Source organism: Microplitis demolitor, chromosome 1, assembly GCF_026212275.2.
Source record: "Microplitis demolitor isolate Queensland-Clemson2020A chromosome 1, iyMicDemo2.1a, whole genome shotgun sequence".
Lineage (NCBI taxonomy): Eukaryota > Metazoa > Arthropoda > Insecta > Hymenoptera > Braconidae > Microplitis > Microplitis demolitor.
Window position 1 is genome coordinate 22,127,809 of NC_068545.1, and position 106,288 is coordinate 22,234,096.

The window sequence follows — 106,288 nt, forward strand, 5'->3', positions numbered from 1 at the left end:
AATTAATTTTAAAGAGCGCAAGTGAGTGAATGAATGTTGAATTAAATTTTGCGTTTAAATATATATTAAAATTGTAGGCGGGTCAATAATAATAATAATAAATTTATCTTAAAAATATATATATATATATATATAAATAAAAATGAGTAAGTGTTGACGTTTAAATCCGTTGATTTAAATGTTAATAAATATATTAAATTTAAACTGTTAAGGCATAAGTTGAAAGTGAATTTAAAAATTATAAATTAATTTACGCCACGTGATTAAAAAAAAATACTTTTGTTCGTATTAAAAATTTAAATATAAAAATAAACCGCCCAAATTACTATGATAAAAAAAAATAATAATGATATTCATCGCGATTACAGTAGATATAAATATATAGAATCAAATTTAAAATTAATAATAATAATATAAATTTTTCTGATAAAATTTATGAAAATAAACCGCTCATACATTAAATTTTGACTAATTAATCAAAGTATTAATTTTAATTACCAAATATAATTGCGTATTTAATTTATTCGTCAAAAAAAAATAAATACAGTAGAAAAAAAAATAACAGATAAATAAACGCTGGATGTTATTGAGAAGTGGGTTAGAAAATAAAAATATATGTAAGAAAAAAATTTAAAAATTATTAAAATCATATTAGATTTCTATATAATATTCGGACTTAGAAAAAAATTGAGTATAAGCGTGAAAAAAATATTTGAATTTGAAAAAATAATAAGCGTGATAATTACCACGATTTAATTAGCCTCAATTGTTAGATTGTAATTATTATTATTATTATTATTATTATTTAATAAATAATAACACTAGTATATAATTATTATAAAATAGAAATTTATTCAGTATTAAACGAGTGAGTAAACGAGAGGCCATCAGAGTAAAAATAAATATATATTTAAATTGATAAATAATTAGTAGGATCAATTGCAACAAGATATTAAAAAATATATACTCAGAACACTGTATCTGTGTACACTAGAGACTAGTAAAGTTAAATAAAAGTTAAGGCATAAGCTGGTGAATAAGGGAAACTTAAAAGTAATGAACCGGTCGAATCATTCACGTGGAAGTTGGTTCGAGCCATTGAGTCGGAAAATGCGCGGGAGTATAAATTCGGCTGTCATGTACATAAGACGTTGTTATTATTTTTTATTATATTTTATTTATGTTCCTATTCTTTACTTATCTATACAAATTACAACTTTTTTTTCCTTATTCCTACTATTATTATTATTATTTTTTTTTTTTTTATTACAACAAACGTATGTAGAATTTGAAATAAAGTTATGTTGTTACATTACTTCCAAATCAACTGACAGTTATATTATTTTCGTAACTAGTTAACTGTCAACGTCATGCAATGGCCTCGCTATGATAGATCACCGCTCGTTTTCTAATGGCATATTTTTTTAGATATAAAGAAAATGAATAAAAAAAAAAGAAAATATAAAAAAGTATATAAAAAAAAAAAACAACTCGTTTACTAGATATAAAGCAATACATTTATCTATTTGTCACCGCGCTAATGTCATGCTCGGATTCCAGTGCATTCCACAAACTTTCATTCATCGTTTCGTTTATTATTTTTTATTATTATTGTTTGTTATATATTTATATTTACCTTTTATATTATTGGTCATTTTTTTTGCCTTAATAACATAAATTAATCCTGATTAAAATATACCAGATTGTATTGTATTGTAAGAAAAAAAAAATGATATAAGTTTTTTATTATTGCACAGATTTTTTTTTATTATTGCTCAATATATCTTGGGTTATTTTGTAAAAAGAATAAAACAAAAAAAATCAATTATTAAATCTAGACACAAGTCCGTTATTTATTTGAATGTAATGGCATTTTTTTAAAAATTTAATTAACAAGATTTTTTTGGTACTTCAAAAATTTTATCAATGGAATTAAAATTTGGTGAAGTATGATTTTATTTAAAAAATAATTTAGAAAATTAAGGGGTAAAAGCATTTTTTAAAGATAATTTTTAGGTGTAAGATAAAAAATTTCATTTGATAAGTTACAACTTATTGGAAAAAATTTTATTTTGTTTTAAAATTTTAATTTATTCTGATAATTAATTATTTGAATTTTACGTGGTAAGTATACAGTAGATAACAAAATAAAATAATTTCAAAATCTCAATTTTTAGGTGAATTTTTAAGATTCTGAAATCGAAAAATTCTTATCGGAATCTGCAATCGACGATACAATTTTTTCATTTTTTAAATTTTCATCACTAATTCAAAAATTTAAACTTTGCTGACACTTATTCAAAAATAAATTTAACTAAGTGATGTAAAAAAAAAAAAAAATCCTGAAGTTAATAGACGATTAACAATTTTTGGATTTGTTCTTTAAACAAACATACATAAAAAAAAAAAAAACTAAAAATATGCACATGTACAAAATTAAAAAAACTATCGGTGCAATTTTTAAAAATATTTTTTTCTTCATCATTTGTCCTTTTGAAAAAAAACCAAAAATTTTCAGACGTCGGCTGACATCGGTATCATAAAAAAATTCATAGCAATAATTCACTTTTTTAGAGAATGACTAAAGTGTGAAAAGTAAGACACAGAAGAGCTCTAATTGTCTGCTACTTATCTTTCATTTAACCAAATTTTTTAAGTGTAGTAATAAATTTCCGTTCATAAAAATGATAATTATTTATCTATTACTTTCTTTTGTCGATGAATTCTTGTTTATTATGTCATTAGAAGTTGAGAGACATGATACAACTGCTGATAAACTCATGGTAATTTAATTTAATGACTCAAAACTACTTGGACGTAAGTAGAAATTTAAATCTTTCATAACTTTTGAATAAATTATTAAATAAAATTTTATGAATAATTTTTTTTTAATAATAATTCCATATTAAGTCAAATAGTTTTATTACAATGCTCAAATAAATTTCACAAAAGTCGGTTATAAGCTACAATAAAACCCAGGCTTAGACTTATTTCCAATTGTTAGTATCAGTAATTTACTTTTCGCATTCAATAGTAATAAAAAGAAGGAACGTATTGCACATGATGGTTGTAGTAAATGGGGTATCCAAATGATGAGTACTGAACAATGGGTGACCCGCGGTAGAATTGTGACTGGCTGGCAGCACTCGTCTGCAATTGAAGCTGGGGAGAGGCTTTGAAGTATTCATTGGCTAAAAAAAAATTTTATTATCAATTAAAACATCCGTGTATAAATTTAGAGTGAAGTTGTCCTCATCAACAAGAGATCAGAGCAACTGTAAAATAACCTTGGACTTATCCGAGACAATGTGAAAGGAAAAGGGCCTTATACATTCACACCGACAACTTTAAAATACTTTATATCCATAAATATAACACTCAATATATATCTATATTTATACAAAATAAAGTTTACCTTTTGCTTCACCTTGATGCATCCAATCTGAGGGTGCAGTGCCAGAGAAACCCGCAGCTCCTCTCAATTCAATCCGGTTCTGTAAATTCAAATTGCTCGCAGGCATCACAAAAGACGAAGTCACTACCGGAATTTTATCTTCTTTCTCTGAAATTCCCTAAAAGAAAAAATCATCAATCAGTCGCTCAATAAAAATAACATTAAAATGTCACAAATTTTCAAACCTTCAATTTCATCAGCAACAAAGAATTCTCTTTATCTTTATTTTCCTTCTTCTCCTTCTTGATTTCTTCCTTCTTATCATCTTTAATCATCTTGACACCAGCGTCACCAGCTTTGTCTTTGGCAGGTTCATTTTTCTGGCCTTCGACAGCGATAAGATTTTGTTTTGCCGCCTCGTGAGCTCTGAAGTGCTCGAGCCTCGCGGCTTGGACTTCCGGAGTTTCTTCAACAGGACTCGGGGCAACTGGCAAGTTGCTCGCCTCAATTCTGAACCCATTTTCTCCATCAGCAGTGTACTTGGCAGTCTGAACAACTCCAGAACCGTCGACGTAGCTGAATGCACCGCGAGTTGATCCATCCGCGGATCCAACTTCTGACCTCGCGGAACCGGGAGCGCTGTAACCAAAACTGTACTGGCCCAAGCTGTCTTGGTACTCCAACAATACCTCGGCTGGTTTTCCCAGTCCACCTGATATAAAACACAAAGCTATTAGATACACAAACATTTTGTTTTAAATGCTGTCTTATCCGTAACTTTATAAGTCCACTGTCTTTCACTATAGTGCCCTCGAACTTGATGCGAGGGTATATATACCCCAACTTCTTTATACTCTTCTTCTTCTTCTTATTATTACTGCTATTATTGTTGTTATTATTTTGTACTCAGTAAACGATTAACTCGAGAACTGGTTGTTTATCACAAGGTCGAGCATTGTCTACACTCGGAGTTTAATTTTTTAAAATTAAAGGACAAACAGCAACCACATCGTCAAGGCTACAAGATAAAGGGAAATAAAAAAAATAAAATTTATTTGCTGTTGTCAGAGATATTTAATTTATTTAAAAGCAACAATTCAAAATAATAAAAATTATTTTTTACTTGTACTTAAATAAAAAATAATATTTAGCAATACAAGTTACGTTGCCTCTATAATTATCCATAAAATATAACAATAACAATCAGTACAAAATAGTGTCGTAAGTTAAGATAGGATTTGGCCGAGCAATTGCAACAAAATAAGTACCGGCATTACTCCTCTTAGACTCTCGTGCCAAGCTGACCTTCTGATTGATGTGAGCCGCGGCGTGTTTCGCCTTTGCAATGGTAACATCTGATGTGTCAATAACCCGACCATCGGGACCAATTGGAGCTCCGGTACCGGCAACTTCACTGAGTCCATTAATTAGTCCAGATACACTTGCTGTAAAATCGCGAGATCCGGGCGACTCGAGAGCGGGGACTTGGTCCTGGGATCCAGGTTTCTCTGTCGCCGTCGATTCTTTTTCGTCGAACTCTTCTACGCGGTACTGCAGAGGCTGCGACAAGACGACACTTAGTCCTAGCACAAAAATCACCAGACTTGATTTAGTCATCTTTAAGATGTGATGTCAATTTTAGTCAAATCACAATTAATTACTTGGCTATTGTTCTTAGCTCCTTATATAGCAGCGTGTCTGCTTATTATTCCTCTTATTTTTATTGTAAATCGATACTCTGCTATTGGATTATTTTATTTTAAAAACGGTTTTGCTACCATATATTTCCTGATATGTTTGCTCAAGGTTAGTTATCATATTACAAATTTTATAATTAGATGAACATGAAAAAAAATTTTACTAGAATATAAAATTTAATTTCATGTCTGTAATTTTTTATTTAAATCCAAAATAAATGATAAAATTTTTTTTCATAAAAAATTAAAATTTCATGGATTTAAAAAAACTTTTTATTTCCATAAGTAATTGATAAGTATTTAAAAAAATATAAATTAATACTCAGTATGAGAACGAAAGTATTAAGATAAAATTTTTTTATTTTCAATCTACTCAAGTGATTGAATTAATTCAATTATTGCACTGATTGGAGTAGGTAGTTACTGATTAATTTAAAATTAAAAAACATATTGATGTTTGCATTCCATTTATGGATGCAGGATGCAAATAATTTATTTATCAAGGGCAATCTTTCTGTTCTTTGTGTTTACGTTACCAAGAATAAGAAGACAGAGGAATCGCCGGAGGCTAAAAAAATTTCAATGACAGTATCAGGTTTATTGGGCAGGGCGTGGTGATGGTAAGCCAAGTTAATTTTCATCTGATCAGTAGTAGGTACGCGATAGTATATAAAGAGTTGGAGGTAAAATTCTGGACCAGTTGTCTTAGCGAGTACTGAATATCTTCAGCAGCGCAGAGAATAGCTTGATAGCCATGAATAAAATAGTAAGATATTTAAATATGTGAATTTAAAAACAAAAAAAAAATTACCATTTTAAAATAATTAATTTTTATTTATACAGATTTTGATTTTGTCTCTGATTGGAGTCGCGGTGGCGAAACCATCGGCGTTATTCCTAAGCCCTGGGTTTGTTGAATTGAGAGCTGGAGCACCGATCGGTTTTGATGGCAAAGTGGTCGACACACCGGAAGTTGCTCTAGCTAAGGCTGAACATGCGGCTGCTCATATAAACGAAAGACTCAGTCATGGAGCAGCTGGTTCTGTTCAAGTTCCAGTAGCTAAAATTGACTTGTCTGGAGGAGCTCCCATCGGCGCGGATGGTCGTGTTGTCGACACACCGGAAGTAGCGTTCGCCAAAGCGGAACACGCAGCCGCTCACATCAACGAACAACTCGAGGCCGGTAGCGCTGATACGAATTTGCTGACTTACAAACTCGCGAAACTTCAACCTGGTGCGCCGATCGGTTTGGACGGCAGGGTGCTTGAGACTCCTGAGGTCGCGCTCGCGAGAGCTGAACACGCAGCCGCTCACTTCAATGAAAGACTCAATCATGCTTCAGAAGGAATTAAAAACTCGGCATTTATTCCTGTTTCTACTTACTCTTACATCGCTCCATCACCATTTGTCCATTATTATATTTAAAATTTTAAATTTATTATTTTATCATGTACAATCAATAAAAATATTTTTCACTGTCAATAAAAAATTTTAATTTTAATTTATTTTATTTATTTAACTTTTACCTTTTATTATAACTACTAGAAATATTTTCGCCGCTTCACTGGATGTTAATTTTCATTTTTTTGCCAATTTGCCAATTTTCTAATTAATGTTAAACAATCAGTGAAAAAAAATTAAGAAATAAAATAATTAGTTCTAATAGAAATATTTTGCGATCTAAATATTTTATAATACAGTACAAAAAGTCCAAGTTATTTATTTAGTAATATACTGCCAAAAATTTGCGGAGTGAATGCGGAGTGGATGACTGTTTATTGATTTAATCCCCCCGGAGTGAAATTTACTCTGAAGGGGAGTTTATTTTAATTGTAAAACTCCGAATCAGAGTGAATGCAGATTTAAATAAAATTCAGATTACTCCGCTGAAAAAACAAACTCCGAATTTACTCCGTATGCGGAGTGATTTTTTTTTAAATTACACGGAAAAAAATTTCCTGTTGCTGCAACAAAAGGCAGTCATGTTTCAACTACAGGAAAAAATCCTGTTGCAGCAACAGAAAATTTTTTCCGTGTACGGGATTCCGAGTGACAGAGTGAATTCGGATTTAAATGAAATCCGTAATCATTCCGAATTCACTTCCGGTTTATTTCAGTGTACAGTTGGTTATTAAATAAAAAAAAAATTGCTAGACTTATCACATTTTTTTATCATATTTATTTATTTTTTTTCTATCACTTATAAAAAAAAAAAAAATTCAAAAATATTTTTTACATTTTAAATGTCACAATATTTTAATTTTTCATTCAAAAAAATCCGCCGTCTAAATTAATAAAATTTCTTGCAATTAATTTACAAAATATTATATATAAATATAATTAAAAAAAATGTATATAAATGTGGATATTTACTTGCAGATTGAATTACATATATATTTATAACAAGCAATTAATGCAAATTAATTAAGCGAAAAAATAACGAATTATTTTTGATAATTAAATCTAATAAGCCCTCGTTAAATAAATGAACTCGTTAAAAATAACAAGTAATTTAAAGGTAACAATATTAAAATAAAAATAAATTTAGACGCATTGCATATTTGAATAAAATTAAAATTACATAATAAAATAGTAGGAGTTTAGATATTTATTTATTAATAAATAATAAGATTCCGTAGCCGAGTATTAGAGGCAGTTTTTTATAGCCAAGGACATAACAACGGATCTACATGGTGGTGTGGCGACCTAATTGACTCGGTGTGTGGTGCAAGACGCAGTAGCCACGACTCTCATAGTGTCATGATCCATTTGTCAAGCCTGGTGTAGCAGCAACAGCAGCAGGTCATCGAGAGATTATCTGTTGATTCTATCACCGACAGTTATTTTTCACTCCCACCTATAGAATACTTTTTTATTCATAGAATGAGCTATGTCACGTTCTTCTGACAGGACAAGATCAAATATGTTTCAACATCGATATCACTTTCTTGTCTTCGACTGAGCTAACTCGAGTTATCTAACACCAATCAATGTCTTTTAATTTTAAAAAATAAAAATTTCCAATCAGTCAAACTAATTTATTCAAAAAATATAATATAAAGTAAAATAAATTACATATAAAGGACACTTGAGATGACCAGAGGTGGCATTGCCCGATCGAGGGTTTCTTCTTTCAAATGTCAAGGTCATGGTACCGATCCTTGAATCCACATGACAAAAGCAGTGTCGAGTGAACGGGCGTGGCCATCACCACCACTATCTTTTATCTTGTTTAATGTATTATAAATATATATTTATATGTATATATATCACATATATAACCGATCCCTGAGTACTCTCAGCCTCTTGGTACTAAGTCACTTACACTAGTTGCCCTGTTCCTTTTCACCTTCGTCATCGCCTTGGTACCGAGGGGGAAACTGTAAAGTAGCGGGGAGAAAAACCACACGAGAGACAACTATATAAGTCGATGCCAGCACATTCACCAGGAAGACTAACCCAACGCAGCTTAAGGCGTGAGGACAGCGAGTACTGGAGTACCAGCAGCGCTTAAAATACACACGAGACTTTTACCAATATCAATATCAATCATCATGTCGAAATATTTGGTATGTTTATAAATAAAAACAAAAAAAAAACTAAAAATTTACCCAAGTAAATTAATTAATTAAATTATTTATTTTTTTTTTTTGATTAATTTAAGATTGTGCTGGCAATGGCAGTGACCTGTAAGGCAGGATACCAAGACTTTGGACCACAAGAATTTGCTCACCAGCCTCAACTAGCTCACAGCCAACATTTTGCACCACCGGCACCAGTTGGACATGATGGAAATGTTATTGATACACCAGAAGTCGCTCAAGCTAAAGCTGCACATTTCGCTGAATTTGCAAAGGCTGCTGCACGTGCTGCTGCTTCTCAAGAAAAAGAACTACCAGAATCGTACCCAGTTCATCGTCACTATTCTTCACCGGCTCCAGTAGCTCCTGTCCATCACGCACCCGTGCCAGTCCATGCACCTGCACCAGTCCATGCACCCGCGGCTCTTCCCAGTTACCGATTATCGGCCTCTCATTACTCATCACCAGTCTCCGAGCCCCACTACTCACGCGCTTCCGAACCCCATTACGCACAAGAACCCACTAGCTTTTCTCACCAACCAGCCCACCATTTCTCCGGTCCCGTAGCCCACAAGCCTCACTTCCAGCCTGCTCCTTTAGCTGAAGACGGTACTGTTCTTGACACTCCCGAAGTCGCCGCTCTTAAAGCCACGAGATTGGCTGAACTCGCTGACGCTGAAGCCAGAGCTTACAAAAACGCCGGAGATAATTTTGATGAGCAAGGTATTTATATATTTTATTATAACTCTATATTATTTATTTATTTTTTTTTTTAATTGACCAGGATTCCATGCAGGACCCGCCGGACCAGCTCCAGTTCAATACAACCCAACACTTTACAACCAAGCACCACAAGCTTACTCTCCCTATGGAAAAAGTGGTTACCAACAACCCCAACCAACTTACCAATCTAAATTATATCAATCTCAACAGCTTTTAGGATCTTACTAAATTCTTTTGTCATCAAAATTTATATATTAATTAATACTCTCGCCGTGTACATAATTTAGGCCAATAAATTTTTGTCTTTTTTCTACAATATATTTTATTACTTTTTGTCAATTATTTACTACCAATATTCCATACAAATTAAAAAAAAAAATTTTTTTCCAAGCCCAAATTTTTTTTTTCTCATAAAAAACTTTTTAAAAAAAAATAATAAAAATGATTTAATTTTATTATTGTTATCAATGATATCAATCAAAATTATTAGTAACATGACCTACTTGTTTATATATTTACATATAGTAAAATTATTCTTAAGCCATGACGGAATTTTTTTTTTAATTCATTCAACCAAAAAAATTTTGTGTAATTTTTATTTTTATTATTATTATTATTATTATTATTATTATTGTTGTTATGTAGTAATACGAATAATTAAGAAAAAAAAATTTATTTACAAATGCAAAAACAAAAAATATAATCACGAGCATTAAGATTGTGTCGATATAAAATAAATGCATTATATCATATATAAATATATATAAATAACAAAGAAAGAAAGTAGTGTTGCTTTAAAATTCTGTTGCGGTTGAGCTGTAAACAATTATGTTAACTCTAGCATAAACCTTGGCAATAATAATCACGTAACAATTATTCAATAAATATTTTTTTTTTACCGCACTTATTAATACCCACAATTTGTTATCTACTTAAAATAAATATAATTTATAACTGATAATTAATTAGCTACAAAAATGCCTGATTAAAATAAATGCCTCAACGCGTAATAACGATTATGAGTATTTAGTTTTTTTTTTATTAGTAAAACTAAACGCCTGATAAGTTTTCTCACTATTTTCTTTACACTGATAAGTGCTCGTTAAAAATCGATTATTATTTAATAAGACAAATACTTACACCAACATATTATCATATTTATGGAAAAAATCGAGACTTAAAATTAAAATCTCAATTTTTTTTTAAATTATAAAGATTTATATCAAAATTTGAAATTTTGTTTACTTTGACTATTTAATTATAAATTTAAACCTAAAAATATTATTCTACTGTATGTTAAAGACACGATAATACTTATCATTAATAATAAATTCCACTTTTTACAACTGTATATTAACATTTAATTTTCTGATTACTAATTATTGATAATAAGTTACGCTTTTTACTACTTTATGTTAACTTTTATTTTCTGTATACTATAATTATTGATAACAAGTTACGCTTTTCTTTACTTTATATTAATTTTCTTTCTCTGTTGAAATTATTTTTTTTAAATTATATAAAATTAAATTCCTCCGATATTTAGTCTTACTGTCCAATATTTTACTACAGGGTAATTTAGTCCACGACCAAAATTTAAAAATTCTAATAATTAGTAAATAGTAAATTATTAATATTGATATTTAAATTTTAACTTTAAAAAACTTTAACAGTAAGAAAATTTAAAAAATGTATTTTATATTAATTCAACTGAGCTAATAATAGGTACTCGATTGTAATTATTGCTGTAATATGTAAAAATTTTCTATCGATATATTTTATTTAAATGACAAAGATTAAATATAAATAATTATTAAGATATTTTAAAGTTTAATACTCTGTAAAAGAATTTCCGAAGTAACGCGGATTAAATGCAGAGTGAATTCGAAGTAAACTCGGAGCGGATGACTTTTTTTATTTAATCCTCAGAGTAAAATTAACTCTTTGCTGGAGTTAATCTGAATTGGAGTGAAGACAGATCTAATAAAAATTCAAATCACTCATCTGAAAAGACAAATTCGATATTTACTCCAAGTGACGGAATGAATTTAAATTTAAATAAACTCCGTAATTACTCTGAATTCACTCCCGACTTTTTACAGTGTAGTAAAACAAATATTAGTAAGATAAATTATTTTTTTTAACTGCCAACTTTCAAAAAATTTTTAATTTGCTCGCCATAAATAATTTTTCGTATAATTATTTTTTATATTGATTAGTTAATTAAAATTTAAAATATAAGATTAATAATAACTATATACATACATGCATACAATATGAGAAGAAAAGATGATACGTTGGAAGATAGAGAATTGGTGATTGCGACATAGGTCATTCGGTGAGGACGTGAGAAGGTACGCCAGCAAACTCAAGCAAACGTACTTAAATGTATATTACAAAGTTGAGAATCTAAAGTAAAGTGAATAAATGCATAACTATAAAAGAGTTTTAAATTTACATTATACTTTGTACTTCACAACATAAAACAGTAGACTAGTTCACTGGTTTATAGTGCATGCAAAACTAGAAACCATAATAGAGGCCAGAGTACGAGTCGGAGTCTGAATCTGAGCCTCATGATTTGTTGTTTAAACTCGACGTTCATTTAAGCCTCTATATAAAATAATAAAAGGTCAAGACCCTCTACCTCCACGCTAACAATCGCGAGCAGCCCGGATTAAATCTCGAGCCAAACTAAAATAGTAAACAATAAGATCAAATGCAACGTCTTTATAGATTTACAAAACTACTCATTAGTTAAAACAAATGCCATATTTATTTTCCCATCCGTCAATCATAAATATCATATGCATGCTAATTTTGCGCAATACAAATAATTATATAATTAAAATAAATATATAATATATTAGCTCACATTTTAAATATATAACCAGTAACTGTTAACTCTTATCACGAAATAAAAATTACTCATTTTTTTTTTTTTTTTTTTACTGTAGTAATAAGCGAGTACTAATGAGTACTGACGTGATCGCAATGTCTATGCACGTGAAAAATAACCAGTTAAATATTAATTAAAATAGATAGACAGGTAATTAGAGTACTGATGGGGGTGTGGCGTTAGCCCATACATGGATCACCATCGACCAGTGGCTACTGACAAGACGATATAAAAGCATCGCCAATAATTCCTACGGTGCATTCTCACAAAGTCATTTCACTATCACTGTTTCTTGGTTTTAATTAACGATAGTCGGCATGAAGTTACTTGTAAGTGTTAAAAAATTTTTTAAATTATTAATTTATTTATTAATTGATAACTAATCGATTTTTGTTAACAGGTAGTACTTCTATTGACCATTGAATTAACGATAGCCAAAGCAACTTACAATTTATTGTATGCTTATCAAGGACCACCCGCACCACTTTCTAAAGACGGCAAAGTTATAGATACCCCGGAGGTCGCTCATGCAAAGGCCGCGCATTTCGCGGCGTATGCTCGTGTGGCTGCTAAAGTTGCGTCTCATCTGGATGAATGGACAGACGCTTACAAAGAAAAGGATGAAGTAGAAATAGAAACTAATGAAATTAGTGGTGGTGGTGGTGGTGATGGTGGTGATAGTGATCACCATCATCATCATAAAGAACATTTTCCTGTTTATCATGGACCACCAGCACCACTGGGACATGACGGCCGGGTTATTGATACAGAAGAGGTAAATTTAATTTATTTTAAATAGCCGGCTGACCAATTTCAAAACACAGTCACTGGCAAAAATATAATTTGAATTATGTTCTCAAGGCTCCACACAAAAAAAATCATTTTTTGGCGCAAGAAATATTTTTCATTATGAATTGAAGACAAAGTTTTTCTGAAGACTAAAAAAAATTTTTATTGCCCGAAGAAAATTTTTATTTACAATTTATAATTTTTTTAAATTTCTGGGGGCGTGTAAAAATTTTTTGCGCCAAGAAATAAATTTTTTTCTGTGAATTTTTTACTGTAACTAAAAATACTAAAAAATCAATTTTGTAAAATTTTCCATTACTGTGGGAATTTTTAAATTGGGCAGCCGTAGCGTTTATTTATTATTTAATTTAATTTAATTTAAATTTACAAGGTTGCGCACGCTAAAGCAGCACATTTAGCAGCATTGGAACGTGCGAAAGCTCTAGCAGCCAGTTCTCAAGATAATCATTATCATCATAATGAACCCAAAGTACCTGCCATGAGTTATCATGTACCGATTGTTTATCACGGGCCACCGGCACCTCTTGCACCTGACGGTCAAGTTATCGACACACCGGAAGTTGCAAAGGCACGAGATGCTCATCTGTATGCTTACCACCACGCAAAGACACTTGTTGGAAACGACGAGTATTCAAAATATGACGGAAAAAACCGTGAATAATTTTTTTTATTTACATTTTTTTTTAAATACTGTAATCGACATTTTTAATTAATAATTCATTGTAATAATGAGTCTTGTAAATCAAAGTATTGAGTAAAATTGTGTTTTTTTATATACATGGAATCCTAGAATAGAATTTTAGTGGGAAAAATTTCAGAGAAGAAAAAGAAGGAAAGAAAATAGATTACGGAAGGATTTATATACTTACTTCCTCTTTCTTTCATATAAATGAATTATTTAACATGCTTGAACAGTTACGGCCTTGTCGACACGTCTATTAAACAGTTAGCTATACATAAATCAAAACCGGTTGCACTCGTGTGTTAGAACAACATTAATGACCTGTAGTTAAAAAATAAGTAAATAAATTCATTATCAGCCGATCGGATTTCTCGAGCAATCATTTTCACCTTAACCGCGTAATGATACTTAAAGTTAAGTAAATAATAAATAACTCATGTTTAACAAGTAATAATTTATTTATTGTTTGTTTACTTTAATAAAAATTTATAAAAAAAAAAACATAAAAATATAAAACATCAATTTTACATAACAAAGTTATCACTTTTCTTAGTGTTATAAATGCATCAATTTTGGCAGCGCTCAATTTTTTGTCCATATAAAAAACGATATATAGATATGTTAGGTATTATAATTAGATGAGCAAAAGATCGAAATATTTAGAAAGTGGATGTGGTTCACTTTCAGTGAGGTAGGATCTCTAAATATATCAAAAGAAAACAGTCAATAAAAAATCCATCGAGTTTCGTTGTCCGTAAGTTAAGTTTCGGTAGTTAATTATTTAATCAACAAGTCAGTTATCAAACTGATGGACAAGTTGATTAATTAATTAGTAGTGAGAATGAGTATTCCAAGCAGGAGAATCCCATGCGGGATTGTAAGCACCTGAGTCATAGTCCGCGTGAGCTGGATATGCTGGAGCGTGAGCATGAGCTGGACCTGCTGGGGCGGCTTGAGCTGCTGCGTTGAACAGAGCAAAGTGATGGGCTTTGGCAGCCTGGACTTCCGGTGTGTCTACTACACGGCCGTCTGGTCCCAAAGGTGCTGGTGGTCCACTAAAAAATTAAAAAAAAAAATAAATTAGTTGGTATTGATAATTTTTGAATGACAGGAAAAGTTAAGATAAAAAATAAAGTCCATGATTGCTGGATGGTTGTTCTTGTAAGTTCTGATAAAGCAATGAAATGATTTTAAAAGCGTACTGGTACCGTGGTCCCAAGTGAGCTGGGGCATAGGCGGGATTGGGTGCGTTCCATGCGTCATGGTAAGCTCCGTCATGGTGGTCGTAGTCAGCAGGTCCTTGGGGTGCACGAGCAGATGCCTCAGCTAAAGCTGCCAAATGAGCAGCTTTTGTTGCCGCGACTTCCGGAGTATCAACTACCCGACCGTCGGGTCCCAAAGGTGCAGCAGCACCATGTGCGTAACCATGAGCTCCTCCATGATATCCTGCATGTGCTCCTGGGTACCATTGCGGTGACGCCAAAGCGACACTCAACAAACTCACTAAGACTGTCTGCAAAAAATTTAATAAATATTAATTAAAATAAAAAATTAGTATTTTATATAAGCAAAACTATCACTCAGTTGGCAGACAACGGTTCTGAGTACGTACCAATTGAAACATGTTTGATGGAGAGTCAATAAGACACTGGAACTGCGTCGATGCCTTCTCGGAGCTTAGATCTTTCAATTTATAGAGATTCGCATCTATCTAACGGCTGCCCCACCTCCTCGGATTGGTACTGACTAGTTGACACACCCAGCGGATTAATACAATGCTCTCCTTCCTAAGCCCTACCCTTACCTGTAACATTTAACTCAGGGCACGTAGGTAACCTCGTGGTCATCGGGTTTTACTTTTTTATTTATCATAATTTTTGTATCCGCTTCATATTAACGCCTTACGACTATTTTAATATCTTACGCGGCGGATTACGGACTTGTCTACATTCTTTCTGATTTTATTTTACTTACACTTTTAAAAAACTGTGATTTCATTTAAATTTCAATTCACTCCTTCACTCGGGGTTTTCGAGTTTTTTTTTAAAATTACTCCGCATACAGAGTAAATAGAGAGTTTGTTTTTTCAGCGGAGTCATTTTATAATGATCTGGATTTTATTTAAATCCGCATTCAATCCAATTCGGAGTAAATTTTACCCCGAGGAGAATAAATAGTCATCTGCTCCGCGTTTACTCCGGATTCGATCCGCGTTATTATTAGAAGTTGATTGATGGGTTTGAAATATTTGCTCGCGGCTGAGCGACATAATTATTATTATCATGAAAAGCGACATTATAATTTTCAGAAATATTTAGTCTGATAATAATACTAATGATTATTAAAAAATGAAATAGTAGTGAAATTATAATAATATGAGTAATGTTTATTTTAGTAATTATCATAAATGAACTTAAAGAATTTCATGATGCAGAGGTGAGATAGCAGTCGTTAATTTTATGATATGTGTAATTGTAATTGTAATTGTAGAGGTAAAATGACCTTGAGCGAAGAAAAAGTAAAGAAAGAAGTGAGAGGTTTAATCAAGGTTTTATTTAACATTTTTTTTTACTCTATTTTTGTTTTATTCATTATCAATTGTAATTTTTTATCGAAGTAATTATATAATAAATAGTATAAAAGAGCGGTTATATTTTTTTGAATTCCTAATAACAATCTGAGTGTTGAGAAGTTAAATAAATTGTCGCAATTGTTAATTATGTTGAAATATTTTTATTGTAATATTGTGACTGCGTCCTGGTTCGTCGATCGGAAAAACGCGCGTAACTACACGGAGAGAAAATTATGGTAACAGTTACAATATATTATAGGAATGGTTCTTATACTGCATGGTAACCGGTTTTTTTCAAATGTTGATTATAGGAACGGCACCCATATATATTATGGTAATCATTCCTATAATTATGGGTATAATTCCCATATGGTATCGGAATAGTTCTTGTGGAATTATGGTAATGGTTACTATAATATTATGGGAATGGTTACCATAATATTATAGGAACCGTTACAATGTGGTTATAGAATTGGTTCCTATTTGCTTATGGGAACTATTCCTATGAGTATGGTAATCATTACCATGATTCTTTCACATGCGATATGGGAACTGTTACCATAATGATAGGAATTGTTCCCATACTTATGGAAACTTTTCCCAGAAAGTATGGGTCAATATCCCATAATCCCAAGTAATCATTACCATAACGGTATGGGATGATATCTCATAAACGTACTAGGAACAGTTACTATAATTTTTTCTCCGTGTATCTGCCATGATAATGTATTTATTTTTATTATGTACTGCTATTTATTATTTATTTACAATATGATTTATTATCATTTTTTATTTTCTCTAATAACTTATAGATAATCGATAACGAAATTAATAAAATAATCATTTTTTTATCACTGATTTCGTAGTATTTAAATTGAATCGGAGATGTCGTAAGATAAAAAACAATATTATTGATCTTAAGAGAACCAATCGATATTAAATTTAGGTTTACTTTGTTATGAAAGAGTACGTGGATATTGTTAGTAAAGAAAAAAATTTATTATATAATTTTGTGGATTGGTTAATTCTATTAATTTTAAACACTTGACTCGATACTCAAGTGTATTTACCAAATCGATTTCTCATATAGATATATAGATACATATGTATTAAGTGATAATAAGCTGTGTCATTATGCAGCAACAGTTTTTTTTATTTATTATTTAAAATCATTTAAAAAATTTCATGAAAATTGAGCTCTTAATTTAACATGGCGGCCACAGATTTTTGAGATTTAAATTACCTGACTTTTCCAGGTATTCCAGTCAAACAATTCGAAAATTCACTGACTAAGAGGAGTAATATTTAATCATTGGAAATATTTATTTAATTTAAAATAAAATGGTATAAGTCAATTTAATCAATAACTAATCGGATTTTTTCAGTCAAAAAAAAAAGAAAGTAAAAATTTTCCAATTTTGTAATGAAATTCCCTGACTTTTCCATTATATTTTAATTCCCTGACATTTCCAGGATTTTCAGGTTTTTCAGAAATGTGGCCACCATGTTTAAATTTTTGTAAATATTAAGATTTCTTCAGTAGTTTATTTTACTTAAATTTTAATTGTTTAACTAAATTAGTGAATTAAAAACTGAAAAATGTTTCATTGATAACTCAAGACGATGCATGCAATTTTTTCATTTTTTATGAGTTTTAAGTAAAATTTTTTTTTAAATTTAGAAATTTTGATTTTTTTTTAATGAGTCAATGTAGCAGACATCAGACCAATTTTTAATTATTAATAAATATAGTAAATAATTAATAAAATAAAATTTCAAAAAAAATGCGCGTTAAGAAAATTTTGAAATTAATGAGTGCATTTTTTATTAATCTTATTTTTTAAATTATTTACTCTACTTATTAATATTTTTAATTTTGTCTGATGTCTGCTATGTTCACATTCGTTTTTTTAAATTTGACTTTCACATTTAATTCTAATTTTTTTTTTTAAATTGTACTTTGGTATTTTATGAGAGCACTCCAACATAAAAATTCCAGATTGAAAAAAGTGCATAATTTTTCTGAAATTCACATTCTGCCCGACTCTCTCCTATGAATATTTGAATCTATAATTTATTTAAAATAACAAACATTTTAATTATCTTGTTTATTTCACAAGTAAGAATAACTAGAAAATTGATTAAATTTTGATCATGAGACCGATGATTGACACGAGGAATTTGAAAACTAGCTAGTTTATTTCATAATTTGTTATTTCGATAATTATTTTAACGCTTATGTTAATGATAATTTTTTTTTTTATTCTTTAATAACAAATATATTTCTATATTTCTGACATTGTCACTTTATCGCATGCGATGAAGAAAGATCGATAAGCAAAGTATGGTCATTAGGCGTTAGGAGAAATAATTTTTGAAAATTTAAAAAACGATTACTGCAACGGACAGACAGAAGATGAGCCACTATTGCCTTTGAGGAGTTTATTTATCAGACTCGTGTTATCTATAGGGTATATAATACGATTTTTTTTCATGAGCATCATTGAGTTGCGACGACGAGCACCATGAACTTCTTGGTAAGTTTTAAATATTTTTTTTTCATATTTATTTTTATTCAAATTTATTTTTATTTTTTATTTAAATTTTTTTATTTATTTTAACAAATTTTTTTTTCAATTATTTATAAATTGATCAATTTAATTTAAAAAAAAAATTAACAAATTTTGATTTTGCTGTAAATTTTCATGAGTAAATTTTTTTTTTTCATTTAATTTTTTAAATAATTTACTTCCAATATTAATAATACTTTTTGTTACATTTTCATTAATTATTCATTAATATTTATTAGATTAATTAATTAATAAATAAACAGTTGCCAAAAATAAAAAATTTATGACTAAATAAATAATAAATTTTACTAATTTACATTTTTTAGTAAATCAATTTTTTCAAATAATAATTTTTACATAAATAATATTTTTAATTTATTTGTAATTAATTAAAAGTAAAAAATTAAAAAATACTCTTGTGTATTTAGTGAGTGACCAATTAAAAATATTAAAAAAATTTTTTTTTTAAAACTAATTTTAATGACGATCAATAGTGACAGTTCTTATTATATTTCAATTGATTCTCATGACTGTGTATAAAATAAAATATCAATTATATTTTAATGAAAAATTTTTCCAATTAATATTCATTTAATTTTCAGATTATATCCGCTGCTTTACTAGCAAGTTTATTGGGCGAAAGCCATGGACAATGGGGTTATCAGCCACCCCACTGGCCAACTGAATTTCAACCGAAGCTCACGGGCGTCAACAACCTCATGCTAATGACACAACATAAGCCAGACTCAAATGCTCAACAGGTACCTTGTGTAGATGCCAATTCGCTGACACCGACAACCGGCGCACCCGTATATTATGATCCATGTACCGTAAAATCAGCAGAACAAACATCTAAAGTAGCCCTCCAGAATTCACATAAAGTTTTAAACCAAGGCAATGTAAATGGTTACATGTTTTTCTTCCGCAACCCCAGCACCATAACAACGGTTCAACAAGAAAAAACAATCGCTGTACCCCAAATTTCGGATCCATGTGTTGATGAATCAGCTGAAACTCAAGCGTCAGCAGTGAACATTCAAAACTCAAAAGCCACTTTTACCTTAGATGATATAAATTACATGAGGCGTGTTCTTGATAAAATATTAGGTTCCATAAGGAATCCACCAACTGAAAAACCAAAGCCAACAACCGCTGCACCAGAAATTCCAGTTCCATTCGAGGATGAAACACATAAAACTCAAGAAACATCAGAAGTTACTTCTGTCAAAGTTGATGTCAACAAGGTAATTGATAAATTAATTGCTTGTATTTACCAAAAATCAAACGAACAACAAAAATCAGCAACCAATAAAAACACAGAAACAAATGTCGTAAAAACAACCACAACTACCATTGCCGCTGCTCCAACAACTAAAACCACTCAATCAAATGAAGTTACTGCAGTTACTACTAATTTGAGTGGAATCCTGAAAAACAGTCAGCCTACCAAAAGCTTCAAAATTAAACCCGATACAACAACCACCCACACGACAACTTCAAACCAGTACATTCCAACTAAAGTCATTGAAGGTGCTCAAAAAGAGACCGCTACATCACATGTTCAGAACAGTGCAGACTGTGATGAAACAAAAACTGCATCAGGAGGAGCTACATCTGTCGACGTAACATCAACCTATGCTTTCCCAACTTTGGAAACTAAAGCTACTGAATCCCATGATGAGAAAACAGTAAAATCAGTTCCTGCGTCAGTATCAACTTCAACATGGGTACAATATCCAGTAGTATCACCCGGAGTACCTCACATAATTAATTGGCACAAAGAACAACAATCGGGTTCTACTTATCAAAAGAATTCAGAAACCCACAACTTGATTTTTGGAACTGGTGCGCAGCAAGCTCAATTGACAGCATCACAAACTTCATATCCTGCAATTAATTTTGAATTTTCTGGCCAAGGTAATGGTGTAGACCAAGCTATATCTAATGGCGTAAACACTCATCAACTTATCAACTTGTCTGATGGATCCAACATTCCAATCGCTACCTTATTGGAAAGTTTGAAGAAACAAAGAGACTGTTAAATAAAAAAACAAGTAATCAAATTCACTGATTTATTGTGTGTAAAATAATTATGGTATTGTTTAAATAATAAATAAAATCTATTTTTTTTTTTTTTTTTTTTTTGTAACTACTAAGTAGTTGTGTGCAACGAAATATAAATAAAAGATATAAAAAATAATATTTATAAATTTAAATTTATTTCAGCACCTGATGCAATAATTTTTATATTTTTATTATATATTTTACAACAACTTTTTAACCGCAGGAAATCTTTAATAATTTTTTATAATTTCTCGTCATTCATCATCGCAAACAAAGTCATGGGTGGTTTTCTATTGGTACTTAATATAAAAAAAAAATTTTCAATTCGATTAGTGTTACATCAGAGTGGATAATTTACGCACATAAAGCCGCCAGTGAATAACACATTCACCATTGAATTAAACAGCAACGACATCCGTCATAAATAAAATTTAAAATATTTAATTTGTATAAAAACAAAAAATAATTTAAAAATTTTACTGATATATATATATATATATATATATATATATATATATATATATATATATATATATATATATGTATATCTATATATTTATATTAAGAAATTGTATTAACACATGTAATATATACTCATAATACAATAGACATTCCAGAGCAATATCCGCCTCCGTAAGACACGCCTTTGTCACACAATTTTTTCTGCATTAATGAATGAACCTCGAAACATTTTAGTACACAGCATTTTGTTGCTACAATCGCTAAGTGTAAGTGTAAGTACAAGTATGTAACTCGCTTTCATACTCGAGCTAATTTTTGCACCATCCGCTCCATCCATTTCATTTTTACGACATCATATATTCACTGTAACAAGAGCGGTGTTAAAAATAGACTCAATTTAACATCGTGCGGTGTTAAAATTAAATAACACCAGTGTAGGCGGTGTTAAATCGGTGTAAACAAAAATTCCAAATTCAGAAATTAGAAAAAAAAAGTGTAATACATATAAAAAAAATTTTTAAATTTATTAAATATTATCTAGAGGAAATTTAAATTTTGCTATGTACTTATTTCAATAATTATTTGTCATACGTAATTTATTTAAAAATTACACCCATCATTCCAATCACCAGTAATTTAATTAATTAATTAAATCACCGTATAATTGTATAACAAAAAAAAATTTATTGGCACAAGAAAAATTTTGCATGACGAAATGAAAACAAAAATTTTCTTAGCATAAGAAATTTTTTTTGGCTCATGAAAATCCAGAGACACGGTAGTGTCTCGCGCCAAGTACACGGTCAAACACATGTATATGTGTGAGTGTGTAGCGCGAGCCTACCTGTCTCTTTTCTTGAGTCGGAGTGGTGTTTTATGGTTATGAGTTACATTTTTTTTTATTAAAACTAAAACACGGCTCATTTCTGGTTTTTCTGAAATATTTGTGTCTCACTCAAAGTTTACCAACTGAATTTTATCACATTTTATTATTATTTATCTTTTAAAATATAAAAAACGTTAGCATATACTATAGTACCTTAAAAATTGAGATTTCAGAAATTTTTTCCATCTATAATATATGCTTATTTATTACCGTCTTAGAATAAATAGTTTCAAGAAGGAGCATGATTAACTCAACTATGGAGACTATATAGTCTCCATAGACTCAACATTACAGTTTTTAAAATCTGTCTTGATTTTTCAACACTAGAGAGCGCTTTTATTACCCTCGTATGCACAAACAAAGAGGCCTAATGCGTAATATTATTTTACCCATGACGAATGAATAAGCAAGTTTGGGTCAACTATTAACTACCCTAATGGCTACTTTAGCTTGAAATTGACAATAATTTGACAATGAAATTACCTGCAATTCGCTGCCTGACTTTGCTGTCAGTTTAACAGCGAAAGTTGAATAGTAAAATTTGCGGTTAATTTTTCTCCAATGTAGAGGTAACTTTTTTTTATTAGAAACAAAACCCAATTAGCACGGTTTGCTTAGCAAAAGTTCAACTTTACGAAAAAATCCTTTAATTTTTCGTCAAATGTCGGTCAATTTCAAGCATTTTTGTTTTTGAAGACAATTTGTATAAAACTTTTGAAGTGAATTTGCATTCTAATTCGGGTGGTAATTTAACGTCAAATTGTATGGCAAGTTGTATACCAATTGTCATCAAAAACGAAAAAGTCTGAAACTGACGGTCATTTGACAAAAAATTCAAGGAAACTTTTGCTAAAGCAAATCGTGCTATTAGGGTGTATGCTCGGCAAATCTGATAATATGGTAAGTTTACCAGGAACTCAGTTTGGCCAACAGAAACAAACTAAAATATTTTTATATTTTTAATGTTGTTAGTCACAGGCAAGTGACATTATCCACTACAAAGTGGTAATTTTAAACTATCCTTATTTACCCGCTCAACTGAACTTGGATTTCAATCCTATTGTATGACTAAATGATGAGTTATCATCACGAAAGTATTTTCAATATTAAAAAATTAATTATAACTGTTTCCATCAACTGAAAATACTAATAAATTATTTACATCACAATTTTTATAACAAACTCGATCTAAATAATTTCGTGTATCTCAACAGTTTTGTTAAACTCGATAATGGTATAATAACTAAAAATTACCATAGAAGTCAAGAATTCGATTGATTAGTTTATTGATGTTTACTTAAGTTGGCATGTGTTATATCTTAAAAAAAGTGGCGCTTAAAAGTAAAACAATAGTGGGGGTCATTGTTCTTAAAAAGAATTTTTCCTAAAAATATTCTCTATTTTCTCACAAGAAAAAAAAATCATTACAATAATACTTTTTTAAAAGTTAATTTCAATTTATGCGGTAAATTATAGTGTACTATTATTGTCTAATAATGATTAAACTGTGAGCCAATAGAATGATTTTAAACTTCAAAATGATTTGACGACTTGACAAAATATTACACTACGTTTGATCGTAGATGGGGCGACGCAGACAAAAATTTTCTGACAACTCTGAATTAAATTTTCCCTCAATCTGCGGTGGATATAGGACGGCAAAATGAAAAAAAACTCACATTTCTTAGTTGCTAAGATTATTTCATGTAAATGTTTTGTAATATTAAAAAATTTATAATTATTGTATCAAAGGATTTTATTCAGAAATATAAAAAACAATGTAACTTTCAGATAATATTTGAAGTTGCTTTGCTTTACAAAAAAAAGAGAAATCCCACCAAAAACAGATTCTCTGTAAAAAAATTGCGCCAAGTACAAGTTCAACACTATCTATGAATGGAAAAAATGTACTTTACAAAAAGCTATAAAATCTTGAAAACACCAAGTAACTGGTAGCATTGGAAATCATGAGAAAAATCTGAATCAAAATATATAATGAAAAAAAATGATCCGAATGTACTTGGTGTGCGTTTAAACAATAAATTTTCTTGTTATCGTCATTTCTTTGCAGTTTACTAAAATTCAGAATCGATCATAGAAATTGACTGTAAAATCAAAAGCGTGTAGTCAAAATTTACACACTTGCCGAAAAACATTGAAATGCGGCAAGCAAGCTATAGAAATTTAACACACCGTTAAACGTGTATCAACCCTGCTTAAAAAATCCGATAGATTCTTATAGCTGTATGTATAAGGCCCTATACTTAACTATAGCGCTTCTCATAGAACTCATTCATTCTTATAAAATCCCTATAGGAATGCATAAGAATCTATTGGATTCTATGAGATTTTCTAAACAGGGAAATGACTACAAAAAAACTATAGTTTGCTTATGACAAACATGGGATACACTCCATGTGTGTTAAAATAATACACTTATAGAGTGGATTTGCAGTGAATTACTTGACTCAATGAAATCGTGACGCACACCAAGTACATTCGGATCATTTTTTTTCATTATATATTTTGATTCAGATTTTTCTCATGATTTCCAATGCTACCAGTTACTTGGTGTTTTCAAGATTTTATAGCTTTTTGTAAAGTACATTTTTTCCATTCATAGATAGTGTTGAACTTGTACTTGGCGCAATTTTTTTACAGAGAATCTGTTTTTGGTGGGATTTTTTCTTACCCCAAAAAAATTTGAGTTTTCAATTTTTAATGCATGGTGTTATTTAAACACCGCTTTAAGTTTTTAAATTTAATACAAAAAATTTGACTACCTACACTGACTGAACTTACCCCGTTTTTTTCACCGTGTACATTTATAGTTATATTTATTGACAATAAATATTAGCAAAAGGTATGATGCATCTCAGCTAGTAGGCGCAACAAATCTCACGGTACGGCAAAGATCGAGGATCCATATAATTGTTGACTCGATAGTCTGCAATTAAATGGTCAATGTATAGCCGGGCGTGCCGGAATGGTGATCATGACTATCATGAATTAACTTCCAAAGATAGATGCTTTGTTTCGTCATAGATCGTAATGCTAGTAAAAGAGAAAACGTTATAAGTTATTACTGTCAGTGATATCAGCTAATCTATCATTAAAAACACCCATACAATGAGCGCTATCTCGAGCCTCATGCCTTTACTTACCTACATAACGCAATGTTAAGTCTCGGTTTTATTAAATAAACGCACGATACGATACAATTGTAATACCAATACGCCTGGATTACATTGGGAATCACTCAGCTATTCATAATACCAAGCTTTTAAGTGTAATAGCACATTTGCAGCCCCGCATTTTTTCTTGCACATCATATTTATACTTTATAGGATGCAGTGGTAGCAAAATATATGTACTGCAAGTCTGTCGCAAAAATATAAGAAAAAGACACGCCTTGACGATTTTTGTGTTGTAATCATAGTACACATTGAATTAACTCAAAATTACACGTTACATCTAACAACGGTAGTTGCTGTTGTTTCAGTCGATATTAAGTACTACCGAGGATACAAGGATGAAAATGCTCTAGATTCTTTATATTAAATGATATATATTTTCTGCATACATATATATATTTATTTTTATGTATGGAATATAAACGGATCATCCTGGCGTGTAATAATTAAATATGTTACAAAATAGTTATGTAAAAGCTACCGGTTTTTCGATAATTGCTTTTGCGATGGTATGAATAATTGAAGAAGAAAAGTAAGAATAGGAGTGAATAAAATAAAAAATAAATGCATATATGTATATATGGTTGTAATTTATAATAATATTGAGATTCTTGTTACTGATGCAAACGTGTTACGGGTAGGTCGCGTGATTACCTCATTGCGATATAAAAACTGTGGTTCCATTATTACGCCCACGAGACTCGCCCAGAAGGAAAGGCGCGATCCTACACAGTTGCATGACGGTTTAGTTTATGTCAGCGTTAAAATTCTCATTTTATTTTAATATTTTTTTATTTACTTTTTCTTTATCAATAAGAAAGAAATCATTAACGGCACTTCTAAGGTACTTGTGACCCGGGTGCATGGATAAAACCAAGCGTGCGTAACGAATTTACTTATATATATATACATTGATATCAGATAAAAATTTTTGTTAAATCGAGCAACCTGTTATATTATATTTTTATTCAAATATTTCTGGTATTTGTTATCAACTTTTCTATTTTTTAAAAATTCCATGCAATAATATTTCTTAATTACTATTTACTGTTAATATATGTCGATTTCATTTTTTTGTGTTGTAATGATAGTAATTATATTTATGATAATATAGTGCAATATCGATCATGGAATTAACGTAATGAGAGTTAATGATTTTACCGTGATACACTTTTTTTAAATCCAATACAAGAAATGATATTCATCTTCGAGGACGTACAGATTTATCTGTCCTTCAATTATTTATTTTGTAGCTCATTTAAGTATACATACATATATTTATTGTGGACAAATGTTGGTTTGATAAAAAAACTTTCGCTTTTAATACAGTAAAAAAAATTTCTTCATTAAAATATTTATTTGGGCCGCGGGGAAATGTCTTGGTTACATTAAAAGGGCCTGAATAACTTATGTATCTAGTCTATAATAAATTACTCAGGGTCGACAAGTTTGTAATATCGAAATCAAATGCTTCCGGGCTTTATAATGAGATACAGATCTTATTGAGATCAAATTAATAATTTTACATAAGTATTTACATATTTTTTTCAAACTTTTCTATCCTTGTTGTCGTAAATTGACTTATTTATTCAATAATTTCATATTTTAAATACATTATGACATTTTTTAAAATTTATTTTTAATCATATTTCAAAATATCAACAGCAATTTTTTTAATTTTACAAAAGAGGCAAAAAATAATTTTTCTTTTTCGATCTCACAAAAATTGATACTTTTGTTCAGAATGGAATTGCTTTCATTGACATGCGTAAAAAAATTTTTTGTTTTAGATTTTTATTGAAAAGCGATCTCCTTAAATTTTTGGGATCGCAGGTACGCGATTTTTGTGCAGCAGCTTTTAGAACTTAAAAATTTGAAAAAAGCGCGTACTAAATTAGACAATAAATCATGTCTCGAATAATAAATCGATATAAATTATTGCATTATCAATTTCATATCTAACGCGAAGAATCATTTTATTGACAGAATAAAATAAAAATTTATTTACACTATTGTCAAAAAAAAGATAAAAATATCTAGAAATAAACTTGGATTTATTTGATTAAGAAAATTATTTTGAATGAAATTTTAAAATTTTTTCACCAAAAATATACACTGTAAAAAATTCGAGGAGTGAACACGGATGACATTTGAAGCGAATGTGGACTGATGAATGTGTACTTATTTAGTCCCTTTGGTGTAAAACTCACTCCAAAGGGGAGTTTTTTTTAATATTGAAACTCTGGTTTGCAATGAATCCGGATTTAAAAAAAAATCCAGATCACCCCGAAATCTCTCCGCGGGAAAATCAAACTCACTATTGACCCCCTACTCAGTAATTTTTTCTAAAACTCCGGAACTCTGAATGACAGAGCGAATCTGAATTAAAATAAAATCCGTAATTACTCCGAATTCACTCCCGATTTTTTCGCGCACTATCACGAATGATTCGGAATGTTTTTTTCTCTCGTCAGATATATGACAAATATATAAAAAAAATTTTTATCAAAAAGTCTACTAATATAAAATTTATTATTATATAATTTTAATAATGGGTTATCAAAAAGTAATTAAGTATTGCAGTGATAATTATAACAAGAGATGAATTTATAATAGTGAAAAATTTTTCAAAAATAATAATCATAATTAATAGATAACTATCCTGATAATTGATAATTACAATTACTTACATAAAAAATACTTTCACCTATATTTCATTTAAATTCATATTTCGAATAAATAAATGAACTAATAATGAAATTTCGTATGTGTACTCGTATGCATGGAGGGGAAAATAAGCCGTGTTGGTTGGCTCTGACCTCGGAGCAAACTGTTGGCAAATTGAGAAGGGCGAGAGTACCAAAGAGCATTGATGTCTGTAACTGCTGGAGTCTGTTAGCTAGATAGGAAAAGCACCTGTCATAAACAGGTCCAGGGCCCCCGTCAATGTAATGTCAATGTCACTGTACTTTAATCTTTTCCAATACACTTATGGCTATAAATACATGATATTAAAATTTATCCCACCATATCATTTTTAAATACACAAACCAACTCCCTACCAGATTGTTACCATATATATAAAAAGGGTACGCGGTTCTTGGTACAGCACAACAGTCCCGTCAGCGAATACTGGAAAACCCAGCAGCGCAGACTTGACAAAATAATATATATATATATTTATTTATATATATAAAAACATATATTTTTTTAAAAAATAACTATGAAGACTTTTGTGAGTATTTCAAATAATTATATTTTGAGATCTTTACCAAAACTAACTCGTGAACTAGATTACGTATTTTATAATAGTTGTAACACTTTTTTTTGGTTTCACTGGATTTTATTATCATTCTAATTATAAATAATTAAAGTTTTACCGTAAAAAAGCCAATTCCATTCGGCATTACCGCCGTTTTTTTCTGTTATTGTTCAAGTTTTATTTAAAATTTTACATTTGGCTTCAGTGCATAATAATGAGGAAAAAAAATTAAATTAAAAATGAAAACTATATAATGCGTATAATTTACAGCGAACTTTCCACTGTGTTATTTTATTAAAACGTAACGCACGCGATGCGTATAAATATTCTTCTGCAAAAAGTGCAAGTGATTATTTTTTATTTAGTAATACATTTTTATTTATAAATAAATTGAAAAATTTCAAGTGAAAATTGATAGCGCATTGATATTTTTAATTATGGTAACTAGAAAGTAATTTAAAAATTTTAAATTGAATCTGTAGATTGTTTTGGTCGCTCTTGCCGCTGTAGCATCAGCAAAACCCGGGTACTTGTACGGATACCATGGTCCGGCAGCACCTTTGGCTCACGATGGCCGTGTTGTTGACACCCCGGAAGTAGCCCACGCAAAAGCAGCTCATTTGGCAACTCACGCACACGAAGCAGCACGCAATGGCTATGGATACGGTGGATATGCTGGACACTCTGGATACGCTTATGCACCAGCGGTCGCTCACTCTTCCTACCCACATGTCAGTCATATTTACGTACCAACAATCGCTCATCATGGACCTCCAGCTCCACTAGGTCATGACGGTCGTGTAATTGATACTCCTGAGGTTGCTCATGCTAAGGCTGCTCACCTCGCTGCTCATGCTCATGTATGTTTTTATTTTTATTACTATTATTACATAGAAAAAAAAATTTTTTGGTGCAAAAAATATTTACTCGCCTCAAGAAAACTTTTTCTTGTCTTAAGAAATTTTTTGCATTATGAGGTAAGAGATCCAGTACCCGATCACTCATGTATTTTTATATCTATATTTACTAAATATATATATATCAATATGTGGAGTGATCAAGTACTAGTTCTCTGATCGGGTACTAGGTAGAAATTTTTTTGGGGCGAGTAAATATTTTTTGCGCGAAGAAATCTTTCTTTTTCTGTGTAAAAGTCATTTTATTTTAAAAAATTATATTAATCCGCAAACTGATTATTGACTATTATTTCTCAGGAAGCTGCTAAAACTGGATACGGACATGGATATGGACATGGGCACGCATACGGTGCTCTAGCTTACTCTTACTCACCTGCCTACGCTTACGGTTACGGATACGGTGCCGCCCCACTCGGACCCGACGGTAACGTCATTGACACTCCGGAAGTAGCTCACGCAAAAGCTGCCCACTTCGCGGAAGTCGCTAAAGCCGCTGCTGAATCCCATGGCCATTATTATTAATTGATGCCTTTTTTTACTGTTGTCGAATTTGTGTAAATGGATTTTGATAGAAAAAATAAATTATGTCAAACAAATATTTTTTTATTTTATTGCAATTTACTAGAATTATAAGAAATTATTAAAAGTTTAATCATGATCAACTTAAAGTTCAATAAATAAATACAATTGTCGTATAAATTTATCAGCTTTTTCTACTAGAGGACATTGTAAAGAAAAAAAAAAACATTCATGTCATAAAGGATTATTCCCAATAGGAGTAAATCTATCACGTCATAAAAATATTAGTATAAACTGGATCAATAATTCAATTATTCACTTATTTAAAAAATTCATTAACTTTTACTGAAAATTTGGCAAATATCCAAGTGATCTTGTAAATGTTCAATCGCGGACATACTAAAATTTTTATATAACTAAACATTTGTACAAAATAATTTATTTTTTCTTTTAGTATAAAAAAGACAAAGTATCAGATGTAATTCCCTATTGTAAATTGAATTATTTAATTTACTAAGATTTCATTAATTGATTTAGTTTTAAGGACTTTTGTGCCATAGCCAAAGCACCTTCGCGTGTCTCATTGCCTCCAATAAAACGGGCAGTGTGGACAAAGACACAGCCTTCGATACCAGAAACTCGAGTCAATTCTTCATCACGTAGACCTGCCCACTCTTCTGGCAGAGGCAATCTATTAAAAATTTTGATAATCAACAAAACTAATAAATAAATATCGATGATAAATAAAGTATCAATAAAAATATTAATTACCGAGTAATAAAACTACCAAGACTAACAGGAACACATTGGACTCTCCAATTATTGTCTTTGAATATCACATATTTTATTGGAGGATTAACATTCAATAATTTCTCCAACTCGAAGAAAGTATCTTTCCACGGTACTGATTTATGGAGTTCAAAAATTTCACCACTCGGATCCACCTAAACCAGAAAATTACTTTATAAAAAAAAATTACTCATCTAATTAATGATCATAATAATAAATAATAAAAAAAATACTTCGAATCTCTTCTCAATAGCTTGAAGAACAATATCACGAGCTGGTAACCAAACACGTGCAGAATTTTCAATAAAATATTTAAATTCATCACCACACATCTCCATGGCTTTTACAAATTGAACCTCAGGATCAACCCCTTCGCTATTCCACTCAGGATTCAATCTAGAGATTCGCGCGCTTAAATTAGTGACAATACGATATTTGGGTTCTCCATCAAACATCACAACTCCGTTGTCAATGGCATCGACTTCTTTGATCAATAAGTCGTAGACACGTTTAAAAATACTGTGGACATCAGTCTCATCGACTATTTCCGGTATTAATTGCTTAATAATTCTATGGCCAAAGTGACAGTACACTAAGCCAGCGCTACTTAATTTAATAGTCCATGGACAGTCATCACGTTTTAAAACTGAGTTTGCCGTCTCTGTGAATTCTCTCATATGATGATCATAGCGATGCTTCTTTGGATCATAGACACCACCAACGTCCACTACAATGTCGCAGGTGTCAAGAATTTTCTGATTTCTTGTCCTGTTATTAAAAAAAATTTTTTTCATCAGTTTATTTAAAAAGTTATACATGAGTGTGGATCCTGAAGTTAATAGATAATTAAAAATTTTTGGAATTTTGTTTCAACAAATCAATTACAAAAAAAAACTAAAAATATGCACATGTAGAAAATTGAAAAATCTACAAGTGTAATTTTTTAAAATATTACTTTTGTTGTAATTGATAGGTTTGAAAAAATTCCAAAAATTATTAGACGTCAGCTAACTTTCGTATCATAAAAAATTTCTTAATTTACACTCATAAATAATTAAATAGCCTGTTAAATAATAATAATTACCGTACTATTGAAGCGTTTTTGTACTCAGGTAATTGTTTGAGCATGAAAACAGCCAATGCTTCATCACAATGAAAACAACCGTCATGAGTTCCTATTTTAATATCACTTGTCATTGTAGAAAAATAATTAACCAGGTATTTTAATTTAAATTTATTTTTATTATTAATAAGTGATGTTTTAGATTTTAAAGTAGCAACCAGGGGATTTATAATTAATTTCGAAAAACTTAACATGTAAGACGCGAGTTATCTTGTTAATTTAATTAGAGTTTCTCAAATAAGTACAATTAATTAATTAATTTTTAATTGACTAACAGACTAATCTAGAATATATTGATAATTTAATAAAATAGTTCGATATTTTATACAATTTGCTCAATTATAGGTTATGAAAAAAACGTGTTTGAATTTTTAAATCCTAAGAGCGCAGCGCTGCCTTGGAGAATTTAAATTATTGGCGGCAATTTTGAAATGTAGACAAAGAAGTTTTTTATTGAAACAGTGAAGAAAAATTTTTCAGGGTTTTTTTGTAAAAATTATTTGTGCTGATTAATGATTAGGATGAGATAAAGTATTGATTCAAAAAATTATTAATTTATGAATATCCATGTTTGCGTGTTTAAGTTGAACACTTGAAAATTACTTTCTCTGAAATGTTTCAGAAAAATCTAAAACTATCGGGAGTATTCAAGAGAGTTGATTTTTCTGGAATATTCTAGATAAAAAAACGACCAGAAATAATTTAGAAAATTCTAGTACATGAATTTATTACATAGTTTTTTTGACTGTTAAAAATAAATCGTAAAGTTTTGAAATTGTAAAAATTTAAAAGTATGAAAAATTTTTTGAAATAATTTAAAAAACTAAAATAAGCGAGAATATTTTAAAATATTCTATGATTTTCTAAACAAGAAAAAAAAATTTCTTGGCGCGATAAATCTTTATTTGCCCCAAGAAATTTTTTCTAGTCCTAAGAAAATTTTTGTCTTCAATTCACAATCGAAAATATTTCCTGCGCCTAAAAATATTTTTTTTTTCTGTGTAAGAAAAAATAGTAAAAAGAAAGGAAGTAATTTATCTGTCAAAAAGTTATGGTTGCAAATGAATACTAGTAGAATTTTTTAATTTTCTCTGGTATTGGTCACAATACATAATTTTTTTACTCATCAATGATGAACTCTCAAATTCTATGAAAAATAAATCACCATATAAATTTTCTAGAGCAACTGAAGCTGTTTAATTAAATAATTTGCAAGGTTGAGTCGCAGCATGTCGAATTTTCTGCTGTGAAATGTAAAAAAAAAATATTTTGAAATTTATTTATTTAAACGTACAAACTAAATGACAAGAGAAGAGAACAATACGTTCTTTCATTAATGTATAAGCTAATTAACTAATGATATAATACTATTTTATATTTTAAAAAAATATACACCATCTTGAATTTAAAATAACAAACAATTAAAATTAAAATACATCATATCAGAAAAAAAAAATCAATTCAAAACAATAATTCAACATTTCAATGTACATTCACGAATAATTATTCTACCGAGTCTTTTTTCATTGTCACTATACAAAATAATGATAAAAAGTATAAGATTTATTATCAAAATTCGTATCAACTAAATTTTAAATTGTCAATTTCGTTGCTAAAAATATTTTTAAAAGTCAAATTGTCTATTGAGCAACAAAAATTAACTAAAGCTCAATGCAAAATTCGTCTATATATTTATAATATACATAATATAAATATAAACATATATATTTAATCGTATATATGCAGAGAACTTAAATATTTTGAGCAAATCACCTAAAACATCTCTAAGCAATGGTGATATTTGCAATTATTATTATAATTATTATAATTATCGATAATAAAATTAATTACTTCCTTTACTAATTATGTATAATTAAAAAAAAATTTAATTATGTATACATTGTACACATAAAAATATTTAATTACAATTTTTTTATGTCTTCCTTGTCTTTGTCGAATTAATTTAAATAAAAAATTAATTAATTAATTAATCCATTCAACAAACGATATTAATTTTAATAAGTGTGAATCCTCGCATTCAAAAATCTAACTAATCATACATATTTATTATTTAAACTTGCATGTATGCACACATACACATTCAAGTTATGGCAAATATTTAACTACTTAAAATTAATATAAAATTATAAAATAATATTGTAAAAACTACTGATAATAATAATAATATTTTTTTTTAATCTCATCTAATTGTTTTAAAATAATTAAGGCCATTCTCAGACAGTGCTCCTTTTTTTTTTAATATTTAATGACTTTCAATTTTGATGACCGTTTTAAAATTTTGATAATTAATTAAAAAAATTTTAAAGCATCAGGAGGATTCTCAAACAGTACCCGCCATTTTTAAAATTAAAATTTTATTAATTAATTAAAAAACGACAACGTAGTAGTAATTTCGCCGATAGAATTTAAAAAATAATTTATTACAGTTGTTTCCAATTAAAAGTTGAATGAAATTTTTTGAAAAAATTTTAGTCTAAAAAATTTGAATATTCTAATTATAAAATTGACATGAAGATTTTACTGAAATTTGGTTTCTAAATTTTGTTCAACTCCTAATTGATATCAGGTGTAAGCAATTTTTTTTAAATTCTATATCTCGGCGAAATTACTCCTTCGTTGTCTTTTTTTAAATTAATGCTTTAATTTTTTTTAATTAATTGATAAAATTTTGACACGCTTAAGACAATTGAGTCATTGAAAATTTTTATCAAGTGAGGGGCATTGTCTTAAAATGGCCTTAATTTAAAAAAAGAACAACGCAGTTACAATTTTGCCGAGACATAGATTTTAAAAGAATTATTTACAGTTGATAACAATTAGGATTTATTTATAATTTACAAGATTTCGTTTAACTCCTAATTGATAACAACTGTGAGTAATTTTTTTTCAAAATCTATATATCAGCGAAATTGTAACTGCGTTGTTCTTTTTTCAATTAATGATTTAACTTTTTTTTTAATTAATTATCAAATTTTAATACGGTCATTAGAATTGAGTCATTGAATTTTTTTTTTAAATTGAGGGGGGAGGGGCTGTCTGAGAATGTCCTTAATGTGTATAAATATCCATTTAATCTATAAGGATTCACTAATTATCAAAATCAATGAGTTTTGTAGAATGGAAAGAGAGAGAGAGAGAGAGCGCTCATCAAAACTAAAAAAAAATAATTAAATCCAATCACCAAATTTTTTTACGGCACTTTGAATTTTCTAGTTGATAAACGCAGCTCTGGGTTTGTTCATCAAAAATCGTGCCTTCTTCGCAGACAAATCTAAAGTCGAGGACCTGCCTCGATGTAAAGCCCGGCGAGCAGTAATGAAATAATCGGCAGTCTCTTTTGTCTGCGTAAAAACGATACAACTCTACATTCAAACAATTAAAAGTATCAATGGGTTTGCGAATGACGTTAAATTTCCTGTTCATTAACTCAGCAGGCGGCAAAGTTGATGTGTAAGTCGCTGGGTCCTCTATTTTAGTTTCTGTGTCTTGTGCTGACGATGGTGTCACCAAAACGTCTGCTTGTTCATTTGACATTTGCACTTCCGTTGACATTTGGGTGCTTGTCGATTCATTTGTCTGGTTAATTTCACTAGTTTGTGGAGACTCCATTGTCGTGGTTGTAAGCAATGTCGTTGCAGAAGTTGTAGTAGTAGAAGAAAGAGGAGAAGAAGAAGAAGAAGAAAAAATTATGGGTTTAGATTCGGCAGTATCAGATAAATTATGATCAATAAAATTAGTTGTAGACTCAATTTCAATATTACGTTGAGTTGTTACTCGTTTTGCCGATAAAGGAACTTTTCTGATTACAGGTTTCGGTGCGATTTCATTGTAAGACTTTGGTGGCTTTGCTGGTTTTGGATTTAATAATGGTAGACGTGTTTTTATTACCACTGGTACTGGTGTTGTTGTCGGTGGTATGTAATTGTAATTTTTTCTTGTTGTATATGGTTTAAATAATGTTTTAGGAGGTTTTGAAGTACTGCTAGTTGTTGTTGTTGTTGTTGTTGGTGTTGTTGTTGTTGTTGTACTAGATGTCGTTAAAGTTGTAGATGTACTGGGTACTGTAGTAGATGTAGTTGTAGTTGTAGTAGATGTAGAAGTTGTACTAGGTGTTGAAGTAGATGTCGTAGTACTGGGTGATATAGTTGTAGAAGTTGTTGTTGTTGAGGTTGTATCGGGCGTTATTGAAGTTGTATCGGGTGTTATTGAAGTTGTATCGGGTGTTGTTGAAGAAATGAACATTTCAGTACTGAAATTATCATCAATTTCATCAAAATTATCATCTGTACTAACAGAACTATTTTCTAGGAATATTTTAATTTCATCTTCAATAGAAAGTGAAATATTTTCATCATGATAATGCTGAGGCTCGTAATTATCGTCTACATAATCAATTGGCATTGAAGGTACCGGTACAGACTCGATGACTTGTTCAACTTTATCCAAACCTCCTTTGTCATCATCATTATTATCATCGCCCGATGGAGGAATTTCATCAGTGAATTTCAAAACTCCATCAGTCTTCTCCTCGCTCTTGTAATCATTAACCAAAGTAACATCAGAAGGCTGAATAGTCGTAGGATCGTCTGTTGTAATAATTATCTCCGTTGAATTATTTATCTCAGTTGCTATTAATTCTGTAATATTCGACAGCTCATAATTCTTCTCATCCATCAACATGTCGCTGTACTCAGTCGCCGGAACTTGAGAATATTCATTCGAATCAATATACTCCTCGTCCTCTACTTCAATCTCTTCACTTTCATTAAGATAATCTGTTGTCTTGTTTAACTCAACACTAACTCGAGAAACGTTTTTTTTATCATTAAATAATTCAACCTGTTCCTCAGATACCGGAAGCTCTTCATGTCCATCATCCTCAATCTCATCATTAGCAACTTGTTCCTTTTCTTCTTCAACTTTAAAACCATCATCGAAATTGTAATTATAATTATTATTATTATCATCATCATCACCATCATCATTTAAATAATCTTTAGTATCAACAACCTGACTGTCTATTAATTTCGTATCATTATTTTCACTTACATCAGCATATTCATCATCATAACTCACTGGCGCCGGAATTTTTACATCATCAGTTGACCTTTTAAGTCGTCTATAGTCACGCATTAATTCCCACGCTGAGTATGAACGTCTGGTATTGCGAATTTTCGGGACATCCCGATAGAAAGGATCAAAAGACTCGTCGCCTTCTTTGTAGTCATCATAACTAGCGGGTATAGTAGGCAACGGAAGAGTGACAAGCTGCGTTGAGTTTAGCGGTCGTCCGGATTCATCACTGACACTAGCCTTGGCAGTGACGATAACTCGCGATTGTGAAGGTAGCAGCGGTGACGGATTTTGTGACACGATTCTCTGTATATCCGGTGGAGGCAAGTTAATTGTCACCTGATGTGGTTTTAATTGCGGTATTGGTGGTATTGGCGGTATGTGAATGTGTTGTGTCACATGAGTTGGCTGTGACTGTGATTTGGTGGTGGATTTTGGCGGTGGATAGAACGGACGCGGTGCGCCGCCGCTATTCATTTGTGCAAGAGTCAAAAAACCCGTTGGTATCCTACTGTGCTGGTGTTGATGTTGAAGTTGATGTTGGTGTTGATTTTGATGTTGATTTTGGTGTTGATTTTGATGTTGATGTTGGTTTTGATTTTGATGGTGATGCTGTTGCTGCAATAATTGAGATTGAGTAACAGTTTGAGTAATTTTCGACTGCTTAATTCTCTCATCGTGTGATGAAGGGCCATTCGATGCCGTCAATTTAGATATTTCTCCTTGATTTGACGATTCTATTGGCTCAAGGTATCTTCGATCTTGATTACCATCACTATCACCATTATTACCATTGTTATTTATATTTGATTCATCATGTTCATCATCGTCATTCTGATTATTCATTTCTGTCTGATAATCCACTGTTTCACGTGCGTTAGTATTGTGCACTGTGTAGTGTTCAGTGCTGCTAACAATTCCGTTGTTATGAAAAATAGGATTTATGAGTGTCGGATTGTTTGAGTTTCCGTTCAACAGGGTTTGGATCGTTGAAGAAGTTGGATGGAAGATTGAGGGCACTGGCGACGCATCATTGCCGCCGATGTTTACTTGGGAATGGGATGTTGAGCTGTAGTGGATCTGGTGAACCTGAGGAGCTCCAGTAGTTGAGCTTGCTCCTTGATTACTAAATAATTGGTACGATGTCGCACGATTATTATTATTGTTATTATTATTATTATTATTATTATTATTATTATTATTATTATTATTATTATTATTATTATTATTGTTGTTGTTATTATCATTATTATGATTATTATTATTGTGGTTATTATTATTATTGTTGTTGTTGTTATTGTGGTTATTATGATGATTATTATTATTGTTATTATTGTTGACATTGACATTAGGCTCATTGCCAATGTGATAAATGTACTGACGATGATAACCGCCGTTCTTGTCATCATATAGGGACTTTGATTGACTAGTTTGAAGGGACGGGAATGGTGGTTGTGGCTGATAGTGCTGCGGATAACCACTCGGATGCTGATAAGATCCGCTGGCAGCGGTCGTAGATGAGATTATTGCTCGCTGGGTCGTCGTGCTCGTAGTACTTGTACTCGATTGTGAAGAGGCTGTTACACCGACTTGGTGATCCTCAATTACGACCGGCGTTTCTTCATTCTCATCTTCGCCCTCGTGCAGACTAAAATGACAGATTTTTATTTTTATATTATGTATATGTATATTATTTGCTAATAAAATAATCCAGTATAAATTTATTTATTAAAATGAAAATTTGAATAATAATTATTACTGTGATATTTAATATATATTTAATTGTAGGTTTTGGATAAAACTTAAATATATAGAGGTATGCTGAATGAAAGGCATTCTTACATTATATTTTATTATACTACATTACATTAGTGTCTTTGGTCCTTGCGAAAGTACCCACGTCATGTCGGGGTGAATGTACTCGCGCGTAACACCAGTTACAAAAATAAAAATAATAGTAAATTTTATTTTTTATTTATAAAACCACTTTAATTTTCTTGATATTATTGATTTTATCGTATAATAAATGATTATTATAAAAGGATTGGTAATAAATATATATACTTATGTACATAGACATAAATATATGGATGTGTGCACATGAGTATGGAGTATATTTGTAGAATAAAAATAAAATAATATGGATAACAAATGACTCAGCTGAGATTTGACATTTACCTGAGTGTCACGGCATTGTTGCCGTAAAGTTCGAGATTGAGGTTGTAGAAGCGTTCACTCTTGCTGCAGTCGACCTCGTCCACTCGTTCGCAGACCCTCGTTTCCTGATCGAACACTGTACCATTCAGGCAGAGGAACTTTATGTCCATTATCTCATCTGTAACCACGTCTCACGATAAACGAGAGATTCACGTTAATTATTATTCAATTTAATTACACTGTAAAAAATTAATCGAGTGAATGCGGAGCGAATTATTTTTTATTTATTTTATTTCGTCGGGGTGAAATTCACTTCTAAACGGAGTTTACTTTAACATTAAAACTCCGAATCAGAGTGGATGCAGATTTAAATAAAATCCAGATTACTCCAAAATCACTCCGCTGAACACTGAGAAAAAAAAAACTTTTTTCAAGTATATAAATGGTTGTATCCTCTCGAAATTCTTAAATCAAGAAAATATATCTCGGTTGAAGTACATATTTACTATGATTAAAAATATTATTTAGTTGTGTAGTACCAAGTAAATATTTTTTTAAATGGAGTATTTATACTTGGGAAACGTTTTTTTTTTTTCAGTGAAGAGACAACTCCTTATTTACTCCGTATGCGGAGTGGTTTTAAAAAAAAACTCCGAGTGAAGGAGTGAATTTGAATTTAAATAAAATCCGTAATTACTCCGAATTTTTTACAGTGTATACACTTTGACTGTGCGACACAGATCTTTCATTATACATATATATTTTTTTTGTGGTGATTTATTTATAAAAAATGAAATTCGAAACAATAATTAAGTATAATATATCAATTTATTATATCGTATTGCAAATAGCCGGGGACTTTCTCAGGTGTTAATGTATCTAGACCAGTATCCCGTTATGCGAGTTAAGAAAAAGACCGTTAAAAAAATTATTATGAAAAATGTCAGCGGCACGAGCCTGTGGTCCTTGTAATTTATATAATCTGTATATTATTATGCAAGGCTTGTTATTATTAAGTAAATGTATTATGAATTTTTAAGTGGCTATGGTGTGTGATATGTGTATGTGAATGTACATATGGTTGGTTATCGTTAATAAAGATCATGATTCATGAAATATAATACATACTGGATAATAAGATACTGAATTACCTTTTTGACCAATGGTACAGACATGAAACATTTGACATTCTGCCTCAACGTCTGCGTAATAACCACCGATAACTTTTCCCTGGCATGAAAAATTCGTCTCCGGCAAATTATCAAAATCCAAGTACTAAAAAATTTATAAGCCACTCAGTCAATTATTTAAAAAAAAAAAAAAAATATACTGTTAAATTTTAGTCTGAACAAAATTACATAAAATTAAAATTTTTGAACATAAAAAAAAAAATTATTTTGTGACAATGAATAAATTTAAAAATATTTATGTATTCTTTTAATTGTAAATAAAATATAAGAAATATCACACGGCTATTAATTTTCTGAAGTTAAAAATGAAGAGGCGGACAAAAAATTTAAATACCGAGTTCAATAAAACCTACAATGTCAAACAAGTCTCTTGTTATTTTATTTTTAGTTTTCTTAGTGAACCGGAAGTAAGCGTACAGTGACCGACTCAATGGCTTAAATAAAAATTAAAAAATCACAAGATTTAAAGCCGATCAAAATTGATTACATTTCAGTGAATTTTTAATAAGTACCGGTACTTAAAAAATTTATTGAATAAATTAATAACTTACGCCAGGTTCCCCCGCGCTGCACAATCGGAAGCCATGATGTAACTGAAGGATCAACAGGATAACTGTAAACAATAAATGATAAAAAAATGAGCAAGTACATTCGTGCAGTTATAAATAAAATACAGTTTACTGTATTATATAAACAATATATATGTATATACATAAGATATATAAAGGTATCAATGAGTTCATATTCAAAGCCGGATCAGTAGGCATGACCTCGATCTAATCCGACACCTGCAAATCGCAATCATTGTAATCCAGTACTACAATAGAGACTACCTACCGCCTACTGTACCTGTATTTTATACTTAACTGTATATATATATATATATAAAAGAGAGATAGTACATATAAAGATAGATATATCCGAGTACTATTATAGGAGAGTAGAGTACAGAGTTACAGATATAATAGTAGTTACAGCAATGTTGGGTCTCAGAGCAGAAACTCTTGTTATGTTAGATTATATTCTACGCACTACCGCGGAAAAACCTTTCACTCTATACACGATCTCTTCATTCGTGATCAGCGCATCAATCTAATTGTGTAATCAGACCCGTAATGAGTACAGTTCGGCGTTTCTCTATTTATCATGATGATACAATAATTGACAATCGACTCCACTGGATATACCTACACACAATTATTATCATTATATATATGCATATATATATACACACAATATATGTATATGTGTACGTGTGTAAGGATATAGTTTAATGTAAGTAAATTAACTATCGAGAGCTATTGAAAGCCTAAACAAAAAAATCATGTGAAAGAGAAAGGAGGAAAGAAATTGTAAGCGAAGAGACTCTATTCTATCCGGGAATTCCATTCTTTGTATATACGCGTATAAAACCGAAATTTCATAAATAATTCCTGTATAATTATTTTATTTTTATTCTGAAACTCATAGTGTGTAACATCGTAACGTGTCTATCGTTATCTTCTTTAGTTTTAAATTTATAAATCCAAAAGATAACTCATAACGACATAAATTATCCATTATCTTTTAATTAATTTTGTGTATAAATTTTTTTTTGTACTTCCTTTCAAATTCACTTTATTTGCAATATCATATACATGCCGTTCTGAGAAATTATTGTCGATGTTTATAGTTATCGAATCAACGATTGCCTGTCATTTGATATCCAACTTTCACGTGCCCCTTACGTAATAACGTCTCACAAACATCCTTGCCCGAAATGTCAGTGCTCGGAAGTGACGATAGCCTACTGTATACATATATATATAAACATATATTATACTTACTACCTGCTACATTTAACCCATCCATAACATATTTAACTACACAAGTCGCGAAATTTAAAGTTACGAAATTAGTTTAGTAGATCCAACGGCAATGGATCGTGTGACCTCGGCATTAAATTTCTTCACGACCTATCTCTTATATTATACTCCACTCTCAAAGTATACATATGCATTAATAATAATAATTATTATTTTTTTAATTATTTAAATTCTGATGATTGATTATAAAAAATAAATAAATAATTATTCAAATTATGAATTTAATCTTCAATTCCTGGCCTTCATCATGCTGATGATTTTTACTTTCTGCTTTTCTTTATTTTTTTTTTTTTTTAAATACTAATGAAGATGCACTTAAATAGATACCTATATATACATATATGGATGTACATATTATATTTAGATACGGTAATAAAGAAAAGACATTAATGGTGGAGGAGGACGTGACAGCGAAGAAGCAGCAGCATCCAAATGATATAACGTTTTCCCGCAATGACTGTGTGAATCCCGTGACATTTACCGTATAATAATAATCCATAGATCCGAGGATCGTCTGCCATACCTCAAACTGGGTGCTGGATATAAATCGATTGGCAGGCTTTAAGTGCATCGGCAGACGATCCGACGATCTTGACGGCTAGTGATCGATAAATCCTTCAAAAGTTATAAAAAAATCTAACGTACACGTCCTTGAATGTTTCACGATTCATTTTACGGTTTAGTCATTTTTTATAGATCATTAAATTATACAAGCACTTCGTGAGCACTAGCTGTCCGTATTTTATTCTGGATGCTCTTCTCTTCTTCTTCTTGTCTTGTTAAATTACAGGGACTGTAAATATTCAAGAGTAAGAGGTAATACACAAAAATGAATATAAGAGACATGAGCCAGAGACACATAAATAAAATTTTAAAATAAAAAAGTAAAGACGTTGGTGGGACATGAGGATCGAGGAAGCGTCACCGAGTTTATTAGACGCCAAAGGGCATTCGTGGTATTGTAAAATCACGTAATGCAAGAATGAGAAGAAGAAGAAGAAGAGTTTGCACACCTTTCACCTCATTTCCCTCATCGTATGCTCGTGCACTAGGTGACGCTCTACTATCTAATACTCTTGGGACTCTACTACGAAATACGGAATTGTCTCTCGACGTAATTCCTTAACTCGGAATACAATTTAACGTCTATTAAATCGTGCCATGGGACATCAAACCATTAAATTTATAATAAATATATTTTATATATTTTCATTATTTTATTATAATTTTAAACTTCAATAGTAAATTACGCAACTAATAAATAAATACTTCTTGTTAATGTAATCTAATAATATATATATGCTAACGCGTCCATCCAATCGTTAAGAAATTATTCGACCAATACTTATACATATAAATTTATAACCGCGCTACTCGTGTTCCGCATCAAAAACAAGGATCATTTACCTCATTATAAACATAAGGATAAATGTCCTCGGGGTTTATTATTATTCGTAACTGTTGTTGGAAAATATTTCAGCGGTAATGTAAATTTACAAAAATTTTTAAAATAAAATATACGAAATATTTAAATAGAAATAAAAATTTTAAATATTTAACTCTCAAAAAAATAATTATTTTAATTCTTATTATTATTATTATCATTATTATTAAATACAGTTGGTTTTACCTAATGCATCTAACATCGACTTCCGACCTGTAAACCTCATACTGCGTCCGCGCGAAAACCGAGTCATTGCTATTCTTCGTAAGGCTTCTCACCGGAAACGGAAATTCTTTATTATTTTAAAAACATTTACTTTGTGAAAATTCAACAATTGTATACCATTAGATATATATATATATATATATATATATATATATATATATATATATATATATATATATATATATGTATTTATATACATATTTATTTATTTATTTATTTATGTTAAAAATAATAAATTAGAAAATTTTTTTTTATCGTACATAAAGTAAGTAGTGCATCTTTTATTTACGCTTATGTATGTATATAATTATTTTTTACGATTCCAGAAAAACATAAACTCATAAAGTACATTAAAGCTTATATTATGGAAAGTAAAGGTCTCGCTTGTCCTGACTATGACGGCGATGTTATTATACATCTATAGAGTTACAAGATTACGCAACTTTTTAGAGAAGGTGCTCGAGTCTAGGAGAGAAAGAGGGCACATGAAGATTCTACAGTATTATTATTTCGTCTACTATATTTTTTATCAGCTAATAAACCCAATAGAATACTCTGGAAAAATTTTTTAGATGGTGTAGTGTAAATGACTCAGTGTAAAAATTTTGCTGTGAAAATTACACTAAATATCATGTTAAATTTAGGCGGTGACAATTAAAATTTTTACACCGTCAAACGTGCAAATATGTAATTTATATGATACAGAAGTTAGTGATCCTGAATCAACAAATTAATTAAAACAAAAAAAAAACTACAAATATGCACATGTAGAAAATTTTAAAAACTATAAGTGCAATTTTTTTCATATTTTGTTATTTAAAAAACAAACCAAAAATTGCTAGACCGGCTAATTTCAGTATCATCATAGTTAGCCGACGTCTAATAATTTTTTGAATTTATTTAAAACGATAAATTATAAAAAAAAAATATTTTTAAAAAATGCACTTATAGTTTTTTTAATTTTCTACATGTGCATATTTTCATTTTTTTTTTTTTTTGTAACTGATTTAGTGAAAAAAAATTCGAAAATTTTTAATTGTCTACTAACTTTAGGATCATTAATTTTTGATAATTTTTCGTCAAGAAAAACAATCATAAAAATATTTAAAAGTTCAAAATACCATTTAATATCTAAATAAAATGAATATAGTTAGATTGATAACACTCATAGATAACTTACACCGTTATTTTACACCACACGGCTGCGTAAAGTTCTCGAGTGCCATTTTTACATCAAAATTTTATACAGCAGATATTTTTTATCTCAGCATATTTTATCAACTCACGTCACAATATTACGTCTTTTTTTTTTTAACATATGGACATATATGAATTTAATAATATATAATAATAAACGGTAAGAATTCGCCTACGTGATTCTTAGATGATGACTCACGATTGACGTTGACGAATAACTTTATACAGACAAATATTTTTTATCGTTTCATGAATAATTTGCCGGACGATTTAAATAAAAAAGTAAAATTTAAAAAGAAATACCATAAAATGCATAAACTTAGGGAAGAACCCAATTCTTGATTTAATTACCGGAAGAATCCTCCGCACATCCTGCATCTTCTTTTAAGATGAGAGTTTGCTCATAATTATAATAATGGTCAATGTTGTATTATATGTATATAGTGACGATGATTATCATTATTATTATGATTATGATTACAATGATGATGCTTATGACTTCCTACGCTTTTCGACCGCGTTGCATATATATCACACAATATATTAAATAAACGTTAAACGCGTATAAATTCCAGGCTTAGAGAAGCGAAAAATATTATTATTATTATTATTATTATTATTATTAAATATTATTTTATATCTACCCTGCAGCAGGAGTCTATGCAGCGCGAGGTTCATGGCTACGGGCAACTCGTGACCTGAAAAATACAAACATTTAGCTAAATTACTAAGATTTATTTAATAATACCGTTGTTAGTATTAATATTTACTATTATATTTTAAACATTTTGCGTTACATTAAATTATTAATTAATATAGCAGTAATAACAATAATTAATTTAAATAAATTGCGGGGATCCCACGAAAGAATTTTCACCTTACGTAAATTGTACACAACATATACATTTCTATGAGCGGTTGCTTTCCCTGTTGTGTATCAAGATCTAAAAGATTAAATAAAATACCATAATCATGGCTTTGAACACCAAGAGCTGTGTTGACCATGGCTCTTGAATTAATGTACGTCTTATATTTTATGTTTACAATTTTATAATAAAATATATGCTATCTGTATGTCCGAGTATATTTATCAATGTGTTCAGAATTTAAAAAATCCCCATGTACATATGTATAAAGTTAAAGTTTATTTATGGGAGTAAGGTAAATAGCAGTACGTGTAGTAATCCAAGTCAGAGAAAGTGATATCTCGTCGCGCGTGGTCAATTTTATTCTATCGTAATTTAATGATTCGCTCAACCGTGAAACCTGCATCATCTTGATGCTAGTTTCAGTCTATCACTAAAACAAGATTATTCTTGTTTGCATATTCATAGTTACTATTTTTACGATTTAATCAAAACGACTTTAATGAGTTTATAATAACAAATTATTACCGCCTTGTATCTCTTCCTTGCAATTGTATTCAAAAAACTTAACGTAAAAAATTTTCAAAAGCTCGCTATTAAATTTTATTTCTTTGTATGTAAAATATAAATTCATATATTTATTTAGCTTTTGTAATCTTCGATTATTGTAATCATTAAATTTTTTTTTTTTTATTGTCAAGTGATTTTTAAACACGAGAACGTACTTTCACTTGGATAAAAAGTATCAGGTGGATGAATGAGAATAAAAAATCTACAATTCCTTGCGCATACATCAGACGATCAGGACATGCAGGCAAAGGAGAATGAAATACATATACATATGTGGTATAAAAAATAAAAAATAAATAAATAAATAAGTTTAAAAAAAGGATGATACACGAGTTGCTCGTGCACGTTACAGCGAACCAAGAGATACCAGGACGACTCGGTAAATATCCTTGCTGGTATTTCAAGATGGCTTCGTACCTTCTTAATGTATTAAACACGTGTATCATGTCCTCGACTTTATACTTATATACATATTCTGTACATTTTACTTGTACATAACATATTGTATTCATATATATATATATATACACACATATATATGCTGATGTGGGCGCACGTTTACATCCTTACAAACTATCGCATCTTTAACTATCGCATTATTTATTATTTAAAGCATTAAAATGTTTTTTTTTTTTTTTTTTTACCGTATATGTATTTTTGTTATGCATGCAGGATAACAGGAGATTCTGTAGGACGATACTCAACTTGTAGTGAGTTAACAAGACAAGACACAAGTACGAGGTACGAACGTACATGCAAAATATAATAAGAAATCGGAAAAGTTAAAAGTAAATGGATAAAAAATTTGTAGGCGGGTACTCTTGTTCTCCTTCGTTTTTAAAATAAAAGTAATACAGATTGTTATGTAAATTATCGAGCGAGAAATATAAATATGTATTTATATTTGTATACAAATATGTTTGCATGTATTGGGTATGATAAAAAAATAGGTGGTAAGAAAATAAGAAAGAGAAACAAGTCGCCGGCAAATTTTTGATCTGAGAGAGCAAGATGACGAAGTCGCCATTTGTGAAAGTTGCGTGAAGCCGGTCCACTGTATATTACATATATATGTATATGATATCGACGGGAAATAATAATTTAGAGTTGTAAGATACTGAGCCTCGTCTACTAGATCGAAATTTGTCAATAATTATTAATTAAAAAATACAATACTAATTATTATTCATTAATTTAATAAATAATGAAAAATTCTGCAACAAAGGACCAGGATTTTTTTATTAACGTTAGTAAATTATAGCAATTAAGAACATCATTAAGAAGTAATTAATATGAAGATAATTAAGAAATTTTTTAAGTTTATTTTTATTGTTAATTAGTCGGGATTTGAGTTTTAGGTCATGCGCATTCCTGTGAATGTCTAGTGCTGATATTCTATGTCGAAACAAACATAAATAAAAAAATCAAATTATTATTACAATAATAATAACAATAAATATAAGTGTGTAATAAAATGCAGCTGAAAGATGAAGGAAGAAAAAGCAACGGCCTGGTATTTTTTCAGTACCGTTAGACACCTGCTCAAAAGTATACGAATGAGCGTTAATGTAAACAAAAATGAATGTGACACAAGATGTGAAAGACGGCCTTGTGCGATAAGATAATTATAATTAATCCCTTACTCTCGAGTTAACTTGAGAATAAATAAAAAAAGACACATGCATGATCGCATGTCCTGGCGGGAGCGTGAAAGATGTGCGAGAAGCAAGGAAAGGATTCTAAGACTTTCCCTCGTGGTTCACAGCTGACGTACGTCTACAATAAAACGCGATATGTTAAATAATAGCGTATTTAAATTTTTTTTATCCATTAGTTTGTTAATTATTGTTATCAAGTAAACACTAAACTATTATTTAAATAATTTAATTACATACCTTTTATTAAATAAATCCACAGAATTTTGACTTTCTACTTCCTAATTTCTCCAGAGTATCGTTAAGAAGTTAAATACTTAAACTGTCATTGGTTAAAACAATAATAATATAAATAATATAATGTATTTATATAATTATATATTTATTCGTTCAATCACTTGTTCGATTTCACTTTAACTCAGCACTTAATTGATTTAAATCAATCCCCATTTACACTCTGTGACCAATTGATCGTCTCTTGAAGAATCATCCTGTGATTCGGTTGACGTTTCCACCCCATCAGTTATTTTATTGTAAACAGGGCCCAGAAATTTTAGTAATCGAGCGGAAGACTGACGAGGACAAGAAGAAAGTAGAAGACGGGAAGAAATGACACTTTCCCAGTTTTAATTTTTATTATAACATCGATGGGTTTGAAACCCCCGTACAAGTCATATTTGTAATTAATAGCGTGTAAGCTATTAATTTATAAATTATTTAAGTTTATGGTAATTTGTATACTAATGTAACTTGTTTATCGATCACGAATAGAAGTTTAAGTCTTTCGGACTTTCGTAACTTTCTTTCATCGAAAGTTGACGAAGCGCGAGTTGGTACATTGGGCGTGTTACTTGGTCAAGTAACACGAACAGCTGTTAATACCAAGTAGCCTTCACTTCCTTTATTAATTAATTTGAAAAAAAAAAAAAAAAAAAAAAAAAAAAAAATTATTTATTTATTTTAAACGGTTTTTAAATTTATCAGAAATTATAATAAATTTTTGTTCTCTTTTTTAATCACTAAAAATTTTAAAAAATTTTATTCAGCCGGTACCGAAAGGTCACGCTCGTTAAAAATTCACATTTGCATTTTAAAAAGTAATAGATAATATTTTTATGGGCATTTTTGAATATTTTTTATTTACAAATTTAATTTTTTAAAGAGTATTTTTTTTTTAATTTATTTAATTTTATTTATTTTTGTAATTATTATTATTATCATTAGACGATTGGAGTAGTGAATGTATAAACACTGTCAGACTTTAAGAAGTGGAGGGAAGAAGAAATTACAGCAAGTTATCAGTAAGGACGCGATCGGTAGACTAAGTAGCGAGTGGTCTTTTACTACATCCACGCGTTTCTTATCCCTACCGTCTTATCCACCTCTTAAAAGTCTCAATACAAGCACATGCTAAATAAAAATATTCAGAGTCAGCTTTGGTGGTCCATCGTACATATTTACGCTCCGAAAATTCCATTTCTCGAATGTGAATGTTGTTAAAAAATGTTTTAAAAATTTAATTACCGGGAAATTTATTCAAATTTAACTGTAATTATAAATATTAAATCAATAAAAAAATGATTAATTAATAAAGTTGTTTCAATATTTTATTACTTTCTAAATGAATAAATTAATGCGCGATATTATTTAATATGCATTTAATAGTTTTATTTAATAAACCAGCTAAGCTGCATTTAATATTTAATTTTGATACCGATTTATAACAGATTGAATTGCAGTTTAAGTTGAAAGGTGGCCTTGATAAGACATTCTATACCTTAATGTCTTCATTAATTACTCAAGTCCACTCATCATTACTGATATTTAATTCTGTGAGTTAAGTAAAGTTTTTATGCAAGTTAATTATAAATATATAAGTATATTAATTTTGTTTTTTGTAAATTTATAGCAATTCCTATGAATATATTTATAGTATCGTGTGGAATTAAAAAAGAATTGCACACTGATAACTGGAGCAAAGACTTGCGTAATGTAGTGGGTGGCCGCCTTTCTCCATGCCGACAGTCTTAGGATCTGTCTGCAAGTTCCGCAAGTACTTACGTTGGTATTTTTTTTTATTTCTTAACTTTTGTTATTGTGTAAGACAATACAGATATTTTTTTACCCTGCAGTTTGCTTGCCGGTAAATTTCTCTAACGATACGCTGGGATAAAATTAAAAAAAAAAAAAAAGTATATGGTCAAGCAAGCTGTCAACGATTGTGGGCACCACGCCCATGCCCAAGGGTCTTCTCCTTGAACTCTTGTCTCTCTGACCAGGGATATGGGGGCGTTTTATTTTTTAAATATTTTTTATCCAGACTTGTGACTGTCTAATGTAATAATAATATACGTTTGTAATGACTGGATACTGTATTTAAATTATTAAATAATTTTATTTATATTTTTATTCGGAAATTTAGCGAACGTGGGAACAAATTAAATTTTATAGTTACAACTATTGGCAACCGTTTAAAATATTATTTTATAATAGTGAATAATATACAACTTGTCAAAATAAAACGGCAATAATTCTTGCATTGAGCATTCAGTAATTTACTTTTTTACTGTTAAATAACTTAAGCTTATTATTCTGTCTTACAAATGGAAAATGGACAGATAACTTAATTTTTTTTTAGTATTTTGTATCAATAAAAAAAAAAAAAATAATAGTAATTTAGATTAATATATCCTTTCTCTTGGTGTAAACGACGTTGTCATCGTCCATTTAAGAGAGTGGACAAGGACTTTTACCCTGTGAACTTTTATTTCAGAGTCTAGTTCGTATGTTTGCAAATAAATAGTTAGTCCTGTCGCTGTGATATATTAATGGTAAATGCTCGACTAAACTAATTTCGATAAGAGGCTATTGAGTAATAAATAATAAGTGCTGTTGAGTTTGTAGAGTAATCATGTAAGTATTTTATGCCGTTAACAAGATATTTGTTAACTCTTTCTACATATAAAATCATTATTAAATATCAGTGTTATTAATTTTTTATATTTTTTTTATTATAAAAATTTTATCACCATAAAATAATATGTAAGATGAATTATACAAATTACTTATCTTTTAATTTTATTTCAGCCTCGCGATTTTTTAAGTCGACAACAATCTAAAAAAATAATATTAACTATTAATTATTTGTTATTGCCTGTAATTTATAATTAAAAGAAACATAAATTATTTAATAGCATTACCTTATCTGAACACTTAAAATCGCTTATAAATTTAACTGCCTCATTGATTTTATGAAGACCTACGATAAATGAATATGATGGTTTTATTAATCCTTCTTCGTGATATTGCAAAATATCATTGCCTGCTTCTCTGAAATATTCCCAATAAATTTTATTTTAATATTTATTTGATTATATATTTCTATTACTAATTACTTGGTTAAAAAAAAAAAAATACGTTTCTGTACCTACGATTTAAAAAAAGTGCAAAAATAGAGTAGAAGTATCATTTATGGCTACTACTCCATTTTTGGACATTTAATACTTTATTTTAATTAATGAAAAAGTATAATAAAATTTTCATTTTAATCGTGGGAAAGAGTATCTTTAAAGACATTTAAAAAATTAATTGTCATTGCGGCTTTTACAAATTATTTTATTTTAATTTTTCATGTCTAAAACTGGTCATAAAGTGACCAAAAACGGTACCTTTACCCTAGTTGCAATTTTTTTTCTTTCAATTTTACAATATTCATAACTATCAAGGGCATTCTCAGACAGTGCCCCCCCCCTCTGCCACTATTTTAAAATATGTAATGACTTTCAACTGAATTTAAAAAAAAATTACTTACAATTGATATTAATTAGGAGTTAAACGAAATTTGTTGAATGACATTTAGCTTACAAAATTTTAAAATTCTAATTATAAAATTAATATGAAGATTTTACTAAAATTTATTTACCAAATTTCATTCAACTCCCGATTTATATTAACTGTAAGTAATTTTTTTTAATTTATTGATGAAATTTCATTTCTTATAACAGTTCAAGGTCATTGAATATTTTTAAAAAACGGGGGGGGGGCGCTGATTAAAAATGCCCTAAATTATAAGATAATTTTTTTAACTTAAAAATAATAAAAAATATTTTTCAACTTACCGGTATGACTCTAAATGTTTTTTTTTAAATTCCACAAGATCGATGCCAGTAATAGAGAATGGGCATTTTTTTGAACTATCCTCATCGTAATCATCTTTAGTTACAGCAAATCCAGCGATAATTATACGTCCTTCAATGAAGAAAAAAAACTATTAAATTTTTTATTCTCAAAATAAATAAAAATAACTTTCACTTATTTGTTATTTTAACCTCCAAGTACCTTCTCTCGATAAATGTTCAACTAATACTGAAAAATTATCATCACGTAATAAATTATTTTGATTTTCTTCTTTATATATATTTGTAAAGCTGTAAAAATTATTTATATTTAGATAAATTGTATAGCATAATTTTTAGTAGTAATAATAATAATAATAATTTATTACCATTCTAACATTAATTTAAATTTTTCACCTTCAGCGCCATCAAAAACATCTTTAATATCACGTTCGGCAGCAAATTCAACAATTTTTTTCATTAATTTTTTATCACTGTACTTCAAAGAAGCAAAGGCGCCTTTGTCACGTACCAAAGTCGTACGATCTTCTGATTTGCTTACTCCAATTACCTGAAAAAAATATTTAGCAAATAAAATAAAGGCTCAATAATTGGAACCATGTTTAATAATTGGGTTATTATTATTATTATAATTTAAAGCATGAAAAATATTACTTGTGCTCTAAAGACATTAGCAGCAATATCAACAGCAGCAAGACCAATTCCACCGAGGCCAACATTTATCAGAACCATTTCATCTTCCTGAAGGTCAGCTTTCTTCTCAAGACCAATTAAAGCCGTAAGATAATTGTCCATCAAACAAACTGTCTCAAGAGTTTTAACAGACGATGGTATCTTCCAGACATCCTAAGCCAACCCATCCAATTAGATTTAAATCCCAATTAACTATCAGCTATCCATCATATCTTTTAGTCAATAATAAATGAAACTATAGCTACAAAAATTAATGAATAATCCTTACTGTCATCTCAACAATGCATCGTTCAGCTAAACCACCGTATCGAGATTTATTCAACGCCACGACTTTATCTCCAACTTTGAATCCCTGTTTTTTAGCTTGATCCCCAACTTCCAGTAGTTTTCCTGCTAATTCATAACCGAGGACTGTCGGTAATTTTGGTGGTGACTTATGCAAATTTTTTAATTTTAAAATATCTGGACCATTTAGTGTACAATATTGGACATCAATCAACACCTGTGATAAAGATTATAAAAATAATTAAAAATAAATGTATCAACTATATACATGTTCAAGAAAATTATGACCTTGAAGATAGCAGACAGTTAACAATTTTTGAATTTTTTTTTAACGATTTAATTTTTAAAAAAACTAAAAATATGCACATGTAGAAAATTTAATAAACCGTAGCTGCAATTTTCTTAAATATATATATTTTTTAAATTCATCATTTAAAAAAAAATCCAAAAATTATTAGACATTAGTTAATTTCAGTATCATAGAAAATTTATAATTTTACCTCATTGTTATTTAAATTTGTCGGTGCGTCTAAATTTTCAATAACAAAAGGTTCTGAAAATTTTTTCAAAACTGCCGCCTGGATCTTCCCATCCTCAGCAGGAGGAATTTTTATTTTTTCATCACTTTTAACATTTTTACTAAACTTTCTTATATTTACATTAAGTAAAAATTTATTGCACTTCCAAACCCAGTCGGTTGTCAATCTGCACTTGACAACAGACATTTTTAATTATATTTTTAATAAAATAAATACTTTATTATATACTAATTGTCATCGCTCATAAAAAATTAACCAATAATGTTGCTAATTGTCACATGTGTTTGTCAATTAATAAAAAATTTGGTTAACTGAAAAACCAGGGCCACTTACAAACAAAAAATGGCGAAGATACATCAGCAATTTAAATTACCGACAGTAAAAAATAAAAAGTCACAATTGATAATATCAGTTAATGTAAAAATTTAAATATTCGAAAAATAAATTATTAGAAATTGGAGAAAACCAAAAATCGTACATCAAAATAAAATGGCGGCAAATTATGATAGAAAAATATTTAAAAAATAAAAAAAAAACACTTGAGTGTTTGTACAAACCTTGGTGGAGAAATAATATGCAGAAGGGTGTCCTAATACGGAGGATATTTAATTTAAATTGCTCCAAGTGTATTGCAGCTAAAAAAATGTCACTTAACTGCTATTTCCCCACCAGACGATGCCAGATGATTTTGTTCAGGAACTTGGAAGTTATCAGCATCAGCAATTCAAAACACTTTACACTAGCACTGAACACTTAACACTTAACGACACCACAGACACTTTGCACAATTTTAATTTTACAAACACTGCACATTTTAATTAAATAATGACCATGAGCAATGAATTTTATGGATAATTCTGCGAATTAACTGCAATACGTTTCGATTTAAACGTATAAAGAAGGATTTAGACTACTACTGCCGTTGTCGATGATACTGACTGCCGCTATTGGCCCGCCAGTTGGTACAAAGCAATCGATTTTGCGATTCATCGAACGCCCCCCACTTTAGCAAAAATTTGAGCGTCCAATACGGCAACGCGCAGTAGCGCCAACTTGGCGCGAAATTTAAAAATTGAAATGTAATCATTTTATTAAAACTTTTGTGTAAATAATTATATTAATTTGAGCAAAAACTATGCTCTAAATTTTTTATTTTTTATTAATAGTTTGTTAATTATGCTTATTACTTGCGCGGAAAATTTAAATGTTCGAAAAATAAATTATTGGAAATTGAAGAAAACTAAAAATCGTACGTCAAATAAAATGGCGGCAGAATATGATAGAAAAATATTTAAAAAATAAAAAAAAACACTTGAGTGTTTGAACAAACCTTGGTGGAGAAAAAATATGCAGAAGGGTATCCTAATACACTTGGAGATTTGAGTTAAATTGCTCCAAGTGTATTGCAGCTAAAAAACGTCACTTAACTGCTATTTCCCCACCAGACGATGCCAGATGAGTTTGCCCAGGAACTAGGAAGATATCAGCATCAGCAATCAGCAACACTTTACACACGCACTGAACATTTAACACTTTTCACTAGCACTGAACACTGAACACTTAACAACATCACAAATACTTTGCACAATAAATATTAATAAAAGATAAATTTACAATCACTGCACAATTTTACATGACGCCACTGCAATACTGTGTTTCAATTCAAACGTAAAGAACAAAGAAGGATCTGAACTACTACTGCCATTGTCGATGGTACTGATTGCCGCTAATGAACCGTCAGTTAGTACGTAGCAATCGACTTTGCGATTCATCGACCGCCCCCACTAACAATAATTTGAGCGTCGATACAGTGACGCGCAGTAGCGCCATCTTGGCGCGAAATTTCAAAATTACAATTTAATAATTTTATTAAAATTCGTTTGTGTCAATAATTATCTTAATTAGACTAAAAAATATACTTGAAATTTTTCGTTTTTATCAATAATTTATTAATTATTCTTATCACTTGTGCGGTAAATTTAGAAATTTGAAAAATAAATTATTAGAAATAAGAGAAAAATTAAAAATCGTAATTCAAAATAAAATGGCGACAGAATATGATTGAAATATTAAAAATATTAAAAAAAAAAACACGCAAGTGTTTCGTGCAAAAATCATGTTGCTACTACCGCTGCACTTGCACGATTTGCTCCATTGTGCTACACTACTCTTACTGACAGACGAGCAGCAAATCGCGCGTCATCTGGCGGGAATTTGAAAAAATTCAAATTACAGTTATCTTGTATAGCTGCAAATATATGACGTGACATTCTGTCGTCTCTGTCTGTTGTCTGTGTTTCTAACCTGGGCAGAGTAGAGTATTTACGCTCGATTGTCAAACGAATGTTTGTTATCAAAATAATCAAAAGCACTTATCGTTTGATGTATTAATTATATCCGCACTTTATTGAATATAACTTAAAAATAATGAGGAGTTGAAATTAAACGTCAAATTTTATTTTTTTTTTTAAGGTAAGTTTTTTTTCAATTATTTTTTTTACTGCCAATTAAATTTAACCGCTCGCAAAATGTCATCGCTATTATTGTTATTATTTATCATAAATTTCTAAAACTCATTTTCTGCATAATTTAAATTTATTTAAAATTTTTTTTTTATTCATTAATTACTCCAGACTTTCACTTACATCTTCTGTCTTTTTCATGCACTGGACATATCATACTGTACAAAATTAATACAGAGATTGTATGTACTTATATATATATATATATATGTATGTACAATATTAATGTTGATGATGGGAAGTAAATGTTATGATTGTGAATGTAGGTCATATTAAATAAAATTAACATCCTTGTGAATCTAAACAACTAAACAAAAAAACACGGAAGTTGCCACGTGTTAATAATAGCACGCTTGATAAAATTCAAATTGGAGTAAATGAATTTTATTTTCTATTCAACCTATCTCATCTCATTGTTTTTTAACAGACTATACTATTTAATTTATGAAATAAGCTTCTCGTGTAAAAGAAAAAATTCTTAAGGACTTTTCCGCTCGTAAGAAATCCCGGAACACCAATTGGTACTTTTACAGAACTCGAAAAATTCATAAGGAAACCATAGTGATACTTGAAACATTCCCAAGTAGCAGAGACAACTTTAAGATGTAATAAAGATGTGACTTAAAAGGAGAAGATAAAGTTTTTTTGTCTCAAATCCAGATTTTTTTTTTATACAAATAAGACATACAGATGTTGGTCTTAGAAGTTATCGAAAATTTGTCTTTTTTTCCGTCCTAAAAAAGTCATTTCAATTAAAAAATCGTTTACATTTTAATTTTTGCCATCACTTGTGTCAACTTTTAAGTAGATATTTTTTCGGTGACTTAAATATCTGATCATTTTGTCATCATTCTTGTTTTGTCCACTTATTAATAACAACGTCCAAATAATAACGTCCAAAAACAGCCTCAAAATGCAAATGCTGCTGATAATCATAAAATATCTCCCAAATTATATAAGTAAATAAATTTTGTATGCTTATTTAGAAGTGTTGTAAACTATTCTCACTAAAATTATCCAGTATCATAAGAATCATGAACTTCTACGGTATTCGTTTTAAGGTCCATGTTCCAAAACAACATCATAGATCGTTCTAAAAGTATATTATAATATTTTATGAACCTCAGCATTATTCGCCGCATTGTTGATGTTTCAGAGCAATTCTGATAGAGCACTATAGTATGTCCTCATAAAATTTTTAGAGTTCTGTAAAAGGACCGATTTTTATTCCGGAATGTCTTATGAGCGGAACAGTTTCTCCGGGATTCTTCAGGAATTTTTTTTACACCAGTTCTGAGTACTTAATGCAATTGTTTAAAGTGTAAAAAAAAAAACATTTTATTTTTTATAGCCATGAGCGGCACCCGGCTCGGAAGAGGCCGCGGCGGCCGTCTAGCTGTCTACGCAGGCTGTGGGATTGTTGTATTTCTTCTAGTATTTTTATATCGTGCCGCTACTACGGAAATGACAAGACTCAGAGAGTTACATGTACAGTGTACACATCAGCAAGAAGCTTTAGATGCTCAACTTCAAGGTAAATATTTATGCTCCATAAATTTTAATTTAAAGACAAAATATCTTCAGCCAATATGAAGACTAAACATCCCAGACTTGAAATTTTAAACTCGTATAATGAAGATTAATACTTAAAATAATAAACTATCAGTAAGATACTTTTGGATAATTTAAAATTATAAATAATTAATAAATATATTTTTGTTAGTTATATTCGAGTACAAAGAGAGATTAGAGAAGTCATTAACTGAAGAAAAAAATTCAAACGCCGCTGCAAAACATGATCTCCAAGAACGTGCCAACCGCGAAAGATCACTTAGAGATAAAGATGGTCTGGAAGCATTGCAGAGATTCAATTCACTGCATCAAGAGCACAACCTTTTAAAATCAGAGCATCAGGACTTACGAGACCAGTGTGAAAAAACCCAGAAGCAGGCGCTGGAAGACAAAAATCGTCTTGAAACGACCCTCCAGGAACTGAGGAGTCAAATTAAAAAAGCGCAAGAGGACAAGATCCACTCTTTAGAGCACTTGAAGTCCAAATACTTGGAACTTGAAACCAACAAAACTAGAGTTGATGAAAAATATAGTGACTTATTGAAGAACATCGGGAACACTGACAGTACCATTGAGCATCTACGCAAGGAAGTCTTTCAGTTAAAACGCGAGCTCGAGGATACCAAGGTCAATTTTTATGAGAACTATTTTTCGTTTGTTTGTTTATTCATTTATTTTTTAAATTAAATATTATTTATTATTTATTTATAGTTGTCCTGCAAAGCGTCGTCTACTGCAGCGGATCAGAAACGCGAAAACAAGGCCGTGGAATCAGTAGGCCAGCCTACTGTTGAAAAAGATAACAAGAAGGAAATAGCACAGCAACAAGCAGCACCGTCACTTCAACAGGTAAGTCAACCGAGTAACAACGACGGTGACAATCCTCAACCCATTCAAGCTCCACGTAATCATCAACCAATTGATAATTCTCTCGAGAATAATCAGGATGAGAAAGACACTATCAACAATGTAGGATTTATTCAGAAGAACGGTATGATTGTACCGGCTGGTGCTAACGATATTGAACGTGAAAATGAATCAAAAGTATTACCATTTCCTTATTTGGTTAATAAAAATAATGATAATGATAATGACAAAGATATTAATGATGTGGAAGATGAAAAAATTGAAGTTAAATCAAATCGTGGTGACAAAGTTGATAACGATAACAATGACAATAATGACAACAATCCGGTATTGCCAATGCCAAATCAAATAAATAATAATAATAATAATTATAATGTTAATGGTAAATCATCATCAACTCAAAATGATATGATACCGTTTCTTAAACCGCAAAATGTTGACAAACCTGTTGATGAAAATCAACGGAACATTCAAAATCCACTAGGACTTTAATTTTAATAAATGATTTATTAATTAATTTAATTATTTATACTCACAAAAAGTAATTGCTTTATGTGATCTCTGATTTATAACTTTTTTTTTTTTTTAAGCATAGACTAAATATTTAGTTTCAAATAAAAATATACTTGGAACAAGTAGATAATTAATTAGAATTAATGTAAATAGAGTAAAGGTAAAAAAAGTAATTAGTTGGGATGGTTTATATAAATTGAATATTATTATATATAAAGTATATTAAGTATTAACGAAATTATGATCCGGGAGTTAGTCGACAGTTTACAATTTTTAGATTTTTTCAACAATGCAATTTAAAAATGAAAAACAAAAAATCTAAAAATATGCTCATGTAGAAAAATAACAAAACTACATGTGCAATTTTTTCAAACATTTTTTTTTTTATAATTTATTTTTTTGAAAAAATAAAAAAATGATTAAACGTCGGCTAATTTCAGTATCGTAATAAATTTATTAAAGTTGTGTTAGATGATAAAATTCCAACGAATTATTTTTTTTTTTTGTAGCCATAGTATTTTACGATACTTCACAAAATGATTTAATTATTTAAATCACTTGACTCAGCATTTAATTAGTTGTTTATTAAATTTAAAAAATAAAATGAACAAATATTCTTTATACTCATGTTATTTTTTTATGATTTTACTCTGGATATTCTTTTTGCTCTGATTATTTTTGTTTGTTTTTTTAAAAATTTATTATTATTAATTTCAATTAAATTTCAGTATGATAGTATAGAGTGTACTTAGTATGTACATCTGCCTTTCAAATGTGCCTGTACTTTCATCTGTGTTACTTAAATTAAATAATAATTAATAAAACTGTTATTATTTTTACTTGCTTGCGTTTTGTTTTTGCACCTCCTTCATACTTGTCGCTAATTTAGTTAATCAATGCTCGTTATTATTTATTAGTCCTGCTATTTAGCTTTTTTCTTTACAAATGAATATAAGTATTTGAAAATGACTCCATCTTTTTTATAATAATTTTAAAAAAGTGCTTACTACTTAATATTTCTACGCATGCATTTTTAAAAGCTGCCTGTTTATTTTTTTGTGTAAGTAAAGTAAAATATTATTGACGATATAAATTTATATAAATAATAATAATAATATAAAAAAAAAGTATATAAATATTAATAAATTTAAATATTTATTCGTTATTTTATTACAGATAAATTTAGCCGTTAACGCAGCGAAAGAATTGACGGTAGGAAGTTCAACAAAATCAAGTACAAACTCTTCCTCGATAATGTCTTCCGATAAATTACTCCCGAATGCTGTCGTAGCGCCTGTTAAATCTGTTCCACGTGGAAAATTGCCCGTTGGCGTATTGCCAATTCCCAAGTTTGTTGATCAAAAGTTTGATCGAGAAGAGTTTAAAAAAATTAATCCCAATAGGATTTCGTTGGGCGATGACACCAAGAATAACAATATTAATAGTATTGATAACATTAATAACAATAATAACAATAATAATGTAAACAATAAGAATAATGTGAGACAAACAAAAAATTCAGAAGAGGTACCTGGTAATATTGAGCATGATGCTGACAAGCACGTAGCTGATCAAATCCTCGGGAGACAAGAAAATCCTCCTTGGTATAGAGTTAAGCCTGGCGTTCAAGAAATTGGAGACGAACCTAATCATCTAAGAAAGCTGCCTGAGTAAGTTTTTTATTATACGATACTCTGTTTGCATTTAATTTATGGAGAATTTTTACTCGATTGGGATTCGAACCCGCGGACTAGCAGTTACTGGACACATTTTTATTTATTTGAATAATTGCATTTATTTCTTTAGTTTGAATTGTTCATTTATTTGAAATTCGAAAACGAAAACCAAAAATTTTTTCGAGAATTTGATTATTTTGTTTAATTAAAATTTTACTTGATCGGTATTTAGACCCGCGGACTTTGAGTTTCTCAAAATATTCCAATTTATTTAAACGAACTCTTTTGTAGACATGACGTAGCATTACAACAAGGTGATAATGAACAGTATGATAATGGTGACTACTATAAAGAACCACAACAAAAAAATAGTGATATTAATTTAGAAGAAGGCGAAGAAGAAGAAGAGGAAGAAGAAGGTGAAAAATATTTATTATTATTTATTTATATCTAAATTACCGATGAACTGTAACTTAATTTACTTTTAGATGGTGACGAAGAACCATTCGATTACCAAAATAATGCTGCGGATAAACATAAATAATAACAACTGTAATATAAATATATAAATATATATATAAAGAAAAAAAAACTAGGGGAAAACCATTCCAATCGATAAAGCGAATGATTGTACATAAAATATTATTTTGTCAAGCCTTCTTGAGACTATTTCTCATTATTTAGAGATAAATTATTTGAATATAAATAATACTAGATTATAGCGCAATATAATCAGAGAATAATAAATAACATAGTATTTTTTATATAGTTCGGAAAAAACTACGACTGAACCTAATTTTAGTTTAAATTAAATTTTTCCTGAGGAATTTTTACTAACTCGTGTTTTTTCTATTTATTAAATTTTAAAAAAATTAGATGTTTAATATATGTCTATTTATTTATAAACCCAGACGGAATCAATCAGTATAATTTTTAAAAGTTTTATTTAATCCACAAACTCTCGAGTGTTGTACTTATTTATTGCCGATGGTCGTGCAGAGTTATTTAGATTTAAGACTATAAATAGTTATAAATAAAATAATTATTAAGAATAAAAACAAAAATTTATTACGGACAGTGTGTAATATTTATTAACTAATAAATTATAATTACGCATAATTGTAAATACATTTTTTCTTAATAAAAAAAAAAAATGAAATAAACAAAATTTTCGCTGTCTAATTATTTATTTTTTTTTTGCTCATTAAACTTACATGAAATAATTTTTTTTATTATTATTATTATTAAGTATCATATTTGAAAAAATATATTAAATGAATACTGCGGTTTATTAATGAGTCATTAATTGAATTATATAATAGTCTCATAAATTAATCCAGATAAAATATCACTTGTATATTTGTTGTAAATAAATGATTCAGAATCAATACAATGGAATAAAAATTTTTTTTCCATTTAATTTCTGCGCAACAAAGATACAATTGTGTTATTGTGAGTTAAAGTAATTTTCCTTGTAAGATAAATTTAAAGATCATGATGTTTAAACAATCGTTTATATGATTTATGTAAATTGAATTAGCGAATTTAAATTTTTTACTCTGAACTAGAGTATAAGCGATACATATATTAGAGAATTGGTTGAAAGCCGTTGTTGTGTACAAAAGGTACGTACGATCATTTAATTAAAAATAGTTTAAAAATGATAAATTGCATTAACGGATCAAGCTGATGCTTCATGAATTTAAATTAACTTCATTATTAAAGACGTTTAAATACAACGTCGGTATTCATTTTGAAAATTTGTTTGATTGATGCTATTTTACATTCATCGCTCATATTATGATAAATATACGTAATATATACATATATATCAGAGCTGGTATAGATTATATTCTTTTCTGGTACGTCGGGGTTATCGTTTCATATTTTTTACGGATAATAAATTCACGGAAAGATCATTTAATGACATTTTTTTTTTTTTTTTTTTTTTTTTTTTATTCGAATACTTACATTTATTTTTATTTCGTGAGTTTTAATTCATTTAAAATTTTTAATTAAGATAATTTATTTATCAGCAATAATTTAATTTTTTTTTATTTTATTGTTTACTTGACTTCTTTTAAAATTTTCAAAAGTTATAAGTATGTTATCGTAGTTATAAGACGGAATTAAATGATTCTTGTGCTTTTTTATTTGTGATATTTCGTCGTTTATTGAAGAGTTCTTCAAACTTTCTTAATTGAAAGCTGGTAAAATGAGCAAGGGATCAAGAGCACTTTCCAACAAATATTGATTGTATTGGATCTCAACTTGAAAAGGGCAAGGGACATACAATTTTTTTTTTTTTTTTTTTTTTTTTGTATAAACACTGGCCTATAAAAAAATCCATATGGGAATCCAGCATTGATTCATATATTTGTATCAATAATAGACGATAGACATAGATATCCAGATGACCCGAATTCTATAGAAATTACTTATATAGAAATCCGTATTCCTATATGGGAATCTATATACCCACATCCTACATCAATTCTTATATAAATCCATACACTCCTATATTAATTCCTATGGATTCTTACACTAATTCATAGTCTCCTATATGGATTCCTATGGGTTTCCATACCCACATGGATTTTTTTGATAGGGAGTTAATGGCCCAGCTGTCAAGAAGCGGCTTTCAAATGAAAAAAATCAAAAATTCGTTGTAAATAAGACACTTTTATCTAATAATTAATTTGATGATATTACTGCAGTTTAGAATTTTTAGAAATAAAGATGCATTTCCGGGTCAAAAGAATGTTTTAATTTGTTTTTTTTTTTTTTTTTATTTAAAAGGATGCTAAAGTAGATCGTTAGGCAAAAAGAAGTCAAAAATGGATGGACTTGTTTTTGTTTAAATTTGCCTACTTAGTATCCATTTAAGTCAATAAAAGTCAAAGTTGACTTAGTTCGGCTTAGTTATTTTTCTGGCCTGGGTTGGTTGATTATTTTTACGTTAAGAAAAATTTTAATTAACATTTCAACAATTTATTAAATAACTAGAATTTTAATCAGAAGTATATTTGTTTTCAATGAGAGTTTATAATTGGAAGATAGTACTCCAAAGTTTATATTTGCACATCGCGGATGAGATTCTGCTTGAATTTCAAACAAAAATATAAAATATAGATTGCGAAATCAATCATATTCTTTAGTATAATATTTTTACGTCTAACTTATCTTTGAAAGCCTACAGAAATCTTAAATGACACACAAAACGTTTGCGAATTTGCAAATACTAGATTTTTTAATTTTTTATTTACGACAATAAAATTTTAGTTATAAATATTTTCATATAATCTATCAAATCTACAAAACTTTTGAATGATTTAATAAAAAAAAAAAAAAAAAATTAAATTTCGCGATATCTCTGAAAGCAGCACAAAAATAACGAATTCCACGGAGATTATGTCGCGTGTCAATAATTGGTACAAATGAGTCATCATATAAAGTGGTTTAGATTTATTACTAAATGTCATATATTAATAAAAAGTACAATGGATTAGATAAATAAATAATTTTTATAAAAAAATCAAATAAGAAATTGTGTTAAAAAAATTTATATATTAATAATATTAAATATATAAATGAATTACGATGTTTATGTATTTCTTAATAGTGTCATTAATTGAGGCTTTTAACTTAATAAAATTTCATAACACCAAGCATGTTAAATAATTATTTACTAAATTATAAAACTCATATGGAAAATCCCATCTTATTTATGATTATTCATCTCACAAAATTTACTTAATTAAAATTATCAATTATAAATTATTTATTTCCGAGAAAAAAAAATTCTTTATCAATATTTACATTTAATGTCAAAGCTATAAAATAAATAATGACGTTTTAAAATGGATTAAAAAAATCTATAGCTGAGTCAAAATATATATTTGAACTTGATATAAATCAAAATAAATATACTAAACTTATTATTTACTTTTAGATATAATAAATTTAATTTTACTCACTAACCAAAGTAGTTTACAAATAAGAATTAAAAACGGCAAAAAAAATAAAAAATATTTTTGAATATTGTTTTATAAAATATAAAATAGCAATCAAAAGACGCGGATAGCTAATACATATGTTTATATGTGACTAAATTCCATGTTATCCTTGACTTGAAATTGAAAACTGTATTTGCATACAGATGAGACTGATCTTCTCGTGATCGAACCGTTCGTCTTTATATTTATATTTATTTATATAAATATTCAAACTCTTTAGACAAAAGGAAGTTGAAAAATTTATCAAAAATATAAAATAAATAATAAATTACATTTTTAAAATGACATTTATTTAATTTATTTATTAATAATTATCAAATTTCAATTAAAAAATCAAAATAATTATTTAAATTCAAGTCCCACTGACCTCTAACCTCTAACATGTCTATAAATCTTCTGTTATCAACTTTAAATACTGTGACTAGTGTACTGTATTATAGAGTATATGTCAGTGTAGGTTGATTATTCAAGATGTTAACTATTATCTACTTCTCTACATCCTTATATTTCTTATATATTCATACCACGTATAAGCGCTATATATATATGTATAAATAATAGTCTTAGAAATACTGGATATCATATTTGTAAAGATATACATATACATATACATATACACATACTTATATACTTATAAAGATTACGCATATATATGAAGAAATTTCGAGATGTATAAAAGGATAAGTAGAGGGGAAAATAATGACTAATAATCAGCCTCGCTCGTTTGAATTTAATCCCCGCTTAAACTTCAACTGAGGTATCATTTTAGTGTATTGAAACTGTTGCGTTAAATCATTTCCATCCTTCGAGAAGTTAAGTCACTGGTAAGCTGTTTTTTTTATTACATTATCATACTTGTGAAATTGTTAATAAATTTTTTGTTGGTTTCTCTGTAAAATATATATATTTTTTTTTTTCAAGTGAATACTTTTTATTTAAAAAAAAAAGATTTTAACCGACATTCAAAATATATTTGAGACGAAGTATTAGATATTGAGAGTATATATTTTTTTTGTCCAAAAAAGTAATTAATATGACCGCAATGTGTGTATTGAAGTGCTGACATATATTCTGAATTTATAGATCTATATTTTAAAGTAAAACAAGGGGAGATTATTCGATAGTTTGAAAAAAAAAGTCTTAGGAAAATCGCTTTTGAGTTCAGTCGCATTCTTCAGCGGATTTAAATAAATGACATACAAATAACTAATTATATTAATTAATATTTAAAAATTTTATTTTTAACTTTTAGAAATTAAAAAACTACAAATTAAAAACACCAATTATTTTTGTTATTAACTATCAAGTATCCAGTAAAAATAAAGTAAAATTTTTTTGTTAATTAAAATTATAAATAGAAAATGAAGGTGTTGCTAGCGGTAATTGCCGCACTCACAGTCAGCCTTGGAGCTGCACTCGATCCTCATGAACACAACAAGGTTGTCTGTTATTGGAATTCTACTTCATTTGAACGTCCAGGTAAATAGATTATTCCATTACTTTGTACTGTCAATTTGATACATCAATCATCTAATACAATCGATACTTATACTAATTACTAGTTAGCAAATTTAATAGATAATTTTTAAAAATGGTAATAAAAAAAATTAAATTAATGCAGGACCAGGAAAATTCCAAATAGATGATTTAAAACCAGCATTGCCTTTCTGTACGCATCTAATCTACGGATTCGCGGGCGTAGACGCTAATAGTTTTGAAGCGATTCCTCTGCACCCAAATCTAGATACCGGCGCGGGATATGCATTCTACCGAATTGTCACTCAACTGAGACAAACTTATCCTCATCTGAAAGTGTACCTCAGTATCGGTGGAAACGCCGACCCCGACTATGAAACACACAAATATTTAACTTTGGTAACTTTAAAAACTAATTAATTCTTCAATATTTACCTCGAGTACACGACCAAAATAAAATGAATAAATTTACAGACTGAAACCCCAGAAACACGCACCAGATTCATAAATTCCGTGATGCGGCTTGTAAACGAGTACGACTTTGACGGAATAGATCTAGCCTGGGAGTTTCCCGAGACCAAAGTAAAAAAACACCGCAGCACACTCGGCAATGTCTGGCATAACATTAAAAAAGCATTCGGCGGCGGTAAATTCAAGGACGAGAAAGAAGAGGAGCACCGAAATGGATTTACAAATCTAGTGCGTGATCTCAAGGTTCAATTAAGATCAAGAAATAAGGCCTTGACACTCACCGTGTTGCCTCACGTCAATGCCACCAGTAAGTCGCCACGACAAACAACTCTATAAATTTATTATTCAATGATATATAATAACACCAATTTAAATTAAATTATTTTTTTCGTAGTTTACTACGACGCGAGACTCCTCGCTCCCAACATCGAGGCCGTTCATTTGATGGCCTTCGATCAAGTAACACCCGAAAGAAATCCCAAAGAAGCTGATTATCCAGCGCCGATTTATGAAAGTTACAACCGCGTTCCTCAAGACAACATTGATGCTGCTGTCAGGTAAATAATTTTCTGCACTGAAAAAAATACGATCCTGAAGTTAGCAGACGATTAACAATTTTTTGATTTTTTTTTTTCAACAATTTAATTGAGAAAAAAAAAACTAAAAATATGCACATGTAAAAAATTTAAAAAAACTATACGTGCAATTTTTTGAAGTATATTCTTTCTTTAATTTATCATTTTTAAAAAAATCCAAAAATTGTTAAACGTCAGCTAATTTCAATATCAAAAAATCGGGAGTGAATTCGAAGTGATTATGGATTTTATTTCAATCCAAGGAGATTAAATAAATAGTCATCTGCTTTGCATTTACTCCGAACTCACTCCGCTAATTTTTTACAGAGCAAATCTATTCACTATTCATAATAAATTAAATTGTAATTAATCAATGCAGCTATTAATAGTTACAACAATCATAACAATTGTATTTATTGTAATAGATACTGGCTGGAACATGGAACTCCCGGTGGTAAAATAGTCATAGGAATACCAGCATTCGCACGTACATGGAAATTGACATCAGAAAGCCAAATCTCTGGAGTACCACCGATCGTAGCTGATGGACCGGGTGCCGAGGGACCACATACAGCAACTCCAGGTATATTGGCATACGGAGAAGTGTGCACACGTCTGACAGAAAGCCATGTCGGTAGATTAAGACGCGTTGGTGATCCATCTAAAAAATACGGCAGCTACGCGTATCAATCTTACAATCCTGAGACAGGCGTTGACGGAATATGGGTCGGGTACGAAGACCGCGACACTGCGGGAAACAAAGCTAGTTATTCCAAAGCCAAGGGTCTCGGTGGTGTTGCCATTTGGGATCTTTCTACAGATGATTTCCGAGGCATTTGCGCTGGCGATAAATTCCCTATCGTTCATGCTGCTAAAGATAAACTGTAAACTATAATTATTATTATTAATATTACCTCATTATCATTTAATACAACTGTTTCTTTGTTAAATAATAAAAGTTTCATATATTAAAGATGTAATTTTAATATGTTGATAAAATAAATATTTTAACAATTTGCTAATTGCAAATAATTTATTTTATTATTTATATATATTTACACATTTTCGTGCGGTCTACATTCAATTTAACAAAAAATCGTGTGTATTAATAATTATTAATTAATACGAAAACAAATTAATAGTGACTAATAATAATAACAAATATAATTATTATCAATAATTGGTTATTAAATTTTATTTTCTTACTCGTGGTAATTTTCATTGCAAACAAACTAGATTTATGATAAATATATTAAATACTAGAATGTAAGATGGCACTCGGTGGTGGCTCAGTACACTCATATATATATATATATATATATATATATATATATATATGTATATATATATTTATATATTATATAATTAATCGAAATTATAACAACACACAACAAATTGTCGTCTCATATGGTGATACTTTAAATACTTTTTTTAAAATTTGTTACACATTTAGAACAATTGTGTGCACGCTTGTATACTTTTTGCATTCAAATATTATTTTGTTAAAAATAAGTTATTAGTAATTATTATAATTATTTTGTATGGTATTAGTAACTCTGATTGAAAACTCCGATTGAATCCGATTGGAAAATTTCTAATCGGAAATTTCCGGTTGACTTTCAATTAGTTTTAATCGAAAAGTTCTGAATGCATCCCATTAAAAGTTAATCGGGAAAAAAATTATTTTCCGATTAAATCCGATTTAAATGTTTTTTTTCCGATTGGATCTGATAGAAATGCGATTGACTTTAAATCTAATTCAATTGGATTTAGTCGGAGTTTTTAATCAGGAGATACACTCTATTAATACTTAGAAAATACTGGGCATGGTATTTGGAATAGCTTACAGTTCAGATATTTTAATTTGTAATAATTGATACACTTTCAAGGAAGGGCACTCGTAAACATATGTATATATTTATTAATAATATATATAACATTTATATATAAGTATCTTAATTATATGGTCAACGAGATAAAATATCGCACATTTATACCTATACTAACAGAATTTAATATGCTTTATATTTTTTTTTAATATATATAATACATATATATAAATAAAGATACTTAACTATTTTTTAGACGCATCATTTGTCTAGTACATGCTGGACTTGGAGCATCTGCCATTGGCTACTTCGTATCTATTAGTACGAACGGAGGTTTAATCATAAGCCGTAACTCTGTTGTATGACAGTACTTTAGATGGACGCAGATAAAATCTTGTCGCTATGAAACAACTTTATTATTTCTGCTACATAATTTGAGTGTTCGCTATTTATTTTTATTATAATGTCCTAGAATGTTTTTTAACCTTCAAAAATATAAAAAAAAAATTTTTAATTGGAATAATTTTAGAAAATCAAAAATATTGTCGATAATTTTAAAATTGTCGATAATTCCAGAATCTTTAAAATTTCAAAATTTATTAAAACGTTTCAAAAAATTCCAAATTTGTCGTAAATATTTTAGAAAATTAAAAAATCAACTAAAATACTTTAAAATTTCAAAAAACATTTACGAAAATTTTGATATTTTTTGAAATATTTCTACACAGAAAAAATGAATTTTTTGGCGCAAAAAAAATTTTTCATTATGAAATGGAAACAAAAATTTTCTTAAGATTAGAAAAAATTTCTTGGGTCAAGAAATTTTTTTCTCGCCCTAAGAAAAATTTCTTAGGGCAAGGAAAAATTTTCTTAGGGTAAAAATTTTTTACTCTCAGAAAACTTTTTTTTCTGTGTAAAAATTGTGAAAAAAAAAATCAGAGCAGCCGTATGATGGGTAAAAATAGTAGTAACATGTAAAAATAAAATTTCCGTGTCATATTCTGAAAGTAATTAATACTCAGTGTAATATCTTTCATTAAAAAATTTATTTCAATAAATAATCTGATATGCATACATTTAAAGTACTGCGTTATGACGGATTTACACCCTATGGTTTGTTTCTCGTTGGTACTAATAACGTAATCATGGACCACGCACTACGCTGTCCATAAAAGTCCAACATGTACAATATACATGTCACCAAAACCGATGCATAAAAACGAAACTAGTTTAATATAACTTTGTAATAATTTATTTATAAATAACTCGCAATTACGATCTTTCTCTCATGGCCACAATGGGTTATTCGGAGTGAAAAAATTATAAAAATAAAATAGTACGACAGGACAATGGGTATCTGTATAATTTTAAATGCATTATAAATAATTTGTTACAGGCAATCGATAATTATTACACGCAACGGATAGTAATAATTAATAAGTTATAGACAAATCCAGTTTCCAGGTAATCTTATTTTATGTATACTCATTAATATATATTATTAATATATAATATTATAATTTTAATGATGAAAATTTATGATTAAAGAAATGCTCGATAAAAATTTATTTTTTATGTTTTTTTTAAATATTTAAATAAATAATTATGTTTTCATGACTTTCAGGCAAGTATATGAAAGGACGGCTTTTATTTTAGGCTGGTTTTATATAATAGGTATGTTGTAAAATACACAATAAACACCTTCAAGTACCACAAAAACCTCTATAATTATTTTTTTTAAATTCGTCTGAAATTCTTATTGTGTAAGAGGTTGAAAAATAAATAAAAAGTCGTTACTAAAATAAAAATATCATTTAAATAATTAATAAAATGTGATTATTATTAAATTATTAAATATACTTTTAATTTAAAGAGACTTAAAAAATAAAACTAAAGTTCTTACAGGAAAAAGATCGAAATGCGTTACACGAATTACATTTAATTGAGACACCAGCTAGAGTTGAGGAAGAGCGTGTTGGCGGGAAGCCCAACAGGATTATTACTTTGCTATCAAATCTATTAACGTCTTATTTTTAAAATAATAATTTTATGTTGTACTAATAATAAGTATTTAGTATTTTTAGGTAAGCCGTCTTTGTTAAAATAATATAAATATAATAATAATAATAATAATAATAACAACACACTACATGATAGAACAACGTTTAACATTGTACCTACAATCTTGGTCCACATTATTAATGCTAAGTACCTTGAGAAGTCTCTCGGTATCTTTGAAGTGTGTGTGCTTACTTGTCAGCGTAACCTTCTTTCGTTTCCGTGTTTTCATCCTCTTAGACTTTTTACTTCTAGACAAAGTAAGCTCGAGAATTTCTTCAAGACGAAGACGAATTGGCCAGGCGTCTTCGCTGCCCGAGTGGTCATCGAATGGTAACCCGCCGGTGTAATAGGCCGTCTCCCCGGGATTAGACCGCTCGTCAATTGAAAATTCAGTCAACTCTGCTGGTACATTTTTGTGAGCTGATAAATCGTGAATACGTACGGGTCGTGCCAGTGATGATCGCTTCCTTGCGGGTGTTGTCACGCACTGTATCTGACTGCACATTTTACTATTACGTGTGCTGTCATATAAATCTGATGAATAGTATGACTGACAATTGTTTTTGTAATTCATAACAAAATTTGGGTTTATTTCTGCCGATGACATTCCGCGTTTTAGGGTATTACTATTGTTATCATTTATATTGACATTAATGTTATCAGTTATTGTGTTACTAGCATGCCGACAATGCTCGGTGCATTGCAAACAATCATAATACATCTCAGAGGTGTTTGTATGGGACATAACTAAATTATCTCGCACAAATGTTGACTGATATCTTACACGTTCGCTCATTGATTTGTAGTAATTCAAATTTGATCGATTGTAGTGACGTCGCTGTCACACTTCCTGGAGAAATTTAAGAGGGCAGAGAACTTCGCGAAATCTCACATCACCTTCCTCGGTAACGTGTCCGGATGATCTTGTGTCCGCTGCGCATCGTACCATCGCGACACCGTCAACTGGTTCGCTTACTTGGATGACGATCTATACAATTTATCAATTAAAATTAATAATTAACAATTAGTTGATAATAAACGATAAGAATATAATTAATAATAATTACTTGATCGCGTAAAAGTGTTATTTGATCAGATAGTTGAAGATTACGAGTAACTTGATGTGTTTTTTGACCAGATTCTATTTTCATAACATACGCGCTTGGAAAATAACCAGCTCTGCCACCTAAACATTTACCTTTCCACCAATCTTTCTCCGATTTATCAATAACTGTTATTTTATAACCGGCTCTGAAATAAATATTCATAGATCGTAATTATAATAAAAAAATTCCTATTAATTATTAATTACTTTAAATACTCTGTAAAAAACTGCGAAGTGAACGCAGATTAAATCCCGATTTTTTACAGCGTAAATAAATAAAAGTGAGGTCTCTTACTTGAGGTCAAGCTCATCTCGATGACGCGCGTCAAAATTGTACAATACGACGTAAAGATTGTTTGTTGGTAGCACTCGTTTGCCCGGCAAATTCAAGTGGTTCTGATTGTTAGCGTGCGGCGACGGGCAGGGTGAAGTGCTGGCAGATGAATAAGATTTGTCGTTGTCGTCCGGCAATTCCATACTTGACATCCTGATGGCTCCGCGTCCTTGTCGTTGAACCGGCTGTCCGTGACCTGAACTGCAAGGAGCTTAAACGACAGTATTTATTTATTTACTCGTTTATTTACTATATAAATACCAACTGTCTATCTATTTCTGCAATGAACGAGTGAATGAGGATGATATTTAAAATGAAACTTACACAGACGATTTATACTGCCGCTATCGGAGTGTCTCGGTGGCGTCGAGTCCTTTTGGCCCTGGTAGTAGTCCCTGGGCCTGTGCCTCACGTGAGCCGTCCCCTCGGGTGAATCCAAACTGAGGCTCTTCATCCTCAGATTCAATCGCTCACGCCGACGTTGTGGACTATGCGGAGCTTCGTGTTTCATGATATCTATTATGAGTCAGCCCTTCTTCCGTTTGGTGCTCGATGCTCGATGTCGTCTAACGTGCTTAATTGATCATACCGATCCCGGAGACTCTAATTACTCTAATTTTTTCTTTTTTTTTTTTTTTTTTTTTCAACTCCAATTGAATTTAAACCGAAACTTTCTTGCAATAAATCATCAAAAATTCAATAATAATAACAAATAAATTTATACTTTTTGTCCAAGTCTCCGGTCAATGGCATGATCATTATCTACTTTTTTTCTATTCTCGCTATTTATTTTAAACCAGCAATAAATAGTCTGGTTGACTATAAAAAAAAAACTATTCAGGCAACTACTGTTATACCTAGCTGGCACGTCCGACATCAGCCTCGAACACACTTGCATATTTTTACATACATGTACAATTTAAATATTATTATTAATCACAAATTAATTATAATTAATTTTAATATTCCAATAATAACACACAGAGATTATAGACAAGATAAGTATTGATAATTTAGTATGGAATACCAGATACACAGATCACAGTAATTAAAAGTATAAAAAGTACTTCGAAGCATAGAACGTGCCACATGGTATTTTTAAAAAAATAATAAAACAATACAGTTAATATTAAGGACACGACTCGATATTTAAATACGCACTGATATTTATTTACGCTATTTACAAATTTACTTGATACAATTTTATTGATTGATTTAATCATGTATTGTAGGATTGAGCAGTAGGTATATATATATATATATTGATAGATATAGATATATATGTAGATGTGTACGGTGAGGCTAGTCTAATCACGATACTCGATTAGGCAGTGTCTAATATCACGTGGCACAAAAGGTCACAGTGCGGCAAATGAACATCGAAGATCGATTTAGCTAGTTGGTTTATTAAATCTATTATCTTGTGTATGATAATAATGATACGGATTAACGAGACCTGGAGGATCGATATTGACGTGCGTATAACAATAAGTGATATTACATGTCAGTCTGTACATGTTGTGGAAAACAGTAGTATAGAGGAAACTCTCCGATAACATCAAACTTATTCTCATATCGATTCTGATAACCCACGATTTTAATGAATGAGAATTAGGGACAAAAGAAAATAATGAGGCTTGTAAGTAATGACATTGGCTTTGTTAATTTTTTATTTTTTTCCTCGATAAAGTTATAGCCCAGTATACACAAGACCGCATGTACGAATTTAAAATGACTAGCGAAGCTATTCGCGCGTAACATACTCGAGTGCTGATCGACGATAGAGGGAATAGGTCGAGTGGATGGTATCGGTATTTTGGAGAGCGACCGGTGATCCGGTAAATGGGAAAGTTTTAAAAATCTCGATAATTAAATATAATTATAATTATAATTAAAATAGTCTTTGTTGGGGTGACACGTAGCGGCAGAGAATAAGGAAAATAATATAGACGCTGATTAATTAGAACGATCGTTATCTGGTGTTGCCTATTGAGAATAAAAGTTTAGTTAAGTTGTGTATCATCGAATTTTTTTACTGCTTTGCTGCCTCCTCAACGGTGACCTCGGCAATGGGGAGGAGACGTCAGACGACGAGGGTTCTGATGTCATCAATACCAGGGGCTGGCCCGATGGTCGTGTTCCTGAAGAAGACCCAGCTAAGTCTTGGTTTCGTTTATCTCACATACATAATATATTTACATTTTTTTTTTTTTTTTTTATTAACTTTAGCTAGTTTTTTCTTTTTTTTTTTTTTTGTGGGTGGATTAATTTTTGTATCCGTGTCATTATTTAGCAGCTGACATGGGATTTAAGCACCAGAGCTGTTTTTAAAAGCAGCAAAGTATTTTTAGTGTCACCGTCTTTTATTGGCGTTGCGCTTACGACGTAAAGTCGAAGAGGACACTGAGGATGAGGAGTTTGTGATGGGCGCTTGTGCCATAAGAATCAGCGGCTGGCCAAATGGTCGTGTGCCCGAAGTCGATCCACCGCTTCCGCGTCCTGGCCAATCCCAATTTTAACAAATATTTTTTTGCTTCGTCTCTCGATTATAATTATCACTATCACTCAATTTATTATAAATTTAAATAAAAGCTACCCAGAAAATTCATTTAATTGTTAAATTTAATAATAATTTATATTCAATGACTAATAAAATTATAAACCACCATCACTATATTCATAAATAATTTAATTATGATGAATAATAGCAGCTGACTTTTGACAGAAAATGATTGATGGACTGAAATTTATATGATTGACTTATTAAGGTCAATTAATAACATTTTATTTTAATATTTAATAGACCATTTGATAAATCGATAACTATAATATTTATAAATTTTCTAATGGTTTAAAATTAAATTAACCATTGATATATTTTAAAATAAATATAAATGCGTAGAGATTAAAACAAAGCGTTAAAAATAAATAAAAAATTTTTTTAAATACTCAAAGCAGTGAATAATATTGCAGGTAACTTTCAAAACGTCAAGCAGATAAATGAACCACCCGAAATAATAAAATACTCCCACACTATCGTATCGTAAATGTTAGTCGGATCAATTGTTATCCAAGCGAATTTAACACTTTATGATCCCCAAAGCTGGATCTATTTTCCACAAAGGAATAAATAAAATAAAAAAAAAAAAAAAAAACATTTCGTTTGAATGCGATGGGGTGAAACAATGAGGGGTAAAATTGCCGGTGAGTATATTAATGATAAATATATAATCTGCTGAGAAAGTTTATTCGGTCATTATCGTGGGAGAGGTTGTTGTAGCGGGAGTTTCTCAACATTTAAACTCTGATGGGCAGAGAACGGTCTGAATGAGGTGAAATTTCGGCTAATGCTGACATTAGATACTAATGACAGGGTAGAAAGTAACATCAGTTAACTCAGCGTATATACGTATAATTTATCCGTTTGATTTATTTTTAGTCCACCTTCTCATTCTTATCGCGATTCTGTGTAAATAAATTTTATTCAGCTACTGCAGTTTATTTTATTTAATTAATTAATTGATTAAATAATTTTGTAAATGTAATAATTAACTAGAGAAGCTTGAGAGTAAAGCCCAGCGAGTCGTGTCCTTTGATCGTAGAAAGAGAGAGAGAGAGAGAGAGAGAGAGAAATCAAGAGATAGAAGAAGAAAGAGAAAGAGAGAGAAAGAGAGCCTGTAAAATAATATTAATAATGTAAATTTAATTGGGTGATTGTGTGTCTTACCAGAGGTGGACGAGGAAGGGTGGGATGAAATAATCCTCGATGTAGGAGCCGCTCCAGAGGAAAGATGATCTCCAGTAGGAGGCGTAGGTGGTGAGTTTGTTGAATTGCCACGGATCTCACCCGCCTGCTTGAGCACCTGGTACGTAGCGTCAATGCCTAATAAAAGCACCAGGTTAACAAGAAAGAAAGCTGTGAAAAATGTAAATCTAATGTCAAGTAGGAGCGCAGATTGATGGCGATGGCTTTTACATTCTCTCGATAGAGCTGGTTACTGATTTTTTTTTTTTTTTATGGCAGTAAAACTGTTGATGACTCGTCGCATCGCCCACTAGATCTCAACTCTCAGATCGATCTACTTCCCTTCACTTCTTCCCATCCCTTGTCCCGTTTGCTTGGCTCTATCTGTTCTGACTGGGCTCAACGTAATATTACGGCTCTGAGGAGATGATTAATGGCTTGTGCTTTCTAATAATGGGAAAAGGCTCAAACTCTTATACCGCTGCGTGCAGACGTGTCTTTTCCCACAGCACAAAGGGGATCGCTACTGATATTAGTTCCCTTGGAACTAACTTTCGCAGAAGAATGATTTAAAAAAAATAAATTGACTTTGTTTTTAGATATCTGGCTATCGACAGCTGAGGATCTATGGAAAATTTTCGATGATGTTTTTAAGCATCGTTAGTGTTTATCATCAAGCGTCAACAAGCCTACGCAAATTGATGTGGGATTAAATGTGCCATCGATGACAGAATGTTAAATGGATTTAATTAATTAACTTTTTAAAATAATTCTTTTGCTTGTCAGAATATCTTCTCTTGTTTTCGATTCTCAAAGTTTCAGTTTTTTTTTTACTACGAAATATTAGATGAGAAAAAAGTTTCAAGTCGTATTTCCAACTTGAAAAGTCTTGATGTGAACTTTATTATGTTATTATTGTGTGTTTTTATTGAATTTGATATCTACTTGAGGATATCGCTGCAAAAATAGATCTAGTTTTTACAACTTTTAATGTTGTTTTATTTTTCATCTACTTCAAGAAACTTATACATTCTCCAGGCTATGAATGCTTTTATCATCAAATAAACTTTTTGAAATTTTTTTTTCCAGCAAAAGAATCATCTTAATTATATTCCCATAAAAAGAAAAGCTATATTTATTTTACTCAATACTCACAAACAAGATTCATACTTTTTTAGAGGTCAAGAGTCAACAAAATTGCTGTGATTAGTAAACTTGCATTAAAAAAAAAAACACTAAAACGCTGAGAGACTATTGGATTGACTTATCTACTCTAGAAATCGTTCATTCGTAAATATACTAATATATGTACATGTACATGAGGAAGTTTGGATTAAAATCCAACACCATTTTGAAGAAAGAAAATTTGTTTTTATTCAAAAACGCTTATTTGTGGTGTTTGAGGAAGTAGGGAAGAAATTTACTCTCATTGAATGGCTAATCTAAACATTCTAGTATAAAAATATTGATTTTGAATAATTGTTATTTGAGTTATTTCTTCAAATTAAGAGAAATCGAATGAAAACGAGACTGGGGTAAAATAAATTATTATTAGACAAAAAAACGACTTGGAGTGAATGTGGAGCGAATGACTGTTTATTTATTTAATCCCCTTGGAGTAAAATTCACTCCGAAGGAGGGTTTATTTTAATATTAAAACTCCGAATTAGAGTTTGGATTTAAATAAAATCCGTAATCACTCCGAATTTACTTCCGATTTTTTACAGTGTGAATATTCATAAGATATATTTACTAAAATTATTTAATTTTACTATTAATGGACTGGCTAAGTGATTTAGTTTTTGATACCAGCTACAAATGTCACAAATTACAAAATTTTGAATAAAGATTTTATTTAACAATTTTTTTCTGTGGCTCATTTTACCCTGGAGTCTCATTTTCACTAAATTTCCTCAGATGGAAGAAAATGATTCTAATAACAGAGTATCCATAAACATTTTTTTTTTTACTCAAAAATTGGGGGTGGCCCTCTATCCGCGGTCAACTTGCCCCACCCTTTCCTAAACATTTTTGAATAAAATAATTTTTTTTTCTAAAATGGTGTCTCAGTTTGCACTGAACTTCCCTTGATATATGTCTACATACATATATATCAAACTAGAGGAGAAACACGCATTAAATATAATTTATCTAGTATACACAAATATATCGAATATGCTTAAAATATAAGATTATTAAATATTATTATTTACTTATATACTTGGGGAGCTCAAATCCTTTGATCTCTATGATACTTTGGAGAATATAAAAAAAGTAACAACAAATAAAAATAGTATGTTTCTCCCCATAGAGGGTCACGCAAGGATAACGTGGGATCGAACTTCGGCTACATTTTACTAAATTTTATTTATGATAACACAGTCCTATAAGTATATAGTTTTACTTCAAGTGGGAGTAAGAGGATTTGTATTAATAATAATGATAATGAATAAATAAACTCACTGTGCTCGGTCGAGGCAGTTTCGTCGACAGGTGGTGCGGAAGTTCTCTGTCGTCTTAGCAGCGGAATACCACCGCTACGTTTTGGCGCAAGACTTGGACAATTCGCTGGTTGAACTAGATTTATACAATCCGCATGAGCATTTACTTTGCATCCACGACACCTGAGTCCCTGACGACTGTGCCCTCTCAGCACCTGTCCGCAGGCATCACATGGAGTTATTTTCCGGTATGTGTACTCGCGCCATTGGTGACCTCCTTCCGACTCCAAGTTTTTCCTGGGCAACAAATTAGCGGAAATAAAAAATCAAGCTAGAGAAAAAGTATCGAGAGTTGGAGAAAAAATTATTTAAGCTTCAGCAAATCCACCAGCTAACTGGTACGAAAAAAAAAGAAATTTAAAACTTTCAAGTAGAGCTTCCTGTCCAAACTTCTTGATGGTACTTATGGAATAATTAGTTGAAAGATTTTTTTTTGTCCTTATTATTATCATTATCATTGTTATTTATTTTTTATTACCTGGACATGGCAACGACTGTCGAGACTGCATGATACATCGCTCCCTTTCCCGGCCTTTGTGTTTTTTTAGGAAGCAACAGACATTTTAAATTACATTAATTGCATATCTAAAGCTATTATGTGTTTTAATTAATTATTAATTCATCTATTAATATATGAGGGATATCCTGGCAAAATGAAGTAGTCTCAAAAAATTGAGAAATAATTTTTTTAAACATTTCTATCAAAACTTAATAAGTAAAAATTTTTAAAAAAATAGATTCCAAACACTTTAATTACTCAAAAGTAATTACTCCCAATTAAATGATTCAATAAAATTATGAAAATAGTCGGACTGCTCATTTTGCCTGGGTTTACCTGAAATATGTATTCAGTATGATATTAATTATAATTATTATTATTACTTTGGCAAGAGAGATGTTTGATGTAATAATGGGGTAATGTTGAATGTCAAAGGATATAACTTACTTGTCGGATGTTGGTGGAGTAGTGGGTGAACTTGTCTTGAGGCTTTTGAAGGCTTTGAGCCATTTGTGCTTGGTACTTCCGGTGGATCCATTGGACATCTTCCGGTTGCTCATGCCGTCTGGTGGTCCTACGTCACCTGCTCCAAACAACTCTTTCTACAAATAATAAATTAATATTATTATTATTATTGTTGTTGATGTTGTTATTATTATTATTATTATTTTACTGCGATAATTAAAAGTTTGTATAATGAGATGACAAATCGGCTTAATAATCCAGTAATTATAATGAATCGTTGAAGCATCGTTAAAATAACGAATACTATAATATTTAGCATTATCGATCCATCAATTAAGCTCGCGCGACACCTAAAAGTCATACGTCAATTTATACAAAATGACAATTTTATCCTAAAATATCAACTCACTAACAATCGATAAATATTTTTACCCAAGTGTCTGGGACAGTAAAAATTTTGTATACCGCAGTAATCTTTATCTCTATTTTTATTTTTCCATCAATTCGAAACTTGAAGAGGAAAATCCCTAAATCCATATCCACATTCTCATCTAAAAATAATCTTATCAATTGTCAAGTTTTTTTCTTTCCTTTTTTTCTGTGAATATATTTTTTTTGGGTGTGAAAACAGTCCAAGATTACGAATTACTCGTATCGATTTTTAAAATTTCCATTTACAAATAATTCAAATTATTCGTAAGTTTTCAAATCACTTATTTATTTTTCAACTGAATGAAAATTTTTTAATTATTCAATGTTTGATTTGTATATTTATGAGTTATACGAAGTTTAATATTGAGAGCTTTAACATCAAATGAGATATTGCAAAAAAATTCATCCCAATTTATCACATGTGAGTTAAAAGCTTAATACTACACTGTAAAAAATCGGGAGTTAATACAGATTTTACTACAATTCAAATTCATTCCGTTACTCGGAGTTCCGGAGTTTAAAAAAATCACTTCGCATATGTGAACTAGGAGTTTTCTTCAGCAAAGTGATTTTGGAGTGACAGGATTTTATTTCAATTTATACCCACTCCAATCCAGAGTTTTAATCCCAAAATAAACTCTCCTCGGACTTGATTTTATTCACTCCGCATTCACTCCGGATTCGATTAGCATATTTTTTACAGTACAAAAGTCCAAACTAATTATTTTTATGCGATTCGAATAGTTCTTAATTTTTGATTATAAAATAATTCAAAATTCAGAATTAATTGATTATTCGAACCGTCCGATTCAAATTTTGAATCGAGTAATTTTTATTTGAACACTCCACACATCCTTGATTAAAAATTTCCAGAGAATATGTAATTATAGTTGAATTAGATGATTGTTTCTTCTTGATCGTTGTGTCTATTAAAGTTGTGAAATTGTGGAGAGTGAAGTATGGAATGAGAAAGTACAGCAATACAACAGTAGCTGTGTAGCCAGCAGCCAACAGAATTGGGTATATGGGCACGGAGTTAATTGGATCGGATGTCGGATAATGTGAAATCGAGTAGACTATCGAGTAGAATATAGATGGATGATATAATACCAGCCAATATCTGTACAGATACAAACGTGTTGTATGGATTGTAGTCACGGCCATCATAATCATCTTCGTCATCAACTTTAATTACTACATCAAAGCTTAGCCACTGTACTACTACTATTACTGCGACTTGAATGACACGGTGATATTATAATAATAGCATTGTTAAAGACGCTAAAGGATGTTAAAGTTGTCACGAAACAGTAACGCCTTGATTGTTGAGTGAAAATCTTAATCACAAACTCATGCTCAGGCTTAAATTACTGCAATACACTAAGATTTAATGATAGTAATGAATATAAATGCCCGCGAGCATGAATTAAATTTAAATCCAGATCTCATGTTCACGCGATCTCCGGTGAATTTTGTTTGACTAAACATTTGATATGTGTTTTATTATTTATTACTTGCTTAAAATATGAGGAAAGCTGGGCGCAGGATCTGGGGATTCCATAAAAAATTTGCCAAAAATATAATTTTTTTTATAGCAAAATTATGGTGGCTTTGTTCGAGGAGATCAAAGCAACTTGTACTCGATGCTCAAAAGCCATAGGAAATAATTAGCGGCTTGGAGGAGCCATTTTGCCCCGATCTCTCCTACGTTAATTACAACCATGTCTCAAGAGTCTTACAGTACAGCTTCGAGAATATAGGGACCAATCCCAACAGAATATTATTGAGCTTGGGTTGAGTTAAGTTTGAATTTTGTTGGATGTTGGCTGAGCTTTGATTTTATCTAAAAATAATAAACTAAAAATCGTTCTGATAATTTTTGTTTTTCATTTTAATAATTTTGATGTGGGCGTGGAGCTAATGGAAGTATTTTATTTCATTTTAAAAATATCTCGTCACTTTAAATAATGAAAAAAATAAACTTTAGTGAAAATAAATGTTTTCAGACGACATTGAATTTCTATAGAGGGCCGGGAAAAATGGGGCGAAATAGAAAATGCATGGAAATATACTAAATCAGTTATTGTTTATTTGAAATCATAGAAAAGAAGAAAAATTTTTTGTCATATTTTTTCCTTCTCGGATAAAATAGGATTTATCTAAAAAATGATAGTTCTTATAAAATTTTCAAAGATGACGTCAGTGATATTTTAATTTATGTGAGAAATATGATTACTAGTACATGAAAAAAAAAAAAAAAATAGGCGCTACAACAGGGTTTCGTCTTATTAATGAACAAGGATTTTCATGTTATAGCAACAGGAAAAATCCTGTGGGAGCATTAGGACAAAATTCTGTTGCAGCAACAGGCTGGCGTCCTGTTGCAGCGCCTATTTTTTTCCGTGTAGGATATCTCTAGGATTCAGAGAAATCTTCTGGAAAAATGGTAGCACATAAAAGTAAAGAAAGATAATGTCTCTAGGATTTTTCCTGTTGCTCCTACAAGACGTGTCCTGTTTCTGCAACAGAAAAATCCTGTTTCATTAATAAGACAAAATCTTGTTGCAACGACAGAGCGGCATCCTGTTGCAGCGCCTATTTTTTTTCTGTGTATGATTTCAAAGTCGAAGATATACAAAGTATAATTTTTTTCAAAAAAACTTTTGAAAATTTGGTGATAATAAAGTATGCGTACGTCAAATTACTAAAATAATTTCAGAAGTAACAAAACATGGTTTGAAAAAATTTTTAGGAGAAAAAAAAATTACCAAAATTTTTGAATATCCAATTTGGTCTTTTTTCATTGTTATTATTATTAAAAGAATTTATAATTGAATTTGTAATTTATTATACACTGTAAAAAAAACCGGGGTCAGTCTAAGCGGTGTAAATGTAAGAACTTGGGTGTTAAATTTCAACACCGGAATCAGTGTTAATATAACACCACCGCCAATAGACAATATTCATTAAATTTTTATATTTTTTTATGTGTCATACATTTTCTTTTTTAAATTTCTATACAAGGAATTTTTTTTGTACCAACTTAACACCGCCAAATTACACTGCCTACACCGGTGTTATTTCATTTTAACATCACGTGGTGTTAAATTCAGTTCATCTTTAACTCCGCTCTTTTACAGCGTATAATTAATTTTTTTAAATAATCATTTTTTTTTTTTGTGAAAATATATTTATATATATTTTGAATATATATATTTATCAATGTATATTTACATAATACGAAAAGTATTGATTTACTTTGATAGAGTTAACTCGAATCAGAGGTCAAAAACAAATCTATTCATAAGCCAAGAAAGTAGAGCAATGGAATTCAAATAAATGTAAAGGACGTTATTGTCCTCAGTTTAATTAATTTTTAATTATTAACTTTATGTCGTATATTTTGTTGTAAGCTTCAAATAGAGTGTCTTTGAGTTTATATGAATTCATTAAAATCTATCTGGTTTACAGGAACATCAGTGGTATCATTTATAACCTAAGGTATAATCATACAATTTTACGTCATACATTCAATGTACTTTATGTGCAAGAGTTTACTGGCACCTATAAAGCATAATAACGTGTATAGAATGTTGTAAAGTCCGACATAAAATTCAAGTGCGATACAAATTTACTTTCTACTAAAGAAAATACGTTTACTCAAAGTCATCGAAGTTTATTAAACATTTATGGACAACTATGGAATAACTACCAAACAATTTTTTTCAAACTACATATTAACTGCCGCTTATATTTTAATATTTTATTGTCATCAATAAATAAATTTTAATGGCAACGTTTTAATGAATTAGAAACAAATTATTTGTATAAATTTTCCAAATCTAATAATAAATAAACATACATTTTTTTTTCAATTATTGCTTTTAGAAAATTTGTAATTCAAAAAATTTGAGCTTTTACGAATTTTTTTATAAAAAATTTATTGAATAAAAAAAATTATTAATAAATAAACATTTTTTTTTATTCTAAGAGCTGATAAAAAAATTCCTTAATGAATTATCGATTAAACGCAATATATAAAGCTTAGGCAAAGTAACGTTAAACAACATAAATATGTATACGAATCTATATATTTACATAGCGTACATATGCATATATAAAATTGATTTTTCTTTTAAACTTTTAATAGTAGTAATAATAATAACAATAATATTTATAATAACAATAATGCGTCAAGTGAATAAATCAACGAACAGCCAGGCGTGCATGCTTTAACCGAAGCGCAGCTGTCTCTTGAGATTAAAATATATCGCATATGTTTGAATAACACTTTTCAAGTGCACGAGTGATAGTGTTTGCGTGGATACCAAGCCAGCATAAAAAATTATATCATTCCTTACTACCTTCTACTGCACATTTTAAATTTTTTGTTTACTTTATTCAATTCAACATTTATTTTAATTTTTCTTTCGTCATATATTGACATGACAGGTGAAAATTATTTTTGATTTTCCACACGCGGTATCGTCGGCTTTCAAGATGAAAAAAGGATAATGGTTTTGTAATACGAGATAGCGTCAGGTGTCGGGTGATGGTACAGGTGATAGACAAAAGATAAAAAAAAAATATAAGTGAGATTGAAAGAGATGTAAAGTGATTTTGAAAAAGTCGGATGAAATAAAATAAAATAAAACTCGCATGCTTCGACTAGTCCACTCTAGTCTCAATGGGGTTATGATGTTTGTTTATTTTCTAACACAGAACCCAGTAAAAAAGTAGCAAACAATAAATATAAGCACAGCACTATATCAATTTGCGGCGGATTATTTTTAGTAATTACTGTTTCTACTAACGATTCGTGTTCGCAGCGTTGTCCAGCCCATTTTAAATAGTTTTTTGTCGCTTTAACGATAACTTAAGTATCGATGGATCCTCCCCTGACCTAGCTTGATACTATGACCGGGATAGATTTTCAGGCAGTTCTGTGAGCTTGCTTGGGAATGACCTACTTGTCAGGGCGCATGTCGCGAGCGATTGCGCGCGATATTTATTTACCATTTATACATACATTCTTCTCTTATGTCTTCGTTTACTTTTCGCCTAAATTTTTCTTCTTTCATTTATTTATTTTATTTTTTACAAAAAAATATAACATTTTTAATATTTATATTTCATCAAAACTTAAACATTTACAAACTCGTTCAGCCACTCAATCTCCAGAGTAAACACTTGTCTTTATAAGCCCGTTACTTTGATAAATTTTAGTTAAGTCTAGTGTATGACCTAAAATTTCATGATTATTCGATTAGCCCGAAGAGTTTATCAACTGTGAAATATCCCAAAGGGGTAGTTAGTCTTCTACTAGTTTTTATATTAAAAGAAAAAAACATTATTGTTAAATAACATTTCACGTAAATAAGTTCGAAAGTAATGTCACGTGACTTTAAAAAAAAAAAATAAATAAATAAACGAGTCTTTTTTTTCGTCTTATTCACATTTCCAGAGTAAAGAAAAGTCATGTGCTCAGTTCAGTGACTTGGTTGTACTGAGAAGACTTACGATCTCGTTTGGTACTTGTCTTGCACTTGAGTAAACAATAGACAAAGATACATGTATGTGATCACTTGATAACAAGCTAATTTTAATCTTTGTTTATTTTTTTTTAGCGCAAACAATTTTAATCTTGATTTAATGTCATCTATCTTTTTTTTTCCTTTATTTATTGAGTTTAAAAAATCAGTTACTCCTTTTAGAATTAACTGTTTTCGTGCTGAATCTCTCTTCCATCGCTTAATACCATCATCAGTACATCAAGAGTTTTTTGTTCGTCTCGATTACGACTTACTTTTACTTATCTTCGCAACCTGTCCTACTGTCTTTCATCTATCACAGGCAGGCTCCGACTCAAACTCGTTAAATTATATTACGTTTCTACGTGAGTAGGAGGGGTATAAAAAATATCTGACTGATTAACCCAAGTAACCTGTCAAAAAATACTCATTAACTCAAGCACATGATACACCCTCTCAATTATTTTTTTTCTTTATTTTATTTCATTCTATTCTATTTTACTCTACTATATTTTTTACGGTTAAATTTTTTATATTATTTATCTTCCGTCACAAACTACTTTACTTGGTCACATAACACAATCACTCGAGTTGCCTTGAACTTTGTCTTTTGTATTCGTTTCTTCGGAAAAAATACAAAACTGAAATGCTTTATCGTTTTAATCCCTTGTCGCTCGAGTGGTCCCTGAAAATAATTATTGCTAAAAATGATCCCCGTTGAATTCACCCCAACCTTCTGTTAATTATCCGGCCTCCTTGTTCTTGTTATCAAGATAAAAGCTTCAATTTAGTATTCTGTTAAATATTTAAAAGGGTCCTCCTATAAAGTTACATTTTAATCCATTAAACAAAACATAAATCTTTAAACACTCTGTACCCATACCGAAATTTTATGACAATCATATTTTCTTAATAAATTAAATGTAATTTAACTATTCAATTTTGTTAACGTCCAAAAAGTTATTACGTGAAATTGTGTCTTTTCTTAACCTCGGCGGTTTTTTTTATGACAAATGGAAGGTTTAAAGTTACTTGACATTTATTTCTAAATAAATTTAAACTTTTCGAAATTAGGGGAGTCGAAAATCTTTAATTTCATTCAATAAATATTAAGAAAGTCGTAAAAACGAGTTTATACGATCCAAGTGTATCCATATTAAAATCATTAAATTTATTTCATTTCGAAGTAATTAGGGGACAATTAGGCGTAAAAGATTCGCAATCACTCCGAACTTGCTTCCGATTTTTTACAGTGTAAAGTTTACGTTTCCGTCTTAAAATAAAATTCTCAAAAGTCCGATTGAAATCAATAAAACTTTTTTTTTTAATGTCAAATTTTCATTGCGGGAAGTTTAAAATATGATAAGAATTTATCGATCACAAGCTTTCATTTGATACCCAACAAGCAATATTAGTAAAAGAAAAATTTTCCCATTAATATTGAGATCCCCTTAAAGATTCGAAAAGACATTTAACTTCCCCGGAAAGTAAAACTCGGGTGATTTTATAAGTGTTCTATTACGGGCAGACTAAAAATGAGAAAAGCAACGGAAAAGCCACACAATCATGTCAACTGAATAAACCTCTAATAATTTAAAAACAATAATAAGAAAAAATATATATTTATAAAAGTAATATAGCACAGAAGTGATCCAGTAACTATTAATATCGACCAACATTAACAATAGTATTATCCAGTTGAGTTCTTTGTAACGGATTCAATGTGACTTCTCTCATTCAATACATTATTGTCACTTTCACTGGAGCATTTATATATTTTTTGTATCAGAGTACACTATATATCTATATATATGTATAAATTTTTTCAATAAAATCCACAGAACGTTTTTTTTTATCCAGGCTTTCATCGACTTCCGTGTTACTTCTGGTTTAACACTCGACTTTATCCATCTCTATGCCAGTATTCACGTGCCTTCGAGTCGCATAAAGCTCCGGACTTTCTTACAATACCACAGATGCATCTCACGTATATCCCACAACATATACAGACATTCAACCGGCTGTAAACTCATAAACGCTTTACAGGTGAACGACTCTAAAGCAATCCATCGATTTTACACTCACCAGAGGATAATCGGCTCTAATCCCAACAGAAATATAAAAAAAAGTGATTCCCGCATTAAAAATCCAATCTCAACAATTGCTACCAATTTTCCATTAACTTTTCACCGACTTACTCCATTACGGCCTCTCAAATCTTAAAGCTCAATTATTTATTTTTTCTCCTGAATGGTATCTTCTTTGAGCGACTTTTTAAAATAAGAACAAATCGCAGCAGTCTGCTGGAGTATTAACGTAAATATTGCAGCATAGCAGCTTCAGTTTTGTATGAAGACTAAGACTTACCATAAACTATAATCGAGAGAACCAAGTTTATCTAGGATTTATATTTTAAATTCACCCTTGCATATTTCTTCATCTACCTCCAGCTAATATATATTTTCCTTTAATGTATACCTTATACTCTTTATCTCCGGGGTTTTTATTTTTATTGGATACCATTAAATAATAAATAGACCGAGAGTAATATTGCGTGACATGAATTTTACTGATATAAGTGTGTATGCGTGCAATGAAAATTTAATTTTACTCCATCAGTCGTCGTTATAATAACCGAATACTGTCAAGAAATATTGTATATCAACACGTTATCGTATACACGCCCTATAAAAAGCGCTCCTCAAGCCCCACAACCTACGACCCAACAACTCAACAACCAACCACTTTTTTTTATTTTATGACATTTAACTTTATTGTATTTTACCCAACATATTTACCACGATGTCAATATTTATCGAAAAACAAAAAAATTTTTTCACGTCATAAGTCACTATCAGAGGGTAACGACGACATGTTTCTGGGCAAACTGATGCTTCTACTGCACTTACGACCTCGCGACAACGATAGTAGTATTAACGGTGCCATTACTGCTTACGTGAATAATATTTTCCAAGCTTTTGCACCACTCTAATGCTATACGGTAACAACGGTTCACTGTAGACTGGAGAGTATAGTGATGTTGTGAGTTACCTTTTATAAAACAACTCGGATCCAACTTCTTATAATTAAATTTACTGAAAGCCACTTACTACTAACGCTATTTCCTTTCGCACATACATTTGTTACTATTTGCTTTGCGTTCATATTTACTGGATATTAATAACAATCATAACTTTGACATATATATATAATATGCATAACAATAATATAAATCACGTATTATAATAATATAGTCTTGGCAGTTGTAGGTTGTCTTAGTTATGATTGTCGTTCTTGTGTTCATTTGTTCGATTGAAAAGTTTATCAAGCAACTAAGAATATATGAAACAATTTTACACTGTAAAAAAAGGGTAAATCTAGACGCTGTGTTAAAATTTCAGTGTTAAAATAACACCGCCGTCGGTGTAAATATTTTTTACCGGTGTTAAAATATTTTTCTGTGTTGAAAATATTTTACTTTGTAAATATTTTTACTTAATCAGACACTACAGTTATACAAAATTTTTATTAATTAATTTAATTATTGGTGATTGAAATGGTGGGGGTAAAATTATGTAATTTTTAAAGAAATTACATATAACATAAATAATTATTTAAATAAGTACATTTTCCTCCAATTATTATTTTTTAAATTTCTTAATTTTTTTATATGTATTACATTTTTTTGTTCTCATATTTATACGTGGAATTTTTTTTTACACCGATGTAACATCGGTATTTTATCACCATTAAATGACACCGCCTACACCAGCGTTATTTCATTTTAACAACGCGTGGTATTAAATTGAGTCCATTTTTAACACCGCTCTTTTCACAATGTAAGTAAAGTTTCGTTTTTAATAAATAAGCTAGTAGCCGTACATATTTAAACTATAAAATTTCATCGTACCAAAAAATTGGGTTTTCTTATATTTTACCTGGGGATATATACATATATATTTAAAACATTACCCGGCATGGTTTTTTTATTGTCGAGGTGAACCGTTAAAAAATCCAATATAGCTAAAGTGTAAGTTGAAGAACAATTGCGGGAGATGTTTGAGATGAAGTTTAAAAATTTAAGTACTTCTTACAAGAAGGTTTAATAATTTTCAAGAGTAAATTATATAATAGATTAATAGGGTGCATTACCTGGGCTTGGACTGCGGCTAAGTGCAAATGGGCAACTCCTAAATCGAAACGTTTCATCGAGATATCTTCTTGAAGCTCGGCCGCTTTTGTGAAAAGATTACCCTCAGCACTTCTGTAAAGTAAAATTTTTTTTTATTCTATAGAAATTCAGTCCTGGAAGTTGAACGGATTGGGGAGGATTAAAGTTGATCTCTACCCGGGAAAAAATAATTTAGATCAACGTAAATCTAATTCCTTCAAATTTAAGATCTACGTTGATTTATTAAGATCAACAAATCCATAAAGATCTTTTTTAATTTATTTTTTTAAAACTCATTTTTTATCTGGTTTTTGAATTTCTCTTAATAAAAATTTTGAACTTTCATCACTCGATTATTTTCTCTTTTTTAGCTCGACTTAAATCTAAACTATGAAAGATCATCGTAAATAAAAATTTTTTCCCGGCTTTTACATGAAATTATATTATATTAAAGTAAATTTTTTTAATTATTGTTAGATTTTGATTAAGAAAGATATAAATTTATTGTTTGTACTCACTTGCGTTGCATTCGCATCAGAGCATCTAAAGAATCCTGAAGCCTTCCAATTTCTAGTGTAAGAGAATCAGCCTCGCGGCGCAAATCATCAAGATTCGGTTGACTGTTAATTCCAGTCGGTACCAATTCATCCCTCAAGGCAGGCACCTGATTAATTTTTTCCATTGGAATCTGTTCGGGTGGTGACGGGGGTACGAACAGCCGTCGCGGTGGTTTTCTATAAGACAATTATTCGTAATTATTAATTCCCATTAATCGATTATAAAATTTTCCAATTAAATTACATAATTAAATCCTAGTTGAATTAGTTTGTACGTAGTTAATTAAAGACAGTAAATCAGATCAATAATTACTGGGTAAAATTTTTCAATTTGTTCATTATAGATAGCAGTAGATTTGATAAGATATTAAATTGAACTAAAATAACCTGGGGGTTGTGCTGCTCGCAAGATTTTTAGCAATAACTTGTAGATCGTTTTGAGCAGAGACATTTTGAGCTTCTTTGACAATTGCTTGATAACGTTTATTTTGTTCAGTGACACGTTCTCCGGCAGCTTCGGCAATTCTAGTAACGCATCCGCACGTAAGCCCAGAAAGTTCTTCGTAAACCTCAGCTATTTCGCCGAGCAGGGCTGGCAGACAGTGAAACTGATAACGCTCGGCAATTGCATTGGTTGCACGTAGTTGAAGTACGTAGGCATTGTGAGCTTCAAAGTAACCTCGTTTTAGATTGTTTTGTTCCTGTTCGCTTGTTGTGCTCTCGTTAATACTCAAAAGAGCACCATATGCGCGTTTGTAATCGACCCTTGCGCGCTGTAGCTTCTCCTCCGTCTTGCTCACCACTTGCTCGTACGCTTCACGGTGCGCAAACACCTGGGGACAACATCAACATATTCAAATTCATATTATTTATTGTGTTAGATATCGTTTATTCGTGAGATATCCTTACGGTCATAAATCAACCGGTGGGACTTTATATTTATGTCGTCCTCGAGTTTTTCAGGGAACCCTAGATGTAATCGGGTCTTTTTAGGGATAATGCGGTAATGTGTCTTTAAATAACTTGAGTTACTTTATGTTAATTAATTGCTAAAGTTTTTAAAATATAGTCTATACTTTATCGTTACAAAAAAGTGTTCAAGTTTTTTTTTTTTTTTTTTTTTTTACAAGTATTAAAAATAAATAAAAATATAACAGTAAAAAAATGTTTATTTAAAATTTGAATTTTAGTTGAGTAAAAAATTTCAGTTCATTCACTTCCGGTTGAGTTTAAAATTTTTTAAGCAAATAAATTTTTTAAAAATTCAAATTGAACAAAAAATTGTTTGAACTGATCACTAAAGAAAGAAATAAATTTTTGAATTTTGAGGATTGTTAAAATTTTGAGTCGTTCATCTTATCAATAAATTTTTTTCCTCATAGTGGATTTAAAAAAAAATGAAAATTAAACCTCATAATTTTTTGAACTGATTAAAATTTGAAAACAATAATTAAAGTAGACTATCATTGTTTAAGAAAATATTAACACCCATAAATTGATACAAACTTTTCGTGACTGTATTTTCCGATAAAAACCGGCTTCTTGAACAGGCCGTGAAATTTGTTGTTGGAGAACAGCAGCAAGGTCCAATTGTGCTGCAGCGTCAGCTTCAATTTGCCGTAGGAGGCTTTCCCAAATACGTCGCATTCCGCCGCTGCCAGCGTCGTTCCGAGCTTCGCTCGACCTCCCGCGGAACTCGTCGACAAGTCGACGTACATTGGCCGCGTGACTCTCAATCGCGCTCCCGAACTCCTGAGCGAAGTCGGAAACTGAAAATATCACGTTTATTATATAAAAAAAAAGTATACTACAGTATTAAAATTTTAATATTAAAATGAACTATAAATCACCGGATAAACATAAAGTATAATAAAAACAAAGAAAAAATAGCGTAAATAAATTTTCTTATTTATAAAATTTATTTTATGCACGTCAATAAACAACCAAACAAGTTTTATAAAATAAAATAAAATAAAATTTGTCTACAATAGGTTCGATATAAAAAATAAATGTACATCTTGACATTGTTATCAATCATGACAATAATTCAATGTCTCAAATACTTTTTTGGCTCATTGTCAAGTGTCCAGTAGCAATAACTGTTTTGGACTTGAGCCTGTCAAGGAAGTACGTTATCTGACGTAAACATGTTACCCTCTATACTTTTTTTTTAAACTCTTCACTATCACTGTCATTTTTTGACAAACATTAAAACTGAAACAATAAAAAAAAACTATTAAGCCTGCCCAAATATTTCCAAGACAGCATTACCTTTACACATATACTCCAAGACTTTTTTTATTTTATACCTTTTTCTTACTCGCAAGCTTGTCTTTTCCGATATTAACCGCCTATCGTTAATGTCAACGATAATGTCCTTCTCACCGTTAAAATTGTAACTTTATCATCATCACTAATCGCGCTTCTTCACCCACACTCTGACATCATATCATTTTTAACTCAATTTACTTATAATTATATATATATATATATATATTTTTTTTTTATTTTCGACCCGACGTTATCTCACCAGCTTTCAGTTCAACATACGGCTTTACATATTTTTTTTTTCTGTCATCGTCAGCAGTATGATAATCATTTATATTATCGATTACACGAGGAAGCATAAAAATGAATCGGCAGAGTACAAGTTTTTAAAATCAATTACAGTGTACAATATTGTCGTGTCGCATAATGTCATAAATGAGTTCGTTAGTAAAGGCTATAAGGTAGATATGTATAGAACAAATATATGTGTAGGTATATATATACAGATATATATTACCTTGGAGCTCGAATTCAAATCAACGGACATAACAGCTCGACTAAACCTCGGTCTTACCAATTTACCATTGGCAATTATACAATTTGCCATCTGCTAATTTATCAAATTAGTGCACTCTCACTTTAGATGTCTGTGAGCTAGTGATTGTGCGTAGGTGTGGGTATGTTTACTCAATTCTTGATTTTCACAATAGACTTTGTCAATAATCAATATCAGAGAACTTTGACAATTATCATTTTCAATAATTTAATTATGGTTATTGTTATATGTTTGACGTACGTCAACATTTTGATGTATACATACAAGTTATGACTTGGGCAAGTTTTAGATGCATATTAATCCAGAATTTCAAACATCGTTCTATTTATAGAAGAAGTTATTTAAGTGAAATTCAAAAATTTATCGAGTATACGCTCAAATAAAAATAAAATGCCTTTAGTTATTTTGTTACCGCGGTTTTTTAAATTTTATTTTTAAATCCAATTACTTAAAATTTAATCAACTTTACAACAACGTCCAAAAATTTAATCTCATTATACGGAGGCCTTACCAATTATTTGATTACTCTTTGTAATTTGTTTGTTTTGAAATTGTAAAAAAAAAATGTAATGCCAATCAATTACTTTAATTACAATTATTTGTAGTGATCCTCATTAAATAAAAAAATTATCATCAAAAAAATTTTTGATTCAATTTATCACTTGGTTCAAAAAAATAATTTAAATTTATATCTTTTAAACATTTTCAAATACCAAAAAATATACAATTATCATAATTAAATGAATTTTTGGATCTTGATAAATATCATTATCAAATTAAATCATCAACCCTGACTTTGAATTTTATTTAATTATTACTTTAACATTTTTTTAATTTAAAAATAAAAAAAAAATATTTTTGGATATCATACTAATTATAATGTCAAAAAACGTAAATATATAGAGTAATTTGTAAATATATTCGTAAATATATAGAGTATGATTTTCACGGTAACAAAACTATATGTACGTATTTTGAAGCAAAGCCAAAATGTTGTGGGTATATGGATGGATAAATATATATAAAGTTTGGTTGATGGTGATCATCGACTTTAGTGTAAGCAACAGCTGCATGACAGTTCACTGTCGTATTCCTCATATGCTTACGCATACGTTTATATATCCAAGTAAAGTGGCTTAGAGTATATAAACCCACGCGATGAGTGTAATCTAACGAACGCGACTTCTTGGATGAATAATAATTGCTAGTATTTTGGTCCACACCTTCGTACCCTTGACGTCATTACGTCAGCTATCATGACGATAGTCAACCATTAAATATATGTGAGTTTATTACTGCACACTTGCCAATTCATCCAACTTATTGTCTTTCTTCCTCTTTATTTGTCATAATAAATATAAATATAAATATAAATAAATAAAATAAAATATAAACAACCAGCGAACATCATCAACAGTTACGTGTCAAAGGCTAGACAAATATTTATCGTCAATCGAAACCCTATTGTTTACTGTCATTTAATCATTCTATTCAAATCATGGAATAACACAATAATTAAACCGGATTAATTTTAATTATTTTTTAACACAATGTACTTTTGTTATGTAAAGAAATATAAATTTTAAAGATGGAATTTAAACTCACTTCGATGTCTGAATACTGGAAAGAAATTTATGCTAATGACTTTTCTGGTATATTAATAATTTATATGTAATTTTTTTTTATTAATTATTATTTTTTACGCGGCATTAAAAATAAATTTGAATTGAAATAAATTAGTCTTATTTAATGTGACAAAATAAAACATTAAAAGTCTTTTTTTTTATAAGGACATTAATGTAAAGTTTGATTCGCGGTTGGTGAAAGAAAAATATGAAAACTGGAGGAGGCTGGAGAAAAAACTTTAAGATGATGAAGAAAAAGAAGTAAGGAAAAAGTTTACTTTTTTACTTTTTTTTAAATGACTTACAAAGGCGGTTCGTGCCATTTTCAAGTTGGTCGGCAGGTTGAACTACGTCTCGACCTCTTTCTACGCTCTCGTCGTTGTTTCGCCAGTCACATGAATACTAGCGATTTATTTTTTGTTATTTATACATCTTGAACATTGAAGCTCAACAATTTAATAGCTATTAATAATATTTTCGGTATGAAATTTAAATATAATTATGAATTTTGTGTGAGAAAATATGTAATATAAGTTTATAATATTTTTGCACGGTATCTTTAGTTTACACGATGATCCAATTAGTTAATCTACATATTTATAACTCGGTGCTTCTGAGAAACCTAACTAAATCATTTTTAATAAATTACGAAAATTTTCATACCACTAAACTCAGCTTTTCGTACTCAACTCTCATTACTCAATTTAATTCTACTTCACGATTATTATTATTATGAATGGCCGAAATAAAAATAATATTTAAAATTACTGATACTTATAAAAATTATATTTAAATCCTCCAGAATCATTCATACATTTAATATAAAATAAATTAAAAATTTTTACATAATAGTAAGTTGTAGTTTATTCTCTATACTATTCAAATTATAACTAAGCAAAGAGATTTATTGATGTGATTATAATTTTTGAATTCAGTCATTTATATTTTATTCTATTTTATTTTCAAAGAAAAATTTAAAAAATTAATTTTTTCTTTCTTTTGTGACTAATAATTCTTTCAATACGAACTGTCGACTGCTTGAAAAAAAAATGTCAGTTTAAAAGTGTCCATTATCAAAAGCAATTGAAAAAAAAATCTTTCGAACCCATGGAGATTTTTGGTTACGAGTTTCAAAAAAATTTTTTACTACTGAATCCTTAAAAGTTTTAATTATTCTTTAATTAATACTTGAAGATATGTTTTTTTGTTAATTTATAAAATTAATGAGTAATTGAATAAGTAAATAAATAAGATTAAAAAAAAAATTGAAATGTCACTTGACATGTCTGCCCTACAGTCATTTTTATAAACCACCAAAGCTTTTATTCCCGAGAAAAAAATTTAAAAATACAATTTTAAGATATGCTTAACATGTGTCTTGACAAGTTCAAGACCTAGATTTGTACAAGATGCCTCTACATAAAGACCTCTTAAATTTAAACCAGGACACATTGTAGCCTTTGTCGCTAAAAAAGAATTTCAGAACACACGATATTCAAAACCTTTACCTCGCTTATTTAATATGACGCGCGAAAATTATAAAAACCAAAGAATTTAAACTTTCGCATTTCAGGTCACTACCATCTGTCAAAGTAGCAACCGAGTAAAAATAAATCATTAATAGCCCATAAAAAAAATTAGTGTAAGCACAACAACACATCGTAAACCACGATCATCAAAAAGATAAAATATATATACTAATAAAAATAAAAATAAAAATATTCAAAGTCCCAGGTATGTAAGCGCAGGTAAACAAAGACATATTTATTATTTATCCACATAAAATATGGGTTATTAAATTTACTTAACGAGCGTGTACAATCAACGATCAAGAGTCACGCTCAAACAAATTTGATTTCTATCCTCCTTATACTCATACTTTTACCCCCTACAGTACTTGCTCTCCACGTGTACCGAGTACGACCTCCCGCTAAAGTTCGCGGTGCATTTATTACTATTTTATTAGGGAGGTAAACGAGAAAGCCAAGACACGAAATTTAATATTCCATTACTATTACCCCCATACATATATATCACTACTATACACACGAACAATGATTTGGCTATCATATGATTGAATAATCAATTGATTAATGTCTGCTGCCTGTTGCATAGCCGATGAATAATAAAAAAAAAAATTCATTTCCCGCAATTATTAATATATATTTATATATCTAGAGAAATAAAAAGTAACAAGTTTACATTAAATAAATAGCATGATATTAATATTCCATGGAAAAATAGCGGTTGTTTTTTTTCAACCCCAAGAGAAAATAATAATAATCGTCACGTCATTCTTTATCAAGTTAAATGGAAGTAGTGCGGTTAAAATGTTTAGGAAAAAATTCTTAGCCATGGGGGTGAAATAAACGATTCATCCAGTGTGTATGGAGCTTATCAAGATAACAATCTACTGTGTATATGTTTGTGTACATATATACATATATGTAAGTAAGTTTATATTATTTAAATACGGAAAGAGTGCGTTTTACATCGAGTACTGAGTACAGAATGAGCAGAGTATATATGTTTAGTCAGGAGTTGACCTGAATTCAGGTGGGGCAAATCAATACTTTGCCTGCTCACCTCGCAGTTACCGTGGCAACGGGACTCCTTCCTTTATTAAATACAACATGAAATTTATATTATGTGCGTGAGATCGTGACTCGTCAAATAAACATTAAACTTGACAGCTCAAGAGAACTTTTGACGAAGGGTCGCTGAGATCTCTCAAAGCTTATTTGCTTGCTCTTTGATTGTATGGTTTTGTATTTGACTCAAGTAAGATTTTAAGGTCTAGTGCACGAGTGAACGCGCGAAAATTACCACTAAGTGCTGCTACAGAGGTAAGGCTCAATCTCACGTGTTTGAAAATAAATAAAAGGAAACGTAAGAAACAGAAAAATCTGGGGTTTGACCGGTGAATTTTTTATGGGTGAAAAAATACCGCAAGTAAATAAGAAAATATATTAAGTCTTTGAGAAAATGGGTAGATCGATTATTCCTTCAAGATTTTCTATGGAAACTGATCACAGTGACCTTAATTTTTTATCAAGGGGAGATTGTACCGGGAAATTACAAATAGTACCGATGACCAGATAAAAGTAGGCCGTATATTATAGGGAAGTGTCAAAATAATGGAATTTACTTAATGAAAGTTAAAGTTTTTGTAGCCGACTGTCAAAATAGCTTGTATTTATTTTCTAAACAAATATTAAAGATATAGAGCTAATATTATGCTTTTGTGATCGTTACTTGAGTTAAATTATTCATTGAAGAAATATTTTTACTAGATTATGTGTCGGACCATTTTGACTACTTGTATCTACTCACCATCAATCATACACTTATTTTTTTTTTTATTACTGAAACGTATTGTTGGGTAATTTTTTCGCAAACTACATATGTGCATGTAGATTTTCGAACCAAGCTGTAAAACGATATTATAAATTTATTTTGTACTCCGTTATCATCAAAACTATTAATTTTATTATTATGAATTAATAAACGGAAATATGTACGTCAAATTAACAATAAATTTAATATTTATTGATTGCAAAATTTTGTTTAAATATTAAAAAAAAAGGCAAAATAAATTTTTAATTTATTATTTCGACAATTGACCCTAGAGTTAATTCTGAAATTTTTTTTTTCACATTTTCTAATTAATGTACTTAATAAATTTCAATAAAAAAATCTTTCCTGGTTTTTTAAGAATATTCCACTTTGTCCGAAATACAAAAAAAAAAATTTTTACGGTAATTTGAAATGTGTTCTATTTTCAAATTTTAATTATTTTTATTTTTTATAAATTTTTGAAAAATTAATTTTATCTAATAAATCCTCGCCGGTTATTATTTTTAAATAAAGAAATAAATGGATTTGAAGCCCGATGCATTATTTTTTTAACATCTCCAACTGTTGCCCCTCTGGCTTATTATTATAAATGTATATATGTTTATATATTTAACGTATAAATTATATTTCATACGCGGAGTTGGGTACAGTAAATATGTCAAGCAACGACATTCAAGTGGGAATTAGTTAATTAAAATTGAATTTGAATAACCTGTCCGCTGAATATTCCGCGGTCTGCTATTTCAATATAAATTTTATATAGTCTCAACCTCTCCCATCTCTACTCCGTAGCTTTCAATCAATTGCCAATAGTACTTTTACTGTTTCACATCCAACCTATTATATTTCATATTTCATATTCATTTTTTCTTTACATTCATCCATTCCATCCCTTTTTTATTATATGTTACATTGAAACATTTTTATTTATCAATAAATTCGGTTTCAAGAATATCGACGTCGAGCTTCAACATAACAATATATCTTCCCACATTTACTTAATACTTGTCTTATATTTCAAATAGACCAAAGATTTTTAAAAATATATGTACCTACATATTTAATATTTACTTAGAAAAATATATTATCAATTTAAAACCCAAGTTTCTCTTCAAAAGTCGCAAGTAGACTCAAGAGCAAGATCAACGTTCTACTTTTCTTCAACAGAAGCCTGTGTAATTCACCAGAGTAATAGTATATAAAAAAAAAGCTCACGTTTACTTGCTTGTGGGCTGTACTTTGTGGAATTATTACAAGTGGATTAAAGTACTTGGAAATTTATATATATATATATATAAAAAAAAAAAAAAAAAAAAAAAAACAAATATTAATAATTATAATGGACAAAATTAAAGCATGACAACAAAAAAAGTTAAAATAAAAACAACTAGAAAAATGACAATTATTATTTAAAAAAGTACTTACCAGTTTGTACAAGCTTAAGAGCATTGCCATTATGTTGTTTGAGAGGTTCATTGAGAGTGGCATGTGTCAGATCCTTAAAGGGATTATTACCCTCTTCACCGTTTCGATTTTGCATAATCGGGCTGTTTAATTTTTTTTTACTACTCACTGAACTGTTTAACTTCTTACTTATACTAAAGTTTCTTATATTTTTACTATTTTTATTACACTGTTCAGAAGTAACGCTCAATGTACTATTACTACTATTTTTTTTATTTTTCTGTTTATCACTAAAATTTTTAAAAGTTCTTAATTGTCTCTGTTTAGGTTTTTCTTCTCCGTCAAGGCAGTCATTGTCATGATGTGATTTTTCAATTGCAGGTGTAACTGGTGACGAAGATGGAGATGGAGATGTAGATTGTACTGAAGTAGTATACGAACAAGTCAATGAAAAACGACGGATAGGATTATCGTAGATTCTGAGAAGCTCGTCGGCCGGATAGATGACGTACATGCCCGGTCAAAATCGTATAAATTATCTTCCTTGACGACCCAGTGGACGTTGTTCCCGGATGCGCACACATCGCGCTTATGCAATTCATCATTTAACGAATTCTTAATTTGTTTTTTAAAACTTTTGCTGTTAATGTGAAACTTTTTTCTTCTTTTGATTAACACTGACGGTGATAATAATGATGACAGCGATTCGAACATGATTTCCAAATTGTTAACTTATTTTACGTTCAAACATTTGGAAAATTTGAATTTTTTTTTTTTGCAACGCAGATTTACTGACATATGTTGATACACTTGTGATATTTGTACTGTGGGATTATGGATTACATCTGTAACATTTTTAAAAATTTACAACAATCAATTAAATTTTCATTTGGAATTGAATACCAGTAAAAAAATAATAGAACCCATTGGGAATGAGTTTTAAAATTTTGTTCGAGGTGAGGAATAATTTATTTGATTTCAAATAAATTTCGGTTTAAAAGTTTCAGTCTAATTAAATTAAAAACAAACTACACATTCTGTAGTAACTTTATTAATTTTTAAGTAACTAACTTGTATATAAATTATTAAACCAAATTATAAAGTTTTCAGATGTTAAATACATTTTAAATTAAAATTAAATTGGTAAGTTTGGTCGGCTATTTGAAATCATTCGACCGGATATTTTTTAGTTTATAAAATTTTATTTTTAATGACGCACAGATTATGGTAACTTTTATAAGTACGTAATTAGCGATAATTTATATTTAAATTTTTAAATTAAAATTTCAGAGCTGAGTTATTTAAGGGGTATGGAGCATGAATAATTGAACGGAAGATAAAAAAAAATATGATAATCCGACGATTGATTTTATAAGATTGCTAATTTTTTTTAATAAAAGGGGGAAATTTTTTATTACTTAAATTTTAAATGGACTGTGTAATTTTGGTGATTAATGGGGTGTTGGTTTTACTTGTGAGCAACGTATTGGACCCGACGTTTCCAATAATTCCAATATCCCCAAAGGAAATCACATTAGTGACTTGGGAGAGTTGAATAAGAAAATAAAGTACTAAGAAAAAAATCTTATCACCTGGTTTTATAAAATACCTTTCGTCTTTACATTCCTGTGTTTATTATAAATTTTATTCCCACATTGTTTTCTACTATTTTATTTTTTATAAAGACAATTCGTGGATACTGAGGATAAGAAAAAATAAATATAAGCAAATGAGTGGGTGTTAATTAATTGAATAAATTTTTCAAATTTTATTGCACTGTAAATAAATGGGAGAGATTACAGATTTTATTTTAATTTGAATTTACTTCCACTCGGAGTTCCGGAGTTTTAGAAGAATTCTCTTCGCATAAGGAGTAAATGAATCGTTTATTTGAGAAATTCTATAAGTCATGTTTTTTCGAAATTGGGGTTTTTGTCTTTTTGGGTTTTTTGGATGTCCCCCCATAGAAATTAATAAAAGTATCCATCAAATCAGTGTTTAAAAAATAATTAACGGGGTGACAAAAATTTCATTTTATTAAGAAACCCCATACGTTAACGACTTATGGGGTTTTTCAAATAAACATATGCAGTTTTAGTTTTATAGAAATAATTTTTTCTTTTTTATTTAAAATTCGCGCTTTTTTTGGAAAAAAAAATAATATGACTAATTAAAGTACTTAAATTAATTATTGTTTTTTGTAATTTCTGAGTTTCAGAGTTTAAATACTTATTATATACTCCATTTTATCAGTCTAATAAATTATTTAAGTGGAAAAAATTAAAAAAACGATGATTTTATAACTTTTTCTTCCGTTTGGTTGAGAAACCTCATAAGTCAATCAACTTTAAATAATTTTTTTAAGTAATTTCAATTAGAAAATTGAATTTTTCTTGTTTGAATATTTTTCAGAGACACAAACATTATTCTCTTCAATTATTTATTTACTATTTCAATGGCAAATTTTTCCAGAAAAATGTTTTTTGTGTTTCCTAAAAAATTTTGTATTCTTGACTTATGGAGTTTCTCAAATGAACGACTCAAATATAGAATTTTGTTTTTTCAGCGGAGTAATCTGAATTTCATTTAAATCCAAGTTCACTCTGATTCAGACTTTTGATATAAAAATAAACTCCCCTTTGGAGTAAATTTTACTCCGAGAGGATTAAATAAATAAACGGTCATCAGCTCTGGATTTACTCCGCAATTTTTTTTCAGTGAAAATTTATTAACTTTTTGTAAAAAAAAAATTTATCTTGATTTAAATAAAAAAAAGTTTATTATAAATTACGTGATATTTTTTTATATACTAAAAATATCACAATTAGCTTCTATTGTGATCAGCGAACGTGCTTATTTTACTCGAACTACTTAATTTTTTAGTTCATTAATTTTTATTGAATTTACAATGGACTCAATATTTTTTTTATAAGACCTAAAATACTTGCGACCAAACTTTCAGTAAAAAATTATTTTTTTAACCCAAATTTAAAAAATTTAATAATTTTAAATTTACAGACAATAATTAATAATCTTATTTTATTAGTTTATACATTTTATTTTTTCTTTAAAAATAATAAAAAAAAATTACCGTAGTTTTGACGTAAAAAAATTTACAATTAAAAACTCGTTAAAATGAATAAAAGTAATTTAACTTTAGAAAATTATTTTATTTTTTTTTCTCAAAAGTTTTCTATTATAAAATTTTTGTAGTAAAATATTCAGGTACCAATAACGGAATATAGTAAATTAGTGTCGTCGGACTTCTTTATTTATTCCCAGCAAATGTAAATAAAATAAAAAATTTTTTTTTATTTTGATAGCAAGTAATTTGAGTATAAAAATGGTGATGGAAACTTAAATATGAAGAAGCCTAATAACTTTCTAGTGATTGTTTACATATAAACAAAAATAAAAGCAAACTTTAAAGCCATCGTACGGCCGCAGTATATACAAGTTTAAGCCTCATATGAAAGTAAACTTTATTTTTATTTTCTCTTGTCACGTTAAATTTTTTCCCTGACATAAAACTTTACAACCATATACCAAAAGTTTAGTATATTATTTTGTAAATAATTAAATTATCTATTCCATTACCCGGGACATAATTAACGTCTACGAAGAATAGTCAATTATAATAAAATAACAAGACTCAGTTGGTGTTTTTGTTGATTAATTTATTATTAACTCACTAGCGATCTCTAGTCTGTAAATTATACTTGACTTTGTTTTTCATACTGTTATTGTTGATTAATAATAGCTGAGTTTGCGATAGACTATGAAGAATATATAGTAAAGAGGAAGAGTTTTAAAGTGTCTGCGCTGATTGCCAGCCGTCAACCTCTAGTGCACGCGGATATTTTAAGAGCCAACAACTTCAAATGCGTAAAGCCTCAAATTCTACATACGATCAACAAAAAATAATTACAAACATCCTCGACCTACTTATAATGACCACCGACATTCAATTTCATTCAAATTTACCCGCCAACTAAATTTTAAAAATTTAAAAAAAAAAATCCGATTTTAAATTCAATAGAATTCCTACAGAAAATGCCATGATTTTGATGCAATGTAACGCTTGGGAGTAAAAATTAATTAAAAATACTTAAAACATCGGAATTTAATCTTGATAATTTCAAGTAGATTTAAATTACAGCTGTACATTGAAACTGAACCGTCTGGCAAAGAACATCGTCGGAAGCTCGCACCGATCCGAGAATAACTAAAGTCCATTGTTTAATCATCGGAATGTTTTTTTTAAAGCAACAACCAATTTACAAACTTTTTATATTTTACATACGAACCATCTGACGAATGAGCGGCAATTAAAAAAAAAAAAATATGAAATTGTTGGAATGTAAAAACTTCTATTGTTAATTTATAATAAAATAATTCAACATAGAGATCGAAAAAATATTTTAAAAACAAACTGACCTAGTGGCAAATGCTTGTCGCAAATAAAAAAAGATGTCTCGTTAAATTTTAAACTTCCGACGGTGAACCGAGAATAATTTTCGGACCGAATTGGCGATATCAATTATTTAAATGATTCGGTGATAAAATAACCGGCGATAAAAAATGGTAAAATAAAAATAATACATGAATAAATGACAAAGTGTCGATTGACGAATTTAATAAGAATGAAATATAAATAGTGTTTAATAAAAATTAAAAAAATAAAATAATTGCAGCCATGAATATGAAATAATAATTAAAAATATGACAATTACGATTGTAATGGGCACTAGAAAGTAGCACGAGTACTGGACACTCGACATGGAGTGGAGGATACAGAAGTAAAGATTAAAAAATAGTAAGTAGAAGCAGTAGAAGAAGAAGAATTTGAGAAAGAGGAACTCAAATAGTTGGCAACATTTAATATTCAGAGTGGATTTAATTATACTTCCGCTATATATAGGCGTGCCGGCCTAATAGCAACAAGATGCGGGAAGTACAAGAGCCTTCTTGTACATGCATTTACGTTATACTAAACCATTATATACTAATAAATTAACAAATATTTTATCCTCAAGATATTATTACCATTGCTCCAATAAATCTTATTTCATTTGCCCAAAATTAAATTTTTTTTTTCTCAAAACGTAAAATTATCTATAGTAATATTAATTACATGTCTCACATTAATTAATTAATTAATCAATTTATTTATTTATTAATAAAAAAATATTAACGTTACCATTAAAAATTCCAGGTGACGGAGGTAAAGACGTAAGTGACGGTCTTATCACAGATGTAAAAATAAAAAACAAGTAAAAATTAAAAATGATTGTTGGCAAGATTGTTTAAGTTTGAAAGCGTCTCGAATTGGCCCGAAGGAATAAGAGGAAGAAATAGTCTAACAAGTACAAGAAGTGTTTTGGCAAAAATATGTGTAATAAATTGTATCTTGAAGATATTTAAAATTTACACATTATATTTATTATTATTATTATTATACAATGTAATGTGTATACAAATATAAACGTCGGGTGTTGACTAGCTAGTTAAGTTAGGCAGATTTAGAATCGCGCAGAGATAACGTCCTCGCTGTACTGAGGTCCGCGCGGAACTGACTCTTTCTACTGACGTCTGACCGGGCACGCGATCTGTCCTCTTCCTCTTCTGCCAACGCCACCAACGCCACTGACGTTCTGTGCTTTACTTCCGCTACCCCGTGAACCTATGTCGTCCTATGTAGTTGTAGTTTGTAGTTTGTAGTTGAATATATATATTAGTAGTGTAATACCACTTGAAAAAGCACACTTTCAGCTCCTGACTTGGCACTAATAATCTAAGGACTTTTACTACAATGGTATGAAGAGTATTCTTGTCATCACTATTTTTTTGTTCCCTGCTCTTGACAGTGTAGTTTTAATTGCCAGATTTTACGTTGGCTTTCACTATTTTAGTACACTGTGACATTTTTTTAGTTGCCAATTTAGACTAAAATTTTGATCATTATTTATTTCTGCAACTAAAAAATTTAATTACAAAAATAACTGATCGAGGTGAATTGAGCTAATTAGAAAATTGATTTTTTTTATTTATATTAAAATTATACACTGCAAAAAATCGAGAATGATTACGGATTTTATTT

At 29.7% G+C, this 106,288-nt stretch overlaps 11 protein-coding genes across 13 annotated transcripts; 4 read left to right on the top strand and 7 right to left on the bottom strand.

Moving 5' to 3' along the window:
* Nucleotides 1-2,923: 2,923 nt before the first annotated feature.
* On the bottom strand, nt 2,924-4,185 carry LOC103580158 (uncharacterized). The gene is made up of 3 exons (XM_008561821.1): nt 3,640-4,185; nt 3,416-3,572; nt 2,924-3,191 (listed from the first exon to the last, which is right to left on the bottom strand). The coding sequence occupies exons 1-3, from the start codon at nt 4,141-4,143 to the stop codon at nt 3,028-3,030; spliced, it is 825 nt and encodes a 274-aa protein (XP_008560043.1). The 5' UTR covers nt 4,144-4,185; the 3' UTR covers nt 2,924-3,027.
* A 1,616-nt stretch (nt 4,186-5,801) lies between these two features.
* On the top strand, nt 5,802-13,765 carry LOC103580186 (uncharacterized). Its single transcript, XM_008561855.2, has 8 exons — nt 5,802-5,857; nt 5,935-6,498; nt 6,792-6,805; nt 8,573-8,660; nt 8,756-9,395; nt 9,457-9,620; nt 12,695-13,069; nt 13,475-13,765. Exons 1-8 carry the CDS (start codon nt 5,846-5,848, stop codon nt 13,763-13,765), a joined length of 2,148 nt encoding a protein of 715 aa, XP_008560077.2. The 5' UTR covers nt 5,802-5,845.
* An 850-nt stretch (nt 13,766-14,615) lies between these two features.
* Nucleotides 14,616-15,410, bottom strand: LOC103580184 (cuticle protein 2-like). The gene is made up of 3 exons (XM_008561853.1): nt 15,399-15,410; nt 14,989-15,299; nt 14,616-14,841 (listed from the first exon to the last, which is right to left on the bottom strand). The coding sequence occupies exons 1-3, from the start codon at nt 15,408-15,410 to the stop codon at nt 14,616-14,618; spliced, it is 549 nt and encodes a 182-aa protein (XP_008560075.1).
* Nucleotides 15,411-28,673: 13,263 nt separating this feature from the next.
* LOC103580183 (cuticle protein 38-like) lies at nt 28,674-30,265 on the top strand. The gene is made up of 3 exons (XM_053739188.1): nt 28,674-28,769; nt 29,279-29,656; nt 30,011-30,265. The coding sequence occupies exons 1-3, from the start codon at nt 28,758-28,760 to the stop codon at nt 30,233-30,235; spliced, it is 615 nt and encodes a 204-aa protein (XP_053595163.1). The 5' UTR covers nt 28,674-28,757; the 3' UTR covers nt 30,236-30,265.
* A 225-nt stretch (nt 30,266-30,490) lies between these two features.
* On the bottom strand, nt 30,491-32,737 carry LOC103580157 (MYG1 exonuclease). Its single transcript, XM_008561820.3, has 4 exons — nt 32,106-32,737; nt 31,255-31,789; nt 31,004-31,176; nt 30,491-30,923 (listed from the first exon to the last, which is right to left on the bottom strand). Exons 1-4 carry the CDS (start codon nt 32,336-32,338, stop codon nt 30,746-30,748), a joined length of 1,119 nt encoding a protein of 372 aa, XP_008560042.1. The 5' UTR covers nt 32,339-32,737; the 3' UTR covers nt 30,491-30,745.
* A 1,396-nt stretch (nt 32,738-34,133) lies between these two features.
* LOC103580155 (probable serine/threonine-protein kinase DDB_G0267686) lies at nt 34,134-49,297 on the bottom strand. 2 transcript variants are annotated; one of them, XM_053739939.1, is made up of 6 exons: nt 48,648-49,297; nt 45,961-46,014; nt 41,137-41,198; nt 40,547-40,670; nt 39,417-39,573; nt 34,134-38,886 (listed from the first exon to the last, which is right to left on the bottom strand). In XM_053739939.1, the coding sequence occupies exons 2-6, from the start codon at nt 45,992-45,994 to the stop codon at nt 35,343-35,345; spliced, it is 3,921 nt and encodes a 1,306-aa protein (XP_053595914.1). In that variant the 5' UTR covers nt 45,995-46,014; nt 48,648-49,297; the 3' UTR covers nt 34,134-35,342. The 2 variants fall into 2 exon arrangements, with proteins under 2 accessions (XP_053595914.1, XP_053595911.1); XM_053739936.1 differs by having other exon boundaries at nt 39,417-39,585.
* A 1,789-nt stretch (nt 49,298-51,086) lies between these two features.
* Nucleotides 51,087-54,397, bottom strand: LOC103580154 (quinone oxidoreductase-like protein 2 homolog). Its single transcript, XM_008561818.3, has 8 exons — nt 54,022-54,397; nt 53,505-53,738; nt 53,198-53,389; nt 52,912-53,093; nt 52,746-52,834; nt 52,526-52,655; nt 51,608-51,737; nt 51,087-51,522 (listed from the first exon to the last, which is right to left on the bottom strand). Exons 1-8 carry the CDS (start codon nt 54,244-54,246, stop codon nt 51,469-51,471), a joined length of 1,236 nt encoding a protein of 411 aa, XP_008560040.1. The 5' UTR covers nt 54,247-54,397; the 3' UTR covers nt 51,087-51,468.
* A 1,911-nt stretch (nt 54,398-56,308) lies between these two features.
* Nucleotides 56,309-62,287, top strand: LOC103580153 (probable serine/threonine-protein kinase nek3). The gene is made up of 7 exons (XM_008561817.3): nt 56,309-56,532; nt 57,934-58,116; nt 58,306-58,781; nt 58,866-59,003; nt 60,711-61,204; nt 61,502-61,629; nt 61,699-62,287. The coding sequence occupies exons 2-7, from the start codon at nt 57,936-57,938 to the stop codon at nt 61,752-61,754; spliced, it is 1,473 nt and encodes a 490-aa protein (XP_008560039.1). The 5' UTR covers nt 56,309-56,532; nt 57,934-57,935; the 3' UTR covers nt 61,755-62,287.
* Nucleotides 62,288-65,924: 3,637 nt separating this feature from the next.
* LOC103580152 (chitinase-like protein Idgf4) lies at nt 65,925-68,780 on the top strand. Its single transcript, XM_008561816.3, has 6 exons — nt 65,925-66,050; nt 66,585-66,705; nt 66,848-67,101; nt 67,177-67,480; nt 67,568-67,730; nt 68,174-68,780. Exons 2-6 carry the CDS (start codon nt 66,588-66,590, stop codon nt 68,634-68,636), a joined length of 1,302 nt encoding a protein of 433 aa, XP_008560038.1. The 5' UTR covers nt 65,925-66,050; nt 66,585-66,587; the 3' UTR covers nt 68,637-68,780.
* A 1,758-nt stretch (nt 68,781-70,538) lies between these two features.
* On the bottom strand, nt 70,539-72,434 carry LOC103580150 (uncharacterized). The gene has a single exon (XM_008561811.3). The coding sequence runs from the start codon at nt 72,432-72,434 to the stop codon at nt 71,724-71,726; it is 711 nt and encodes a 236-aa protein (XP_008560033.1). The 3' UTR covers nt 70,539-71,723.
* Nucleotides 72,435-72,479: 45 nt separating this feature from the next.
* LOC103580151 (uncharacterized) lies at nt 72,480-105,729 on the bottom strand. Of its 2 annotated transcripts, XM_053739767.1 has the most exons (14): nt 105,389-105,729; nt 100,210-101,033; nt 92,485-92,747; nt 91,366-91,811; nt 90,940-91,155; nt 90,403-90,514; nt 80,270-80,424; nt 79,802-79,855; nt 79,286-79,560; nt 76,805-76,960; nt 73,402-73,575; nt 73,039-73,288; nt 72,706-72,889; nt 72,480-72,626 (listed from the first exon to the last, which is right to left on the bottom strand). In XM_053739767.1, exons 2-14 carry the CDS (start codon nt 100,700-100,702, stop codon nt 72,480-72,482), a joined length of 2,925 nt encoding a protein of 974 aa, XP_053595742.1. In that variant the 5' UTR covers nt 100,703-101,033; nt 105,389-105,729. The 2 variants fall into 2 exon arrangements, with proteins under 2 accessions (XP_053595742.1, XP_053595748.1); XM_053739773.1 differs by lacking the exon at nt 79,802-79,855.
* Between the last annotated feature and the right edge of the window lie 559 nt (nt 105,730-106,288).

Excerpts from the sequence above, each read along its gene's own strand:
- LOC103580158 (XM_008561821.1), bottom strand. The coding sequence starts at position 4,143 with ATGTTTGTGTATCTAATAGCTTTGTGTTTTATATCAGGTGGACTGGGA. Across the intron at positions 3,573-3,639 it reads TGTTGCTGATGAAATTGAAG|GGAATTTCAGAGAAAGAAGA; the intron begins GTTTGAAAATTT and ends TTTTTCTTTTAG. Across the intron at positions 3,192-3,415 it reads GCATCAAGGTGAAGCAAAAG|CCAATGAATACTTCAAAGCC; the intron begins GTAAACTTTATT and ends ATTTTTTTTTAG.
- LOC103580186 (XM_008561855.2), top strand. Across the intron at positions 8,661-8,755 it reads TCATCATGTCGAAATATTTG|ATTGTGCTGGCAATGGCAGT; the intron begins GTATGTTTATAA and ends GATTAATTTAAG. Across the intron at positions 9,396-9,456 it reads AGATAATTTTGATGAGCAAG|GATTCCATGCAGGACCCGCC; the intron begins GTATTTATATAT and ends TTAATTGACCAG.
- LOC103580184 (XM_008561853.1), bottom strand. Across the intron at positions 14,842-14,988 it reads CACTTGGGACCACGGTACCA|TGGACCACCAGCACCTTTGG; the intron begins GTACGCTTTTAA and ends TTAATTTTTTAG.
- LOC103580183 (XM_053739188.1), top strand. Across the intron at positions 29,657-30,010 it reads ACCTCGCTGCTCATGCTCAT|GAAGCTGCTAAAACTGGATA; the intron begins GTATGTTTTTAT and ends ATTATTTCTCAG.
- LOC103580157 (XM_008561820.3), bottom strand. The coding sequence starts at position 32,338 with ATGTTAAGTTTTTCGAAATTAATTATAAATCCCCTGGTTGCTACTTTA. Across the intron at positions 31,177-31,254 it reads CTATTGAGAAGAGATTCGAA|GTGGATCCGAGTGGTGAAAT; the intron begins GTATTTTTTTTA and ends TTTCTGGTTTAG. Across the intron at positions 30,924-31,003 it reads CTTGGTAGTTTTATTACTCG|ATTGCCTCTGCCAGAAGAGT; the intron begins GTAATTAATATT and ends AATTTTTAATAG.
- LOC103580155 (XM_053739936.1), bottom strand. The coding sequence starts at position 45,994 with ATGAACCTCGCGCTGCATAGACTCCTGCTGCAGG. Across the intron at positions 41,199-45,960 it reads GCATAGACTCCTGCTGCAGG|TTATCCTGTTGATCCTTCAG; the intron begins GTAGATATAAAA and ends TATTGTTTACAG. Across the intron at positions 40,671-41,136 it reads GCAGCGCGGGGGAACCTGGC|TACTTGGATTTTGATAATTT; the intron begins GTAAGTTATTAA and ends TAAATTTTTTAG.
- LOC103580154 (XM_008561818.3), bottom strand. The coding sequence starts at position 54,246 with ATGTCTGTTGTCAAGTGCAGATTGACAACCGACTGGGTTTGGAAGTGC. Across the intron at positions 53,739-54,021 it reads CAAATTTAAATAACAATGAG|GTGTTGATTGATGTCCAATA; the intron begins GTAAAATTATAA and ends TCTTTATCACAG. Across the intron at positions 53,390-53,504 it reads GATGCATTGTTGAGATGACA|GATGTCTGGAAGATACCATC; the intron begins GTAAGGATTATT and ends GGGTTGGCTTAG.
- LOC103580153 (XM_008561817.3), top strand. The coding sequence starts at position 57,936 with ATGAGCGGCACCCGGCTCGGAAGAGGCCGCGGCGGCCGTCTAGCTGTC. Across the intron at positions 58,782-58,865 it reads GCGAGCTCGAGGATACCAAG|TTGTCCTGCAAAGCGTCGTC; the intron begins GTCAATTTTTAT and ends ATTTATTTATAG. Across the intron at positions 59,004-60,710 it reads CAGCACCGTCACTTCAACAG|ATAAATTTAGCCGTTAACGC; the intron begins GTAAGTCAACCG and ends ATTTTATTACAG.
- LOC103580152 (XM_008561816.3), top strand. The coding sequence starts at position 66,588 with ATGAAGGTGTTGCTAGCGGTAATTGCCGCACTCACAGTCAGCCTTGGA. Across the intron at positions 67,102-67,176 it reads CACACAAATATTTAACTTTG|ACTGAAACCCCAGAAACACG; the intron begins GTAACTTTAAAA and ends ATAAATTTACAG. Across the intron at positions 67,731-68,173 it reads AACATTGATGCTGCTGTCAG|ATACTGGCTGGAACATGGAA; the intron begins GTAAATAATTTT and ends TTATTGTAATAG.
- LOC103580150 (XM_008561811.3), bottom strand. The coding sequence starts at position 72,434 with ATGAGCGAACGTGTAAGATATCAGTCAACATTTGTGCGAGATAATTTA.
- LOC103580151 (XM_053739767.1), bottom strand. The coding sequence starts at position 100,702 with ATGTACGTCATCTATCCGGCCGACGAGCTTCTCAGAATCTACGATAAT. Across the intron at positions 79,856-80,269 it reads ACTCCACCAACATCCGACAA|GCCGGGAAAGGGAGCGATGT; the intron begins GTAAGTTATATC and ends AAAAACACAAAG. Across the intron at positions 72,890-73,038 it reads CGAGATGAGCTTGACCTCAA|AGCCGGTTATAAAATAACAG; the intron begins GTAAGAGACCTC and ends TATTTATTTCAG.